Source organism: Hibiscus syriacus, unplaced genomic scaffold (genome assembly GCF_006381635.1).
Source record: "Hibiscus syriacus cultivar Baekdansim isolate YM2019G1 unplaced genomic scaffold, ASM638163v2 tig00112528_pilon, whole genome shotgun sequence".
NCBI classification, from domain to species: Eukaryota; Viridiplantae; Streptophyta; class Magnoliopsida; order Malvales; family Malvaceae; genus Hibiscus; species Hibiscus syriacus.
Window position 1 is genome coordinate 691,866 of NW_024063356.1, and position 144,179 is coordinate 836,044.

Sequence of the window (144,179 nt, forward strand, 5' to 3'; positions counted from 1 at the left end):
ACAAGATGGTCAGTATGTAGTTAGGTATTGTGATTCAGACTATGCAGGTGATTTGGACAAGCGTCGATCAACTACTGGTTATGTGTTTACTTTTGCAAAGGCACCAGTCAGTTGGAAGCCCACCTTACAGTCAACAGTGGCTTTATCTACTACATAGGCAGAGTATATGGCAATTACAGAGGCTGTGAAGGAGGCAATTTGGCTTCAAGGGTTGCTTGGTGAATTGGGAATGGAACAGAAGCACATCAAAGTACATTGTGACAGTCAGAGTGCTATTCATTTAGCAAAGAACCAGGTTTACCATGCAAGGACGAAGCACATCGATGTTCGATATCACTTTGTACGAGAGATTCTAGAAGAAGGTGGAGTCATAATCCAGAAGATTCGGACCACTGAGAATCCTGCTGATATGTTGACAAAAGGGGTAACTGTGGTCAAGTTTAAACATTGTTTAGACTTGGTCAATATTGTTACAAATTGAAAGATGAATTTGTAGACACTCTGAAGATTGAATTTTTGAGAGATGTGTGTGGAATTTGCCAAGGTGGAGATTTGTTAGTTTTTTGGCAAAGTCCCACATTGGTTGTGTATAAGGATGAGGGGAAATTCTTTTGTTATAAATAGAGTCATCCTCGTCCTTAGTTAAGAATCCCACAAATATAAGCCTTCTTCACTATTAAAGGCTATTTGTACTCTTTCTCTCTTTGTAATATTTCCTCTACTAGTGAAATATTATTTTAGTAGTGTTCGAGGAGATATGCATAATTTTGGACTAACCTCGTTAAATTTTGGTGTTCTCTTTATGTCTATTTAATAACTATTGTCGGGTATAGTTGTTGTTAATTATTGTCCTATTAAAATTACTTGTCTTGGTAGTTCTGTCTAAGGAAAGTGGGTTTTAAGAGGGACCATTGTGACCCCTCCTCTTTCCTGGGAATTTACTTTGGGGTGATTTTTAGTACAATCGTTTTCACACTAGTCACCTAGATAATAGTTTTCAAGGTGGATTTGATATTATAGGTGGAAATCAACCCGAATTCCACAACACTATTTAATAATAAAAAAAACCCCAAGAAATCCACAAATTTGTTATGCAAGCTTTCAGGCCATTGAACCGGAATCTTATAACCAGGAGGAGGAGGGATCAAGCAAAGAGGCATTTCATCAGGCAAAGGGCAATACCTTTCTCTATATCAATTCATCTCCCTGCTCAGCTGGCTGTTAAGCCTGGGGTCCTCACACGGCATATGATCAATGTAATCAGCGGGGCAGGCTTCGATGGGCTTGTGGTGATGGCCTAGTTCCACCAATGAAACCAAACGATGACGCTGCCTCAGATCTGACGTGGAGAGTAACAGGACTTGTCTACCGGAGACGGCCATGGAATCGCCGAGAGGTGTGAGTACCAAAAGGAAGAGCAAGAGTAAAAGGGCGAAGAATATGGCGGATACGATGTCCTAAAGCGTCCATTGCCGCGGGTTTCGTTTGGACGCCGGTAGATTCACGTGACCCATGCTTTCGGATCTCCGATACGATTAGTCTAATGGTTTTGGTTGTGGATGGGTGGAAGGGTTTTTAGGACATGCCAAGTGAGGATTAGATTTAGAGAGATGAGTTTTATGGGATTTGGCCTTCGGGGACAATGGCAGGCCCAGAGCATATGGTGTGTGTCGTCAGTATATTGTTGTTTAGGGTTGTTTGTTTAGTTGTAATTGATTTTTTGAAAAATAAATTACTGAAATTTGAATTCTGAAAAATAAATTACATTTATTAAAAACGTTTTTCGAAAAATATTTTCTGTAAAATGAATTATATTTTTTTGAAAAACATCTGGAAAACATTTTACGATGTTTAAATATTTTTTCCACTAGTTGATGAGTTTTTTAAAAATTATTTATTACAAATATTAAATACAATAAATAATATTCTTTATAATAAAACTTAATATTATTATTTTTAAAATATTAAAATAATTTATTTATCAGTAAATATTATTTTTAAAATTTTATTAATAAAAATATTAATATTGGTATATTTTATTGAAATAAAAAAATACATATATTAATTATTTATTAAAGTAATAGTGTTATATTATATTTTAAAAATATTAATTAGTATATTTTAAATATCTTTATTAAAATATTATTAGATTATTAGATTAATATTAACTATATAAATAATATTATTTATTATTAATAATTTAATAATATTATTTCTATGAAATTAATAAATAATATAAATTTATTTATAATTTATTATATATTATTAAATAAAAAATAATATCTTATATTATTATAATATAATTAATTATTTTATTATAATATTAAAATATATATTATATTATTAGAAATATTAATAAATACATTTTAAATATTTTATTAATTAATATTTTGATTAAAATGATATTAAAATATTTTATTAATATTAAACTCATAAAATAAAATTATTTTGAATATTTATTATTTAAAGTGAAAAGTTCGGAAAATGACTTATGAAAAATCATATCGTTAGTCATTTTCCAGAAAAACACAAATGAAATTATGTTGACCAGGGAAATGTTTTACGTTGACCAACCAGTTTTCCTCCAGCCAAACACTGGAAAACATTTTCTGGAAAACGAATTACGTGAAACAAACACGAGATTTCGGGGAAAACCAATTCCGTAATTGGTTTTCCCCCAAACAAACATACCCTTAATTTTACTTCCTTGTCGAATGTCGCCTCGAGGCATAAAATAATAATAGGTTGTACCAACCCATAGATTTCGTTTTCTCCCTAATAATGGTAATTGTATATTTAAAAAACTCAAATAAATAATTATTTAAAGAAATAAAACCTTTTAGAAATTATTTAAAAAAATAATTTTTAAATCGTCCACATAGAACGACTTCGTTATCCGCAAATAACGTGTTAAATCCTTGCACATTCCAACACGCGAGATACGTCTGATGTGGTCGGACTTTCCAGGTAAGCCAATAAAAGAATTAGATAAAATGACTTCGCGTACTGCTAAGCGCGAGATAGCCTGAAAACCAAAATATCAAGAGATTTATGAGAAACCTCCCGACCTGTAAAGCGTATTACCTTTCCAATTGAAATTAATAACAAATAATTAAAATAAAAAATAATAGTAATTAATAATATTAAATATAATAAATAATTAAAATATAATAATAAATAAAGTAATTAAAATAGATATTTTATAAATAATAATTATAATATATTTTGTAAATTTTAAAATAATGAAAAATATATGTATAATATATTAAATATAATAAATAATTAAAATATAATAATTATAATATATTTTTAAAATTTATAAGATAAAAATTGGTATTAATTTTTTAATTTTTATTTATAAATGTGTAGTGTTGAAATTTATCTTTAAGGTGAGTATAATATCATTATATATGAGACATTTTAAGTGGGATAAAAATGACGTTGAAAATGGTTAGAAATCATGTTTTCTGAAGGAATAACAAAAAGATAGTTTGATAGACATATTAAAGTATTATTTATGGCCTGTAAATAAGAGTGATTTCAGAATTTATATGCTTAGAGGTATAATATTGCAACTTATATTTATGTTTAGGCTAATTTGACCACATACAATATATTTTAATAGGGTAAAAGTCGTGTTGGAAAAGGTTGGAATGCATGTTTTGGTGTATGAAGAAAGAAAAAAAATTAAAAAATAACTAATATTTGTTGTTAATTATAAATAATACAAAAAGTTCATTTAATTTATACGTGGGCCTGAGCGATTGGAGCATTTGTTCTTCGAGTCTTTGGGATTCCTACATATAGAGCATAATTTTGGTTGTCCGGTTCTTTCAAGATGTTCGACCAAATCCTCTTCACAAAAAAATTGGGTTGAACATGGACGACCGTATTTTTTTCGTCGTAGTGCATAATCTGGTAGTATTATAGGTTCATCATCAGCTTCATTCGGATCACATTCATTTCCAATAGGAGGGAACTCGTATTTATTAACCTGGAATATAGTTTCAAGTAAGTAAACTCGATCAACAAATCTTGTAGGGAATCCGAACATAAGAAGCAGCATCAATTGTGTGCGCACACGAGTATTTGAAAGTTTGGAAAAATTTACACTTGCATGTTTTTTCTCGTAAATTAACCACATATGTGTTGTATTGAATGCCTTCCAATGACCTGACAAATTCTGATACACGAAATAATGACATTTCCCTAGAGAAGCATATGGTACTCATCGCGTTGGAATGCTGCTGGAATGTTTGCAATTTTTTGAGGAGGTCTGGGTGGATTTCATGGCCACCTGCCATCCAGTCAACTATTTGTCTTCCCAAGGTTGCGAAAAGGGTTGTAAATTGATAATATGTCGCTTTGATAACGGACGTGATAGGCAAATGGCACAATCCCTTTAGTGATGAATTTATTACCTCAACGAAGTTCGTTGTCATGTGACCATACCGTCTACTCCATTAAATGATCGAATTCATTTCTCCTTTAGGATTCTAGCAAGGTACTTGTAGCCATCAGAATTCATGTGTCTCAGTTCCTGCATCATGTCCTCAAACTCACGTACGAACTGTGTATGACTTATCAATAAAAAATAGAACAATTAATTTGAAATAATTTTTGTAAATATATGATAAACTGAAAGGGTGAAAGACGTACCCATTCGAAGTACCATTAGACACTAATCTTCACCCTTGAACTTCCTCAAATAGTTTGCGACAATATGTTGTAAACAATACCAATGATAAATATTGGGGGTTGGCAAGAGGGGCCCATAAGCTGGAGTGCATATTTGATACCAACGCCTCTGTCAAAAATAAGACAAATCTCATAATCTCTATCCTGCATCACATGTGATATAACATATGTTTTTAAGTTCGTAAGGAAGAATTCTCAATAGTTGATATCTTCCTTTCGATAATTACGAAGGCGATGGGAATAGTTTTTCTGTTGGCCTATTGTGCAACCGCTAATAACATTATTTGAGTGTATGAGCCATATAACCAAGTGTCGTTGATTTGAACCACCGACTTACAGTACTGGAAAGCATTCATGTATTGCGGAAAAGTCTAAAAGAGACGATAAAATCGACAGACACCTTATACGATACAATCATTTTTGTACGCCAGGATTGTTTCCAATTTCACAACTATTCCTGGAATATGTTTCTGCATCAGTTTAAGCAATGGTCGCAATTGTGTACCCGTATAGCGATGTAACTGAAGCAATACAGGTCGCAACCATAATACGTGGATTTGCTTTGAGCAATGGAATTCAAGCTTCAGAAAGTACGTACACATCCAAGTTATGATGATCTTGATTTGAGATGTTGGCGGTGCATGTATGTGGTTGGGAGTATTTTGTGAGTTTCTAAATATTGTTCATCGTCTTCAATCGTGATACATAAACCCTTTAATTACATCCATGATTCTTTTAGAGACATTCAACGATGTAATTATCTACATCAGTTTTTTCACAGTTAACGTGATGGAGCAACGTATGTTGTAGTTCTTGATTGCAGCCACAACTTGTTCTTTTGTTCTAAAACTCATTCATAAAAAGAGTAAATAAAATTTCAAACTTACCAATAAACAAATCAAAATAAATAATAAAAAACTAAAACATTATATTAACCTAAAAACATTCCCACATAAATATCATCATCACTATGTTGATTGTATTGCTCAATGTATGGGAATTGGGAAATTTCAGAGTGTTAAATGCTTCCATATTAATTATTGTAAAGTGTGATGGTGGCTGGTAATCAGAAATATATGTGGCAGTATGTGGAACCGTTGTAAGCGCGTCGTATTCTTCGTTGTCTTCTGCTTCTAGTGGCATGTCAAGGTTTTCTGGTTTTTCATAGAAGGGGTAACTCATCAATCACCATCGGGTTAGGCTCCCTTACAGGTTTTTCATCAGAATGATCTCCCCAAAGAGGATTAGTTCAACCTCGTTTAAATCAAAGTTAGTCGCTGTTGCAGGTATTCGTTGATCACGAGACTGCTCACGAACCGGTTCCCTAAGATCAAAGTCACACACACTAGTAAAAGAATGTCTCCCCATATGTGTTGAGCGTTATCGCAGAAGGGATATACGTTGAATGTTGTCCATGTGAGAAATCATCGAAATAGTTAAATGTTTCATGGTCCGACATCGATTGACGTGTTGAGAAGACGACGCAGACTCATGCGTACTGTATGGATTGTACGTGGATTGTTGTGTTGGTGTCATGTTCAAGTCAAACTCGAATCTAGCAATGCAAGAATGCCCTGGCATCAAAGACGATGATGCACCCAAATCGTTCTGTGTATCATGTGTGCTTAATAAATTAAAGTCGTTTCTCAAATTTACCGTCGGACTGTGAATATTTGGATCAAAGTTGAACTCCACTAATCTTTAACTTGACACACTGTTACCATCATCAGCATCAGAAAACAATGCATACAACTCCATCGACCCTCCAAATGAATATTGCAAGTGAGCGTCGACCATCAACTGTACATCACCATAATCCTCAACGGTGTATATCATGTACATTAATGGTTCTAACGACATTGGTAGTTGATACTTCAAAGGTAACAATTTTGTACCATGAGCATGTAGGACATTTTTCTTTATTTCCTTCATCAACTTGTTATACGTTAACTTCATTGGTAGCGTTATTGTCACAATATGTGCGAACTGAAACACGACACCGAGAGATGCATCACAGATCATTTCACCATCGTAATATACCAAAACAGTAAGACTTTCTCTACTCGACATTTTTTTGAGTTGTTGCCATTAACTTTTTTTGCGGGTTGTAAGTCGCAATATTGTAAGTCGAGATATGCATTCATTTATTGGGAGGAACCTCGCGGGTTGTAAGTCGCGATGTTCTACTGACGTGACTGCTGATAGCACGGGTTGCAGGGTGCGAGTTCCATTATGTAATCCAGTACCTCGCGATTTGTAAGATGTGGGTTCCATTATTAAGGTAAAATATAAATATTTATTATATTTAATATATAATACATATTTTTTTATTATTTCAAAATTTACAAAATAAATTATAATTATTATTTATAAAATATATTTTTTAATTACTATATTTATTTATTATTATATTTTAATTATTTATTATATTCAATTATTAGTATTATTATATTTTTTTACTATACTTATTTGTTATTAATTTCAATTTGAAAGGTCCTCGCGTTTTGTAGGCCGCGATATCTCTCATAAATTTCGTGATATTTTGGTTCTTAGGCTACCTCGTGCTTCGCAATGCGCGAGTTCATTTTATCCAGTTATTTTATTGGCTTACCTGGAAAGTCTGCCTACGTCAGATGTATCTCGCATGTTGAAAGGTGCGAGGATTTAACACGTTGTTTGCAGGCCGCATGATCGTCTTATGTGGACGAATGAGATGTTATTCTTCCAAATAATTATTTATATGAGGTTTTTAATATAAAATTGCTTTAAATAATTCTGGCATTAGATCAACACCAATGGGTTTACAAATTAGTGTATTTCTTTTGGTGTCAAGTGTCGTCATCATTGTTTTCGTTGATAAAAAACTAAAAATAATTAAGAAATTGAATTATATTTCTTTATTTTGAGTAATAAACATTCAGGTGTTTGATATTTTGTCTCATCATTGTCTCAAGTTTTATTTTTTAGCATTTCTATAAAAATGTGTCGCACAATAAGTACATTATGCAAAATCATAGCTTTTTTTTATCAAAATCTTTAAAACTACTTTACATACTATTTTGTCGTAGTCAAATAAATTATTATCATCCACTCTTTGTATCACCAAATCCCTACAAATGATTTTTCCATTCTTTTATCATCGTAAATTGACAAACTAGATGTTTCAAACGTGCGAGAACGGTCACAACAGATTAAATCAAGGTAATTTTATTAAAATATCATTAAAAAAACACCATTACATCATCTTTTTTCGAATATGTATTAAACTAGTACATTTTTTCTAATGTGAATGAAAAGAGCATTTCGGAGAAGTTATTTAGGGATTTTTTATTCACATCAATAAAACCTCTAGAAAACTCGTCCCTTGAAACACAACTTTCATCCACATTAGTCGCCTTCCTCTTATTTTGTCAGAAAGAATGCCAGCTTGGTACATATTCAAGAAAAGATACAATAATGGTTTTTTTATTTTTTGGTGATATTTAGATAAAATTGCCCCAGATCAGGTACCATGAATTGAGCCTCACAACTCTTGCAACAAGAGGAGAATGCTGTTGCAACAGAATGACGCTCAGCGGAAACAAAAGAAATACAAGGAAAATAGATTTAGAGATTTTTTTTTTAAATTAAGCATTTTAGAGCCTTTTTAAAAAAAAGAGTTTTTTTAAACAAATAAAGTAATTAAATTTTATGTCATGTCATAGATTCATTGGCTGACATTTGATTATCAGAGTGATATAAAATCAAATAAAACACCAGGGGAAATGAGCAGAAGGGGGGGTACAATAATTCCAACTCATGAGATAAATTTCGAGTATATACAGAACACTGTACCCCAAAACCATCTCAAATCCTCCATCATGTAATGTCATCAATCTCCATTTCAAGGGTCTTACAACAGCGCCTTGGCACACCAAGAATCCAGGCCCCAGCAATACAAGGAACCTTATCAAGAAAGTCTTGGTAATGATTTAGTCCAGAATTCAGATTTTCCTAGAAGCCCTAAGATTGTATTCATGCTTCAGAAGATTTGCTCTCAGCAGCATTGCTCTCACATCCAAATCAAACTCATTGCCAGTCTGCAAAACCCGCTGGAAAGTTGCATTTCTTTGATCCGCATGACGTGCATAAAGAATTTTGTTGTGCGAGTCAATCCGAGCCTGCAGAGATATTATAATCACCACTGTAAAGGCTATATATTCAGGCAAAAGGTCCACTGTAAACTCTACTTCCCTCCCCAACTGTTTTCACACTTTGGGAAGGTTCTGATTTAGAAATTTCGTAATTCACTTTATTTGCACTTCTGATCTTCACAATCTGATAGATCCTACTAAAAATGGGAAATACCAATTCAAATCTAAAGAATAAAATCACGCTTATTGGTCACCGAAGAGATGAAGACTAATTAAATAATAAAATTCAGATGGATGTTAGAGAAATCATATATAGAATCAAGCGCACATGCACCGATGAAACTTAAGAAAGCATGATACAGCATACACGTGAAAAACAATACCTGTATCTGGTTGTCAGCTATCAAGGATTCAAGTTCATTCTCAAGACCTGCAACACTTGTTTTAAAGGCATCAGCCATCATTCGCAAATCAACAGACACAAATGGATGTGTGTACTGGATGAGGGCTTTGCTCCGGATTTGATCATACAGGGTCTCAACATGGTCATGTATATGGATGTCAAGCATCAGGTTGGATTTGAGGTTTCCAAGATATTCCAAGCAGGAAGCATAATGGCTGCAATAAAAAACAAGGCACAACTTAAAGCACAACTTAAAAGGGATTCTTATCTATTGAGCACACATAAGGACTTGCTGAAACCCAACATCATGAGATAAAAGATTGTGTATCATGATATTAACCAAAGAAAATTCACTACATATTAGAAAGATAAATAATACCTCGAATAAAAATCATTAATAAGCTCCCTTACTTCAGGTACCAACTCCAAGAAATTCCGGAAGTTGATATTGTCAATAACTTTGTTCTGCAAAGTTAAAAACATTGTATGATTAAGATATCTAGCAAACAACAGTACAACACTGCCAAAAAATAAAGGGATCAGCGGACTAGAGAGATTCATGCCTTCAGTTCAGTTCGATCAAAGCTTGCAAGTGCACAGAGTCCACCATAAGTAGCAACATCTTGAGGAGCAATCACTTCACTGTATGAATTCCCCAATTCAGGACCCACCTCCAAGAACTGCACACATAGAAAAGACAATCAATCCAGCAACGAAACAGTAATTACTCAAAATAAAACTTACCACAAAATCCCACCTGTTATATTTCATATAAGAAAATTAATAATCAATACAGGACTACCAACAGAAGGATGCCTCAGCCTCAAAAAGCATAGTGAGCAAACTTGGAATTAATTAGCCCAACAAGCTTTTAGGGATTGCTCCAGATAAAGGAAGCAGAACTAATCCTCAAGGCACCATAAAAGATTTCTACCAAAATGTACTCCACCAAACCCAACACCATAAAAGATTCCTTTTAGGAAAGCAATGCTCCAAGAATGATTAAAATGAAGAATGTTTACACTAGGTTCGTTAAGCTTATATGGAAAGATTCCAAACCAAAGTGTGCGGCTTGATAGCTTCAGAACTTGAGTTCTAGAAAATGACTTAGTAAAGGACCAAAACTGGAATGACAAGATTTATATATGAATAACCACACATTTCCAGATAATCATAAGTAAATACTATTATCTTTCACACACTTCAGCCATATCAATTTCAACATATCAGGAATAAAAGATAGTGCATGTCACGATACTAAATCAAGAATAAATGAAATCAAAATCGCAACATTTGAATTATTCAAGATAATCAGACAATTTATATGCCGACAAACCTTACGAGCAGCAAGCTTGTACTTCTTAGCCTCCAAATGCGCCAATCCAGCAGCACAACGTAGCTTAGCAGTAGTGGGAGGGTCAAGAGCTTCGGGTGTTTGCTCAGCCTTATTAACGTAGCTTGTCACATGAGTAAATTGACCCATCTCAATGCTCACAAGAATTGCACTCAAGCACATTTGAACAATATGCTTTGACGTAGTACAGTAATCTCGAGTTCGAACATAGCTTTTAAAAGCATCCCCCAGTGCACCGTGAGCATAGTAAAAATCTCCAAAATCATTGTATCCCATTCTTATACTTTCTTTGATTAAATTCGTCTGGAAGTTAGAAACCAAACAAATTATAAATAAAAACTAGCATCTAGAAATTAACTTAAGAAAAATCGAATTACCCTATAGGCATTGAGTTCACTTTCGAGCTTATCTTTCCTTTGCTCGGCTTTCCGATCAACCGTAGTGCACCACGCGGCATCCATAGAGTAGTCAGGACCCAATCGACCGTCGATCTTCTGGACCACTTCACGGAAGAGCTGAGTGTTCTCCCCCCTTTTGATCTCATCGTAAGCCATCCTTGAGGCTTCCATTTGCATCGCGGTATTGTCGCAGTGGTCGGAAATGAATATGAGCCGCGTGATCTTGGTACGGCCGGAGTAAAGGCCAGCATAAGCTTCGATGTCTAGCTGTTCGCCACTAATTATGGGCCGGTTCTTCCGCAAAGTTGTTGACGTTGAGGACGACGGCGCATCTTCTACACCCCCGATTCCGTTAGCACACATCTCTTCCATCTGTGGATTCGAGATGTCTCCTCCATTCATTTTGAGCAAAAAAATTGAAAGAATTAGAAATGATAGGATATGGGAATTTTAGGGTTAGGGCTTGTCCGCGTACTGTTTTAGCTTCTTATCACAGTAGTAGAGATGAAGATGCTTGGGGAAAGAGTGAGCTGGCAAGTGACATCTTATAGACGTTTGCCTGCCGTCAGAACGATGTCGTTTTCTATTATGCAAATACGAAGTCCTTCCATGTGTAATACATGCCAATTTTACGTATTCAATATATTAATCATCAATTCAGATATAATATTATAGATAATAGTTTTAGAATGATTTTTCTATTCCAAGTTTTTTTGTTATTTATAATGTAATATCAACATTTTTAACTTTATTTAACGGATCTAACATACAATTTTATTGAATGGTAACTAATTATTATAATTTTTAGGGATCATCTTTTATAAAAAATTTATTCAAATCTTTGAGTGATAATAATTTTTTAGAATAAAGAAATCAAATATAATATAAGTTTGATGTGATTCTTAATTTATCGAATCGTACGCATTGTTTATTCTTTGTGTACGAGGTGTGTTCCACACTCATTGCACCAATTCTAATGGAATGAAAATGGTTGTGTTGATCGATAAAGATTAATCTATTATGATTTGAACGTAAAACCTAGTCTATGATCGTTCGGTGATCGACTTATATTATAAGACTTTAATAGAGGAATGGTGAAAGAGAATATTCTTTTAACTCGAGAAAAATAGTGTCAGAGATAGAAATCCCTCATCTCATTTGTTAATGAAGTTTATATATTGGTCATGATCAATTTTTTTTGCATATTTATGTTAAATTTAAGATTATAATTGCTATGTGTAGATTTATATGATATATAAATGTAATCTTCATTTAATATATTTGATCACAATAAATTTCTCGAGTTCATCAAGAGTTTTTTTTTTAATTTCTATTAGAGCACGAACTAAGTTAACTCAATATTTAAAGGAATGATTCTTATTCCTAAAGGTTCCATGTTCAAACACCAAAGATTGTAAGAGTCTGAAGTTTTCATTGTCAAATTGTTAAAAATCTTTATAATAAATACAATTTTGAAACAATTATTCATTTAATATTCATTTATTTACATATTATACATGAATAAAATTTAAATGTTCATGAATATATTTGATTGTGTATTTATAAATATATATTTGATATTCAAAACAATTAAACAAATAAATAACATAATATTAAATAAAACAAATATAAATATAATTTTGAAATCTTTAGTAAAAACCAACCAAATACTAACAAACTTAAGAATAATTGAATAAACGACTAAATATAGACAAAAATCTGTTGGATTTTTGTTAAAAGAAAAATAAGTTGGATTCATTTAAGCCTAGGCGAAATTGCCTCTTGATATGATGATCCAATGATTACTACATCGACCTATGGAATCAACGTGAACTATTACTTCCCCAATGTTAGAATATTACACCACTAGACCTAGATTTCGTTTATTCTCCCTATCTTCGGCTTTACGAACAAAATAACAAACTGTATCTCACGAGACTGGAAGAGAGGGCAGAATGATATTGGATATATGAACTGCAAAACTACACCGTTAGTACTGACTGGAAATATAAGCAGTAATTAAAAAGAACATATTCGTAAACCGTGTTGTGGTATAACCACTGCCTTAGAAACGAATTCGCCCCGATGTGTGTAATCGCTGCAATAGGCGGACCGTCCCCTGAGGTTAATATGGTCGCTCCGAATTCCGTACACCCGAAATCGGAGTGGACTGTCGGTGGTATTGCTCTTCTTATCGGAAAGCACATAAAGAATAATTGCAGAAAACACTTTGAGAGTGAATTGTGAATGTTGAGAGTGAGTTGACAAGCTGAATATAGCCCTCTATTTATAGGCTAGAAATAGGGTTAAAATCGTCTATAAAATTTCAGGATTAAATCTTTTCTTTTGTAACAGCTAAAACGTCTAGATGAACCTGACTCAAAAATAGTCCAGGTTCATTGCATCATTGTTCAGCTGTTATAACTCCCGAAATTATATCATGTAACCAATGGAATTAAATCAAATAACTCATGTAACTCCTGATATTAACAGCTTGTCTCCTCTGTACAAAGCTGGAAATCAGTCCAGATACATCTTAACGTTTTTGATTTAATTTAGGAAAAGCTGTTTAATTTCTGATAACTCTCATAAACCAGCTGTTATCATTTGAAATTAAACAGTCCTCAGCAGCCTATAAATATCAGTTGAAATCTTTCACATTTTTCCATTTGTTTCTTTCAAAGAGAAATTCCTCAAGAATTTTCTCTAAAAAGATAGTATCTGCGAGGACGTGTCGAAGACACGTATTACCACGACCACGACCACGACCACGAGCCGAGCCGAGCCGTGCCGTGCCGTGCCGAGACGAGACAGACGGCGGCGGCGGCAGTGCGCGAGAGTCCCTCTTGTTCTCTTTCACTCAACAAGGAAGTGGGAATTCCATACTATAAATACCTATTCCCAATAGTGTTTCCAATATTATGTGGGATTGAGCATTACCAACATTCCCCCACTAATGCGAAAGAATTCTTCTGAAACTCGAAAACAAACTTTACAGAAGAGCAATAGCGAGATTAGTTGCTTAAGCACTAGTGAACGTATCTGGAACTAGTACATAGTGATGATGAGAAATCCTTCTCTTAGATAAGTGAAACTAGTCTGGAACTTTCTAAGATGGGGGTAAACTCATAACACACAACTAACCCCTTCATCCACCTGAGTCCTCGATGTGTAAGATATATATATACAAAAGTATATATTTGGCCATCTTACCTCATGATTCTAATAAGTGTGCTAGAAAAATGGCCCAACATTTTTCATAGAAGGCGGCTAACCCTTCTCACTTACATAGGTTATTTCATCAAGTTTATCTTAACATAAACCACTCTTAAAAGGGATATGAAATAATTAAGAGCTTTTATAATAGCTCAACCTCACAAAGGGTATGATGACTTTCTTCAAGTTCATTATAAATGAACCACCCAAACTCTGGGCTAAGAAGTCATTAAGAATAAATATTCAACCTCATTTATCGGTAAATTCAATAAGTCCTTCTCACTAGAACCATCCAAATACTTGGATTTGAATTTATTAAGAGTTTAACTCAACCTTTCTGTCGGTAAGTTCATCATTTCCTACCCACTTACTCTGGGTTATGAACTTATTAAGAATAGATATTCAACCAAAATCGGTAAATTCATCAAGTCTTTCTCACTAAGACCACCCAAAGCCTGGGCTATTAATTTATTAAGAGCACTTAAGCTCATCCTGGGCATGCACATTATTCGTCATAGGGATAGGCAGTAGGAATGTGCACTATGAGTCTTTCCATGGTTTCGTTTGACCACATGGAACTTAGATAACTAAGTTGGGTATCCACCATGAATTCCTCAACCAATGGGCTTTAGACCCATCCCCCTCGACGAATCTAGGATCAGCTTCCGACTTAACCCTTTGGTAAGTGGATCTGCTAGGTTCCTTTCCGACTTCACATACTCTAAAGAGAGCACTCCATACTTTATTAAGTGTCTAACAGATTCATGTCTTATGCAAATGTGTCTTTTCTTACCATTGTAAGCTTGGTTCTTAGCCACACATATCGCAGCTTGTGAATCACACAATAATGAAACCAGAGGAGTCAGTCTCCTCACAATGAATATTCTAACAAGCTTCTGAGCTACTCGCTTCTTGCCCAGCTTGGTCAAGAGCTATAAACTCTGGCTCCATGGTAGAACGAGCAATACAAGTCTGCTTTGATGATTTCCACGAGATTACTGCTCCACCCAAAGTAAAAAATACCCGCTCATAGAGCTTACCTCATCATTATCAGAAACCCAGTTGGCATCACAATATCCTTCCAGTACCGCAGGAAAGCCAACGAACTCAAGTTTTCAATCCAAAGTACCCTTAAGATACTTCAGTAAGCGTTTAAGAGCAATCCAGTGTTCACCACTTGGATTATGAGTATATCTACTCAGTCTACTCACAGCATAAGCAATATCAGGCCGAGTATAGTTCATTAAGAACATTAAGCTTCCGATTAATTTAGCATATTCAGTTTTGGAAACGCTACTTCCTTTATTCTTAACAAGATGTATGCTAGTGTCATAAGGAGTTCGAACATGGACGATATCAAAACTGTCAAATTTCTTTAGCACTTTCTCTATATAATGTGCTTGACTTAAAGAAAATCCCTTTTCAGTTTTGGTAACTCTGACTCCTAAGATTACATCAACTTCTCCCAAATCTTTCATCTCAAACTTAGTGGACAAGAAACTCTTAACTTTGTTAATGGACCCGATGTTAGAACTGAAAATCAACATGTCATCAACATACAGGCTTATGATGACACATTCAGTGTCAAACATCTTCGAATACACACAAGCATCCGAACCATTCACAATAAAACCAAAACTAAGAATAGTTTTATGGAATTTATCATACCACTGTTTAGGAGCCTGCTTAAGTCCATAAAGTGACTTTTTAAGTCTACAGGCTTTCTCTTCCATACCAAGTGCTTCAAAACCTAGTGGCTACTCCATGTAAATCTCCTCATCTAGATCCCCATTCAAGAAAGTAATCTTAACATCCATTTGATGTACCTGTAACTTATAAATAGAGGCTAGCGCAAATAATGCACGAATCGTTGAGATTTTCGTAACGGGAGAGTATGTATCAAAGTAGTCTAAACCAAACCTTTGAGTAAACCCTTTGACGACTAACCTTGCCTTGTACCGCTGAATCGAACCATCTGGCCTTAGTTTCTTCCGGAAGACCCATTTGTTGGAGATTGGTTTGAATCTCATAGGCAAGTCAACTAATTCCCAAGTATGATTAGACATTATCGATTCTAGTTCATCATTAACAACACTTTTCCAAAAACTAGCATCGATAGATCTTATAGCTTCTTCAAAAGTTTTAGGACCCTCATCTAACAGAAAAATTTGAGCTATAGGATCTGAAATGGAGTCTAAATCATTTATCTCAGAAATAAAGGAAGAAATAAAGTCTGGTCCAAAAGAGGTTTAAACTATTTGCCTTTTACTTCTTCTAGGCTCAAAATCAATTTGTTCAGAAGACCTAACAGGATTACTAGAAGAAGTTGATGGAATATATTCTATTTGTGTTTCGACATTTAATCTCGGTTCCTTTAAAGGAAAGGTATTTTCAAAGAAAACAATATCTCTTGACTCACAAATAGAATAATCTTGTAAAAGCATGAATCTGTATGCAACACTATTCGTAGCATACCCTATAAACACTGCATCAATGTTTTAGGTCCAATGGTGGACTTCTTAAAGTCTGGCAAACCCACTTTAGCCAGACACCCCCACACTTTCAGATATTGTAAATTAGGAGCATATCATTTCCACAATTCATATGGGGTAAAATCTAATTTCTTATGAGGAACTCGGTTCAAGATATGAGTTGACGATAGAATGGCTTCCCCCACATGTTATCAGATAACCCTGAACTTATTAGTAAAGAATTCATCATCTATTTTAAAGTTCTATTTTTCCTTTCGGCTATACCATTCTGTTGAGGAAAATAGGGGGCTGAAGTTTCATGAATTATGCCATTCTTTTCACAAATATCTTTTAAAAAATTAGATCCATATTCGCCACCTCTATCAGATCTAACCCGTTTGATTCTCCTATCTAACTGATTTTCAACTTCTGCCTTATAAATAAGAAAGAATTTTTCAGCTTCATCTTTAGTCCTTAGGAGATAAACTTTTGTATATCTTGAATAATCATCTACAAAAGTTATGTAGTAGTGTTTTCCTTCTTTACTTTCAGTGTTTCTAAAATCTGCTAGATCAGTATGAATAAGTTCTAACAGCTCAGTCTTTCTATTAGAAACAATCTTAAAGTGAGGTCTAGTATGCTTAGCTTCTACAAAAATTTCACATTTGTTAAAGCTAGTTGTGTCTAGTTTAGGCAGAACATTCATATTTATCAATTTCTTTAAAGCATGAATATTCACGAGTCCTAATCTAGCATGCCACATATCAATGGATTCAACAATATAAGAAGAATTGGTAGCTTTATTTTCATTAAATTGTGTTTCTATGAAAAATAAACCATTGCTTAAAAACCCTTTCCCAACATAATCACCATTTCGGGAAAGTACAAGTTTATCTGCCTCAAAAACTAACTTAATGCCTGCCTTATTTAGAAGCCCACCACTTATCAAATTTCTACGCAAGGCAGGTACATACAGAACATTATTTAAAGCCAGAGTTTTACCAGAGGTCAGCTTGAGTAAAACTTTGCCTTTACCTAGCACTTCAGAGCTGCTAGAGTTCCCCATGTACACACGTTCACCTTCATTCCCATCCTCGAATTCGATGAAAAACTCATTCCTTGCGTAGAAATGCTTTGTAGCGCCAGTGTCAACAACCCATTCCGAACTGTTTTCCACCATATTGACTTCTGAGACCACCGCAGTAATGATCTCATCATCTTCTTCTACAACGTGCATCTGTGGCTTGTTATTATTCTGGCAATCTGAGCGGTGTTGGCATTGGTAAGCTTTGTGGCCGGGTAAACCGCAGACATAACACTTGAGCGTCTTTCCTTCAGGTTTGGCCTTTCCTGACTTTTTGAAGTTGATAGCCTTCTGAGGTTTCGTCTTCTTGTCTTGATTCTCATGTTTCATGATCTTCTTAAATTTAGACTCAACCAGGTTAGCTCTAAAAGATAAATTACTCATAGAATTAGTAAGCTTATCTTTTAAACGGTTGGCTTCTTCAATCTTCATATGGCCCACGAGCTCTTCAAGCGAAATTTCTCTCTTCTTATGCTTAAGAGAGTTGCGGTAGTCGGACCAGGACTTGGGCAGCTTCTCAATGAGAACATTGGCTTGCAGCACCTCGCACATTTGCATCCCTTCGGCGATGATGTCAGCGACTAGGTTCTCATAGTCATGGACTTGATCCATTATCAGCTTGTCATCAGTCATCTGGAATTTGAGCCATTCACCGACAACGTACTTCTTGATTCCAGTATCGTCCGCACCATACTTTTTATCGAGAGTATCCCATATTGTCTTGGTACTCCTTTCTCTAAGGAACATATCAAATAATTTATTTGACATGTGATTGAGCAGATGTCCTCGCACCATTTTGTTGTCTTTCTCGTACTTCTCGTAGGTAGCGAGTGCAGCATCGGCAGTTGCTAAGGCATCATCATTGAGGACCGCATCAGCATCATTACCGGTAGCTGGGGTTGGCGGCATGGTAGGTGGTGGCTTGAGCAGGACGTAGTCAAGATCAAGTTGCTCGAAGAATATCAGGATTCTTTAGGACCACCTTCTATAATTCTTTCCATCAAGTGCATCGAGCTTGGAAAGATCGGGTATCAGTTTGCTCAAAGGTGTTGACATGATTGCAGTATATATAATTCGTTTCTAAATTGTTGGATATATGGACTGCAAAACTACACCGTTAGCACTGACTGGAAATATAAACAGTAATTAAAAGGAACAGATTCGTAAACCGTGTCGTGGTATAACCACTGCCTTAGAAACGAATTCGCCCCCGATGTGTATAATCGCTGCAGTAGGCGGACCGTCCCCCGAGGTTAACACGGTCGCTCCGAATTCTGTACACCCGAAATCGGAATGGACTGTCGGTGGTATTGCTCTTCTTATCGGAAAACACATAAAGAATAATTGCATAAAACACTTTGAGAGTGAATTGTGAATGTTGAGAGTGAGTTGAGAAGCTGAATATAGCCCTCTATTTATAGGCTAGAAATAGAGTTAAAATCGTCCATAAAATTTCAGGATTAAATATCTTCTTTTGTAACAACTGAAACATCTAGATTAACCTGACTCAAAAATAGTCCAGGTTCATTGCATCATTGTTTAGCTGTTATAACTCTCGAAATTATAGTCCAGATACATCTTAACGTTTTTTATTTAATTTAGGAAAAGTTGTTTAATTTCTGATAACTCTCATAAACCAGCTGTTATCATTTGAAATTAAACAGTCCTCAACAGCCTATAAATATCAGTTGAAATCTTTCACATTTTTCCATTTGTTTCTTTCAAAGAGAAATTCCTCAAGAATTTTCTCTAAAAAGATAGTATCCGCGCGGACGTGTCGAAGACACGTATTACCACGACCACGACCACGACCACTACCACGAGCCGAGCCGTGCCGAGATGAGACGGACGACGGCGGCGGCGGTGCGTGAGAGTCCCCCTTATTCTCTTTCACTCAACAAGGAAATGAGAATTCCATACTATAAATACCCATTCCCAATAGTATTTCCAATACTATGTGGGATTGAGCATTACCAACAAATGACAACATCATCAGGCCACGCACGCCAAGTCCAAGTCCAAAAAGAAAGCGTTGTCATTTTCTGCTTCCTCTTCAGCATCTGCTACTGAAGAGTATTATTATTCATCATCTCAGGCCAGTTTCGATTTCTATCCTCCATTTCACGCTTTATATGAGACTCGACCGAATTGGGTTGGATGTTCATGGGATGCACCACAGTATACTAAATCATATTCGACATAACATGAAGTTGCGGGTGAGTGAGACCATATCCTATATGGTCACCAAAGCTAAGTCGAAGCAGTTACGACGATGATAGCCTCAAATGTCATAAATCCATCACCAAATTTCGAAGGTGGATCATAGAGTGTGTTCGGTACACATCCTCGACAAGACGACGATCAAGATTCAAGGCCTACGATCCCGTCGTACTCGACGAGCCCTATCACTTGACCACTCTGCGACATCGTCAAAAACTTAGAAGACATAGATAAATTGATTTTTACTTTGTAATTTTCCTCTAAAAAATTATTTTTTACATTTATTTATTTACTTTGTAAAATTTAAACAAATTCAATTTCCTTTTAATTTCAAAATTTTTAAATTATTCCCGGCCAAACTCGTCACCTTGAGGTGATGATTTTCATTGACTGTTGCTGCCCCTGCCCGTTTAAACAACGGCCCAACGACTATTTTTCTTAAATTCAAACGAACTCGTCACCTCGACGTGATGAGTTTCGTCGGATCTTTTTTTATATAATTTTTTTAAATTAAAATAAAAGTTAAATATTTTTATAAACCTAATTAAATAATGATCCAAGTGAAACCCGTTATACGGAATTATTAAAAAATAATATTTAACAAAATTCATTATGTTGAAGTGACGATTTTCGATTAGACTGTAAGAAAAGTCGTAGTTTGCTAAATAAACCTTTGTAGGCCAATACCCTAATTTTTTTACCCGGGGGTATTGGGCAATCACATGTGCCTTCAGCTCGTATGCCATCGCTTTGTTCCAATAATCTCCAACAACGACAGTTTCTCTCCCTTTTCCCCTTCACCTTCCATCTCCATGGTTTCCTCTGTTTAGAAGATTCTCGGTTTCGTGCTTTTCTTTTCATTTATCATAAAAAAAGCGAGTACCTTTGCTTTGCTTTTAACATTTCCCCCCTTCAAAACTCTCATTCCTTGCCCTTATTTCCCCTCAAATTTTGTTTTATTTTCTGAATCCATTGGAATTGGTTGAATTCGGGAATCTTTGAGGTTGTCAGTTTACACGTGTTGTTACTTTTTTTGTAATTGATTTATCGAGATTGCAATTAAACTCAATTGATTGGATTATTGGTACTAATCATAATACTGATTAGAATTGGCTGTTAATGTTGTGAATAGGTTTTTATTTATCACTGGATTGTTAATCATTCGTTGCAATTCTATGGTCTGATCGAACCCTCTCGAGATTAAGTTTATTTTATGCAAATTACTTTCTTAGCTTAGTCGGATTAAAGCTGATGAAAGTGTCGTAGTTAGATGATCCTGTTTATGATCGGATAATCTCACTTACCCAAAAAAAAATTCGTTTCCTTCTCTAATTTTTAGCCTTTTTCCCCCTCTTGCGTGAATTTATGGATTGGGGCTTTCTTTCCACAACTAAGCTCATAATTTTTTTTTTGTTTTCTGGTTGCATGATGTGCGTTATTGGCATTATTGATTTAAGCTCACTTTTTCCTTTATTTGTCACTTTTACTCTCTGAAAGAGAAAAGAAAGAAGGTCGAATGTGCCTTTGGATACAATATGGAAACATATTATTGTAGGAGTAGGATTATAACCTGAAATTCAACTTGCTAGAATAAGAAGCATGATTTTATGGCTTGCATTGATGTGTTTGTTTTGGCCTGTTTGAATCATATATGATACTGTATTTACTATTTTCTTGTTAACAGCAAGAGTTTGATTAATTGAAAAGATAATGGTTAAAATGGGGTATTAAATAGATAAAAGAAGCCTGAGGCCCTGAAGATTTTAGTTTACTGAATATAAGAGTTAACTTTTTTTTTTTTTTTTGCAGTGCTAAAGAAAACTCAGGGTTGCATAGCTGCTTGATGCCTTTGTAGAAATTCAAAAGGAAAAAAATGAAAAATTGTTGGGATTTCTTGAATTTGCTCCATTATGACTTGTCAATAAAGATTCTTACGTCTTTGGAAGATCCATCTGATCTTGTTCGCTTTGGTGCTGTCTCACGCTCCTGGCAACATTTTGGTGAGCTAGAATTAAAATTTCTCTGTAGTTGTTAAATGCTATAAAAGCTTATGAGGCAAAGACTGGATTCATCTTACTTTGTCATTTTGGTAAAGTTCTAATGGAGCTTAGCATCATGTGGAAATAGGTGGACAGTATTTTCATGGCAGTTTGGTTTTCCATACAGTTCCTTGTTTTCCATGCCTTATTTCTTGTCCCATATTTATCTATTTAATAAATTTGATTGTTTGAAGTAAATTGGTTTTCAGTATAAACAATCGGTTATAATCCTCTCAGTTCAATGCATATACATTCTATCAATTCTATTAAAGTTCTCAAAATCTTCTTATCAGATATTTCCTTTGATGCCAGAAAGTTTTGATTGATTAGCTAGCTGAATGCTTTTGCTAAATATTCTTTTTTCTCATTTGTACATCCCTATTTCACCACTACTTATCTTAATAAGCTGATTTGTTTGCAATTAGATCTTTTATTCTCATTTGTGCAATTCTCTCCTACATTTAAGTTTTCTGAGCAAAAGCCCAACTTGAAGATCCATCCTAAGAACTTGCTTCAAAACCTGCTAATGTCAGTAGGAAAAGAGAGTAACCCACCTAAGCAACATTTAAAGTTGGAAATAGATGAGACAGGCACTCATGTCCTTTGTTGTTCTTTATAGTAGTGTCACAGTTTGTGTTCATTATGATATCAATCTTGCATTGCTGGTCTTTGACTTTTATGCGTGACCTGTTTGCTGTCATTGCTGACTTTATGAGTTTTCAATGGTTTGCAGTGATTAAAAATGGCCTATGTAAGCAACTGTGCCTCAGAATGTTTCCTCAATTATCTAGAGTTGATCATGTCAATGAGTTAAGTAGCGCTGCAAAAGGCCATGCTGAAGCTGGATCTAGCAATTTTATGGAATGGGAAGCCTTGAAGAGGGAGCATAGAGTTTATGCCTTTTTAGCTCGAGGTTGTTTGTCGTTTGATATCAGGGAGTGCATCTCAGAAGCAATCATCGCTTCTAGCACTGATAATTACCCGGAGGAAAGCATAGATAATACTTTGGAACCAAGAGATAGGGTGGCACGGAGAGCTTCATACTGGTCAAGTAAAGGACAAAAAAACCCTGCAGTGCCCGAAACATTGACATATAGATTATGTGCTGATTTATGTGTTATTACTGAAATCAGTATAAGACCCTTCCAAGGTAATTGCTTCAATATTCGTGCAACTCTTTTTTCCATCTTTCACCAATCTTATTTATATTAGCTTGAAACTTGAAACTTGAAGCTTTTCTTATCAGATATTTTCTTTAATCCAGCTTACTTCCAGTTTGGTAACCCAATATACTCCGCTAACTCAGTGAGATTTCGGATGGGTCATATGAAGTCCTATGTGGACAATCTTGTGAGTGAATCATGCCAGGATTGTGGTCATGAGAAGTTTGTATGGACTTACAGCTCAGATGAGTTTCCTATGACTCAGGTGGGTTCAAGCGTCTGGGTCCATTTGGCTTCATCTTTTTTTTTTGGATTTCTCTATTTGTTGCTATAATAAATACTAGATCCGGTTATTGTGAGAGCATCCATTGCTTATATTGAATAAAAATGACTTTATGTGATACTAATACAACACTAAAATGACTCCTAACATCATTTCTGTTTTCAGTTGTTACCATCTTCCAGATGCATGCTCTGTGAAGTTAATTCTCTTGTAGTTTTGTAATAACTCACACAGGAGAACTGATTACGTTGTATTTTTACATGAGCAGGAAAATAAATTGCAGAATTTCAAGCTTCCAGAACCTGTTCTTTGCATTGGTGGGATGTTACAGATTGAGCTGTTGGGTAGGGTCCAGAGACAGGACATGGATGGCTTATACTATATATGGTACTGTCAGGTGCACCCTTTATTTACCTGGTTTGATATTAACATGTTGTAACAGGGTTATGAGTAATAGGTTTTTTTCGACAAGATTTGTCTTTGGGACCCATGAATCAATTGCAATGTTTGTGGATAGGTGTATGTGGTGATTTTTTGCCATCTTGCTAAGCCCTTTTATTGATGCAATCTGTTGGGTGGCATCATTGCAGTGTCTCTCATGTTGAAGTAAGGGGATGCCCATTATCTCCTGCCTTCGGTATACAGATACTCGAACCGTCTGAAAATTTTATGCTGGAGGCACGGAGTTATACACAACCGCCACCCGTACCCGAACCCGAACCCGAACAGACAAGCTTTGCATCCACTCTGCAGATGCGAATGAGAGACTTGGAGCAGATTGTGAATTTACTGCGGGAGAACGGGGGAAATGTAGTCGACGTAATGGAATATGGATATGGATGGGACATAGAGGATGAAGAATCGGACGATGATGAGGAATAATAAACTTGTTCTAGTTACAGGGTCACATGGTAAGCTAAAATTTCCTGTAAACAACGCTAGAAGTCTTGCCGAGTTTTACCTAAACTTTGTTCAGGATTTAGTTATTGTGTGCTAGTTTTATCAAAATATTTAGAAGCTTCTATGTAAGTGCTTCGAGGCTTTCAGATCGGCGCAGTGTGATGCTGAGTAATGGAATGGCAAGTTTATTTTAGGCATGAGTGATTAAATTATACCGTTTTGTTTTTTATTCCCAGTGTTTAAATTATTTCTTTTTTTTTCAAAGTAGATGTTTAATATTTTATTTCGGAATTATTTTAAAATCAATTTGTTAAATTCATTGAAAAAACGTGTCCAATGAATGTAGGACACGTGCCTTTTTTAATTATTAAATTTTACATTTTGCCCTCCAAACAGCTTCTCAATAAATTTTACATTTGGATCTAAAATGTCCAACTTCATACCTTGAGCTACTTACCAAAGGTTGGCATCAGTATACGATTGACTAGCTTGTATAACTTCTCTATTTCCATGTCAATCTTTAACTATTCCTCAACAAAACTAGCAATTACCATGCATGTATTCACTTCTAATATCCAACCAGCCGGTGAAAAATAAAGATGTTCAATCCAAGATCATCAGGATGGAATCGAGTACCTAATAACAGGAGATGAGAGATGAAACAAATCCTAAGGCTCCCGTTACACGGGGAGTTACTTTCTCGGGTGCCAATTGAAGAAGCCCAGCTGCTACAACTAATCCATTCCTGCTTTGACAAGGGCCAGAGTCCTCTCATTTGATTTTTGGAGCTTCGCACGATACTCCTCATTCTGTGTTTATACAAGCACAAGAAAGTTGGAAACTACAGCAACAAAAGAATCGTAGAATGGAGAATAATGATTATAATGACGTTTCAGAGAAAAGACATATCGAGTATACCTTATCGATATTCTTAAGATTCTTTTCCAACTTTTTCATTGATATAGATAGGCTTCCGAGCTCCCCAAGCCGACGAAAAGAAGTTATATGTTCCGAAAAAGTTGGATATTTCAGCTAACTGAATAGATTTAAAACACTGTAGGAAGAGACTTGATATAAAAGTAATGAACAGCAACAAACCTCGCCTAACGTGGTACAAACTGATGAACACAACCAACAGAAAAGGGATATTCTTCCAAGCAACTCAGCTCGTTCTTTGTTCTGTAACTGGATTTTTTGTTCAATTAACACTTGTAAACCGAGACAAAAAATTAAGGAGAATGCCAAAATGAAGTGTGTTGCATACCTTATAGATGCCTGATCTGTGAAGCCAGACAATTTGATCCAGAAATAAGAAAGTCGACAACAATGCATTTTTTGATTGAAACAAGCGTTAAATTAATCCAAGGACATTAAAATAACCAAGCTGAGAGTGTACAGAAATCCCACAGAAAATTAAGAGTTTATAATACCTTTCCTAACAAAACAAGAGGAAGGGGGGTTCCTTGAGGAACCGGGCTAATAAGAGCGTGCAAATCATTGACAAACTGCAAATTCACAGAGAGACAAGAATCGTCATATTACAATAAAAATAACACAAAAACTTAAGTTTGCCATCATGCGCCTTTGGTAGTATAACCAATACAACAAACAGAAAAGAAAGATTATCTAACAAGTGAACAAAGTCAATCCTTGCTCAACATAAGCCAAATAGTTAGTTTTAGTATCTGCCATAGTGAGATAACCTTAAAAAGATGGAACACTTTCCGAGCCAAGCTGGTTGATTTGTCAACATTGTGTTGTGCCAGGTTGCCCGTTACTTAAAAATTTCGAGCCATATTGTATAGTCCTGCATGTCTTATCCCTTGCTTCAGCCTTATTCAAATACAAAACTATAAGAGCAAGTTCCGCTCTAGTTACATCCAGTGTACTCATCCTTTATCAGCGAAACATCTGAAAAAATGTTCTTAACAATTACACTCACACACAAAAGCTTAAGGGGTCAATGCAAAAGCACTCATATGATCACAAGATGCAAGCAGGGTATGTTGCTATCCCTAAATAGTATGAAAGTTCTAACTAACAGCTTAAGCTCAAACTTAATAAGCATTACCACATCACGGTTTCGTTGGAACTCGATCACTTAATTCTCAAGATATTCAGTACTAAGTTTGAGCATGGTAAAAAAATTTGCAATCCCTAAATAGTATGAAAGTTCTAACTAACAGCTTAAGCTCAAACTTAATAAGCATTACCACGTCACGATTTCGTTGGAACAGTATCACTTAATTCTCAAAGATATTCAGTACTAAGCATCAAACTCTTTTCACAAACACTATTGTCTGAAGTCGGCCAAACTCACGATATAATGCTTTCAAAATAAATAATTCACGAAATAACGTTCTCCCAAGATTAATTGCCGAAGTAGGGTGAATTGCACAGTTGGCCGTAGGTCGCCATGTCTTCCGGGCGACCTACGACGTGGCTTCCGACGAGGGTCGTGTGCATGGGAATGATCGTGTGCATGGGACATGCACAACCCAACCATAGGTCGCCATGCACTCCCAGCGACCTCCTAGGCCGCCATGCACGCCCGGCGATGGTAGGTCGCCATGCACGCCCCGCGACCTTGTCTTTGGCCCCTGCTGCATGCTCGCATGCTCGCCTGCTCGCGACCTTGTCTTTGGCCCCTACTCCACGCTGCATGGTCGCCTGCTCCCCACTGTATACTCGCCTGCTCCCGCTGCTCGCTGCATTATTGCAGCATAATTTTCGCTGCTTCATGCAGCAATTATTGCTGCAATCCACGAGAATCAACGGCTCGTGATTCTTCAATTATTGGTGCATGACAGCCGACCCTTTAATATATAGGGGGTATGATATGGGGTTAAGGAAGCATAAGAAAGAAAGGGAGAAGAGTGTCGAGAGAAAGGAAAGGAATAAGAGGAAGAAGAAGAAAGGGAGTCCGACAAGCAAACATCGAGGTAAATTTTCATTTTATTTTATTTAAATTAGTTTATTATTTTAAATTATTAGTTTGTTAGTTTAGGGTTAGGGTAAAAAATTTACTTAATTAGTTAGTTTGTTAGTTAGTAGTTAGTTATATATAAAAATATGTAATTAGTTTGTGTTAGTTAAATAGTTAAGTTGCCATATGATTTGTTGAATTTATTTTATATAAAAAATTTAGTTAATTAGTTTTTTAGTAGTGAATTATAATTAAAAAATATTTTATTAGTTTAAGTTATATTAAAAAATAGTTTATTAGTTGAAGTTATATTAAAGAATAGTTTATTAGTTGTTTAAAGAAAATTTATGTTTAAGTTATATTTTAAAAAGTTTAGTTTGTTACTTTATAAGTTTATTATATTATAAGTTATTATATTAATTTTTTTTTGTTGGGTTGTAAATTAGTTAGTTAGTTAGTTAGTTAACACTAGATTATATTAAATGATTTTTTAAATATTGTTGTTTAATTTTTTTTACAGATTCATTCCAATGGCTGACCAAATTCCACTGCTGAGATTTGACAATGAACATATTTCAAGTCATTTGGGAATAATGGTGAAAAAAATATTTGTTTAATGAATTATAATTAATAAATATTTGAATATTATTTTAAGGTGATTGTGATAAATGTTTTGCATTATTTAATTGTAGGAGGACGAGCAGCGAGTCCTTCGTTTTCGGCTACATAAAGTGCCCAAGCCACACCCATTGATAGAAGAAAACTTGCAAAAGCTGGATTTTGGTATGTAACATTTGTGCGAGATTACAAGTTGGTCCCAGGTTTGATCAGTGCATTGATTGAACGTTGGAGACCAGAAACGCACACATTTCATTTGCCGTGTGGCGAATGCACGATAACTTTGGAGGATGTGGCAATGCAACTCGGGGTCCAAACTAATGGGATGCCGGTAGTAATGTCACATGAGTTTAAAAATGTGGCACAACTTTGCAACTTGTTTCTTGGGAAAGCGCCCGTACCACCAGAGTGTAGAGGGTGGCGGGTGAGGTTGTCATGGTTGAAGAATGAATTTCAACTTCAATCAAATAGTACGGAGCACGAAATTATATATGCAACACGAGCATATATATTACAGTTGATTGGGGAATTTTGATGCCTGATAAATCCGGTAGTTATGTTCACATTCAGTATCTTCTTTTTTTTTTAACAAATTTTGAGAATTGTAGGCAATATAGCTGGAGTTCGGCGATATTGGTGTTCTTGTATCGTGAGATGTGCAAGGCGTCATTAGTCGTGAATGATAATAATACAGCAGAAATCGGTGGATGTCTATTGTTGCTACAATCATGGGCTTGGCATAGACTTCCATTTTTGACACCGATTAGTCGGACTGCGGTTGACTTTCCACTTGCCGGAAGGTAATATGAATCATTAATATAAAATATTAACTAGAAAAAATTTATTTTGATTAAAATTATTGAACAAAATATCTCTATTTTTGTTTTGATTGATATACAGATGGAGGCATAAAATTGAAGGCACAGGGTTGGTGCACAACAACATTAAAGAGTTCAGGCTGAAGATCGACATTAAGGCCAAAAATGAGGTATGTATAATTTGTATTTTTTATTTATTATTTAAATTAACTATATTATTTGATTTAAATTAATTTTATTGTTTTTGTAATTTTACATTTTAATTGGAGACCATACATGAATGAAGAATTATTTGCGTTGATACCGCACGATATTTTAGATGGGTTTCAATATTGGTGTGCTGTTACACCATTGATCAATTTTGCTTTTGTTGAAATCTAATTTGGGGATAGAGTGCTGAGGCAATTCCACTTCCACCAACCTATTCCGCGGAATCCATGGGATCATGACCTCCTCCAAAACTTAGATGATCGTCGTCCGGTGAATTGGGTTGAGACGCATGACGATCTGCACAGATTTGATGGTCGTCGTAAAGAAGGCGTTAATTGGGTTGAGAAGCATGCAACCTACATTAATGCTTGGAACAATAGGGCTTCATTCATGTCAACTCTTGACGTCATTCAAGATGACGACTTTAATTTTGAGACTTCGGCTTACCTTGCTTATTTTTGGGATAATGGAAAGCCGTTCCTCACAACAATGGTAGAGAGGCGACAATTTTTGAGGTTTAAGAAAAGATTTGGTAAAGCTGAATACTCTCTACCGAGTGGGAGTGAGAGTTCATCTCTACAACCTGAAGCGGAAATGACCGATGTGGATAATAGCACACCACAACCGTTTGGCGATGCGGGATCGTTACATCACGCAGTTGATGATTCTACTGTCCCGGCATACATACCAGAGTTTGTGCATCCTGAGGCACCCATCTATTCTCCTACGTTTTCGTCGACGTATGACTTTGAACACATGACAGTTCAAATGCCCCCAATGAATGAGGAGGATGGGTACAATACTCCTGAGCAACCATAACGACCACAACGTATCAGATGTCCGCCCCAACATTATCATTCAACAACACCCCGTCATCGACAAGAATTGTAAACTCGTTTGCTATTTATTACAAATTATATATTGGTTGACTCATGTAATCCAACCATGGTTCCAAATATCATCATCTTCTTCAAGTGGAACTGCAGCATATCTGACTGGGTTGGGGCATATCATAAACCTATACCTCAAACCATCAACTGCAGCTCAAAATTTTCTTTCTATCTTATGCTTCATTTCTATAAATGTGATGTCTTTTTTGAACATCATATTTATTGGTTTTTCAGACTGAAAAACTACTCCGACCTCATTTTCCATAATCTGTCCATTATAATGGACAATCGTGAAAAAGTTGTTGCTCATTTTCTCTACAAATAAAAAAATAAATTAATTTAGATTAAAATATTAGAAAAGATAATTTCATAAAACATTAAATCATTAAATATAATATAATATACTATTATATTAATGATCAAATAAAATTTGTTATTTAACTTGATTAATTGATTGATTACTAATATTATTAATAATTATTATTAATCTAATGATTTGATATTTAATAATTTAATAATAATATGATTTAGTCATGATTACTAATAATTATTTATTATAAATATTTAATGATTTAGATTTGATACTAATCATTTAGTAATTATTACTAATAATCATGATTAGTTTGATAATATTTTTTATTTTTTAAAAATATCAAACAAATTTGTTAGGCAAAATATCGTGATAATGCGTTGGCTGGATTATTTCATTCAATTAATTTTCACTCCTTATTAATTTACACATACAATATATAAATAAAACAAAATATTTTTTTAAAACAACACTAAATATTTTTAAATACAATAATTTTTTAAATAAAAATTATCTTGCACAAATTAATTTATATAATCTAATATAAACTTACTAACTAACTAATTTACACATACACAACAACAAAAAATGGACAACAAAAATAATAAATTACTCACGTATTTATGTCTTCCTCCTTTCCTTTCTTTTCCTTCTTTGTTTCTTTCTTCGAATCAATTTGAACATGGGCAAATGTTGTGGAATAATGACCCTGTATGTGTAAACCGTTTAATTTATTTAAACAGCAATAGCTCCCACAAATTAATTTTATATAATCTAATATATTATAATATAACTTAAACTAATAAAGTATTTCTTTATTATAATATAACTTAGTTAAAATAACACACTAATTAAGCACTAATTAATTTTTTTATAATATAACTTCAACTTCAATGAACAATCTAATATACGATTAAAGACACTAACAAATTAATTAATATTTTTTTATATTTAATAACTTAAACTAATTAACTAATTAACTAATTTTTTATATAATATAATATATAACTTAAACTAACAAACTAATAATTTATACTAACAAACTAATTAACTAGATTTTAGTTTTACCCTAAACCCTAAACTAACAAACTAATAATTCATATAATAAACTAAATTAAACAATAAAAAATTACCTCACGAACTATGTTTGATCCTTTATCTTATTTTCTTCTTCTTCCTTTTCTTTCTCTCAGCAAAGTTTATATGTGCTTATGCTTATGCTCCTGGTTCTGCTTCTGTTTCTACCCTAACCCCATATCATTTATATAAAGCAAAAAATCGTTGTACAAAGTCATTAAAATTTGACTATTGAAGAAAATAATATTAGGATTGAATCATATAACTATTGAGCATTGAAAGTCTTCAATTGAACAACAATATTTGCTGCATTTAACAGCTAAATTAACGTTGCAATCATGTAGCTACGGATGCATGAATCTCCCAGCTAGCTATGGATGCAACACATGCATGAGTGATATGGTTAAAGCTTGGTCGCGATGCAGGAATCTCCCAACTATGGATGCATGATGAGGGATAGGGTTAAAGTTTCCAGCTATGGATGTATGATGAGGGATAGGGTTAAAGTTTGGGCGTGAAGGACCCACAGCTTGGTCGCCGGGACTCCATGGCGACCTACACATGCACGATCTCCCCAATCTCCTCATGCATGAACCGATCCTTGGTCGCCCCGAGTGCCCTATGTATGAACCGATCCTTGGTTATCCTTGGTCGCCTCGAGTGCCTCATGCATGAACCGATCCTTGGTCGCCCCGAGTGCATGGCGACCTCTTTGGTCGTTGGGCGTGCATGGCGACCTCTTTGGTCACTGTACAATTAACCCTATCTCAGCAAATAATATGTCCAAAGCATTATCTCGTGAAAAAAAAAATCGAGAACATTATCTCGTGGAATCAGTCGTCTGAAGTCTATGGCTTGAAAAAGAACATACAAGGAAGATAAAATAATCAACAAAATCATAATTAGCTAAGTCCAGTACCCAACAGTTAGCTTAATTTATGAATAAACAAGATGAAAGAATTTAATTTCCAGTTACCCGATTTCCTATCAACAAAAAGGAAAGAAAAAGAGTATAAATTCAAAACTTAATCAAATCGTCAAAACCCAGATCACCCAAATTGGAAAACACAATTAGAATCTTATGAACAACATGAACTAAATTTCAAAGAAGTACCCAAAGACAAATATTTAACATACACAAGGATAACTGGAGCCATAAGAACAACAGCTGCAACATACAGTCAAGATAAAAAAAAAAAAGCAAAGATTTTTCTTCTTACATCCATAAAACGATACGAGCAAACCGGAAAAAAAAAAGTATGGGCCTGGTGAATGGGATAAGTAGCCACATACAAGGAGATGAGAAGAGAGAAAGAGAGAGGTACTTGATGATTTCACCTCGAAATCCACAAATTTTTTTAAATTAAAAATTCGATCTTTTAGAAGGCAGCAGGCGGATTGGATTGGGTCTCACGCTCCCTCTTGAATCAGCTCAATGTGTCGTTTTCGCTTCTCTGTCGTTAAGTTCAATGAACTATTCATGAATCGTGTCGCGGGAAGATTTAACTCCATCCCCAAATGAAGCCCATATGTTATCGCTTTAGCCTCGGCAATTCCAACATCACTACAACCAAGCAACAGAATTGCCTGGCACGCCAAACTATCCCATACTCATCACGGGCCACCACTCCAATCGCCGATCTTCTATCTAGACGAGAACAAGCAGCATCAACTGTTAGAGTATTGTGTTTGTGCATGGAATGATGTAAGCAGCCCACTATCTTGAGCGGTAGTCTGCATGGGTTGTTGAGAGTCGTTAAGTTGTTAGAGTAGTTACAACTCCCACTCTCTCTCTCTTGTATTCATAGCCTCTCACTCGTCAGAATGAAGGGATGGATTTATCTTGTGTTTCAAATGCTTTGTCTTTGCTTCTTTCTAGTTTTCTAAGATTGTATTCACCATCTTTCTTCATCAACGTTTATTTTAATGACTAAGCCCGGGGGTTTACACCAGACATCAGACCAAGCTTCAGAGACCGACAGCAGCATCAAAGGATATATGAAAGGAAGGCTTTGCTGGAACTAACCACATGCCAAATTCGCGTTAAACGACCTGCCACCGCCATCACAAATTCATTACGACATTGCCACCCAAAATACAACAGAACAAGTAAGAATCGGAACCTATCAGGAGGCAGAGCACCGATTGTAAATATTCCAACCAATCTCCACAGGAAGAGGCCATGGTTGCTAACATAGAACCGACAAAACCAGCAGACCTGAGAATATTCAAAGCGTCAGGACAACCCCAGAGAGCATGCAGGCAAGTTTCAGTCTGATCTTCACACATCGGACAAAGACCATCCGATAAACCAACCATCTGTAAACGTCTACAAACTGGAAGAGCTTCATGTACCAATCGCCAACCAAACAGTCGAATCTTCGTGGGGTACTGCCAAACGTGATAAACAAAGCCAAAGAGAGGATTGAACAACCGATACCTGATGAGTGCGAAACAGATAGAAGTAGCCTGATCTGACTGAGTAAACCCCCGTGGAATGAGCGGACCATATCAGCTCGTCATTCATGGTTGGGGTAATTGGGCACGCAAGAATGTTTGCAATCCATGGAACTGAAAACTGCCGAAACCAACGGTATATTCCACCGAGTCTCATTTGGGATCATAATCTCGCCACATTGAATCGGCTCAACGACACTGCCAATATAAGTTGACTGAAGCCGAACGGTATTAGAAGCACCCTACCTATCCACGAACATCCGAGTTGCACTATTTTGACCAACACGCCAGTGATAACCATTCCCAACAGCTTGCATGGCAGCAAATTATGGAGTGAAATTATAGTAGTATATATTATGGAGCAGCAAATAAGAATGATATTGTTTCATGTTACATAGTACTAATTAATATCAACATTTGTTCCTTTTCAATGTCAAGTATAAAAAATTAATTATAAGTTAAAATATCATTGAATAAGAGTCATGGAGGCTTTCAAATCCAAAACAATGTATTTATTATACAATTGACAAAAATTATTCATATTATTGATTTTTTTTATAGAAATCGCTAGTTTATTGAAAATAGAAAATATCCATAATTACAATGAGGATTTATGAGCATAACCGTAATCGTAAACAAAAATTAAAATTAGGACATTTTCCTATAACCGTTAATACAAAAACTAGCCACCTAGATCACACAAGGACCATAAAAGGAAAAGGTTAAAAAACCTAACCAATGCTCAAATAAAATAAAGATACAAACAAATCTGACTGTATCAGCAAATGAACCACAAAAGGAGATAAAACTACTGAAAGACCACCGACAAATCGCAAATCAGAGTCAAGCGACATGAGAAAACTATCAACGAGCGTAAAATGCGTATCCAAATCAATTCGAGGGTCCAAAGCAGGGAAGATCAGCAAGATAACAAATAAACGCCATCTTGATCAGTCATGGCGATGTCAAATCCAACCTTGTGAAAAAAGATAAATTGAAAAAAGGGCAAAAAACCGTAAGCTACCAAAAAGACAGAGAAAAAACGTGCCACAAAGGCAGAGATAAATGTGCCATAAAGGTAGAGAACAAACATAATTATTCTTATTAAAAAAAATGGACGGCGATAACTAACATTAAAACTGGTGTTGTCGTCGGTTAAACAAAATTAAAGAAGAAAAAATTGAATTGATCAATAAAATTGACACAAGTTGTAAAAAAGAAAAAAAAAAGGAGAGAGAGGAGGAGAAAGAAAACATCTAAAGTTTTTTTTGTTAGTTACAGGTTAAGAGTCATATTATTTATATAAAAAAGAGTGACATTAAATTCTAATTTGTTGTAGATATAAAAATAAAATATTATAATATATATATACATATAAAAGTTTTCAAAAAAATATTATAATAATAGAATTAACAATAAAAAATAAAAGAAAAATTACAATATGTGTTTATTTTGCAAAAAGTAAATTTTAGAAAATATTTTCAATAAAATTATCAAACTGCGGAATATGAATTACGTAACACCATTTAAACACTTAAAAATACTTTCCAAAATTTATTTTTTAGAAATTATAATTTATTTTTCAGTATTTATTTTAAAAAAAAATCAGTTACAGTGAAATAAATGGACCCTATATTTGGTCAAGAGTTTGTATGCTCTGTTATAATAATACACTATTAATCATTAAACGATGAAAATCATATTTACAGTTTCGCACCTCCGAAGTCTACGACTTCATTAATTTATCCCTACTATTTACATGTTCCGCGACATAAAAGCATTGGAAGCGTTTGTATTGAGCGGGTAAAGTAGCGGTATCATTCACAAACATAGTACATACTCCCCCGCCCATCACGCGCGCTGGCCCAGTTAGCAAATTAGCCCACCGCCCATTCGCCCGTTTCGCGTGGCCTTGCCTATTACAATACACACTGCTGGGGTTATTATAGCCTTCTCTAAAGAAAAGGAGAAAAGAGAGGGAACGTAGCTGACGATGACGACGAACTGAGCTGAAATTCACCTCTCTCTCTCTCTCAGTTTAAAATCCATTAATCTATTTCACTCTCTTTCCAGATCTGCCAGCATCGCCATCCGACGACGTCGTTTCCTATCCCAATCCGGTAATCTTTTCCGTTTCATTATCATTTCGGATCTGATCATTTTTCATTACTTGATGTTATTGCTAATTTTAGGATAATTAATTATGAATTTTTATGCCGGTTTTAATTTTAGGATGATTTTGCTTTGTTGTTATTGGCCGAGGAAATGAAACTGGAATTCGACTGTTGCAGGATGTAATTTTAATTAAGATCGAGTAAAAGAAATCCTGACGAGCTCATGTTTGAAAATCCGTCGGTAATTGGTTCTTCTCACAGTCCTCATCTTCGGAAACCTGGCGCCAAATCTGTTTCTTCTGACCTAGGTGATTTCTTTTATCTGTTTCGATAATTGATTGACCTTCGATTTAAATTTATCTAAAAAAGTGCGAATAGTTTTGTTTACTTATTTACTTGTTATTTAGGGGCTGGTGAACCTGGAAATAGTGTTCAAGAAGGTTACGTGTTCCCTTTCGTGGTTGGAGAAATGAAGGTTTCCAGTTCACCTATGCACACCGCAGCTATAATGCCTTCTCCTACCTTTCTATGGAGATTTAAGGTCCTATGGTTTCTAATCTGGGCCTTCACTTGTTGCAAGGTCAGTATTTGTACAGTTAGCTAGAATGCATTTGATTCTTGTGAGAATTGATCTCGAGAATGTTTGATTTCTTTTTCTGAAACAGATTGGATGGGATTCGGTCATGAGAATGAGTGTAGACTTAAGAGACTTGTTCTTGTACGAGGCATTCTTATATTATAACCCTCTCCTTCTTGTGGTTAGTTAACATATCTTTGAGTACGATTACAGATTGATATTTGATATTAGATGTCCATCGAATCTTACTTCTAGCTCTTGCAATTTGTAGACAATGATGGTTTGGCTGTGGGGAGTGTGTTTATGGGTCTTTTCTCAGAGCACTATTATTTATGCAAAAATATTTGATCTTGATCTAAACCACCTTACTCACAGAGAAATATGGAAGGTACTTGTTTTAAATGTTCTCTTCATGTTATTTGGATCGTTGCACTTCACATACTTTATTGAGAATTTGGTCCTGAGATTGTGGTTCCACTAAGAGAAAGAATATGAATTCCTATTGTAATGTCTTTTTTCTGTTTTGCTACATGCAGTGTAGCATATGGATGACAGTTATAGTGCCAACTAGCATGACAGCTTACCTTTATCTTTACTCCCACGGAGAAGTAGCATTGGCAGCATCGCAACCAGTGTAATATCTACCTTGTTTCCCAGCATTATCTTATCTTCTGTTTCTATAATTTAACTGCATATATGCAAGAAAGTAACCTTTCACATGTTTTCAACCATTAGATTTATCAATTATGGCCTTGCTACTTAATTATCACTTGTCACTTTAATGATTCTGTATGTACGAGTATGAATGCAAATGTTTAGGTGACTGTGTGTAGTCCTCTCTTTTAGTTTTGTAGATTGGATTTTGTAGGATTGCCAAGTTTCCAATGCCGTCAGTAATATGACACATTGATGGTTCTGACATTTGAAATACAACCTGCAGGTGATGCTCTATGTTGCTGTTGCCTTGGTTTTGATATTCCCCTTCGACATTTTCTATTTTTCATCTCGTTACTTCTTCCTAAGAACACTCTGGCGGATTGCTTTCCCACTTCAGGCTAGTTTCTAGTGTAGCTTTCTTTTTCTTTGTGCTTGAGCTGGCAAGCTGCATTTGCCAATTAGCATTTCCTCATACCGGGAGTATTTTCGCTTTACTCTGGATTTTTTCTTTTTAGTGGAACTTACTCGAGGTTCGCAGTGGCTGACATGCATTTGCATTTTTTTACTTGTTTAATTCTTGTGTAACAGCCTATTTCATTTCCTGACTTCTTCTTGGCAGACATTTTTACCTCCATGGCCAAGGTATGAACCTGTAATATCATTTCATATCCTTAAGCAAGCAGCTTATTTTGTTTCTCCTAACGATTAGATTGTATCAATTAAAGGAGCAATTCATGAAAATACTCTTGTACTTTGATACTCTTATGAAGAAAGTTTCAGCCTCCTGTTGTTTAGATGCATGTCATAGGATAAATATTACTGGACATACTCTTAAGGTCATTAAATTAGGATTTGATTTGTAAGAGGTGCTGGGTTTCCCCCCTAATTGCTTGTAATCTTTATTTTGTGAAGGTATTTTCAGATTTGGAGCGTTCAGTCTGTCGAATGGTTCATCGCCAGGTATTTATAAAAGGCTAAGAGCGTTCTCAAATTTAGTTCTTGGTGGTTTTTTTTCCAAATTGGCTGTCAATGAGACCTTCAATATTCTTCCAAACAGCACAGCAATTTATAATTATTAAGATCTGTGAGTTGCATTGCCTACTTCATTATGCATGCCTGTGATTCTAAGAAAAATAAGTTGATGGTAGATCCTTTCCAAACATGGAGGAAAATGATCATAATGAAAGGCTTGATGAGGATCTGATTACTCTTGCTTCTGGCTTTCGATGCAATTAAAACTCATTGAACTTGAGGCATAATATTGTGCGTGTAATGCTTTACGATACAGTTTTTTTTTTTTTTGAATTGCTTGTATTAGATTCTAATTAAACCAAGGCTTGTGGTTTTTGGCCAACCACTTTATCTATTTAGCGATGATGTAAAGAAACAACAAAGGTATACTTAGTCTCTCATATTTAGTACTAAATATATTATTGCTTAATTTGGATTCGATCAACATGGAACTGTTGAAGCTCTTTTTGTTGACGCAATGTTGATCTCCTCAGATGAATAAGATGAGGTTTCTCTTGTCGTAGGTTGCAACAATCGCATGGTTTGAAGCAGACTCAGTTTGCGGCAGCCACTCAGTTGCAATTCCACTAGTACTTGTTATTCCATATATTTGGCGGCTACTGCAATGTTTGCGGCAGTACAAAGATACAAAAGAGAAGCCAACCCTTCTAAATGGTAATACATCTAGGACCTTGATTACCTACTATTTTCATATTAAAATTTACATCTGGTCAGAATGGATATGTATCAATGAACGGGTGAAGTGTACAATGTTTTGCCTTAAGAAATTTCCTAAACTCTATGGACAGTAGGGTTGCTCAAAAATATCCGACCCGACTACCCCGCTGACCCAGCTAAAAAATACCGGGTATTTATTTTGAAAATATCCGATTTTCTGGGTTGGGCTCGGGTCACAAAATGTTACTTAACCGGGTACCCGCCGACCCGGTACCCGGTTTATTTTATATATATATATATATATATATATATTAAATGTTTATTTATAATTTTCAAATTATTTCACTCTAACATTCTAAATTCCTAATTTCTTAAATTTTGCTACCATAACATTTGAAATTTTTAATTTCTTAAATTATTTCACATCAACATTCTAATTTTTTTTAAAATATTTATTTTAACTTCGAAACACTTGAAATTTAATCCTATTTTTTTATTTTATTATTTAATATTTTTTTTCAATTATGTAATTTGAATTTTTGAATTTTATGTGTGAATTATATATTATAGAACTTTAAATTTTAGAATTTTTTATATCTATATATATATATTTTAAAAAAAATATAATTTAAAGAAAAAAAAAAATTATGAACCGGGACACGGGGCGGCATTTTAGTACCTGGTATTTCGGGTACCCGGTTCTGAACACCCCATTGGACAGCACATCATCAAGCTTTGTTGTTGATTTCTATTACTTGTTTTCATATGGGCTATATGCGACTATTTACACCTGTTTTATCGTCATTCTGTTTTTGTTTGTCTTCTTTACTCTAACCCAATTTACATGTGGTTTTCAGCTTTAAAATATTCAACAGCAGTCCCTGTGATTTTTCTATCAGCCCTTAAATATCATGTCTCACCTGATAGTTGGACTTATGTTTATCGTCGTCTCTGGCTTTTCTCAAGTCTTGTTAACTCGCTCTACTCATTTTATTGGGACATAACCCGCGATTGGGACCTTAGGTATGATTATATATCCCCTTTCCAAACAGTTTTTTTATATATATATATATATTATTTGATTGCGAGGCCACTTTGGCATTCCTTTCGCCGAATTAAGTTCATTTTAAATTCTGTATTTACGGCAGTGTCTTCACTAGGATCTTCAAGTTCAACAAACCAAGTTTGTGTTCCAATTTGTTATACGGGCGAGGATGGGTAAGAATCTTAATGCTGATAATTATTCATGCAATTTCATTCCACAAGACACGTAATGGCACATCGTTAGGTATTTCACATGCATGGTTGCCTTCTTCGTAGGTTTATTTTTGGGTTATTGGAAGCAACTTGGTTTTGCGATGCACGTGGACGTACAAACTGTCCGCTCATCTCCGCCACAACTACTTGACTGTGTTTATGATCACCGCGTTAGAGATGCTAAGAAGGTTCCAATGGATATTCTTTCGAGTAGAAAATGAATGGAACAAAATTACCAAGTCTGGCTTTCAGATTCCGATGACCGACATCCCAAGAGAGGAGGAAAAATTACTAGGCTCGACCAATCACAACGTGTAGATGATTGTACAAGTCTCTCTCTCTGGCTTTAAGTAGCTTCAAATTAAATTCATTCTTTGCGCTGCTACGGATCATTATATTGTTTCAGCCCTGAAGCAGTTGCTGCATTTTGGTTGCCCCTGTTTGACACGGATGATATGATACCTATTATATAGGTTGGATTTTCATGCAACAATTTTGGATTGGGTTATAATGTTGTGAAAGAAAAAAAAAACATATTACTGATGCTGGAGATTTTTTACGTCTTAAAGATTTCTACTATTTTCGAATGCTGTTTTTTTTTAATATCTATGATGCTCTGCTGTGTTGGAGAAAGAAATAATATTTGAAAATGGGAAAAAATTCAAATTAAAAGTGATCTCATATCATTAAATTTATTGTAAGAAGAATTTGTCGGGGTGATGAGTTTTAGTTCCTGATATAATCAATGAAAAAGATAAAGCACACCATTAGTCGCTAAATTTTAATGTTTGTTTTGTTTTTGTCATCGACCTATAAAAAGTTTTAATTGTTATTTAAATAGTTTTTATCAATAAACTGTTAAATCATTAACAGTATGATGATATAATCATAATATTAACCTTGTTTGCCGAAATAAAAAACACTATATACCATCTCGATCTTCATTCTCAAGTGATCGTCATTAGCTCTTAATCACTATTTTATGTGACAACTATCATATGTTACAACAATTATCATATTTACTTTACTTATTTTTAATGCATTCTATTCAAAATCGATAAAAATCATTTTCTTATAATACTAGATTAATTTTAATTTCCTAACGATTGTTCGAAGAGATTAATTTCAAGGTACATTGTTTAATTTTCTAGAAAGAATATTTTGTACCGTTTGAATTTTTGGATGAACACATAAAACCTCTCAAATTCGACAATCCTCAAGCATCAATAATGACAATTTTTTTATATTCAATTTTGTAAGTTTTAAAAAAATTAAGCTGAAAGAGTGATAAAATATATGAGACAAACTCATTAATATTTGAAGTAATTGAAAAAAAAAGAAAAAAGATTTTCAATTGAAAATGAAAAGAAATCTTAAGTTTAATAAAGAAAATGAAGAGATTGAAAAGAAAAGAAAAAATGTGAATAGATTTTGGCATATATGTCAGCACAAAAATAACACTCATTTGGATATTAATAGTTTAATAGTCCAATAGCAACAACCAGTTGGTCAACTAGGATGAAACACTAAATCAGAAAACATTTAAAATATATTTTTCAAGTTCATTTGGACTTTGAATTATTTTTTATAATTTTTTGACAAATTCAATTAAGTCCAAAAATAATTTTGCAATTTAATGTTATATCAAAATATTAATACAACAAAAACATTACAAACTAAACAAGTCTATCGATGTCTGCGTCTCGAATGTGTTCCACAAGGCGGTGGCTGTCTATTTCGATGAGGGTTTCTTCGTATAAGTTGTTCTTCCTCCTCACTCTCATCATCATCATCATCATCATCAGTAGCATATACATTTTCTTGATCAGGGATGGATGACGATGTACCACCTCCATAGAATAAGGATTCTGGAGGTGTATGACTAACCATCCCACTACTCATAGAAAATAGTGAAAACATAGACATCGATGAATACAAGAATTGGGTCAGAGGTGTATGAGTCTGTGGTGGCACATCACCCGCCAAATATGATACATATGAAGCTCATGCTAGATCTACAAGCATGGAACTGGAATATCCGCCTTGAGGGGTCATAAAAACCTATGGTGATGGAATCAGAACCTACTGTGGTGGTATCCGAAATAGAGGTGGTGGCCTCTGAAACACCAGTGGAGCCATCTGAAATGGTTGCATCCCCATCTGGAACAACTACAGAATGTAACCTAGTGTAGACGGTGGCTGCTGTGATGGTTCTGGTGCTGCAACTGAAGACAAACCAGAAGTGCATGCTTTCCATCCACTAGTCGAGGGACGATGCGGCTGTGACAATGGACGTCTTTCTCGACATCGATGAATGCTATGGGCTCGTGCTTCCTCGGAAAGCAGGAACTACTTATCGTTTGTGTTGATCAACTGGTAGTAGTCATCCGCAACCGAATATTGGTCCACATAAATCGCCTCCCTATGGGGAATGCGTCCACATCGAACCTCCCACATCATCACCCATTCGTTGTGTTTCATAATCCAATTGACTTTTTTCCCTCGTCTATCGATGTTATGCAAATTGTCGAGATTCACATGTGCTTATGGAATAGATTGTACGAAACCAGATCGCCGAAGCACGCGATCAGTCGGATGCCACTCGACAATAACATAACATATCAGAGGGATTAGCGCCATCCATACATCTAGTGGGTCACTCATATTAGGTAGGATACAATTCCTTATTTCGTCATTGACACTACAACAAATATATAATTATTTTCAAAAAAATATTTTAATTATATAAAGATAATTAAATATAAATAACAAAATTTAAATACATACTTGTGTATCGACTTTTTGATCAATGAGTAGTCAAATTTCTTCTAATTCGTCTGGTATTTCACGATGTCTTTCCTTATACATGACCACCGTCGTTAGAACCAGCGTCAACTCTTGATCAAACCTCCGTTGGCCTTTCGTTGTAAGTTGCCACCATTTACCTTGGAGAAGCATTCGAATGTTCATCGAATTTTAAGCACCCTCGTTGTTTTTCATCAATTTCGACCGATCCCGACGTCCATATGCCATGCCGTCACCATTATTCGAACCATCGTCCAATTACGCTCAAAACCCATCATCGCTGTCGCTACGTCGGTGCTCCTACAGCGTTCCACCATGATAACAGGGTTGAAATGAGATTTTTAGTTTTTTTTGAGTTTTTTAAAATTTTCATTAAAAGTTTGGAGTTATTTGTAAATAAATTAAGTTTTTTTTTAGTTTTTTTTCATTTTTTATTAAAAATAATATTTTTATTATTTAAAATAAAAATATAAAGGTGTAAATTGAAAAAATATTAACGAAAAATTCTTTATACACTAAATTATTTTTTTAGGTAAAATTTAGACAATTATTTTTAGATTAAGTCAAAGTGTAAAGTAAATAAATAAGAAGACCCAAAGAATTTACACTTTGGATATTCATCGCCACCTTTGACCTTCGACGGTAAGATAATTTAATAATTCTCTTCTAAAAGAAATCTAACAATCCAGTGGGCATGGGACCACCACGTGTCATCACCCAGTGAGATCAACCCTATCGGTAGATCACCGTCGACGGATTTTCATCAAAATATTTAAAGAAGAAGAAGAAAAGCCAAAGACTTTAGATTAAAACTCGGTGTTATTATGAACTAAACAAATACTGTCTTAACTAAGTATATCGTTTATGAAGTTCAGTTCGTAGTCTTTCAAAGTATTTGCATAATAAAATGTATAATCCGAATATGAGATTAATTGATAGTCGATACAACATATATTCTATGTTTTGAAAGCAGTAATAAAACGTGAAAGAAGGTATTTCTTTAACTTCAATAAAAATGCTACTTTTAACTGTATAATAAAAAATAAAATTTGATAGCAAAGATTTTATCAATTTTCTTACGAATATTTCCCATTGAGTAAAAATATAATACCACCGTTTGTAATTAATAATTATAATTAAATTTCAATAAAAAATAATCTAATGATTCAATTATAATTAAATTATTAAATCATGATTTTTAGAAAAGCACGACCGTTTGTAATTGTAACCAAATTAATAAGTGAGTGACTTGAGTGTAGTTTACCCTTTTCATCCTCTTTGTAAAACTCAGCTTTTTTCTTCCTTTTCAGTTTCTATCTTCTTGGTTTTATCTTTTTACGTGCTCCGTGCTTCTTAAAATAAAAACCGATGGCTGCAATTCATAAACATGAGGTTGAAGAGGATGGAGATAGCAGAGCGGTTGTTATCAGCATCAACGGCGGCGGGGAGGCGGCTGCAGCAGCGTCGAGGAATCCCAAAGAATAGCTGATATAGAGACAGCTGTAAGCCTGACGCCCATGGCGGTGCACGTGCCGTCAGCTGTTCCCGTGCCTCCAGTAACGGCAACGCCCGCCGCACCTAAACGAGCGTCAACAAAGGATCGTCACACGAAAGTCGAGGGACGTGGCCGGAGGATCCGAATTCCCGCTACTTGCGCGGCTCGGATATTTCAGCTGACGCGAGAATTAGGCCACAAGTCGGATGGAGAAACTATACGCTGGTTAATAGAGCACGCCGAGCCGGCGAGAATAGCGGCAACAGGAACCGGTACCGTTCCCGCCATCGCTATGTCGGTTAATGGGACCCTTAAAATCCCAACGAACTCGAACGCTAATCCCGAACCCGGAGACCCTAGTAAAAAGAAGAACAAACGACCCGCTAATAGAGACGTCGTTGACGTCAACGACACCGTTTCGGTTTCATCTGGTTTGGCTCCTGTAATCACTTCTCAACAACAACAGCAACAGCGACAAGCTGTTCTTCATGGTAACTCCTATGGCATCCATGGCCGGACCATCTACTCAGACTCATATATTCACATTTCCGGCCAGCGCTACACCGTTAATTAACATTTCGGCTCGGCCTATATCGTCGTTTGTCTCGTTCATGCAACACGGTGCAACAACAACAACGCCGAGTCAACTTCAAAGTAATGTAGCTGTCACGAGCTGGGCGGCTCCAGTTTCCAAGACGGATAAAACCGAGTCAATTTTGGCACCGAGTTCGAGTTCCTCCGCCACCACTACTGCAACGGAAACAACTCAGATGCTTAGAAACTTCTCGTTGGAGATTTACGATATACAAGAGCTCCAGTTCATGACTCGATCCTCAAAGCATTGAATGAAAAAACAATAACTTTCCTCTTTCCTCCATTTTGGCTTAATTTGTTTGAGTCTTTTTGACCGGTGGCTTCGTTTTTCCCTCTGCATCCGCCATGAACGAGAGCGAAGCTAAAGGAGGAGGAGGAACACGTGCTCACGTGAGGTTTTTTTTTTTGTTAAAGGTGCGCACGAGTAATGTGGGGTCAGGTTAAGCGGGAGAGGGTAGGGTCCACATAATGTTAGAGTGTGTCAACACTGAAACCAAAAAAAGCAGGGTGGGGGACAATCCGTGGACCGTGCATTGCCAAGAGGAAAGTCGTGGGCCGAATGGGTCACCCTATCGAACCGTCCCGTCATGTGGGGCACAGGACCCAATAGAAAAAAGAAAAGAGAAAATAAAAGTAGACCCTACGGTACCGTTTTTGCAATTTTCCCAAGGAGTAGCCGCGTGGTGGTCCCTACGGGCTTAGTTCGGTGGTCCGATCGAGGGTAGTGTGGGCCAAAAGTTTGGTCACTCTGTAGTCGGGAACACGTGTCCTGAACGTAGCCGTTATTGTAGGAACTCCGTTTATAAAACTCTTGGACACGTGGGCTCCTTTGTTCCTGGGCTCTACAAGATAACGCGATCACTAAAGAAGCCAAAAAAAAAAGAGGAAGGAAAGATGATTCGGGCAGTGGCATCAGATGCTCTTCTCCTCCTTCCTCTATCTATGTTTTCTGAAATTAAATTGTAAAATGTAAATACATGATTTAGTTTAACTGATTTTGAGTTTCATAAATAAAATAAATTATATATATATATATACAAAATTATCGATTATATTCAAAATTAAAATACATTTTTCGAAAAGCGAATATGAAGATAATTTTACTATAAAGTCAAACATATGTTTCGCACTAGAATCCTTGGCTGAACCTGCACCCTTATCTCTCCAAATAATGATGTTTATATATGGCCTTATGACAAATGATGTTTATATATGGCAAGACCATTAATAAATTCGCATGTTTAATATCAATTCATCTAAGTTAATTAACATGTTTTTTTTACTATAATACGTCCAAAAATGTATATAAATTATGGAAAGGAAGGATATTAAAAGGAGTGCACAAGAACAGGCAAGTGCACGAGAATAGGCAAACCAATTAATTCTTCACCTTTGAGAACCAACTAATAATGTGTATAATACATGCAATAATGTGTACTAAACTACAAGTTTAATATCGTAAATTATCATTTTTGTTCAATTTTAATTACTTAATTATTTTTTGTTGTAAAATCATTATCTAATGTTTTATTTTTATTTTGGTCACTTACTATTAAAAATTGACAATAATTTTAATATGTAATAATAAGATAATATCCTATCATCTTAATAAAGATATTCATAGTCCGTTCTATTAGTCGAGAGGCTAATTTATTGGTTTAACCTTTCTTTTTCATCACGAAAAAAATGGGGTGGGTCCTGTGGGGACAGATACAGACGATAAAATGGGCGGTTCCGTCTTTGGTTTTGTGGGCTACAAATAGGGAATGACAACGGGTCGAGTTCGGGCCGGGTATTAGTCTCCCGTCTCTATCCCCATTTAAAAAATCGGTATATATCTCCGTTTAAAAAATCGCGGGGATTTAAACAGGGATCCCCATCGGATAATCGGAGAAAACTGCAGGGAAACGGGTATCATCGTTTAACATAAACGCAATGTTTTGAAACTTTAATTACATTGGTTTAGAGTTTATGTACGGTATAAGCTCAGGATTTTAGCATTTAGAGTATAATATTTTGTGTTTTAAAACTTGAGATAGTTTGTATAAAATAATTTTTATACAACTTATCCATTCCGTGATGTTCCCTTAACCACCATGCGAGCCTATCATTACTTTGAAAGCATTCATCCCAGTTTGACAAGCATATATATGTTTAATATAATGTCCCAAAAGTTACAATAAATTAATAAAACACCATCTGTAATAAGGACCATAATTTGTTTTTTATTATTTTATCACTTTTGCAGTAAACACTTTATTTCTGTCTATACTTTGTTGCTGCACATCAATGTGCAAAACCAAGTTTTACTCCCATATTCTCGAGCTGGCTCGCAGATTTAATTGCAACACCCATGACTTGCCTGCACCACTGCTACAGTAATACCATATTTTTTAAATTTAAATTAAATTTATTAATATTATATATATATATAAAATAATTATTTTTAATATTTATCGAGTCAAATATCGGGCCGGGTAATTGGGTTGAGTAATCGGGTAATAGGGGCGGGGATTACCAAACCCGTCCCCATCCCCGTTTAACATAAACGAATTTTCTCCGTCCCCATCCCCGTTTATCATCCCCGAACCCGACCCGTTTAATTCAATTTTTAATTTTCCCCGTCGAGTTCGGATTTTTTTTCATCCCTAACTACAAATGCAGTGAACTGGGTCCCGTCCACACTAGTAAGACAGTCTGGATTTCAGGCGTCGGTAAGTCCACGTGTACAGTTGATATCATAGTTTGATTAAGTTTCTATGCGGTCCCCACAATTATAGCCGTGTAAACGGTTAGTAGGCCTAATACCACCAAAATAAATTGTATTAACCAACTTGCTAAACCAAATTTTCTCTAATTTTATAAGAGGTAACTGTACACACGGTCCTTAAGTTATAATCTCTATTTTAAATTAATCTTTAGATTTCAAAACGTTTTATATCACTAGTTAAACTACAACTTGTATTCCAATTTGATATCTAAATTTCAAAACATGCTATATCCATCCTCAAACTACTTGTATAGTTCCATTTTGTTAACATGTCGTTATTTTTACTGGTTAAAAAATTGAACCGTTTTTTGAAGATCTAGTGACTTGAACCCACGACCTTAAAAAATAAATTAATTTTTTAAAAGGTCACGTAACAATTCTCGAGACATTCACTAACCACTAGAGTTAACTACATGTTAACAAAAGGATCAAAATATAATTATGATGATAGTTTAAGGAGTAATATAGAATATTCTAAACTTTAGGAACCAATTTGAAATGAGGTCATAATTTATGGTTTAATATAGAATATTTTAAACTTTAGAGACTAATTTAAAAGGATGTTATAGTTTAGGAACCTCATATGCAATTAACGCATTTTATTATGCATTTAGTTGGAAGTGTTTTAAAGGCTAAAAAAGTTTTATTTATTTATGTTCAAAGTTTATTAATATCTCTCCTATTCAATACAATGTTATGAGAACTTCGATTTAATGATAAATAAAACGGTTTAATACTTAAAATAATTTATTCAAATTAAAATCATTTATACAGTTGTACGATTGATTTAAATTAAAAATATATTGAAAGAATAGAAGTTTGGTACTAAAAAAAATTAAAATTAAAAAAAATCTATACAATAAAATGGGATTTTAAAACTATAATATATGTATATATTTCATCTACACTGTCAAAATTGTATTTGAATCGTATTGTATGTAGTGGTAGCATGTTAGGTTAAATTGTAAGGTTTTCTTGTATGGCAAGAAATGAGCCGCAAATGTTTCCCCCAACATCGGGGAAAGTTTCACATCCTGGAAGGGGCCTGATCTTGCCCTTGGCATCCACTTCCTCGGGGTACTTCACCAAGTGCCCTCTCATCTCCGTCACTTCCTCCGATGCAAATTGATTCCAGTTCAGCTTACCCATTTGAACAATCCGTCTTACACAGTCGATGCTCTCTGGTTGAGTGAAGCAGTCCTCGACGACCCCGGTATGTTCTGCCCAAAGTGACATCCTATACCCATGGATCTATGATAAACAACAAAGAGATAAGCATACTCTGGGGAAGAAGAAGGTGAAGATAGTTTGTGGAAACATGAGGCATCTTATATTTGTGTCACTAATACGGATTTAACCAAGAAGTTACCTGTCCGAGTGGACTAGAATGTTTCGCTGCCCAAGTATATTGAGGTTGGTAAGCTCCCATTGCGATCTCGGTGTCTCTGGTACCCTCCATGGAGCGTTGATTGATGTTAGCAGACCCTACTATTATGTACTCATCATCGACGATCATACCTTTTGAATGGACGTAGATCATAAATCTTCGACTTTTCCGGCTTAGAGACTGGAATGCAAAAAACCAGGAACATATATGTTAGCAGTGTAGGAACTTTTGGGTAAAGTTTGAGGGTCTTTGACTACCATGACATGGTATAGAGTACCTCGGGAGTGTTTATGGACCTAGGACTTTCATTGCCTGGAGGTTGATATCCATCGTTCTCGCGATTGGCGAGACAGAAAAAATTCAAATAGTCCTCTGGCGAGTAAATGCCATCAACTCCAACCTCCACCAAAGCCCTGTAAATAGTCTCGTACATCATTTCCCTAGTTTTGAGCTGCGACAGTAGTAACAAGTTCAAGATCAAGGGCATTTCAGTATCTAGTTTAAAGATCATAATTATTCAGTTAACGCAAAAAAAAAATGATTCTCAGAAAATTTAATGCCAAAGCAATGTAAACAAATCTTAATTCTCGAATTGAACCGAGCTAAAACTTCGGTGTCAAGCAAAATCTTTTCTGTTGGACTATCCAATCTCTGCTGCAGTGAGATGGAAACAAGGAATCGCATCTTCTTTGAAAGTCAGTTCTCTAAGAGTATTTGCAGAACTATATTGAGGATGGTCAGGATTAATCGTGATGTCCTCCATTCGAAACAGAAGCTGCTCCGGGCATGCACGAGACTAAAGGATAAAGCTTTAAGAACTACCATCCTAAAGCTTGCATGGAGTGCGAAGAATGTAACAGAAGACGACTCAGAGGGCAGCATAGGACTGAGAATGAGATTTTGCATTCCATTAAAGAAATAGTAAAGATTATACTAAAAGGGAAAAGTGTTGACAGAACTGAAAGTGTGAATCTGTATATGTGTACTGTTCGGAGCATACTTGATTAGAAGGGTTTAGGGGTGTAATTGATAAGAGTATAGATGAACTACAGATACTCTTGTATGTGTAATTGTAGCAGAATTCTGCTGTTTTTGGATAGTGCAACTAAATACTTAGAAAGAAAAAAAAAGGAGCTTATGTAGTTCTTACTGCAGAGCAGACATCTCGATGAATTCTCGAAAAAGATAACAATGCTGTGGTCAAAATTTTAAACATTTTAACACCAAGTTTTTAGTCAAACTTTACCTGCCAATATAAAATCCTTTGAGTGGCAGATCCTGTTGGAACACCCTCTGGCCACATTGGCATGACAATATAAGCAGCAAACCTCTGATTTGCTTTAATTTTTCTGGCAATCTTAAGAGCAATTTCCATGGGAATTAAGTTGTCAGCACCTGCAGAGAGAATGTAAGGTTTATAGTTCCAAGCCAAAACCTATGAATAAATATGCCATATGATTCTCATGAAAATTTCCATAAGACATCCGATACAAGAAATATTAGATGAAGCTGGGCTAACCAAATGATCTTGTTAATTTCTAGTTTTTCAAAGGAAAACTTATTCTGTATGTCATCCTCTGCCTTTTTCTGTGCTACAATGACATAAGTCTTAGCACATGGACTTCATACATGATTTTTGATTATCTGATTGATATATTTAACCAGAAAGTTAGCTACAATGATAATCTGACTGATATATTTAACAAGAAAGTTAGGTTCTTGATCATTTTACTATATTTCTTCTACATACATCCAGGCCCAAGATTTTTACCACTTTCTACGTTCAAAGAAAAATGTTTCAACCAAAATTTGCCAAGCCCAAACCAAGTCCATTTATTAACTTTCTTGAACTGCATAACTTATGCATTCAAGCAGACTAAAGTTGCAATCACGACGCAAGATCCATTATCAACCTTGTTAAGTTAGTCATAAACATCATGGTCATCAAAATCTAAGTGCCTTACCCAAATCTTTATAAGAGCTCCAATTGAAGGAAGATCCAAGGAAATACTGATTCTCTATATAAATGAAATGCTGGGCAGAGCGAATGGCCTTCACATATGCTGTGTGTATGCTCATATCAATAAGGACATTCTTACCGCACACCAAATTCTGTCACAGAACAAATCATCATTCAGCTTCTACCCTAGGAAAAGAAGAAGCAAATCAATGGCAACCTTCTCTTTACCTTGCTTGTTGCATTTTTTGGATCCTTTGGGAAGCCTTTAACAGAATTTGAATCAATTGAACGAAAAATCTGTATATGAAACCCCAAAACAATAAATAAAAACAATCCATTTATCAAAAAACTCAAAAGAAACGAAAGCAGCTTCTGAAAATCACATTGAGCAAGCAAAATTAGACTTATGACTAACCTGAACTTCACCCACCTAACCATTTGTGACTAAAGCCAAGATTAAATAGCAAAATTACCTGAACATGCCAACCTTCAGGATCACTCTCAGAATCTGTAAAATCAGTAACTCCCAAAATGTCTGGAATTCTTTCTATCCTCAGCAAAGCATCATCAAAGGGTTTCTTCAACTTTTTAAGTCCATGAGGCTTGGCTGACTTCAACCACCGTTCCTCAAAGTTGACCAGAACATCATATGCAGCTGGGCCATCAATTTTACTGTGCATATCATGCCAAGCTTCTCTTGGACAACCTTCTGTAGAATTCTGCTCAAGTAATTTGCAATTAAATAATGTGCAGGAAATCTTATTTACTGTGATGAATTACCATTAAACTTGCAGCTACCTTAATGTCATAAAAGAAAGAAAAAGAATGGAAAGTAGTTACCGTATAAGTTGGATTATGATAATCACCCTTATGTAATGTTTGCAGTGACCTAAATAGAGGATGATGTGGATCATCATATCTTCCATCACATAAGTCAAGGCCACCAACAAAAGCAATAATTTTTCTATAGTTTCTCCCAGCATCAACATCCACAATAACAGTTTTCTGATGGTGTGTATAAATTGTTCCAACTTCCTGATAATTGATCGCATCAGATAAACACAGTGCTTTAGCCAAAGAACAGTTTACATATAACAAAAATGGCTGGTGATAATTTAGGGATGACTTAGTGTTTGTTAACCCTTCCTAGGAAAGTTAAGGTCTAAGGTTCCAATCCCTTGGACTTCCTAATATGTACCAGCTACCAATAAAAAAAATTGATAACAAGACGTTCAGAAGACACAAAACTAATAAAGTATTTTATATTTGACAGGCCTAAGAGAAACTGAGAATCCATTAAAAAAGGGACAAAAAAATTCAGAAAAAGTACGACAGAGAAGGGCATTTACCTTCAAACTTAGACAACAAAATTCACTAAGTCCTATTCAAATGAAATAACAGTAGCATGAAGCAGAAGGGCTCTGATTATTTTCGGAAGGTTAATCACCATCATGGTATAGATACAAAAAAGTAAACAGCAATTGGTCTATGGATTATTTTGATATATATCCAGAAAAGAGGATATGAAAGACCTATGATGTTTCCCTCATTCATCCTTACTCTTTCAAAGTTTGAATGTGCAACTTATAAAAATATGCCAGAGGTTGAAAATACTACATGCAGTCCAAAAGCTATCGTTTTTTGATAAGTATGAAACATCTAAGCAAAATACGATTTTTCTCTTATTGCCAAACATCCTGTCAGCATGTGGTCGGTAGTAAATTGCCAAATGCAACCACCACATGTTACAAGAATAGTGCAAAATGTGACTTGAAGATCTTAGTAATGCTGATAATGATTTCCCAACAAACAACAATCTAGCAGTAATTTCTAATGACGCCAAATTGAATCCAAATTGATGTGGAGAAATTTGAAGAGTTAGAAATGCATTTATGGGATAGAATCATTAACCTTTTGCTTGACCCAACTATGTTTTTTTCCAGCCACACGAGGACAAAGTAACACATGCACTGAAGAGTTTTTGAAGAAACTACGTGTTTCCTCATCATGGGTTGCCATTATTCCATCCTGTATTTGTCAATTTAGAGAGGTTAATTAAAATCTATGATAAGCAAAGCTTTCTAAAGATTAAAAAGTGTGATTAATTCCTATCTTCATTAACAAGTTTGCACACTCAAAGTAAAAGTTCGCATACTCTCATTGTCATCATTCATATGCACATTTCATTTTCTCTATTAACCAGATCTGCACAATGATCACCATATACTTCTATTGTCATTAGCTTTAAACCCTGAAGCTATAACGTACAAGAAAAATGCAATAATAAGTTACCATTTTGTATCCCAAGATGCTTCTCGAAGTAGGATCATCCCATAGCTGAAGGAGCACTCTAACTCCTTCCTGTGACTTCGACCTAAGAATATCCCCCAAAGAGCAATCTGAAACAGGACCATCATCGCGTACCAGCCTAACTTTATGCCAAACTGACCACCCCGTAATGTAAATCAAGCGCCTTGCTTGACGGATAGCATCAAATATGTCATGCCAGCACTTTCCGTGCACATAGGTCATCCCATGGTCAAGTTTTATGGTTGGAAGAATCCCATCTGGCACATGGGCATCTTGATAAAGAGTCACTTTTACCCCCTTCCGAAGAGGAAAATATGTGCCAGGAACTCCCACATAATTAGGACCTGCTCCAACACCATGATGATAGATGCTCAAATTCTCCATTGGTGTGTACTGAATTGATAATCTTAAGACGGCTCCAGGCTTACAGGGCTTTCCGTTATCATTCAGAATTTGATAGCTTCCCTCTATCTTTTGCATCGAGTATATCTGCTCAATTGGAATCGATACAACTCCTATAATTTCTGACCCCACTACATCACTGTCTTTAACAACAAATTGCACTTCAGCAGCATGATGTGCAACAGGAACATTGAAATTTTGCATCCAGACAGGGTTTTCATCATTGTTGATCACATATGTCCTTCCTATAACGGCACCAGAAATGGCGATTGTGACATAAGGATCACTTGTATTCTTCCCGTCCCTTTTTCCTGCAAAACTTTTGGAAATATTTGAAGAAAAGTTCCCAAACATATCGCCTAAAGTCTTATGGAACATATCCATGTTGGGAAGATTTTTTGCCTCAAAAACCCACATATCTAAATTTCCATGTAGAAGCAAAACTCTCAATGAACCTGTATGGAAAGGTACAATCTGCATACTGTCGCCATTCTGTGAATTGTTGCATTGAAAGGCAGGTTGATTAGCCGAATCAGCTCGGCCTAAACTAGGCCCTCCCCAGGTTCTAGATTTACTTGCATAACGTGAACCATCCAGCTCAGGTGTTGAAGTAGCAGCAGCCGCTGGAAGCTCTGAAGGTGCCGAGGGTGATGCAGGAGCAGAAGGATGATTACCAGACAAATGCATATTACTTGATTGATGATCCAAAGGTGGATAAGCCATAGCAACAGGTGGGGCACTACACATATTTGTTCCCAAGGAACTTATACTACCCTGCCTGTTATGTCCAGAAAAGCTGTTCCGTCTTGAGTGGAGCTCGGAATTACTTATAGGAGGAGGATATTGCGCAGGTTGTTGATAAGAGGCAGAAGATTGCGGGCAAGTTTCAGGTGGCGGGTAATGACCAGATAAGGAATGCTGGTAAGGGTAAGGCGATGGACCATAGTGGAAAGTTGCAGGATGTTGGGGAGCAGGTTGGGAAGGATTTAGAGGAACCGGGTGCGCATATTGATAAGGAAATGGTTCGGGATGAGGATGAGAATGACTATAGTCTATGGGAGCTGAACCAGGAGCGTAACCTGGGGGCAGATACATATGAGGTGCATAAGGGTATTGGGAATTGTAAGGATATGGATACGAAGGATACGGATGCTGATGCGCATATGGGTCTTGATTTTGTGGAGGGTATACATGGTGATAAGGGTATGGATTTTGGTGTGGGTTATTATCCATTTCTTGCCAAATTACTCTTCTTTTACAATGGAATCAAATCAAGTGAATAACAGAAAAAATAACGAAAATTTGTTCTTCATACACATTGCAAAATCTGAAGAACAAAAAACACAGACTCAGCCGTGTTTCTCCGTTTCAATCTTTCAATGGAGAATTCAATTGTGTCGTACATCAAATAAAACTGAAAAGAGCAAACACCCTAGAATTCATTTGAACAAAAAACATAAACGAAAAGAAAAATCTCAGAAAAGAAAAAAAGAAAGAAATGATTCGGCTAAGGTTCCGAGTGAAAAGAGGCAGGGAAAGAGGCTTATAGATTGGGATATTTTTTGATCACTGAAGAAGATGAATGATCCAGGAAAGAGAGCAACCGAGAAAAGGGGGAATTTGAAATAAGTGATTTAGGTAAGAAATTACCTCTTTCGCATTGGCGAAGCGCTTGCTGATCAACAAATTAAACATCGCCAAATTCGCATTTAAATCTGCCGCGAAAATACCGTTGGCCGGCAGTTTGTTCAACTGTTATTCGAAAACTCGTGGCAAGCAATTACCATCTTTTTTTTTCTCATATAACTCATTTTACGTAAAATAGGAGTATTGTTTTTTTTGGGTAAACTACACATATGACTACTAAACTATGTCCAAAAATCATTTTGATCATTGATTTTAATTTGATCAAACAAATTACCTAACTATTTAAATGATTTAATCAAGTCACTTACCACTAAAATTTAACAAAGATATGATGTATCAGTTAAACATTTCGATATAATTACACATTTGGTCTATATCACTTACACAAAATGAAATTTAATCCTAACTTTAATTAAATTTAATAAATTCAATCATGGAATAAAATTATGATGTGTCAGTCTATAATTGGATGATTAAATTTATTTATAATTTGTTTAATTCATTAAATTTATTTATTTTTCAATCAAAGGTGTCACCATCCATTTTCAAACGAAAGGAGGTTTAATATTCAAACATATCTTGTATATGTTTAAAACTTAATTCAAATTTATATTTCTTTATAGATTAACTTAAATTTATGTCCTAACTTTAAAAATATATATTTATTTTTATTCAACTTATTTAATACGTTTTAATTTTATTTTAACTTAAAATATATTTTATTCTTATATTAACTTTAAAAATATATTTCATTCTTCTATTAATTTTAAAATATATATATATATATATTTTTTTTTATTTTATATTCAAATAATCTGAGGTAAGTAAAAGAAAATATATGTTCATAGATAAACTCTTAACAACGAGCACTCACACCCATGACATCTATGTTGTTTGAACCCGAGTATCAAGGAATAATAATAATTCCTTTACCACGGAGACAACTCGGAACAAACTATTTTATTTTATTTTTTATTAACTTAAAATTATAAATTTTGTTATTATCTTAACTTCATATATATATATATATATATTATTTTATTAACTTAAAAGATGTATTTTGTTATTATCTTAAGTTAATAATGTGAAATTAAATACATTAAGTGCAGAAAATATATATCTTATGACGTAAAACTTACAGTTTGCCTCAGTGGCTGTTCACACCCTTGGCACAGTGGTTGTTCGGTCGTGTCTTAGATCAGGTGCCCCTAGTTCGAGCCCTCCTCGCGCCTATATTTTCTTCGGTGGTTGGTCGGCCGTGTATTAGATTAGGTCACTCTCTCATGGAGGAAATTAAATTTAATGAATTAAATAAAAAAATATAAATAGATATAATCATTCATTTAGAGACTGACAAATGTCATAATTTAATTATATGATTAAATTTATTAAATTTAATTAAAGTTTAGATTGAATTTCATTTTATATAAGTAATAGGGATCAAATGTATAATTATATCAAAAAATTAATTGGCACATCACTATCTCCCTTAAATTTTAATAATAACATTAAATTATTTAAATAGTTGAGTGATTGTTTGTTCAAAATGAAATATTGGTGGTCAAGTAATTTTTTACTATAGTTTAGTGGCCACTTGTGTAGTTTATCCTCTTTTATAATACATTTTAAAAATTACCTGTTACATTATCTAATTTCAACTATTATTTTAAAATCATTATTACATGTAATATACTTTTTAACTTTTTTTTCATTATCATTGTATTAAATCCAACGTAATATTTCATATTATATAATATAGATTTTATAAAAATATAACAAATATGTATTCAAATCAAACATATGTATATGAACTAAATGATGTCCAAAGTAAATGAATTGTTGTTATTCGGGGTTCGAACACTGATAATACTAGGAGTGGGAACGTTTCATTTTAAGAGGTTGAGAGTTATATTTGAATATATACTACATTCCCCATATTAATTAAAAAAATCAAATGTATAATTATACTAATTAAACTTTAAAATAAAATATTTTAATAAATTTTCAATCAACTGTACTATTTTATATACAATATAGATTATTACTTCTATTAATCTTGGAGACTGTAAATAACAATAGGACTTCTCACAGTATGGTGAGTGCTTTTCCATACAAGGGAAGCTGATAGCACCGTCAATGCTGTTGGAAATCAAAGTTGGATGGCAATACATGCAACACATGGGCTGTTAAATTAATAAAGTGGCAACCGATTGCTTAAAAAAATAGGAAAAGTGCATTTTTAGTCCTTTGTATTTTAGGATATTTACAAGATTAGTCCTTATGCTTCAACTATAAATACCCTAGCTCATTTAGCTTCAAAATCATCCCAAATCATTTCTTTCTCCCAATACTAGAGAATTTTCTTGTGAGTAGTGAGTGTTTTGTAAACACCTGTAAATTTTCTCTATAGTAAAAGATCTGCAGCAGTCCGGAGACGTAAGCAAAATTGGCTGAACTCCGTTATCAATTTCGGGTATTATTTTTCCGCTTTTGTTTCACATTCTCACTAATCTGGTTATAGGGAAATTACTCGTTACTTGTTTATTTCCCAACAACTGGTATCAGAACTTTTGGTTATGAATTTTGTCAATTTTTTACGAGGTTACTATTCATGTGAATAGTAAATTTCGTGAATAGTAAACTTTTGTCGGCGATACGAATTTATCGACGGAGGTGTTCTAATACACGATGGTTCGCAAGAATTATCAGAAACGATCTAAACGAAGCCAGATTCGAGTGGGAGCGATGGCTCCAGACGAAGGGAATGTGAAAATTGAAAAGTTCGATGGTGCGGACTTTGGCTTTTGGAATATGCAGATTGAAGATTTTCTATACCAGAAAAATCTATATCAACCTCTCTCAGGAAAGCAACCTGAGGGCATGAAAAATGAAGACTGGGCTCTTCTCGACAGACAAGCCCTCGGAGTTATCCGACTGACGTTGTCCTGCAATGTTGCTTTCAACATAGCAAAGGAAAAGACCACGACGAGTCTTATGGCGGCTCTCTCCAGTATGTATGAGAAGCCATCAACCTCAAACAAAGTTCACTTGATGAGGCGATTATTCAATTTGCAGATGACAGAAGGGGCATCAGTGGCTCAACACCTAAATGAACTCAACAATCACAACCCATTTTAGTTACGTGGAAATTGAATTCGATGATGAAGTTAGAGCTTTAATTCTCTTATCATCTCTACCAGACAGTTGGAATGCTATGTTACAGTAGTCAGCAGCTCGTCGGAAACAACAAATTGAAATTCGACGATGTTCAGATCTGGTACTGAGCGAAGAAATTTGACGGAGAGAATCAGGTGAAGCATCAACCTCTTCAGCCTTGCATACGAAGTCCATAGGGAGAACTTCAGAAAGAAATTCAAATCGTGGTAGATCGAAATCTAGAAGGGGCAAATTAAGAACATGAAAGAAAGATTTTACTTATTATTATGGCAAGAATGATCACTTTAAAAGAGATTGTCGAGTACTGAAGAAAGATACCGGCGCACAAGAATCTGCCAATATGATAGAAGACAAGTGATGCCATGATTCTAAGCGTCAACAGTCCGATTGAATCATGGATCTTGGATTCAGGGCATCTTTCCACTCCACCCATGCCGAGAAATCATGGAGAACTATGACAGTGGTAATTTTGGGAAGGTTCATCTAGCTGATGATGAAACCTTGAAGATTGTCGGAAAAGGAGACATCCGATTAAAGTTGCCAAACCAGACCACCTGGATGCTGAAAGAAGTAAGACATATTCTGGCCTCAAAAGAAATTTGATTTATAGGACAACTTGATAGAGAAGGATACATCACAACTTTTTCAGGCTGTGAATGAAGATCACCAAAAGAGCACTCGTCATTGCTCATTGTAAAAAGACTGGTACTCTCTACGTAACCTCAAATTTAGAGAATATCATTGCTGCAACAGATGCTGATGGAAAATCAAACCTATGGCACCAAAGGCTTGGCCATATGAGCGAGAAAGGGATGCATACACTTTTGTCAAAAGGAAGCTGTCGGATCTAAAGAATGTAGATGTCGGACTATGTGAGGATTGCATCTTTGGCAAACAAAAGAAAGTCAGTTTTGCAAAGATTGATAAGACACCCGGCAGAAAAGTTAGAGTTGGTTCATACTGATGTATGAAGACCATCTCAAGGTTCATCCCTTGCAGGCTCATTATATTATGTCACCTTCATCGATGATTCAACAAGGAAGGTGTGGGTTTATTTTCTGAAGAAGAAATCAGAAGTCTTTGATACCTTTAGAAAATGGAAGGCCATGGTGGAAAACGAGACTGGTTTGAAAGTCAAGCGGTTGAGGTCTAACAATGGAGAAGAGTACAGAAATCGTAGATTCAGAGATTTATGCGCAAACAATGGGATCAAGATGGAGACAACAGTTCTTATGACACCGCAGCAGAATGGCGTAGCAGAGCACATGAACAAAACTCTGAATGAACATGCCAGAAGCATGAGGATACATGCCGGATTACCCAAATTTCTATGGGCTGAAGCTATCAACACTGTAGCTTAACTGATCAACCGTAGGCTCTCAGTTCCTTTGGATGGCATAATACCAGAGGAAGTTTGGAGCAAAAAAGAAATAAACCTTTCACACTTAAGAGTGTTTGGTTGTATTTCTTATGTACACATAGATTCCGCTAAAATAAGTAAACTTGATGCCAAGTCCAACAAATGTGTATTTGTTGGTTATGGTGGTGATGAGTTCGATTACCATTTTTGGGACTATGAAAATTGGAAGATCATCAGAAGCAGAGATGTCATTTTCAATGAAAATGTGATGTACAAAGACAGAGCAACCATAGAATCAAGTAGCTCCAATACCAAAGCTGAAATAAAGGAATTTGCTGAGTTCGAGGAGATTTCTAGAAATGATGTTCAGATCAATCCTGAAGTAGTTCAAGAAGAACTAGACACATCAGAACTGAGACGCTCATCCAGAATTCCTAAACCAACCCAGCGTCATTCGCCTTCTTTGCACTACTTGTTGCTAACTGACAATGGTGAACCAAGTGCTATGATGAAGCAATGAAGGTGGAGGATTCAGTCAAGTGGGAGTATTCCATGAAATATGAGATGGACTCACTTATGTCAAATCAGACGTGGGAATTAGTTGAATTACCACCAGACAAGAAAGCGCTCCACAACAAGTGGATTTACAGGATCAAAGAAGAGCACGATGGGAGCAAACGCTACAAAGCAAGATTGACTGTCAAAGGTTTTCAACAAAAAGAAGGTATTGACTACAATGAAATTTTCTCTCAGTCGTAAACTGTCTACAATCAGACTGGTGTTGAAAATTGTAGCTGCAGAGAATTTACATCTTGAGCAGTTAGATGTGAAGACACTTTCCTTCATAGTGATTTAGAGGAAGAAATCTATATGAGGAAGCCAAAAGGCTTCATAGAAGCATATAAGAAAAACCTGGTATGCAGGTTGAAGAAAGCTTGTATGGTTTAAAACAAGCTCCTAAACGGTACAAGAAGTTTGATAGTTTCATGAGTAGCAGTGGTTTTACCAGATGCCAAGCAGATCATTGTTGCTACATCAAGAGGTTCGACAACAACTTCATTATTTTATTGTTGTATATTGATGACATGCTTGTTGCAGGCTCAGACATGCAAGAGATTATAAACTTGAAGCAAAAATTGTCGAAGCAGTTTGCTATGAAGGATCTGGGCGCTGCAAAAAAATTCTTGGGATGAGGATTAAGAGAGACACAAATTTGGGGACTTTGATGTTATCACAGGCTAAGTACATCAACAAAGTACTCTCCAGGATCAACATGCAAGATGCTAAATCAGTAAGTACACCTTTAGGTGTTCATTTTAGACTCTCCAAAGAACAGACACCAAAGACGGAGGAAGAACGTTCACACATGGTGAAGGTGTCGTATGCCTCAGTAATTGTAAGTCTGATATATGCCATGGTTTGTACCAGACCATATATTGCTCATGCAGTGGGAGCTGTTAGCAGGTACATGAATAATCCAGGCAAGGTACACTGGGAAGCAGCCAAATGGATCCTCAGATATCTACGGGGTACTACAAACAAATCACTTTGTTTCAAAGGTGGAGATACGATACTGACAGGCTATGTAGATGCTGACTTAGCCGGAAATGTTGATATTAGAAGGAGCACTACATGGTATGTCTATACTCTAGGAGGAACCTCAGTGCGTTGGGTTTCTCAACTACAGAAGATAGTTGCTCTCTCCACAACTGAAACAGAATATGTCGCTGTTACAGAAGCCAGCAAGGAGATGGTTTGGCTCCAAAGTTTCTTGGAAGAGTTAGGCAAGAAACAAGAAAACAATGTCTTGTATTACGACAGTCAAAGTGCTATCCATCTAGCGAAGAATCTGTCTTTTCATTCCAGAACGAAGCACATACAATTGCGATATCATTTTATCCGGTCTCTTCTGGAAGATGGGATTTTGAAACTTGAAAAGATTAGTGGAGCTCAAAATCCGACAGACATATTGACAAAGACGGTGACCACGGACAAACTGAAGTTGTGTTCAGCTTCAGTTGGCATGCTAGAATAACAAGAAAGAAAAGTTGTTGCATTGACGAGGTGTGAAGACATATTAAAATCAGTCTTCAAGTGGGATTATTGGAAGGCAAAGTTGGATGGCAACACATGAAACACATGGGCTGCTAAATTAATAAAGTGGCAGCCATTGCTTAAAAAATAGGGAAAGTGCATTTTTAGTCATTTGTATTTTAGGGTATTTACAAGATTAGTCCTTAAGCTTCAACTATAAATACCCTAGCTCATTTAGCTTCAAAATCATCCCAAATCATTTCTTTCTCCCAATACTAGAGAGTTTTCTTGTGAGTAGTGAGTGTTTTGTAAACATATGTAAATTTTCTCTCTAGTAAAAGATCTGCAGCAGTCCGGAGATGTAAGAAAAATTAGTTGAACTCGTTATCAATTTCAGGTATTATTTTTCCGCTTTTGTTTTGCATTCTCACTAATCTGGTTATAGGGAAATTACTCGTTACTTGTTTATTTCCAACAAATGCCGTGCTCGCCGTCGGTTTTGCCATCTTCACCGCCTTAAAACAATGCTTCTGCAAGCTACGAGTGAAGACGAGGCTTTTCGGGTTAACCGTGATTTGCAATCCTTCGGGGGCTTTAATGGTGGCATTATACACGGATGATGACCTACATTGGTTACCCTTCTCATGAAAACACCTACCGTTTTCTGTTTGTCGTTGATCACATTAAGTTGCATCGATGGGTAGTTAAGGGCATTGTATCAGATTTCTGGAAGCAATGACGAACAGTTTACAGACTTTTTGCCTACTAAATGAGCTATAGATGGTCCAGTGTAGCCTTCATGGAATAGGAACTGTATGTAAGTCATCTCGTCCATGTCGTGGATAAGGCCGGGGTTTATGGTTCCGGTGGGATTCAATTGCCCAGCACCATAGGCGAATTTGGCATCCTTGTTCACCCTCCGTCCCATCCATTTTACTTTTGTAGTTTATTACAAAGACGTGTAAGATATAATATGATATGATACACATTGAAATCATTAAGTGGTCTATGATATATCCTTTACCTGTGGTCGTAATTGCGGATTTGATTACAGCCGTCCATGTAGGGTGAAACGATTTCACATACGCGCTATACCGGCAACATGCGGGGCGCCATGGAAGTACCGGACATGAGATGAACTTTGAATGTTGGTTGTCCCCTTTTAACCCGGTGAGTGAGTTTATAAGTGTGTAGGCTGCCAAGATGTCCACACCAGGGGCTGCAATATCAGGCTGTATATGTATAGTACATATATGTATATATCATGGTGTGGAAAAGACTAAGTTTAAGAAACAATTAAAGGCAGAATTCAAAGATTTTTATACTTTGAAACATGTTGTGAGGCTGCATTTGGACCCCTAGATGAAAATGAAGCAACAAATGGAGCTGAAACTTTAACTTCATTTAACTTTTATATCACGGTTGAAGGTGATCTAGTGGAATGTATATATTTATCTATAGTTTCTCCATCAGTCATGTTCACCATGGTGGCTGGTGCCAAAAATTAGAGCTGTATTGCTTGCTTTCAAGTACAATGCCGACTCATCCGATTCTTTTGTATTCACCATTTTTATATCAGCAGAATCCCCTCCATGTTTCAGCTCCAGCAGCTGCCAGCAACTTCAACAACAGCTGGTTCCTGCTCTAATTAACACCGTCAACACTCCCTATTCCAGCAGCTTCCAATAACAACAACTGGTCCCTTATCCAGCATCTTCCTAGTTACAGCTCACCACCAAGTAAAACAAACAACAATCATCTTTTTTTATTTTAAGCATGTAAATGGGTTAATATATATAACCATAAAACTCATTGTAAAAGGAGAGAACCTTTCAAATATATATACAAAAACAGTGAGTTTCTTGGATTATTTTTGTGTATCATTTTATTTCACGGTTTTATGTTATTTTTCTTTCTTTCTTTGGGCATTCGAACAAAATAGTAAAGAGTAGAAAGTAGAGTCTTACCTAGTTAGCTAGTTCTCGTCGAAAGAGGGGTTGTAGTCGTCGTCGGGTTATGTTTGGCTGAGAGTCTTTGGCGTTTAGGGGTGTCGGTTTTGAGTTTCTAGAGGAGAATGAGAGTTAGATTATCGATAGATGAACAAGGTGACCATAAAGAACAAGTATCCTCTTCCGAGGATTGATGACTTGTTTGATCAGCTTAAGGGAGCACGATTTTCTCTAAGATTGGTCTTCGATCAGGATATCATCAATTAAAGATTAAAGAGGAAGATGTTCCAAAGACAGCTTTCAGAACACGATGGACACTACGAGTTCGTAGTAATGCCGTTTGGGTTGACAAATGCTCCAGCAGCATTTATAGATTTGATAAATCGAGTATTTCAACCTTATTTAGATCAATTTGTGGTGGTCTTTATTGATGATATTCTGGTATACTCAAAGACAAAGGTAGAACATGATGTTCATCTTCGTACTGTGCTCGAAATACTTAAGGATAGAAAGTTATTTTCCAAGCTATCAAAGTATGAGTTTTGGCTATCAGAAATTGTTTTTCTTGGTCATGTTGTCTCGGCAGAAGGCTTAAGAGTTGATCCAAATAAAGTTCAAGCAATAATGGAGTGGAAACCTCCAAAGAATATTACAGAGGTCTGAAGTTTTTTGGGACTTGCTGGTTATTATCGAAGGTTTGTGAAAAACTTTTCGATGATTGCTTCTCCTTTGACCAAGCTTTTGAGAAAGGATGTTTCATTTGCTTGGATTGAGAAATGTCAAGAGAGTTTTAAAACTCTAAAGAAGATTTTAACAGAAGCACCAGTGTTGGTACAACTAGAATCGGGCAAAGAGTATGTGGTGTATAGTGATGCATCTCATAATGGTTTGGGCTATGTACTTATGCAAGATGGTAAGGTGGTAGCCTATGCTTCTCGACAATTAAAGACGCACGAGAGGAATTATCTTACTCATGATCTTGAGTTAGCAGCAATAGTTTTTGCTCTAAAGATTTGGCGTCATTATTTGTATGGTGAGAGATGCCACATCTACACGGATCATAAGAGTTTGAAATATCTGTTGACTCAAAAAGAGCTCAATTTGAGATAGAGAAGATGGATAGAACTTTTAAAGGATTATGATTTGATCATTGATTATCATCCAGACAAAGCAAATGTTGTAGCAGATGCATTTAGTCGGAAAACTTTTGCAGCTTTGCGAGCTATGGATGTGCGGTTATTATTGAAGGAAAATGGCGCACTATTGGCTGAATTAAAAATAAAGCCAATGCTTTTAAATAGGATAATAGAGCTACAAAGGAAAGATGGAGGATACTTGGAAAAGATTTCACTAATGGAAAAAGGTGAGACTAAATACTTTGAAGTCAAGTCAGATGGATGTTTGTATTACCAAGGAAGAATCTATATTCCACATGATGATCAGTTGAAGAAATATATTCTTTCTGAGGCACATTATAGTCTACTGACTATACATCCAGGTGGGAGCAAAATGTATCATGATGTAAAAAGTCGATTTTGGTGGCCGGTATGAAAAGAGCTATTTCTTAGTTTGTTGCTACATGTCTGACGTGTCAGCGAGTGAAAGCTGAACATTAAGTGCCTTCGGGATTGTTACAACCAATTTCTATTCTAAATGAAGTGGGATAGAGTTACTATGGATTTTTTCACAGGGCTACCATTGACATCAAATAAGAAGGATTCCATTTGGGTGATAGTTGATCGGTTAACTAAATTGTCACATTTCATTCGGTGCAAATGGACTACGCCTTGGATAAATATGCAGAGTTGTATATCAAGAGATAGTTTGGTTACATGGAGTGCCAATATCAATCATATCTGACAGGGATCCAAGGTTCACTTCAAGATTTTGGAATTATTTGCATAAAGCATTGGGTACTCGATTGAATTTTAGTACGACATTTCACTCATAGATGGATTATCAGTCTGACGAACTATCCAGACATTGGAGGACATGTTGAGGTCTTGTGTGATTGATTTTGAAGGATCTTGGGAAAAGTATTTGCCCTAGCAGAATTTGCCTACAACAACAGCTATCAAACAAGCATTAAGATGGCTCCTTACGAAGCTTTATACGGGAGAAAGTCGGACACCATTAAATTGGTTTGAGTTAAAAGATCGAAATCTGGTTGGCCCTGATTTATTAAAGGAGGTTGAGAATAAAGTGAGAATAATTCAAGATAATCTCAAGATTGCAGCTGATCGTCAGAAGTCTTATGCCGATTTGAAGCGAAAAGAGATTGAATTCCATGAAGGCGATAAAGTTTTTCTTAAAGTATCACCTTGGAAAAAGATATTTCGTTTTGGGCGCAAAGGAAAATTAAGTCCAAGATTCATTGACCTTATGAAATATTAAAGAGAGTTGGACCGGTGGCGTATCAGTTAGTATTACCTCCAGAATTGGATAAAGTTCATAATGTGTTTCATGTGTCGATGCTTAGGAAGTTCGATCAGATCCTTCACATGTCATTGCACCAGAGAAAATTGAAATTCGACCAGATTTGACTTATAAAGAAGAGCCAGTTCGATCTTAGCTCGAGAAATCAAAGAACTGCGTAGCAAGACAATTCCCCTTGTTAAAGTGCTTTGGCGAATCATAAAGTCGAGGAAGCTACTTGGGAAAGAGAGAGGACATGAGGAAGCAATATCCTCATATGTTTTTATCATAAGAGTATTAAAAATTCGAGGACGAATTTTATTTAAGGAGGGAGAATTGTAATACCCCAAATTTTGGTCAGTGACCAAAATGTAACTTTTGAAAGTTTGATGGTCAAAGTATAAACTTGGAAAATTTAGGGAATTAAGTGATGAAGTTCCTAAAAAGAATTTTATTCTATAAATAGATAGTTTACTCTTGAGAGTGGGTTTTATGGAAATCATATTTTGGATTTGGAATTTAGTAAAGAAAAAATTAGAAATGTTAAAACCGGTAAGAATCGGTAATTTCATATTGAATTGGAATTTTGCAAAAATTTGAAGGATGTTATAAAATGGTTGGAAATATTATTTTAATATTTTGGATCAGAGAAATTTGGTCTGAAAATGTGCAATTTTTCAGATTTAATTGAAACAGTGGAATTTAGTGACTAAAATGCAAGTTTTGAAATTTCATGGGAAATTTTGGAAATTAGAGTCAAAATAATTCAACTTTGACTTTGAAATATGATAAGGATGAGTTGTCATGGTTTTATGGTAATTAGGAAGATTCATTAAGGGTGATTTGGTCATATCTCAATTAAATGAATATTATATTCATTCAAGTGGAATATAATGTAAAATACTATGAAATGCACCCAACATATCATTTCAATTGTTCATCTTCTTCTCCAAAATCAGCCGTGGGTTTTCTCTCAAGGTAAGAGAAAACTTCAACTCAAATTTCAAGTAATTTACTTAGGATTTTGAGTAAGTTGTAAATAGAAAATTGTTATACGTGAAAAACTCTATCTTTTGGTACCAATATTGCATGGTAATCTTGTTGGTGTTCAAAGATCCCAAATTTAAGGGTTTGTGTTTATAAAAGGGATCATGAATATGATGATGAATATGGATGTTTGAGAGGTAGTTGATTCATATTCAAGCATGTATGATGATTAGAACATGTTTAATCTTTCTAAAACTTGTTCTTTAAGTTTTGGTCATGGATTGTTTGAGTTAGAAAAATTATGAAAAATTATATATGGGTTGGAAATGATGACGGAAGTATTCAACAAGCTTTAGAAAATTTGGTGACTATTTCATAATTTTTGAAAAGTTGGAGATTAATTCGTAAATTCTGGAAAATTAAGGGATTGTTGTGTAAGTGTTATATAATTTATGTACTATGCTGGAATTTTTAGTATTAAGAATATAAGTGATAAAATGGTGAAGGACCATTTTATATAAGTTGGAAAAATTGGTGACAAGATTAAAAAGAATTAATAAGTGTTTAAATATTTGGTGTAAATTGAGTTCAAGTATATCATGGAGTTGTTATGGGATATGTTTATGTTAGTATAATACTAACATATGTATCGTATGAATGTGTGATTATTCAGATCGTGATTGAATTGTGATCAAAACAAGTCAAATAGAAAAGGGTTTATTGTGGACAATAGTGAGGCACATATTTTCAAAGATATAAAGTGTCAAGGTGAGTGCAATACATGCATGAAATTATACATGGATGTTTTATACATCATCAGGAAGACTTGCGATAAGTCGACCTTGTTTATATCAACATGATACTATATCATTTTTTTATAAATTGACATGACCTTGATATGTCATAGTATGAAATTATAATGCTTTGATTTTTGGAAAATGTGATATTTTACCATGAATGTTATTTCGGTATGAACTGCCCAATGTTAAAATATAATAATATACTTTGCCATGGATGGATCAAATAAAATAGACTATATGCCCAAGTAAGTCATTGAGGGACATGGTATAGTTGGCATGCCATAGAGTATAGCAGCTGCAGGTTTATAATACACTTCGGTGTATATGGTGGGCACGACCTTATGTGTAATACACTTCGGTGTATATGGTGGGACGACCTTATGTGTAATACACTTCGGTGTATATGGTGGGCCTGACCTTATGTGTAATACATTTGGGTGTATATGGTGGGCACGACCTTATGTGTAGCACTACGGTGCAAATTTTACTCGAATACCCAGGGTCCTCAGGGTTGTATATTGGGCTATTGTCTATGGTTTTATAGATTATTGATTAATAAGTGGTAAGCATGAAATTAAGCTTACGAGCTTAAGGAAATAATGGCAAGTATATTGGTAAGGAATTTTATACTCAGTTATATTATTTTGATCATGGTAAATATTGGATATGCTGATAATATGATTTTAAGGTATTTGTTTTATAATGAAATTATACATGAATTGTATTGCACTATTTATTGTTATAATTGCCTCACTAAGTATATACTTAGCATGTGATGATTTTCACCGTAGGTAAAAAGCCAGTAGTGGAATAAGGAGCAAAGCGAAATCAAGCATCAAGAAGTATATTTCTATATCAGTAAGACATCCTAAGATGTAATGTAACTTAATTAGTGGCATGTAATTATTAATGTTTTATTTGCTTTGTTGAACAAAATTTGAAACAAAATGGTAATTTTATGAGTTTTTATAATGATGAAATTACTATAGCGCTTACTGTAGCGTATCGATGCATTGTAGCAGTTACTGTAACAGTTACTATAGCTTATCGATGCATTGTAGTAGTTACTGTAGCTTATCGATGCATAATATTAATTCGATGTTTTGATGCACTGTTCACGTTACTGCAGCGCATCGATTCACTGTTCACAGGTTCTGTTCATCACTGTTCACGGTATGTCATCACTATTCATAAAAAATCTTTTGAATTAAATTTGCTATAACAAAATGTAAATTATATGATATGATATTTTTATAATATCAATTACTATTTTGAGAAAATAAATTTTAAATCGTTTTAGTAAAGAAAATGGTTTTAAAAATTCGGATAAATCCATAATCTGTATAGGTATAATTATACGGGTTATGGGTGTTACAAAAACGATTTCCAAAGTTTCTCATTTAATCTTTTCTGAAAATGAAATTGTTGAATAGTAATAAAACGATTTTCAAAGTTTCTACTTAGTAAACTATTTCCCACTTCTGTAAGACCTACAGTGCATGATGTTTTCAAAACCTTCGGGTCATCTGTAAGAGCTACAGTGCAGGATGTTTTCGAAAAGCCTTCAGGAGTTTTTTGATGTTTTCAAAACCTTCGAGTGTCCATAATACCTACAGTGCAGGATGTTTTCAAAAAGCCTTCGGGAACTTTTTGACGTTTTCAAAACCTTCGGGTCACCTATAAGACCTTCAGTGCATGATGTTTTCAAAACCTTCGGGTCATCTGTAAGACCTTTAGTACATGATGTTTTCAAAACCTTTGGGTCATCTGTAAGACCTTTAGTGCATGATGTTTTCAAAACCTTCGGGTCATCTGTAAGACCTTAAGTGCATGATGTTTTCAAAAAACCTTCAGGTCATTTGTAAGACCTTCAGTGCATGATGTTTTCAAAACCTTCAGGTCATCTGTAAGACCTTCAGTGCATGATGCTTTCAAAACCTTCGGGTCATCTGTAAGACCTTCAGTGCAAGATGTTAAAGTCCTTCGGGTCATCCATAAGACCTTCAGTGTAGGATGTTTTTTTAAAGCCTTCGGGTCATTTGTAAGACCTTCAGCGCAAGATGTTAAAGCCTTCGGGCCATCCATGAGACCTTCAGTGCAGGATGTTTTCAAATAAATTTTATCTCACTTGAGATTGTTTTTCTTAAAACAAAATGTTTCTCGCTGGAGAAAATTTCACTCGAAATAGCAATTTATCTCACTTGAGATTGTTTTTCTTAAAACAAACTGTTTCTCGTTGGAGACAGTTTCACTCGAAACAACAATTTATCTAACTTGAGATTATTTTTCTTAAAACAAGATTCGTCTCGCTTGAGACAGTTTCACTAGAAATAGAAATTTCCATCACTCGATGGATCAACATTTTCAGAGGAGTTCATAATAAGAAGAACTCATCTGAAGAGGAAGAAGAAGTTCATAATGAGAAGAATTTGTTCAACCTTTTGCTCGAGTCTATCACTCGATGGATCAACATTTCTAGAGGAAGTTCATAATGAGAAGAACTCATCTGAAGAGGAAGTAGAAGTTCATAATGAGAATAACTTGTTCAACCTTTTGCTCGATTCTATCCCAAAAGGAGATAGATCAGCACCAACATTTCTAGAAGTGTTCATAATGAGAAGAACTCATCTGAAGAGGAAAAAGAAGTTCACAATGAGAATAATTTGTTCAACCTTTTGCTCGAGCCTATCACTCGATGGATCAACATTTCCAGAGGAAGTTCATAATGAGAAGAACTCATCTGAAGAGGAAGAAGAAATTCATAATGAGAAGAACTTGTTCAACCTTTTGCTCGACACTATCACAGAAGGAGATAGACCATCATCAACATTTCCAAAGTGTTCATAATGAGAAGAACTCATCTGAAGAGGAAGAAGAAGTTCATAATGAGAAGAACTTGTTCAACCTTTTGCGTGATTCTATCACAAAAGAGATAAATCAACATCAATATTTCCAGAAAGAGTTCATAATGAGAAGAACTCATCTGATAAGGAAGAGGAAGTTCATAATGAGAAGACTTGTTCAACCTTGCCTTAATTCATCACATATGAAGTTGAATCAACGACACCTCTTTTGAGGATCAACATTTCCAAGAGGAGTTCGTAATAAGAAGAACAGAACTTTTAGCTCAAGTTTAAACAATTCAAGCTAAAAATGGTACTTTATGTCTTTGCTCAATTCCTGTTCCACAGTAACGAGCACAGAGGGGCAACTGTAATCACCATTTTTACCTCAACAGAAGCCCATCCACATTTCAGCTCCAGCAGCTGCCAGAAACTTCAACAACAGCTGGTTCCCTGCTCTAATTAGCACCCGCCAGCACTCCCTGTTCCAGCAGCTTCCAATAACAACAGCTGGTCCCCTATCCAGCAGCTTCCTAGTTATAGCTCACCACCAAGTAAAACAAACAACAATCATCTTTTTTTTTGTTTTAAGCATGTAAATGGGTTAATATATATAACCCATAAAACTCATTGTAAAACGAGGAGAGCCTTTCAAATATATAAACAAAAACAGTGAGTTTCTTGGATTGTTTTTGTGTATCATTTTGATTTCATGTTTTATGTTATTTTTTCTTTCTTTGGGCATTCGAACAAAACAGTAAAGAGGAGAAAGTAGAGTCTTACCTAGTTAGCTAGTTCTCGCGGAAGAGGGGTTGTAGTCGTCGTCGGGTTGTGTTTGGTCGAGAGTCTTTGGCGTTTAGGGGTGTCGGTTTTGAGTTTCTAGAGGAGAATGAGAGTTAGTTTAGAGTTTTGGGGTTCATTTTTTAGTAAGCCGACCACCATGGGTGGTGGTCGGAGGATTGATGAGCGTCGTTGAACAGCAATGTTGGTGAGAAATTTTGAAGCTCTCGGTCGTACGTTTGGAAGATGGAGAGTGAAAGAAAACAATTTTTTCTCATGTTTTGCAATGAAACGTTGGCTGGGTATTATAGTTTAGATCATATATTAGCATTTTAGGGTAAATTACATATAGGCCATTACATTTTAGCCTTATATTTCTATTTTCGTCATATTTACATTTTATTTTATTTTAATATTGATATACTATTTTTATTTATTTATGTTTTGGTCATTTGTTATATTTTATTTTAATATGTTGTGTGGTTTGTTCACAATTTTGTGATTTACGTTTTTGCCTATTTTAATTTTTAATATGTTGTTTTTGTTTTATTATATTTTTCACTGTTTAATTATAATTTTGTTACTATTTTATCATATTTTTATTTATGTCCTTTATATTTCGATACTTTAAATTTAGTCCTTTAATTATTGTTCTTTATTTTTATTCACTTCATTTTAGTCACATGAATATATATTTAAGGATGATATTTATTTTTTTTTAATATTAAAAAATTGACTGTCTTAAAGCCCTAAAAGTTCTTTTTTGATATACTTAAATAAATAAATATCCTATTTTTATAAATTATATATTAATTTATTTTAATTATTTTTAGAGAAATGTTTTATTTATTTATTTTTTAATATTAAGAAATGGGCTGTCTTAAAGCACCTAAAGTCATTTTCTAGTATTTTAAGTAAATAAATATCTTATTTATAAAATTATAAATATTTTTTTTTAAATTATACTAATAAATTTGAAATAATAGAATTATGAATTAAGTATATATATATATATATATATATATATATTCTCTCTTAAATTTTCAATAATAGAGACAATTTATAATCAAAAGGTACTAATTTTGGGCGTTGTGGGGGTGCTAATCCTTCCCCAAATGTAACCGACCACGAATCTCTTTTTATTATTAAAAATAATGAATTTTTGGTTAAACGCATACATTTATCTTTTAACTGATGTTTTATTAAAAACTCTTTTAAAAAATGATTTTTAAGTATTCGACCTACCTGATCCAAAAGACCGATGACGACTCCCAAAACATTTCAATAAAAACATTTATTCACATAATTTTTCCGCCAAATAAAATTTCGTGTCCGGGCAAAAACCGGTTACAACACCTTTAACAACAGAATCGGAACCCAACTCGACTAGCAAGCAGTAAACAAGCCTTCCTTTTACCTTTGCAGGATCCAATGTGTTGTCATAACAGAACCTGGAATTACATTTTAAACTGCCAAATTACATTTAAAATTGAGACCCGCCACGGTGTATGGTTGATATCGATCACCGTGCGGTTGGGTCATTATGAACAGAACAAAGTAGTACCTTGCTAAATCCTTGCTTTCTGCATTGATGGCAACATCAGCCCCACTGACAATGGGGTAAAATGTTTCCTTTGATCCAGACGTGTTGATTCCAATTCCCTGTGTATCAATGCAGTTAGATTTCGAGCATTCAACGAAAACAATCTTCTGCGTATCGAACTTACCGAGAAACTCTTCCCATTTCCCAACTTGACTGCACTCCTAAACTGTCGGTCGGTTCCGGTGGCGCCACGGTAAGAATCCATGGGAATAGTTGGACACGGAGCCCAAGCTGGACCATCATTACCACCTGAAGCTACCGTGACAATTCCCTTCTTCAAGGCGTGGAATGCACTGACCGATATCGAATCCGTGACAAAGTCCTTGGTCTCCCCGCCAATAGATATCGATATAACATCAACACCGTCGCTTATAGCATCATCCATTGCGGTGAGGATATGCATATCGGCACATCCCAAGCTGACCCAGCACACTTTGTATGTGGCTATCCTAGCCGATGGAACCGCACCCGAGCTGTGCCATTGGCTAGCCCATAAAGGCTGGCGTTTGGAAGTAGGTTGCCAGCTAACGTGGATGATGTGTGGGTACCTAGGCCATCCACATCTACCGGTGATAGAATGTCCGCCGGGTCGGGATTGCCGTCTAGCTTGAAGTACTTAGCTCCACAACCTTGCTATTGAACTCGGTGAAGGCGGTCCAAGAGCAAGAATGATCGACATTAAAATATAGAAAAAAAATCAATGAACACGGTTTATTAACTATTGAAGATGACCGGGAGCATTGAATTCTCACATTTTAACAGACATGACTTGCTACTCAAGAAATTAATTCCCAAAGTATTTTATTTAATTCAGTCCTGCAATTAATATGCAGCCAAGGAGAAAAACCTTTATGCATTTGACGAGTCCTATTATATGTTTAAAACAATCATGAATGATGAATTGTACCTGTTGCATCCCGAGAAATTTCGAAAATGGTGGCATGTTCCTTTCCATTTATGGGGTGGAGGACCAAATCCATCATCCTTGAAGCTGTCTGACTGTGGAGTGATCCCTGGAAATGGAAAAAACATCATATTAGTAAACAAGAAGACATTAATGGTGAATCAACTTAATGAAATAACAGAGTGCTCCATCAACCTGTATCAAGCAGACCCACAATTATGTCTCTCTCAAGCTTCAAGTATCTTTTAGCTGTTTGAGGAAATCCAATGAAGTCCCATGATTTTGTCGCGTGCAGCTTGTGATATCGATTCGGAAACACAGAAACCACTTCATCCAGTTCTAAACATTCCAAAACCAAGTTAAGCAAATCTGATAAAAGTCCGGGAAAAACTACAGTTGAATGAAAATTTCATGCACCCTTTAACATTTGAGCTTCGTCTTTGGATAGCTTTGCAGCAAAGGCATTGAAGCTCTTCGTGTAGCTATAAACCATGGAGTCCTTAGCATCACGTTCACTGTTGAAAACAACAAAATCATACATACATACATACGTATGGGTGATTAAGCTTAAGCTAACCTGGCTTGACAGAGGAGAGAAGGCTCAAGTGTTTACGAACAGTGGAGCCTTTGCTCGAAGGAGAATGCACCTTTTTTCTTCTTCTTCTGATGAGACAGTAACCAGAAGAAGAAGAAGAAGAAGTTGATGGGTTTTTGCCATGCTTGGCCGTGGTTTTTGTGGAGCTTCATTGATGGATTTAGACGAGTAGCAAACAGTTAAGGCAATTTGACAGGTTTAGCTGGACTGAAACAATATCAAACAATGGCTAAAATGAATGAGAATCAACAAACGTGTACTGCACTTCTTCAATCTTAATACAATTTTGGTAGGGTTATAGATTGGGGAGTCTTAAAACACAGACAATGAAATCCCGATTCCAATACATGGACTACTCAACGTCAATTTAGCTTCTGCCTGTTTTTAGGATGGACAAAATTATAAAAGTTTACGGTGTGACAACCTTAATATAGATAAAAAATGTTTAAATAATAAAATCGGTAAAAAATGATCAAAAACATTATTATTTCTACTGGTTTTGTTATTATTATTAATTACCGATATAGGTAACCGCGGTAGAAAAACCCGGTAAAAAAATAATGTTTTCGGTAAAGCGTTACCTAAAACATTATTTTTTACGGGTTTTCTCTACCGTGTTTACCTATATCGGTAATTATTATTTAAATAATAACAAAACTTGTAGCACATTTTTTTAGTTGTATATTAAGACTGCCGCACGTGAGCATTTCCCCAAAATTCTATTACACTACATATATACATAATTTCGAGTTTGAATTTGTACCTTTTAAATAATCAAATTATATTATTTTGGTCTTTAACTAAGTATTTTGATTATTTTGTAATTTATTTTTATTTTTTAACTTTATTTCTCTTTTATTTTAAGTCTAATCATGATCAATTTTGAATCACATGATCTTAAATCATATATGTAACTTTAATTCCTTTTTATAATTTAATCCTTTAATTTTAAATTTTATTCATTTTGATCCCCAACTATAATTATTTGCAAAAAAATATTCTCATCAAATTCTTTGACTCCTTTAATACTTTCGTCAATAATTTACCCTGAAAAAAATTGAACAATTTCTAGTAGGGAACAAAGAAGAGGAATTTTACTCTTAATAGGTACTGAACCTACAATCTACGGAAGAGAAAATGTGTCAACTTAGAGTTTTTAATCACTTGATCTAGAGATTATTGCCAATTTATCCTCAGAATTTATTATTTTAAAAAACAACATTATAATATGAGAAAAGTATGAGAAAATGTGTATATCATACATGGTTAGAGATAACAATTTAAATTAAAATCAATTACTATTATTCTATTATAAATAATTTGTAAAAAACACATTATAAATAATTACATTTTAATATAAACAGAAACTCAAACGAACATATTCGATTCAACTCAAATTTTATAAACTCGTTTTGAAGATGTTTATAATATAATTGGAATGATAAAACGATACTTAAACTCGTTTAATTTAAATTTTTTCCGCTCGACTAGATTGAATACTCACCTATACTTGCTTCTTTTGTTGTAACTGATTCTGAAATAAATAAACTATAAATATCAATCTGACAATAGTGAGATTACATGAATCAATTTGAGTTCATGGGGGCATTTTCAATAAATATGAATATTAATTGGGAAGATTTTTTAATAGTAAATTGAGAAGTTACTTGTAAACAAAGGAGCCCTTTAACCTTAATAATTCATTTTATATATAATTTAAGACATGGAATTTTTTATCAACTTATTCTATTGTATCATAATTTTATCCTAATAATTTAAATTATAATTCTGAACAAATTTATTTAATTGCGAATCATTATATCAATAGTATATTTTTAAATTTAATAAACATTTACGAAATCTAACAGATATAGAGTTAAGTTACATTCAAGTAGACCCTTACGGGCTAAGTAATAACGACTTGATAATTACAAGAATTATTTAAATTAAATTCTCAATCGATTTTAATGTAATTAAAAAAATCATACTAAACGTTGCTGAAAACGATGATGAGGGCCTAAGGCTATGGGTTTCTAGGCATTTTTGGCCCAGCAAGACGGCCCAAAAAATTTATAAATTAGGACACAAACACTTTTATTTTGAATCTACTATATTTTTTTACAGTGCATAGTGATTTATTCTAATAAAAAATATTTTTTATTTAAACTTTTTACTTCGATGTAATCAATTTTAATTAAAAATAATATTTTATTAAAACTCGTCACTTCAAATGACGAATTTATAACACTATAAAAATTACCGTAGATTTTAAAATAAATTTCTACTTACTTTTTATTAAAAATAATTTACTTGTTCGGCTTGTTGGGCAAAAATGTACGTGGATTTCTATGCCAAAAGTAGATAATGGCAGCCCACTAAGCATCATCAAGTTGTTGGAACGTCAAATTAAATCAGGTCATGTTAGGATGATTGGTCGGCAACAAAGACCGACAGCGACCGGGCGATGAATCACGAGTTGCGTGTCATTTCATCCCAAATTATGACAAAACATGAACCTGTGCTTCAAAACGGGACACGGAGTAGCCTCTTTCTACGCAGTACGACAATGAAGCTGATACAAAGATATTTGCCCCCACGACGGATAGTGAAGGGCGCCGTGTCCACGTTATTTGTTGTCACTAAAAACGATTCGTGGCTAAATAACGCTCGAGACTTAAACTCCACCTGGCACAGTTCGAGCGACTCGATTTGCCATTTGTCCACCCAACCGGTTCTTAGTAATATGTTCCCATAGTTTTCTATATTTACTGATAGTATTCTAGGGGAAGCATACTACCTGTTGAAGTAAGTGTAGGGTGTTTACATCCATATTTTGTCTACTTAATGGAGATTGGTGGCATATAGCATAGATAAGTGAAAATGGAGAATATAGTGCATTTAGTTTAGTACCACTACTTGAGTCCAATTTATGTTCTTGTCAATGGATGTATTGATATAGGAGCAAGTATATTCTTAACAAATCAACCAACACCCGGTGCATTTTCTGAATTATTGGTTGCACCACCATTCTTTCTGGAATAATATCTCGTAATGAACATTTTGGCGTTTGATTATTTATGCTGAGATCTGAGTCTGTTTGCTTTTGTAATCCGTGCTAATAGTTGTTTTAACATATCTTTGGCAGGAAAATCCCTGGAGCTATATGGTTGAAATGGCCAAAATTGAATCGGTGAGTCAGGCATTGAAATTCCGCAAAGTTGAAACATACTTGTACTCTTTTTTCTTCTCATGAAAATACAATTTTATTTCGAAGTTGATAACCATGTCTTTATTGCCCCTCCTATGAGGATGCTTACTCCTGTGTTTCTATCTCCAATTCTCCTCGCTTATTAATCCATTTTTTTCATCTTGCAGCTATACCACATAAGCAGCTTGGAGGCCATGGACTTTCTGAATGAGTTTGTCCATGAACCCAGAACCCAGGTATTTCCAAATCATTCATGATGAGAAGTATTCTTGACTTCTTGTTACTGAGCCAACCGAGAGTAATAGTTGACTAGTAGAACCACACCACCTCTAATTCATACACACCGAAGGGTATTTATTCGTTTCTTTATGTTGTATTCTTTTAAGCTTTGAGTAATATCTCTTGCAGTGGCCGCGTTAAACTTCATGATTTTTTAAGGGTTCTGCAACTAAAGCCTTGTACACTTTCGGAAGAGGTTATTTGTCCTTACCCTGTCCGTTGACTTTTGCATATGGTTTACTTATGTATCCTACGTAATATTTTCTTGTTCTCATGAGTTTTTTCTTCATTATCTTGTATTGATTTTTTTTCTCAAGTACAGATTTTTGGGTTCCTTGATGTGGAGAAGAATGGATCAATTACATTTAAGCAGGTAGTTCAACTACCCATACCTCCTGTTGGACTTTCTAATTCTGTTCACTCGTGTCTTCTTTGTTAGCATCTCACTTTAGCATATTGCCACCTGACCACGTTCATCGCAGCATATTGGTGAAAAATGATAATGCAATGATCATGTTTTCCAAACGCAGCTTAAGCAAATTTTGCTTCCATAGATGGCTCACCAATATAGTTTTATGTCCTCCTGACAGTTCTTATTTGGATCAGCTCATGTTCTGAACCAGCTTCTCTTCCTTCAGGCAGGCATGTGAACTAGCCTTTGCTGAATGTGATGAGGATGGATATAACTACTGTACAAAGAAAGAAGTATGCGGTTCATTCTTTCTTTCCGTTTCCTTAGTTTGTGCATTTATGATCAAAAGATTAAATTAGCCTTTTTGTTTATGATTGCTTCTGGCTTAGTTCGCAGATATTCTTAGACGCAAATTTCCAGACCCGAATGATGGCGAGGTAAAGAAAAGAAACTATATAGGATTGTTTGTGAAATGTATTCATTTCAGACTCGATGAAATCTTGGTGTATGCACACCAATTGTAGGTTCATGGACTGTTTGGTCTATTCGATACAGACACTGACGGGAGAATGAGCAGAGATGATTTCCTGAGGAAGAACCCTTTGTTGATAGCAGTTTTCTCACCCAGATTACTGCGTAAAAAATTGTCAAAAGCTCGTGATAAGATGCTGGAGGAAATTGTTTGATGAGTGGACGTGCCATGGATAAGATATCCGTGTACTGTGTTTTTTTGCCGTGTTAACTGATTGTGGTGGGAAAGGATTTTGGTCATGGGACTACTATTACGGCCGGCGGCTATGTACTTTGCTCACACACCATCTATTGATTTTTATCAACTTTCCTCTTTTTCTTATTAGAAACGTGATTTGAAGGCAGTTACGTTACGTAGATAGGAAATTCCCGATTTCATACCTCACGCAAAATGTGTATGAATTGGAGTTTAGACAGGATAGATTAACGATAAGATGTTGAAAGGCACAAAGTCGAAATCGGCATTATTGATTGCGTGAACATTGTGCTTAGTTTGTAAGCCAAGTCTCTGTTTCCCTTCTTTCTTCCACTATTTTATAAGTTCTCACTAGGGGTGTGCAAATTCGGGTACCGGGTTTGCGGGTACCCGATTTTCGGGTACCCAGAACTTTCGGGTTGACGATTTCTCGGCCCGTGTTCCGACCCGGATGTTACGGGTACCCGGTAATCGGGTATCCGGATTTTGCGGGTACCCGGTAATCGATACCCGATACCTGGTTTTTAATTTTTAATTTTTAAATTATTAATTTAAAAATATATATACACAAATTTAAATGTTCGAAACTTCGAATTACATACTCTAATATCCGAACATAAAATTTAAAAGTTCAAAATACAAAATATAATAATGAATAATATAAATAATTCATTATATTTTATATAATTATATATATAATAAAAAAAAAAACTAACCGGGTACTCGGGTAACCGGGTACCCAGAAAAACTAGATTTTGTGACCCGGGCCCGACCCGGAAAATGTCGGGCCGGGTACCCGACCCGCCGGGTATTTTTTTTAGAGAATTACCGATTTTTTTAGATCCGGGTCTGCGGGTCGACAGGTCGGGTCAACCGGGTCGAGTAATTTTGCACACCCCTAGTTCTCACACCTATAACTATCTTTATCATTATATTTCAAATATTTTCTTTGAATTAACATTGGATATATTATGGTGATTGTTCACTTCATTTTTAAATTATGAGGCTAAATATTTGATCTTTATTCATAAAAAATATATATCATTTTGAGATTAATGATTTATCTCTTTAAAGATTAATCGTAATATAATAAATATATGTCCTTCTCACTAGAAAAGAAGGGCAACCTCACGAATTTATGTAGTAGAAAATAAGGCCGGGGGAGTGGTCCTTCCTCTGTCGTTCGTTTTTACAAAAAAACCCTTTTTTGGGGTTAAGGTTGTCAACAAAAAACAAAATATGGTAACCTTTTCGGTGAGCTTTCGAAACCTTATTGGTGGCTGTGTACGATGTTGTACGGACGACATTGACCTTTTTCTACACATTTGTTTCCCCATTTTTAACTTGGAACTTAGGGTAGCCGCTTGCTTTCTTTCCCTTTTAAAATCAACTAATGGGGAGAGAAATTCTTCCTATACAAGTATGTGTGTATGCATCTTTATTGTTTTATTTATTTAAATCCTTAGACTTTTCCAGCAGGTTGGGGTTTGTCTCTTCAAACTGTTTCTTTACGCTCTTTTAGTAAAATTTTCCATTTTCATGTCCCTTTTTTAGCCTCTGGGTTTGTATTATGAGTTTTACCAAAACAAGATATAAGGTTTCAGAAAAAATATTTTGTTTTAATATACAAACAACAAATGAATGCCTCTTTGCTTAGAAAGTTGATATACAGGTGGGGGTTCGAGGAAGATTGATGAACAAGGAAAGGTTGATATTTTTGGATTTGGGGTTTCTTTACCCTTTTCTTCCTTTGCTGCTTGCTAAAAATGGGTCTGTCGAAATATATCAATCAAAAAGTAATAATTTTCCAGTTTTAGGTATTCGTCTTTGGTTTTTTCTTTTCTTTTCCTTCCTGGATTTGCTTTCTCTTTCATTTATTAGCTTACTGGGTTTTCTTTTTTCTTTGGTATGTAAGTGTTTGGATGTCATCATTTCTCACGTTTACTTCTTCGAAAAAGCTGTACGATTGAAGTGATCGGATCATAAAAATAAATGCTTTAAATTGCTTTAAATGTTCGTTGAATTTTATAAATTTTGCTCTTATTTGCTTCTTCTTTCTTTCAGAACATACAACGAGTTCTGAGCTCCTTCTTGCTTGTTCGGTAAGGTTTTCTCCTTTCTTCCTCTCGTTTTCTCTTATGGGAGATTTGTTTCTTTTTCCCACAATCTTTTGGGTTTTTATCTTCAGTACGGTTTACACCAAAGTATCACTCGGTTTCCTCGTATCAGCATACGACTAAAAAAATCGATAAATTGTTCTATCTATTGGGAAATAAATAAGTAATTTTTCTATAACCAGATTAGTGAGAATATGAAATAAAAACGGAAAAATAATACCCGAAATTAATAATGGAGTTCAGTTAATTATATCTACGTCTCCGGATTGGTGCAGGTCTATTACTAAAGTGGAAAAATTTACAGGTGTTTACAAAACACTCACAAGAAAGCTCTCTAGTATTATGAGAAAAAAATGATTTAGGATGATTTTGAAGTTAAATGAGTTAGAGTATTTATAGTTGAAGCTTAAAGACTAAACTTTAAAAATATCATAAACTGCAGGGACTAAAGTGTAACTATCCTTTAATAAAAAATCAACATAATCATGCTTCTTTTTTGACTATTTTTTCGGTGCATATTCGGTGCAATAAATGCACCACTTTCCCACCGAAAGTTTCCTAACATTTTTTACTTTTTCAACAATCTTCTACTTGAATACTGATTTTAATCTGTCTTCACATCTCGATCAATACAGCAGCATTTCTGGTCTTGTTACTCTAGCATGCCAACTGAAGTTGAACACAAATGAAGTTTGTTCGTAGTCACCGTCTTTGTTAACATGTCTGTCAGATTTTGAGCTCCACTAATCTTTTCAAGTTTCAAAATCTCATCTTCCAGAAGAGACCAGATAAAATGATATCACAATTGTATGTGCTTCGTTCTGGAATGAAAAGACGGATTTTTCGCTAGATGGATAACACTTTGACTATCGCAATACAAAACATTGCTTTCTTATTTCTTACCTAATTCTTCCGAGACTATTTGGAGTCAAACCATCTCCTTGCTGGCTTTCGTAACAGCGACATATTCTGCTTCAGTTGTAGAGAGAGCAACTATCTTCTGATGTCAATATTTCCAGCTAAGTCAGCATCTACATAGCCTGTCAGTATCGTATCTCCACCTTTGAAATAAAGTGTTTTGTTTGTGGTACCCCTCAGATATCTGAGAATCCATTTGACTGCTTCCCAGTGTACCTTGCTCGGATTATTCATGTACCTACTAACAGCTTCCACTGCATGAGCAATATCTGGTCTAGTACAAACCATGGCATATATCAGACTTCAATTGTTGAGGCATACGACACCTTCACCATGTGTGCACGTTCTTCATCTGTCTTTGGTGACTGTTCTTTGGAGAGTCTAAAATGAACACAAAGGTGTACTTACTGGTTTAACATCTTGCATGTTGAGCCTGGAGAGTACTTTGTTGATGTACTCAGCTGATATAACATCAAAGTCCCCGACTTTGTGTCTCTCTTAATCCTCATCCCAAGAATCTGCTTTGCAGCGCCCAGATCTTTCATTGCAAACTGCTTCGAAAATTTTTGCTTCAAGTTTATAATCTCTTGCATGTCTGAGCCTGCAACGAGCATGTCATCAACGTACAACAATAAAATAATGAAGTTGTTGTCGAACTTCTTGATGTAGCAACAATGATCTGCTTGGCATCTGGTAAAACCACTGCTACTCATGAAACTATCGAACTTCTTGTACCACTATCTAGGAGCTTGTTTTAAACTATACAAGCTCTTCTTCAACCTGCATACCATGTTTTTCTTGTCTGCCTCATATAGATTTCTTCCTCCAAATCAACATGAAGGAAAGTTGTCTTTACATTTAACTGCTTAAGATGTAGATTTTCTGCAACTAAAATTTTCAATACCAGTCTGATTGTAGACAGTTTCACGACTGGAGAAAAAATTTCATTGTAGTCAATATCTTTTTTTTGTTGAAAACCTTTGAAAACCAATCTTGCTTTGTAGTGTTTGCTCCCATCGTGCTCTTCTTTAATCTTGTAAATCCACTTGTTATGAGCGCTTTCTTGCCTGGTGGTAATTCAGCTAATTCCTACGTCTGATTTGACATAAGCGAGTCCATCTCATCTTTCATGGAAGACTCTCACTTGACCGAATCCTCTACATGTATTGCTTCATCATAGCACTCTGGTTCACCATTGTCAGTCAGTAACAAGTAGTGCAAAGAAAGCGAATAACGCTGAGTTAGTTTAGGAATTCTGGAGGAGCGTCTTAGTTCTGGTGTGCCTGGTTCTTCTTGAACTGTTTCAGTCTGATCTGAACATCATTTCCAGAAATCTCCTTGAACTCAGCAAATTCCTTTGTTTCAGCTTCGATATTGGAGCTACTTGATTCTATGGTTGACTTATCTTTGTACATCACATTCTCATTGAAAATGACATCTCTTCTTCTGATGATATTTTGATTTTCGTAGTCCCAAAACCGGTAACTGAACTCATCACCACCATAACCAACAAAGACACATTTGTTGAACTTGGCATCAAGTTTACTTCTTTCAGCAGAATTTCTGTGTACATAAGAAATACAACCAAACACTCTTAAGTGTGAAATGTTTATTTATTTCTTGCTCCAAACTTCCTCTGGTATTCCACCATCCAAAGGAACTGAGGGCCCACTGTAGATCAGGTAAGCTGCAGTGTTGATAGCTTCAGCCCATAGAAATTTGGGCAAGCCGTCATATATCCTCATACTTTTGGCACGTTCATTCAGAGTTCTGTTCATGCACTCTGCTACACCATTTTGCTGTGGTGTCATGAGAACTGTTGTCTCCATCTTGATCTCATTGTTTGCGCAGAAATCTCTAAATCTCTTATTTATGTACTATTCTCCATTATCAGACCTCAACCGCTTGACTTTCAGACCAGTATTGAGTGTCTTGCGGTGTCATGAAGGTGACATAATATAGTGAGCCTGCAAGAGATGGAACTGGAGATGATCCCCATACATCAGTATGAACCAACCTAACTTTTCAGCCTTGGGTGTCTTGCCAATCTTTGCAAAACTGAATTTCTTTTGTTTGCCAAAGATGCAATTGTCACATAGTCTGACATCTATATTCTTTAGATCCGGCAGCTTCCCTTTTGACAAAAGTGTCTTCATCCCTTTCTCGCTCATATGACCAAACCTTTGGTGTCATAGGTTTGATTTTCCATCAGCATCTGCTACTGCAATGATATTCTCTAAATTTGAGGTTACATAGAGAGTATCAGTCTTCTTACCACGAGCAATGACAAGTGTTCCTTTGGTAATCTTCCATTCACAACCTGAAAAGATTGTATTATATCATTCTACATCAAGTTGTCCTACATAAATCAAATTTCTTTTAAGGCCAGGAATATGTCTCACTCCTTTCAGCTTCCAGGTGGTCTGGTTTGGCAACTTTAATCGGATGTCTCATTTTCCAACGATCTTCAAGGTTTCATCATCAGCTAGATGAACCTTCCCAAAATCACCACTGACATAGTTCTTCATGATTTCTTAGCATGGGGTAGAGTGGAAAGATGTCCCTGAATCCAAGATTCATGATTCAATCGGACTGTTGACGCTTAGAATCATGGCATCATCTGTCTCATCTGTCATGTTGGTAGATTCCTTTGCGGTAGTATCCATTTTCGGTGCTCGACAATCTCTTTTAAAGTGACTATTCTTGCCGCAATTATAACAGTTGAAATCTTTCTTTCATGTTCTTGATTTTCCCTTTTTAGATTTCGATCTGCCACGGTTTGAATTTCTTTATGAAGTTCTCCCTCTAGACTCCGTGTGCAAGGCTGAGGAGCTTGATGCTTCACCCGATTCTCTCCGTCAAATTTCTTCACTCAATACCAGATCCCGAACATCGTCGAATTTCAATTTACTGTTTCCGATGTGCTGCTGACTGCTGTAACAGTAGCATTTCAACTGTCTAGTAGATATGATAAGAGAATTAAAACTCGAACTTCATCATCGAATTCAATTTACACGAAACTCAACTGGGTTGTGATTATGTTAAGTTCATTTAGGTGTTGAGCCACTGATGCCTCTTCTGTCATCCACAAATTGAATAATCGTCTCATCAAGTGAACTTTGTTTGAGGCCGATGGCTTCTCATACATACTGGAGAGAGCCGCCATAAGACCCGTCGTGGTCTTTTCCTTTGCTATGTTGAAAGCAACCTTGCGAGATAACGTCAGTCTGATAACTTTGAGGGCTTGTCTGTCGAGAAGAGCCCAGTCTTCATCCTTCATGCCCTCTGGTTGCTTTCCTGAGAGAGGTTGATATAGATTTTTCTGGTACATAAAATCTTCAATCTGCATCTTCCAAAAGCCAAAGTCCGCACCATCGAACTTCTCAATTTTCATATTCTCTTCGTCTATAGACAATGTTCTCACTCGAATCTGGCTTCGTTTGGATCGTTTCTGATAATTTCTGCGAACCACCGTGTATTACACCTCCGTCGATAAATTCGTATCGTCGACCAAATTTTCACTATTCACTATTTACGTGAATAGTAAGCTCGCAGAAAACTGACAAAATTAATCACCAAAAGCTCTGATGCCAGTGTTGGGAAATAAATAAGTAATTTCCCTATAACCAGATTAGTGAGAATGCGAAATAAAAGCGAAAAATAATACCTGAAATTGATAACGAAGTTCAGCCAATTATGTCTACGTCTTCGGATTGCTGCAGATCTATTACTAAAGATGAAAAATTTACAGGTTTTTACAAAACACTCACAACTCACAATAATATTTATAGTTGAAGCTTAAGGACTAAGCTTTGAAAATACCCTAAACTGCAATGATTAAAGTATAATTATCCCTTAATAAAAAATCAACATAATCATGCTCATTTTTTACTATTTTTTCAGTGCATATTCTATGCAATAAATGCACCACTTTCCTACCGAAAGTTTCTCAACATTTTTTACTTTTCCAACACTATCAAGACCAGACCCAATATATAAGATTTAGTTCTATATTTTTCTCTGCAACAGTTACTATTCTCTTAGGCGATTTTCAAATTTATTGCGTTCATGGCAGCGGTGGTGTTCGACCACCGTCCTACCATTTTTAGTTATATTTTATTATATTTACTATAATAATATTTTTGGCCCTTTATCTGTAAACGGTATCATGACTATTAGATTTTTTGGACTCTTGGTATAGATTTTTTATTGATTTTATTATCAGTTTTTTCTAAATACATGGTTGTTGCTTTCCTGTGGTATAGTTATTTTGTTCGGTTGTACAAGACGGTTAGTTTGTTATCGCATATATGTGTTGGATGAGATTACTCTTAATGAGAGATTTGTCCGTTAGTCTTTTTGGTAATTCTTCAAGTTTTTTCTCCTATGTGTTTGATGCTTAGAGCTGTTGGTAGGTCTAGTTTATGTACGTCTAGTTTATATACGTCGTTACTTTAATATTTAATAGTTTTGTTTATAGGTTATCTCTAAACTATCATTGTTATTTTTTTATTTTCGATAGTCTCGACTGTATTTGTTCAGTCTGTAATTGACAAGACGATACGACTTTCGATAAAGAAAATTTACTTGTTATTTTCAAAAAAGAAAAAGGAAAATCTCTATTGTTTACCACTCTTTTCACCTGCTTTGTCCTCTAAAACCCTTGAAAGAGAACAACAAAAAAGGGTTTTCTGGGTTTTATTCGGCTGGATTTACTTGGTGTTTTTGCAGTTAACTATAGTGCTGATAGCTTCTATGTGTTTTGGTTGAAGGAGGTGAGATGGTGAGGGGAAAGACTCAAATGAGGCGCATAGAGAACGCCACAAGCAGGCAAGTGACTTTCTCTAAGCGTCGAAATGGGCTGCTAAAGAAGGCTTTCGAGCTCTCGGTTCTCTGTGATGTTGAGGTTGCTCTCATAATCTTCTCTGTCAGAGGCAAGCCCTATGAATATGCAAGCTCTAGGTAACTTACGCTTCTCACTTCAATATGCCTGTCACCATTGTTGTTTCTTCATACGGAGTTTCCAAGAATCAAAGTTAAATTACTTAGACCAAAAACTAATTAAGCTGGCATCAGAGTTGTCCATTTGTACTATTAAGCTAAAGACTAATTAATAAACAACAGCACATTCGGTTGACTCAGTTAAAATCTAACTTGTATAGCTTCATCAAATCCCCCTCCCAGAAAAAAAAAACACAACTCTAATACAGTGACACTATTTCAATTTAATCATGCTAGACTAAAGATTTGTTAACTTGAGATGATTCAGCCTTTCCTAAAGTAGAATGGTGACTTTATTTTTGGCTTTTGATGCAATAAGTAACGATTGTGCTACTTTTGGATATATATTTGTTTTATGTTAATATGTTTCAATGTGGGGAGTAGCATCATCACTCACTATGAAAAGTTACTCTATGGTTGAACTTAGTCTTCTGTAAGCACTGTTTGAAATCATGCAGCACCATTTTGATCTTATGATATTAATCCTGCTAATTATGGACTGTCGTAATATCCAAACAATCTCCCTTCGCAATGGACATATCCATTCCTATTTGATAAGCACATGCAACTGTTGTCCCACAGTAACACAATTATTTGCAGACAAAATTACAAAGGAAGCTAAATGTCATCACCGTCTCCGTATGCTCTTTTACATTGCTGGGAGAGTAAACGTACAATGACCGTGCTTTTTAAAGCTGTTGGTCTGTTTTTTATTGCATTTTATGAGCATACATATGAATCTGTAAGCAGAAAGAAATTAAAGATTTTTTGTTGTAGTAATGAAACGTTTGATATTGGTTTTCGTTGTTGGTAGCTTGTCCTTTGTTTCATATTTTCGTAATATCGGTGATTGATTATGTTGTCTGTTGTTTGTACTGTTTTGTATTGGTTGTATGTACTATTTTTCCTCCGTTTAGGATTATGGAAGATTTTAATGAGACATATAATTAGGGTAATGCTTATTCGTTTATATTAATAAAATCATCTTGCCGAAAAAAAAGCATGCAGGAGACAATCGAACGTTACAGGAAACATACGAAGGATAATCGAGTCAAGCCAACTGAAGAAAACATGGAGGTTAAGCTTTCTCTAGCCTTTCCCTCCACATATTTATTACTCAGCCAAAGATTACCACTTTATGTGAAAACCCTAATCTTTTCGCCAAGTAGAATCCTACGCACGTCTTATTCTCTCACTATGTATAAATTCGATCCAGCAGATTCACCCTGCGGCCTGTGCTTAAACACTTGTTCGAATATACATCCATTAGCTAGCCATTACCCTTTATTGCAACCACATTGCCCATAGAACATGCTGGTTTGGATTGGTTATAAAGTGTATTTATGTGCTATGACACGGTCAAGTATCATACTGATTGGGGTTTCGTTTGCTTTTCTCATTCACGTTGAGTGAAATGGCAGCATCTGAAGATTGAAGCAGAAAACATGCTGAAGAAAATAGAGCTTCTTGAAGCTTCAAAACGGTATATATATGCTGCTGCCTGCTTATTTATTTCTAGATATACCTTAGACGACTGAACAAAGATATTGAAATTGAGGTGTCTGAAAATGCCTCAGGAAGCTACTGGGAGAGAGTTTGGGTTCATGCACACTTGAAGAACTACAACAGTTAGAAAAGCAGCTGCAAAAGAGCCTGACCTGCGTCAGAGCCAGAAAGGTTGATGATGGGAGCTATTACTATTGTGTTGTCTCTAACATCCTACAAGAAAAATGAACATTAAACACGTTAACCCTTGTTTACTTTTCAGACCAAAGTTTTCAAGGATAAGATCCAGCAATTGAAAGAAAAGGTATGCCTCGGTGTCCCCTATTCTGAATGTCTTATAACATAGCGTATATATACAAGCTTTTAATAATTTTTTGCCCCAAAACCTCAGGAGAAAGCCCTAGCTGCTGAAAATGCAAAGCTTTGTGAAAAGGTAAGCCCTTAGCCCTCGCATGCTTACTTTGATACAACTGAAAACAAAAAAAAAAACCATTTCTTCTTCATTCTTCTTCTTTCAGTGCGGTATAACGCCATGGGAAGGATCAAAGGAGCGGAGAGAAAATGAAGTAGCAAGCGATGAATGCAGTCCGAGCTTGGACGTGGAGACTGAATTGTTCATCGGACTCCCAGAATGGAGGACTAAACGCATCCTGCAACCCAACTGATAGATGGGGTTTTGCCAACTTATAATAATTCCCATGCTTATGCTGCTATGCATGGCATCAAGTTCATTTAGTAAGCCTCTTTGTTGGCATTAGCATTTAATAAAAGTTCGTTTAGCAAATGTAAAATTGCTCATTGACAAAAACTCCCTTCAAAATGACTTCAGGTTCTCGCACCTATATATCCTTATTTAGATAACGCGACATGGCATGGAAATGATCCAATATTGTATTGACCTAAGATTTTCTATATGAATATTGCTTTATATTTTATTTTGAAACTCATACGAATAAGTTGCCTCCTAAAATTACTAGTTTTATCTTCTTTTGATAACTCTTCCAAACAAAAAAGTTATAGTAAATGTTATGATTGTGTCAACAGTTCTTTTGCTTCAGCTGATATCACCATTTTTTTAGTTAGAATCGATTCTTCAGAGCTCCTCGCGAGTTGTTTTTCTTCAGAGTTCCATCCCTTTTTTTGTTCTTTTCCGCTTCAATGAGAATTTTATCCTGAATGTCGGGTTAAATGATTAAGGGGGTCATAAGTAAGATTCCTAATATAATATATCTCTTTGATCTTGCCTTTCCCTATTATGTACTTATTCACGTGATACTAAAACTTATTATCTTATGAATTTATCATACGATTTTAGTAGTGAAAGAAAATTTAATTCTTCTTAGAATACTTAAAGTTGGGCAGTTATGTCTACGATGTGTGTGTTTTATTATTATGTTAAAAAAATCTAAACATATAGTTAAACCATTATAGTATATTCTAGGCGTCATTTTAAAGAAAATTCTAATGACCATCACTAACGACGAGAATCATTAATTTAATTTATAAAAATTAAAATTCTAAAGGGTTCAATGTCTAATTATAATTAGTTGAAAATTTAAAGGTAAATTATTTAAAATAAAAGGTAAGTTATATCAATGACTACCTAACTATTACCTCCTTTTATTTTGATCACCATTTTTGAAATACATTCAATTAAGCCACTTCTCATTAGTATTTAAAGCAAAAGCTGATATGACAATTAAAATATTTGATATTATTACACATTTGGTCCATGTTACTTATATATTCTATCAATTTGTTCTTAATTTTAATAAATTAAAATAAACTTAACCCTCAAATCAAATGGTGCCAATATAGTGTTTATTTATCTTATTCTTTTAATTTATAGGAAAACAAACAAGAAAGAAAAGAAAAGAAAACTTACAAAATAATTTGATTTCATTTTTGAGAAATTAAAAAAATCAAACGCTTTGATTTAAAAAATATATCCATATTAAGTAAAAACAAAATTTAAACTCTTAAAAATTAGTCCAAAACAATTAGATTTTACTTATAATGCAACGAATTAGCTAAAAGTAAAGTTATAATACTTAGATATCCGAGTAATAAAAATAAATATTTTTAAACAAACAGTCCAAAAATAATTACAAAATAAAATAAAACATCTAATTTAAACTCCTAAAATCATTGAAAGATATAATTTAAAACATAAATTTGTCACACCAATTGTCTTGCGTGTATCAATGTAAAATATAATATTTTAAGCTAAAAAACGAAGAACATGAAGAACCGTTGGCACGTCTCATCACAAAAATTGACATGTTTACTTTACTTTATTATTAGAAATAATAAAAGCTAATAAAGAGAAAAGAAAAATTGTGCTCGCTGGCATTAAATCGGATTCCTCTCCAATTAACTACTTTGGTATATTTGAGGGTTAAATTTATTTTAATTTATTAAAATTATGACCAAATTGATATAATATATAAGTAACAATGATTAAATGTGTAATTATATCAAATATTTTAACTGCCACATCAGCTTTTCCGTTAAATATAAACGGCAAGTAGTTTTACTGAATACATTTAAATAGTGCTTGAGTGACATGATTAAAAAATTTAAAAAATGATGGTCAAAATAAAAAGGGGAAATAGTTAGGTGGTCACTAGTATAATTTATCTTTTATTTTAAATAATTTACCTTTAAATTTTTAACTAATTTATAATTATACGTTATGTACTTTAAAATTTTAACGTTTTATAAATTAAATTATCAGTACTTATTATTAGTGGTGTTCATCGCTACTCGTCGAACTTGAAAGAATCGTCCCAATTTAAATAATATATATCTACCCATCTTCATGCAAATATACTCAACACAAATAAATACCAAAGACATGCAGGAAAAAAATATCTGAAGGAAAAAAAATACCAAAGACATATTTCAGACCTCACACAAAAGAAACATGGATTGGAATTTAGATAAGATAGATCAACGATAAGAAGTTGAAAGGCATAAACATGAATATATTCAGTGGTGGATTGAGAAAATATTTTTAGGGTGGATACACGTATGTTAATAACATAAAATTTTAAATAGGACAAGTACAAATAAAATTTCAGTGTGGGTATTATATATAAAATAAATAACTAATCGAAGAAAACTTAAATTTTAAGTAGACACCATCAATAAAATAAATAACTAGCCGAATAAAATTCAGATTTTAGTGTAGACAAGTGCCACCTGACCAAAAAAGTAGACACCATCAATAAAATAAATAATTAGTTGAAATAAAACTCAAATTGCATGAAATTGTGCTTAATTTTTAAGCCAAGTCCATGACCGGTTTATTTGCCCTGTTTCTTCCACACAATTTTATAAGTTTTCATACATATAACTTTACTTTTATTATATTATACAATGATCATTCGCTTCATCTCTTAATTGTGAGATCAAAGATTCAGTCTTTATTTATAAAAATAGAACACATTTTAAGATTTATTATTTGTCTTTTCTGGTGACGTTCATAACAAAGGAAATTTATCCTTTTATGAAATCTTGTTTATCTCTTCCGATCATTATTATCAGCAATGAAAATTACGATTGTTTTTAATTTATATAAATATTAATATGTTATTCAAAATTGTTAGGAACATATTTAGAAGAGAAAAAAGAAGGAAAGGAAAGAATGAAAAAAGTTGGTACAAAAATGGGCCAACCTCACTAATATATCACCTCAAAGATTTACGAGGTAGAAAATAATAGTTGGAGAAGTGAATGTTATCTTCCTCCTTATGTTTGTTTTTACATCAAAACCTTTCTTTCTGGGTAAATTACATCATTCCTCATTAAACTATACTCTCTCTTATTTTCCTCACCTAACTTTCAATTTTTCTATTTTGCTCCCTGAACTTTACAAATTGAATCATTTTGCTCACTCTATCGTTAACTATTTAACCGTGTTATGACGTGACACAAGCATCAAAACGACTTCGTTTTGAAAAACTCAAATATACAGAAAAACGACGTAGTTTCAAATCTTATATTGGAAGTTCAGTGAGTAAAATAGGAGAAGGAGTAAAGTTTAGTGAGGACTTGTGTAACATATCATTTTTCCTTTTCTTCTTCATTTTCTCTTCGTTGGCCACCGTGTCATTTTCATTCCGGCCTCCATCCACCATCGTTGTTGGTGGCCGTTTGGTCCCAAATTTCATGGACTGATTCATCTCGACCCCTTGAGTTTGAATATGGTGATTGTTTCATTGGAAAATGTCCCAAAACTCATGAATCTTGACTGAAATGTTTCGGCTTCCTCATTTTCAATCTCAAAGTCATGGACTTTGGAGCAACTTCTGACAAAATAGAAGACTTATTTGAAATCACGATGTCGAGGCAAAGCGACCCATGGAATTGGGACCAAACGACCACCATCTACGACGATCGACGGTGGCCAATAGCGACATCCGACCACCTTATTTTTTGTTATTTTCTCAATTATTTTATATTAAAAATAATAATAAAAATGTCATATCATCCAACCATTAGAGAGAAAATGAGGGAGTGAGCAAAATGATTCAATCTGTAAGTTCAATAAGCAAAATAGAAAAATTGAAAACTAAGTGAGAAAAATATGATAGAGAGTATAGTTCAGTGAAGAACATTGTAATTTACCATTTTCTGTTATTATTCTTAACAAGGGATTTTTTACCCAAAAATCACCCTAACAACGAAATATTATCTGTCATGCACCCTTTCTCCAAATATTGCTTAATTAGCACCCTTTCTGATAAAATGTGGATCATGAAGAATTATCCATTCCATTCATTCTCTTTAAAGAGTAATAGAGCTCTGAGGCATTTACTCTAGTTTCATTGTTCTTTGTTCTTTATTCTCTTTGTGTTGTTGCCTATCTTGGTGGCCAAAAGTAGTCATACTTGTGTTTGCACTTCCATACAATAGTCCAACCTTGGTGGCTTGGAGTAGCCACGTTGGTGTTAAAAGTTTCTGCATCCTAGAAGTCTTGAGAGCTTAGTTCCAACCTTAGTGAGTTTGCATGCTCACTAGGCTTGGGTAAGACTTACTTAGTCGTAGAGAAGACCCAGAAGTGTTAAAAAGCGTCTAAGGCCACACGACCCATCAGACCTTAACTTTGATATTACGACAGTTTAGGCTTGATGCCTTCCCGGGGTTCTGTCCGAGTTGGCCCTATGGTGGAAAGACGCAGATCATGAGGTACGTCTTCGCGGGGCTCTATCCGAGCTGACGCCACGTTGGAAGATACATATCATGAAGCATGCCTTTGCGGGAAAATCTGACACATACACGAAGGCGCGCATTATGAGGCGTGCCTTCCATTATTAACCTTAAAGAATCCTCATCTCTACCAGAAGAACCTCTTCGTGAGCTAGGTGCGGATGGTGCTGAGGTTGGACTATTCGTTGAGCCAAAATCACTGTAGTTCAATATGGACTCCGATGATGATGATGTAGATGAAGTTTCCCCAAATATGATACACACAGAACCTCCAGCACACATGTATGAAGCTGACTATGGTGCAATGTACGGGCCAGAATTTACGGATATACCTAATTTTGGTGACTACGGATTTAACTCATCAGTCAATGATGGTGAGTTATATATCAGAATGGAGTTTTCATATAAAGAAGAAACAATGATTTCAATTAAGAATTACAACATTCGTAATTATTTTCAGTCCAGAGTCGACGATCCACGACTAAAAAGTATGTCTGCTACTGTGTCCAACGTGATAAGGATGCAACTGGATAGTTCGTGTATCGAAGAGGAAGAGGAAAAACAACATATGGGAACTAACAATATACAAATGTCCTCATACATGATGTGCTATAGGGATAAACCAGGACTATCCCAACCTGAACTCTGACATTATTTGCCAAGCCATCATGCCCTGGTCAAAGCAAGCTCACATAAAGCTATTGCGGTACTGATTTCATCTATACAATCCCAATATGGGTACACTGTCTCCTACAAGAAAGCATTGAAGGCAAAGCATAATGCCATTAAAAAACTTCATGGCGAGTGGGATTTATCTTACAACGAACTATCAAGTTGGTTTAGGGTAGTGCACAGACTGAATCCTGGGATAATATTCGACTTCGAAACTTGTCATGCATACTACAATGATTGAGTGCTTCGTGATTGATGCCAATTCTACCTGCTTTTTTGGACTTACCCATAATGCATTAATGTTATGAAATATTGCAAGCCCGTGGTTCAAATTGATGGACATTATTCTATGGAAAATACAAGCAAATTTTGTTATTGGCAGTTGTCGAAGATGTTAATCACAACATTCTTCCAGTTGTCCAAGATTCTTGGGCTTTTTTCCTCAAAAACTTACACTTACATATTGTCACGAGGGAAAAATATGTGTCATTGCAGATCGTGGAGCTGAGATCAAAGAAAAAATGAAGTCTTTGGGTCCAGTGTGGCAGCCACCATATGTCCAACATCAGTACTGTATCCGACATATTGTTGTAAACTATCAAGGTATATGATTTGAGTTACCCCATAGGTAATGAGAAAGACCCAGATGAGGTTCAGAATTAACTTCCAATTGTACCAAATCTGTAATTATTAAGGGAGACAGGTCGTCCAAAATCCACTCGAATTCATTATGATATGGATATTCGAGAGACGTCCAAAGAAAACAAAAGATGTGGGCATTGTAAAACCTACGCCACAATAGGAAAAAATGTTCATTTCTTTTATCATCATGTAACCGTTAATGTTGTGACGATGTAATTGTTGTTTATGAAGCCTCAGTTTGTGTTATTTCATTTTTGTTTACTTTTAATTAATGTGTTACTCAAGTGATGGGTTACTCAAGTGAAAATTAAATAAAAACATTACAAACTAAATAATAAAAACAATTAAATACAAACATTGAATGCAAACTTACAATTCAAACAATTAAATAATAAAAACATTAAGAAACAAAACAAAATAAAAGTCATAATTAAAATAAAAACATTAAGAAACAAAATAAATAAAAAATCCATAATTAAATAAAAACATTAAGAAACAAAAAAAACAAGTCTATCAATGTCTGCGTCTTGAATGTGTTCCACAGGGCGGTGGCTGTTTATTTCGATGATGATTTCTTCGTATAAGTTATTATTCATCCTCATTCTCATTATCATCATCAGCAGCAGCAACATCAGTAGTAACTACATTTTGTTGATGAGGGACGGATGACAATGTAGTACCTCTATAAAATAAGGACCTTGGAGGTGTATGACTAACCATTTCACCGCTTATAGAAAACTGTGAAAACTACAAAAACATCAACATCGATGAATGCAAAAATTAAGCCAGAGGTTTCTGTGTCTCTGGTGAAGCATCACCCGCCAAATAAGCATCATATGAAGACCACGCTGGATCTATAAGTATCTGAAATGGCTACGGTGGCATCGAAAATGACTTCAGTGCCATTTAAAATAGTTGTGGTGGTATATAAAACGATTGCAGAATATAAACCGATGTATACGATGGCAACTATGATGGTTCCGGTGCTGCAGCTGAGGATGAGCCGGAAGCACCTCCGGAAGCGCCTGCTCTCTGTCACGAGTCGGGGGATGATGATGTTGTGACGGTGGACGCTTTTCTTGACGTTGATGAATGCTCCTGCCTCGTGTTTCCTTGAAAAGTAGGAACGTCTTCCTGTTCATGTTGAACCATTAATAATAGTCATCTGCAACCAAATAATGATTGAAATAAATCAGCCAGTTGACATTTTTTACACCGTCTATCGACGTTATACATATTGTCGAGATTCCTAGGTGCTTCAAGAATAGATTGTACGAAACCAAATTAGTGTAGCAAGCGATCAGTAGGATGTCACTCGGCAATTATAACATATCAGAATGACCGCCGCCATCCATACATCTAATGAGCCACTCAAGTGAGGTGAGATGTACTACCTCATTTCTTCAGTACAATAAGGAGCTCATTGAAACTAAAACAAATATATATAATTTTTATCAAAATAATATTCTAATTATATAACGATAATTAAAGGTAAATAATAAAACTTAAATATATACCTCTGTACCAGCCTTTTGATCGATGAGTAGTCGAATTTCTTCCAATTCGTCTGGTATATAACAATGATTTTTCCTTATATATGACCATCTATTCAGTGTAAAAAATTCATTATATACTTAATTTTTTTTATATAAGAACTTAGTATTGAAATTACCTCTACAATATCGGGAAGACTAACAGGTTTTTCACGATCGGATATAAAAATGGCTTGCGATACCACGTCCAACACTACAGAAGAAGGAGACATATGCTGATAACATTTTTTCGATAATCAGTTGCTCGACACATTTCTCTATACAGAGATGCCAAAGCCGCGGAGCCCCAACTGAATGAGCTGATAACTCGAAAATTTACGAGATGACACAACCACATACAATTAACTTAGTTGCGAGATTTATCGGCCATCAAGATCCCTCATATGAGTTGTAATATGCGAGACCTAGTAAATATTTTATTCTGTTCCTCGGAACAATCTTCGTTCAACTGTTGAAAATTTGTAGCCACCCATGATAATTGTATCCGACCACTGTTGAAATTAGGCGAGATACCTCCAAGATACTCCTGACACAAGGAATGTCAATCACCATCTGCCACACTAGAAATAACATCCCCATATACCAGAAGCCCCAAATGTATAAAAACATCCTCCAGCGTAATAGTGTACTCCCCACATGGAAGAAGAAATGTGTGCATCTCTGATCTCCATTTCTCAATCAGTGCAGAAATAAGGTTGGGTTCAATGTTACAATACCCTTCATATTTCGATATGTCACCGAATCCAGCCGAGGCTAAATACGACCAAACACGACTCGGTATCTCAAACTTAACGTTACAAATAAATAGATCTAATATACGATCATTCACCTAATTAAATAAATAGTATACAAATTAAATATAAACTAATACTAAAAAAGTAACTAAATAAAACATTCAAAATAAATAAAATAACAAAATTTAAAATTATTATTGTATCGAAAAAATGACTCGAGATATGATTCTTATATAAATGCAGCAACCCACTTGTAATTGTATAACTACAAAAAGTAATAAAAAAATTAGTGCAATTAAATATAATAAAATAATAAACTATTAAATGATTATAATATAAAAAATTAACTTCTAAAAATGATAACTATACCTTCTTAAAACTTAATAGAAGGGTAGATAGAATGAAAAAATATAATATTTTTATTTGCGGTGTGAGTGTTGAAAGGGATGGGTATTTATAAGGAAAGGGGATGGGGAAGCGGATGGACAGTTGGACGGTATTTATGGCGGACAGATGGCGGACATTTGAATTTAAATAAAAGGCACGGATCATAATTTGTGCCTTTTTCCAGCTCGGATGAAACCTGGCGAAGAAGCGTTTCATGATTCGCGCATTCCAAACCTCGTGAAGACGCGTCTCATGATCCGTGTCTTTTTCACAGTGACGTCAACTCAAACAGAAGCCTACTAAGATTTTCTTTATGATATGCGTTTTGTTAAAAAAATGTGTTATCAATAATATTTAGAGAAATGATGTAAGTCACGTAACATTTCGTGTTGTTTTTTAAAAAAAAATCATACTTACGATGAGCTTTCTAAACCTGATTGGCTGTGTGGTACGATGTTGTACGGACGACATTGACCTGTTTTAAATTATACGTTTGTTCTCTCATTGTTTTTAGATTCGAACTTAGGGAAAGTGTTGCTTTTTCTTATGATTTCCCACACACAGATGTTAACTAATAGGGAGAAAATTCTTAGTATTACCATACATATATTTTGTTTATTTGAATCCTTCACACTTTTCCAGCAAGCTGAGTTTTACTCTCACTTTCAACTCAAACTATTTCCGTACTCCGTTTTCATGTATGTTTCAGCTATTGGGTTTGTATTATGTGTTTACCAAAACAAGAAATTAGGTTTCAGAGAAAATATGTTATTTTATGGAGATTGTATTAATATATAAACAAATAAATGCCTCTTTGCTTAAACGGTTGATAAATAGGTCGGCGGGTGGGGGTTGTGGAAGATTGATGAATAAGGAAATTTTGATATTTGTGGATTTTGGGTTTTTCCCTTTTCTTCCTTTGACGATTACTAAAAAAAGGGTCTGTCTAAATCAAACAATCACCGGTCATAATTTTCTAGTCTTGGATCTTCTGGGTATTCTTCTTTGGTTTCTCTTTTTACTTCTGGATTGCTCTCCTCTTTCATTTATTTGCTTTCCGGGTTTTATTTTTCTTTAATGATTAAGTGTTTGGATGTCAACATCCCTCGCGTTTACTTCTTTGGAAAAGCTGTATGGTTGAAGGGATCGGATATTAAAAATAAATGCTTTAAATTGATTTAAATGTCCATTGAATTTTATAGATTTTGCTCTTATTTGCTTCTTCTTTCTTTATTTTATTCAGAACATACAACGAGTTCCTAGCTCTTTCCTTGCTTGTTTGGTAAGGCTTTCTCCTTTCTTCCCCTCTCTCTCTTTTTTTTTAATTTATAAATCCTTTCTTCCTCTCGTTTTCTCTTATGGGAGATTTGTTTCTTTTACCCAAAATTTTCTGGTTTTTTTTTCCTTCAGTACGGTTTACACCAGATGAACATTTTGTTTCTTGTGTCTTGTTTTCATTGAAGCAATCAAACCACCAACGTATCCCTCGGTTTCCTCAGCATAAGAAAATCTCTATTGATTTACTTGGTGTTTTTGCTGCTATTTATAGAACTATAAAGCTGATGGCTTCGGTGTTTTTAGTTTGAAGGAGGTGAGATGGTGAGGGGAAAGACTCAAATGAGGCGCATAGAGAACGCCACAAGCAGGCAAGTAACTTTCTCCAAGCGTCGAAAGGGGCTGCTAAAGAAGGCTTTCGAGCTATCGGTTCTTTGTGATGCTGAGGTCGCTCTCATTATCTTCTCTGTCAGAGGCAAACCCTATGAATTCGCAAGCTCTAGGTAACTTGTGCTTCCTACACATACACATACGCATACACATACATACGGCATTTGCAAGCTAGGGTGGTTTGATTTTACAAAAACAAGTTGATTTGATGTGGCATTATTGTTTCTTCATGTGGAGTTTCCAATAATCAAAGTTAAATTATACTTTGAACAAAGACTAATTAAGCTGACATCAAAGTTTTCCTTTGTACTATTAAGCTAAAAAGACTAATTAAGAAACAACAGCTCATTCAGTTGCTTCAATTGATATCTAACCTCTATAGCTTCACCAAAACCAAAAGACACAACTCTAATACAGTGACACTATTTCAATTTCAAGCATGTTTGAGTAAAGATTTGTAAACTTGAGATAATCCAGCCTTTCTTAACGTAGAATGCTGACTTTATTTTTGGCTTTTGATGCAAGAATTAACGATTGTGCTACTTTTGGATATGGATTTGTTTTATGTTACTATGTTGGAATGGAGAGTTGCATTATCACTCACTATGAAAATTTACTCTATGGTTGAACTGTCTTCTGTAAGCAATGGTTGCAATCATGCAGCACCAATATAATCTTATATATACATATGTTTAGTTACAATAACCTTATGATATTAATCCTGCTAATGGACTGTTGTAAATATCCAACCAATCCCTTGGAAATGTACATATCCATTCCTTTTTTGACAAGCATGCAATTATTGTCTCACAGGAACACAATTGTTTGCAGACATAATTACAAAGGACGCTAAATGTGTCATCGATTTAACATCGTCTCCGCATGCTCTTTTTAGATTATTAAGAGAGGGAACCATAGTTACCTGCTGGATAGTTCTCTAGTAATCATGCAATAACCGTGTTTTTTATGAGCATGCATATGAATCTGTAAGCGCAAAGGAAATACAGATTTTTTGCTGTAGTTTTCCCTAATGAAACGTTTTCCATCGGATACATTGCTTAGCATGCAGGCGACAATCGAACGTTACAGGAAACATACCAAGGAGAATCGAGTCAAGCCAACTGAAGAAAACATTGAGGTTAAGGTTTCCTTTCCCGCGTATTTATTACTCAGTCGATGATTATCATCACAGTATGTCAAAACCCTAACCTTTTCACCAAAACTGGATCCAGCAGATTCACCTTTTGTATTTAACCCTAACCTTTTCATCAATTATAATCCTATATATGCCGGCTTGGATGGTTTTAAACTATATTTATGTTCCATAACACGGTCAAGTATCTTACTGATAGGGGTTTTGTTTGCTTTTCTCATTCACGTTGACTGAAATGGCAGCATCTGAAGATTGAAGCAGAGAACATGCTGAAGAAAATAGAGCTTCTTGAAGCTTCAAAACGGTATAAATATATATATATGCTGCTGCCTGCTTATTTATTTCTAGATATACTTTAGAAAGACTGAACAAAGATATTGAAATTGAAGTGTCTGAAAATTCCTCAGGACGCTACTGGGAGAGAGTTTGGGTTCATGCACACTTGAAGAACTACAACAGTTAGAAAAGCAGCTGCAAAAGAGCATGTCCTTCGTCAGAGCCAGAAAGGTTGGAAATGACAACTATTACTGTTGCGTTATCTCTAACATCCTTAAACATGTTAACCCTTGTTTAATTACTTCTCAGACCAAAGTTTTCGACGACAAGATCCAGCAATTGAAAGAAAAGGTATGCCTCGGTGTCCCCTTGAATATATGTCTTATAACACAGCGTAGATATACAAGCTTTTAATATATCTTGGTAAACAACCTCAGGAGAAAATCCTAGCTGCTGAAAATGCAAAGCTTTGTGAAAAGGTAAGCCGTTGTTAGCCTTCGCATGTTTCCCTGGATTTAACTGGAAAAAAAAAAATTTCTTCTTCGTTCTTATTCTTTCAGTGCGGAATAACGCCATGGGAAGGATCAAAGGAGAAGAGAGAAAATGAAGTAGCAAGCAATGAAAGCAGTCCGAGCCCGGACGTGGAGACTGAATTGTTCATCGGACTCCCAGAAGGGAGGACTAAACGCATCCTGCAACCCAACTGATTGATGGGGCGTTGCCAACTTATTATCCCCATGCTTATGCATGGCATGAAGTTCATTTAGAGAGGCTCTTTGCTGCATTAGCATTTAATAAAAATTCATTTAGCAAGTGTAACTTTGCTCATTGAAAAAAAAAATCCTTGAGAGCATCACTTCAGGTTCGCTGTGCTAATATATCCCTTTCTAGATGAAGCTGCATTGCATGGAAATGATTCGATGTTGTGTTGACAGTGTACATGTAGGTAAGAAAGTTCTACCTAAGATTTACCGTATTAGTATATCCTCATTTTTTTTGGGCAAAAGGGTACTTGAGGCCCTTATATTTTTTCCAAAAAAATCAATGTGGCCCTCGATATTTTTTTACACTCAATGTGACCCTCGAACTTATAAAAAAAACCTAATGTGGTACTTTAACTAACGATTTCTCTCTTTAAACGTCACGATACTGATATGGCGGTCTATAGAGGTTGGCGATGTGATTGATAATATGATAGATGAGTTAAATTGGATTTGTTTTTCAATTTAGAGAATCAATTTGATTTTTTAAAGTTTAAGGGATTATTTAATTTTTTAAAAATAAAAATATTATAAAATTCAATATTTAATATATTTAAAAATTAAATATAATAATACCAAAAATAAAAATTAAATTATTCAAAAATTAAAATATATACTATTAGTTTTTATCTCGAATTTAACGTGACTTTATTTATATAAATCTAAATTCGTTCATCATACACGAATTTTATTTTATACATTTATATCCAATTATCATAAATTCTAAGTATCTTTCTAAATTCTATTTACCAAATTTTTATAAAAATGAATTAAATAAATATTATAAAGTATTATTAAAAAATTAAAATTTAAAATTATGAAATTAAAATTTATATATAAATTATCATGAAAGTATATAATTAAAAAATAGTTATTCAATTAAGATAAGTAATTTTAGTAAATATAACATGATAGAAGGAAGTAAACTTCATCTAAACTTGATCTTATGAAAAAATAGGAATATCGACTTATCCCGCTAATTTCTATTAGATATAATTCTATAAAGTCAAGGTAGATATGAACTCCACGTATTCGAGATTTTTTTGTCCCTTCAATATTTATTTTTTTTAAAAAAATCAAGGAATAGAAAATACATCTCAACAAAATAAAATTAAATTAAAATTCACGTTAGAATTTAGAGGCGAATTCTAATAAGAGTTTTACTTTATTTTATTTTTAAAACAAAATATATATATTTATTTTTTAGTATTTTTATATTTATTTTTTAATGTATTTATGTTTTAAATTTAATTTTTTTTTAAATCAAATAAGCTCGTAAACTTTAAAAAAATCAATTTGGCCCATCTATTACGTCCCTAGTCACTGTTGATCGCCACATCAACACTGTGAAGTGTCACGTTAATATCATAACAGTCAATGACAAAAACCGTTGGTCTAAGACTACATTAAATTCTTTTTATAAGTTCGAGGGCAGTGCAAAAAAATATTAAAAGCTACTTTGGTTTTTTTTTAAAAAAAAAAGTACGGGGCCATAGGTACCCTTAATTTTTTTATCTATATTAATTATTAAAGTCTTGCTTAATTCTGAATCATAAGTCAGCTTAAAATTTATTAAATTATTAAGTTTATTGAATAACTTTAGTAATAAAATATTATTATTTTTAAATAATTTGAGTCTGGATATGTACGTCAATTTTTTTGGCTCAATATTGAGGGCGTCAAAATTATTTGATCCAATTGAGTACTTCAAATTTTATTTTTCAATTTACGGCAATTGCTACAGTATAGGGGAGACTTTTCACCTCGAAATAATGAGTTATAATAAAAAAATTATTTAAATTTTTGCTCTAATGTAATAATTTTAATAAAAATATATTTTATTTGATCTCGTCACTTCGAGATGAAGAGTTCATATTAAAAATATTATTTGGATAAATCATCGCATCAATGTGACGAATTTATCATGTAATGTAGCATTTACCTTAAATTACAAAATAAATTTCGATCTGACCTATTGGGCTAATTAGTTTTTCCGCTAGACTAATGGGAAAAAAACCCAAGTTTGTCTCTATACTGAATAAATAGACGGGCCCAGGACTGATTTCATTATATGTATCTTCAAAATGTTCTTTAAGCTCAATTTCCGGGGAGAGTTGGCCGCCTTAATCTACGTAATAATATTGGGCTTAGCAGATCCAGCCCACTATTGGGACCAGTTTTGTAATCCACGCATCCAACTAACTTGGTGAAAAGCCTATCGGTTCCTGATTTCAACTTTTCTCTTTAAATTAGATATTTTCTTTATTTCTGCTTTCTTTAAATCCATTTCAAAATAGCCATGGATATCCATCGATGGACCTAGAGTTTAGAAGTGTAAATGAAAAGAGTATTTGATAAATTATTCATAAATCGTTTGTATAACATTCGTTTATGTTGTTTATTAATCTAAATAAACACATGAATAAAAATTTTAAGTTCATTTAATAAACGAACGATCATGAACAGAAGTGTGTTCGGCTGGTTTATGTTAAGAAAGAAGTACGTTTTGGAAGCTCGTTTATTATTTGTTTATGGACTCGTTTATAAACTCGTTTATTCAATTCTTTTTTTTTATTTTTAAATATTGATGAAGATAAGGACTAAGTTGAACATGAAATGAACTTTGGAGTTTAAACTATGAAGCCTAAGGAGTTCAAACCAACAAGAGAGTGTTGGTTGGTGGATAGAATACACTAAAGGTCAAAGTATAATTAGCCATAGAAAATAAGGAGAGAACAATCAAAATAAATTAAAATTTGAAGTCTAGTTTGGTATTTACCCATGTGTTTTTTAGTTATAAAATGGGATAATGAGTCCAAGGACGAAGCATAGTGATACATGCACCACACGCCCAAAAGCTAAGGAAGATGGACTTACTCTACTATTAGACCCAATTACAAGAGAACGGACCAAGCTACTTAGAGACAAACTCTACAAGTATTTATCAGTAAGGGCCTACACACCCACATGGAGATTGAAGAGTTAAAGGAAAGAAACTCACTCAGCCATCCTCCCACATCAACTTGGATCACCACAACCCAATTTATTTTCGGGCCCAATTACAAGACCTACGAAGATATGCCCATAAATTAGCTTGAACCCCCTTAAGGCATAGAACTTGTAAAGTTACCCAGTACTAAATCTATAAAGCCTAGGATAAGGATAAGGATAAATGGGTCATTAAATGTAAACTCTTGATAGCTTATCACGACCAACCCCATATCACAATCCTTGATAGCTTATCAAATTAATCCCCTGGCTTATTTTAAACATGGGTGCCTATCACATCCCCTTTTCAAGCTATACCGCCCATGCCCTTCTAGAACGCTCATATGGGCCGTCCATCAAGTCACAAGGATTCGATCATGCTTACTTTCATCAACAGCGTTAGATCAAAGCTTCATCAAGGGCCCTTATTCATGTCACTAACTTCACATAGATTTAGGATAGATTTTATTATTATTTTATGTTCCATCATGTTACAACTAGGACTCCTTAAAACCTATATAAAGGAGGCCCTTCCCACCATTATAATCATCCAATTTTCTTTCTTATATACAATACAACGAGAGATCATTTTTGCAAGAGTTGATAGCCTTGTGCCTTCGAAGCTTATTTCCCTTTTAGTTCTTTTGAGTTACTTTGAGAGAGAGATCTTTACACTTCGATTTGCTTGTTCAATGGATTAGGAGGACTGATTAGAGCCATATTATCGAGTTTACATTTTCATTACAACTAAGAGGGTTCGATAGGACAATTATCCTTCATTCATCTTCCATAAACTCTATCTTCTTCCTTAAACCATGATTATTCAACCACTATCCTTAAAGTAGGGTTTGTGTCATCATCATACCTGTAACATCCCAAATCATGGTCAGTGACTAAATTACAAATTTTGAAAGTTTTGTGTTCAATTTAGAAATGAAATTTAAAAGTCTTGGGATTTAAGTAAAGAATTTTAATATTGGATTAAATAGCAAAGATGGATGAACTAAAGGGGCAAAATGATCTTTTCATGGGAAAGATTTTTATCTTCCCTTTTTGAGTATTATAAACGTGGGAAATATGAGAGAGTTCCAGACTTCTCTTCTTCATTCTCTTCTTTTCCACAGTGAAGCCATAAGCAAAGGTAAGTTTCTTCATTAGTTGATTATTTGTTCAACTAAAGGTTTGGTTATGATTATTGGATGATAATTAAGCTTAAGGAAAGCTTAAATCATCTTAAAAACAAAGGATGGTGGAATTAGGAGGGATTAAAGATTAAGAGTTTTGAATGAAATTCTGGAATAGAGTTCTTTACTCAAATGGAAGATAAATTGACTTGTCAATGGTTGAATTAAGAGATATGAAGTGATGGAATTGAATTTAGAACAAGAAGAAAAATTAGTGTGATTCTTGAATTCTATGTAGAGAATTAGATTTTGAAGTTAAAGATGTATTGAATGAGTAGTAATGAGTTTAAGCATGTATATGTAAGTTAAGAATAAGAAAGGGGATGATATATGAAGTGTTTGAAAGGAAATGAAGTAATTTTGTGCTGAAAAATGATTTTGGGTTAGGGGGAATCGATCCATTCAAAGGGGTATCGATACCCTCTAAACGACAGAATTCCAGAATGTCATGAGGGTATCGATACCCCAGTAGGGAATCGATACCCCTAAAGGAAAATTGTGAATATGGGTTTAATAAGTTCGTTTAAGTTGCTAGTATCCAATTACAAGGTGTAGGTATCTAATAATTGCCTTAAAATGTACATTTATATAGATTCCGAGCATAAGGCAATTATGGAACATTTGGCAAGTAAGATCGATCAGTGGAAAGATTAGAGATCGAGATTGACTAATGAGACCAGGTGAGTGCATATTCAATAGTATATGGTGTGTGATGGGAATAAGACTTGCGATGAGTCTATTTCCTGAAGTGTTACATAAGAATTCATGATTAAAGACATGAGTTGAATATGAGTGTATGTATGTTTGATTATCTGAATTGATATGTTTTGTATGTGCCATGTGGTTTATGTAAAAACACGATTAAGTGTTAATGAGAGAATATAAAATAAGTTATGAAATTATAGGAATATAGAAGATAAGTCAAGAGATGTAGGGAAATGGAAAATAGATGTTTATAAAGATTCATAGGAGAACAAATATAAGTAATATGATAATGAAATATAAGACTATGTGAAATGATTATGAGATAAAATATGCAATAATAGGAAAATATGATGAAAGTGAGTTCATGAGAAGTGATATGAACTAGGTAAACATGGGTAACAGTATATGCATAATGGAAACATGAGTTGGACAAGTACATAGTGGTATGATTATTAGAGAATTAGTATATAGAGCTTTTGATTTAATGAGAGTTAAGGGAACTAAATAAAATTGAATTATAGAATGAAATGGAAATAGTATATCAATTAGGAAACTTGATATAAAGGACGTACGAATAGATAAGTTATATGCTAAATAGCTATGGAGCGATATGAAATATATGATATATGTTTAGAAATACGATATAATTTATAATCTAAAGGAATACAAAGAAATGGAGCATAAGGTAGATGATATCAGTTATTATATACCTATATGATATATGTCATCAGGTAATATGAAAGACTCTGAAAATTGATATAAGCTATGAGAAAGTGTTCTAGGGTTTCTATGTGTTTATGAAGCATATATGATCATATGTGACAAGATATGATATTATGTTTATATGAATATCTGAGAAATGATCTAAGCTATATGATATGATATATGTGATTATATGCACTTTGGGATATATGTTATATGATATGGATCTATGTAACTACGTGAGAAAGTATATAAGCTATGTGACATGTAAATGTGACTCATATGAAAATGTTCTATGAGTAATTAAACTATGTGTTATGTGAAATGATAAGTATAAAAGAAAATGCCCATGTTATGTGTCTTGAGAGCTAGGGGTATAGTTGGCATGCCAAGAGTCGAGGGTCTACGCGGTCCTTCGGGACATATATGTATTCTTTGGAACATGTGTAAAGTCTGGTGAGACTCATACTTGATCCTTGGCATATGTATATGATTCTTAAGGAAGATATGTGGTCCTTCGGGACATATATGTATTCTTTGGAACATGTGTGAAGTCTGGCGAGACACATACTTGATCCCTAGTATATGTATATGATTCTTAAGGAATGATATGTGGTCCTTATGGACATTATTATATGGCACTACGGTGCAATTCTACGCGGCACTCCGGTGCAATTCTACATGGCACTTCGGTGCAATTATACTAGCTGTGGTGACAGCATAGTGCACAACCTCTACATAGACTCACATATCTATAGTTCTCACATGTGTACATGGGCTTTGAAAAGAGAACATAATTTGATATAATGATATGTGTATTTCTCGTGACATGGTAGAAGTGCATATATGTCATGTGATAGATGCTATGTGTTTATATATTATATGATTATAGAATTAGTAATGTATTGTGGTTTATTAAAATATATATAATATGTTTATATCATTATATGCTCATGACGAAATTGAAGTAATGACAAGGGAATTAGTAGGATAAACAGGTTGGTGATATAGACAATATGTGATATATGTATATGATGTGTGATATGATGTGTGCATGATATGATATATGTGTGATAGGGGTTATGGTATCTGTTACCTAATATACATGAATATATGTTGATGTATATGTAAATGAGTTGTATAATTTGATAGCATAAAACAGTCATGCATGATTAGTGGGTATGAATTCCATTAGATGTGTTTTCTTTATGCCTTACTAAGTCATCGACTTAGCGTGTGAGTATTTCACACGCATGTTACAGAAAGTGAATATGGAAGTTGTGAGGAGCAATACAGGTCAGCATCTCGCTTACAAGATTTCAGATCAGAAATAGATGAGTTAAATGATTTTTGTTATTTTGAATATAGTTGGCATGTACTAATTGATTGAGTTAAATATGCTCTGATCTATTTTGGTTATTGTGGTCAAATTATGTAACTAAACTGCTTTTACTCTAAGGAAAGTTTTAAATTTTCTTTGAATTTTGTCAAGAGTCAAAGTTTGAAAAGTCAACGTGACACCTCAGACTCGTATCCGGGTCGGGTACGGGTTGGGGGTGTTACATTTAATGGTATCAGAGCTAAGGTTTAGCCGATTCTCGGCATAAACCGAAGTCCAAAGTGTCATAAAATGTGTACATGCCAACATAGAGTGAAAAATTTCTGATCTGATAGTGTAAGGAGTATGTTGTCTTGCTAATAGAATAAGAATAGTTTAATACAGTAGAAATCCGATCGTTATAATTTTGAAGTATGTGAAAGGTGATATTCCTGACTGTGATAGCTATTCACCTGCCCTGTCCAGGCAGGATGAAGAGCGGACACCTCAGGAAATGCCTAGTAAGATCAAAAGTTGATTTCAGAAAGCTGAAATCATATCTGAATAATGATAGAAAGTTTTCATTGTTTTGAATCGGAAACACGATATGGAATATTTTGTTATTTTGTGATAAATAGAATGGTGAAAAAGTGTCACTATAAGATGTTGAAAAGATCAAAGGATATGGTGGATTGTATAAGATTCAAGAATAGATGCATCAGTGACAAGTGTATAAGAGATATGGATAAAGTTTATGAATTAAGGCAAAGGGATAATATTGTGTATAAGCAAGAGTGTGGCTATAATAAGGGTTTGCATTCTAGATGAAAAGAGTTAGCGTTGACTAACCAGATTATGTGATGGAAAATGTATGTGAATTATAAGATTTTGAGATATTGTCAGAACAAAAAAACCAAAGATGAGGTGGATCTGGATACAGTTGTATATTTGGATCATAATAAATGTGGATTTGATAAGTTAAGAAACTATTGCTGAGATAATTCCGACTGGAATGAATGTATATGAATGGTTCGATGAAGGTTTATGTTTTAGATTGGAATAATTGGTGGTGACTAACATAATTATGTGATGGTAAGTGTATCAAAGGTAAATTAGAAGATGATGTCAGGGTAAATTAATTAAGTAGGGTGTGAATTGAGACACGATTATGTGTTTTGATAAGAAGTAAGGTAGAGGAAACAAGAATAATATTGTATATGAATAAGAGTGTGGGCTGGATAAGTGAGTAATTGCACTGATGGATTTCAACTGAGAATGAATATGATTAGTCTGATTAGGGCGTATGCCCTAAATTGGAAAAGTTTGACTGATTAATTGTATCGTATGGATAATAGTTCTAAGATTTGAAGAAAATATAAGTTAAGTTAATCAAGTATGATGTGGATTTGGATATGGTTTTGATCATATATGATGTAGGCAAGAAAAAGTATTGGTATGTTTAAAAGGAGCTTGAGGAAGAAAATACAAGTACAAGAGATGGTAAAAAAAATGAGATTTGTATAAGTAAAGCAGATTATCAAATTATGAAGATGCAATGAAGATCAGTAATCAGGGATAAGTATAAACGATATGAAAGAGTATGAGAGCCTGAAGAAAAGATGTGATCTATGTTATAAGGAGATTGTGATGTTGGAAGGAATGAAAGAATAAGGGATAGAAAAAGACAAAGATGGAGTTAAACGATCAAGTAAGACAAGGTATTGAGATATAAGTATAAGTTGATATTGAAATAATACAATTTTCAATTATTAGAAGAACGAGAATGGGTGATTATTCTTTGAACAAATATGTAAGGGTTATATGAAAAGATTGTGTGTGTATAATAATACTTACAAGGATTAAGAAATGAGCAAAAGCTCGATTTATGTGCAAAGCACATAGATAATGATAAAAAAGATCAATTGATCCATAATAGTGAGGATTAAGGATTTGGGGTTGCTATCTATATAATGAATAATATTATATGGACTTATAAAGAGGTGGACGTATATAAAGAATTGAGTATGGGAAAATGGTAGGTTGTAGCGATGGTAGGAAATATTAAGGGAAGCAACATGAAAATATTAGAAGACGTGATATTATAAAGGCATGCAGTGAAAATTCGAGGACGAATTTTCTTTAAAGGAGGGAAGATTTGTAACATCCCAAATCATGGTCGGTGACTAAATTGCAAATTTTGAAAGTTTTGTGTTCAATTTTGAAAGTTTTGTGTTCAATTTAGAAATGAAATTTAAAAGTCTTGGGATTTAAGTAAAGAATTTTAATATTGGATTAAATAGCAAAGATGGATGAACTAAAGGGGCAAAATGGTCTTTTCATGGGAAAGATTTTATCTTCCCTTTTGAGTATTATAAATGTGGGAAATATGAGAGAGTTCCAGACTTCTCTTCTTCATTCTCTTCTTTTCCACCGTGAAGCCATAAGCAAAGGTAAGTTTCTTCATTAGTTGATTATTTGTTCAACTAAAGGTTTGGTTATGATTATTGGATGATAATTAAGCTTAAGGAAAACTTAAATCATCTTAAAAACAAAGGATGGTGGAATTAGGAGGGATTAAAGATTAAGAGTTTTTGAATGAAATTCTGGAATAGAGTTCTTTACTCAAATTGGAAGATAAATTTGACTGTCATGGTTGATTAAGAGATGAAGTGATGGAATTGAATTTAGAACAAGAAGAAAAATTAGTGTGATCTTGAATTCTATGTAGAATTAGATTTTGAAGTTAAAGATGTATTAAATGAGTAGTAATGAGTTTAAGCATGTATATGTAAGTTAAGAATAAGAAAGGGGATGATATATGAAGTGTTTGAGAGGAAATGAAGTAATTTTCGTGCTGAAAAATGATTTCTTGGTTAGGGGGAATCGGTACCCATTCAAAGGGGTACCGATACCCTCTCAAACGACAAAATTCCAGAATGTCATGAGGGTATCGATACCCCCAGTAGGGAATCGATACCCCCTAAAGGAAAATTGTGAATATGGGTTTAATAAGTTCGTTTAAGTTGCTAGTATCCAATTACAAGGTGTAGGTATCTAATAATTGCCTTAAAATGTACATTTATGTAGATTCCGAGCATAAGACAATTCTGGAACATTTGGCAAGTAAGATCGATCAGGGGAAAGATTAGAGATCGAGATTGACTAATGAGACCAGGTGAGTGCATATTCAATAGTATATGGTGTGTGATGGGAATAAGACTTGCGATGAGTCTACTTCCTGAAGTGTTACATATGAATTCATGATTAAAGGCATGAGTTGAATATGAGTGTATGTATGTTTGATTATCTGAATTGATATGTTTTGTATGTACCATGTGGTTTATGTAAAAACACGATTAAGTGTTAATGTGAGAATATAAAATAAGTTATGAAATTATAGGAATATAGAAGATAAGTCAAGAGATGTAGGGAAATGAAAAATAGATGTTTATAAAGAGTCATAGGAGAACAAATATAAGTAATATAATAATGAAATATAAGACTATGTGAATACATGGTTATGAGATAAAATATGCAATAATAGGAAAATATGATGAAAGTGAGTTCATGAGAAGTGATATGAACTAGGTAAACATGGGTAACATTATATGCATAATGGAAACATGAGTTGGACAAGTACATAGTGGTATGATTTATTATGAGAATTAGTAATAGAGCTTTTTGATTTAATGAGAGTTAAGGGAACTAAATAAAATTGAATGATAGAATGAAATGAAAATAATATATCAATTAGGAAACTTGAATATAAAGGGACGATACGAATATGCAAGATAATTATATGCTATAGCTATGGAGCGATATGAAAAGATTATAATGATATATGTTTAGAATACGATATAATTTATATAATCTAAAGGAATACAAAGAAAGGAGCATAAGGTAGATGATATGATATCAATTATTATATACATATATGATATATGTCATCAGGTAATATGAAAGGACTCTGAAAATTGATATAAGCTATGAGAAAATGTTCTAGGTGTTTCTATGTGTTATGAAGCATATATGATCATATGTGAACAAGATATGATGTATGTTTATATGAATATATGAGAAATGATCTAAGCTATGATATGATATATGTGATTATATGCACTTTGGGATATATGTTATATATGGATCTATGTAACTACGTGAGAAATATAAGCTATGTGACATGTAAATGTGACTCATATGAAAATGTTCTGAGTAATTGAACTATGTGTTATGTGAAATGATAAGTATAAAAGAAAATGCCCATGTTATGTGTCTTGAGAGCTAGGGGTATAGTTGGCATGCCAAGAGTCGAGGGTCTACGCGGTCCTTCGGGACATATATGTATTCTTTGGAACATGCGTGAAGTCTGGTGAGACTCATACTTGATCTTTGGCATATGTATATGATTCTTAAGGAATGATATGTGGTCCTTCGGGACATATATGTATTCTTTTGAACATGTGTGAAGTCTGGTGAGACACATACTTGATCCCTAGTATATGTATATGATTCTTAAGGAATGATATGTGGTCCTTATGGACATTATTATATGGCACTACGGTGCAATTCTACGCGGCACTCCGGTGCATTTATATGTGGCACTTCGGTGCAATTATACGAGTTGTGGTGACAGCATAGTGCACAACCTCTATATAGACTCACATATCTATAGTTCTCACATGTGTACATGAGCTTTAAAAAGAGAACATAATTTGATATAATGATGTGTATTTCTTGTGACATGGTAGAAGTGCATATATGTCATGGTGATATGAGATGCTATGTGTTTATATATTATATGATTATAGAAATTAGTATTGTATTGTGGTTTATTAAAATATATATAATATGTTTATATTCATTATATGCTCATATGACGGAATTGAAGTAATGACAAGGGAATTAGTAAGGATAAACAGGTTGGTGATATGAGAATAATGTATGTGATATATGTATATGATGTGTGATATGATGTGTGCATTATATGATATATGTGTGATAGGGGTTATGGTATCTGTTACCTAATATACATGAATATATGTTGATGTATATATAAATGAGTTGTATAATTTGATAGCATAAAACAGTCATGCATGATTAGTGTGGGTATGGATTCCATTAGATGTGTTTTCTTTATGCCTCACTTCATCGACTTAGCGTGTGAGTGTTTCACACTCAGGTTACAGAAAGTGAATATGGAAGCTGTGAGGAGCAATACAGGTCAACATCTCCCTTACAAGATTTCAGATCAGAAAATAGATGAGTTAAATGATTTTTCTTATTTTGAATATAGTTGGCATGTACTAATTGATTGAGTTAAATATGCTCTGATCGATTTTGGTTATTGTGGTCAAATTATGTAACTAAACTGCTTTTACTCTAAGGAAAGTTTTAAATTTTCTTTGAATTTTGTCAAGAGTCAAAGTTTGAAAAGTCAATGTGTCACCTCAGACTCGTATCCGGGTTGGGTACGGGTTGGGGGTGTTACAATACCTATCAGGGGTAAATTTTCAAATCAATTTTCCCATTAATCCGACCATTCGATCTCAATTCCGTTTTCACCATTGCGATCCTTGAATTATTATCTTTCCAACAAGCAATCATTCGTTAAAATCCAGCATCAAAACACCCTTAGCCGCCTACTTTAAAGGAGATAAATTCAATTCTTTTATTACATATTTTGTCTTTAGTTTTATTTTATTAACTTGTTTTTTCCTTGTTTTTATTTTCTTATCTATTCTATTATCCTTGTTTTTTTTCATCTTAATCCTTTTTCCTTGTCTTAAATCCAATATATAAACCCTAAACAACCCTACCTACCGTTGCTCATACATTTAACAATTCCATATTTTCTATGTTCGAAACTCGAACCGTATAAACAAAATATTCGCAAATGCTAAACGAATTTATTGGCAAATATGTAACTCGAACCAAACTTGGATACCTTGAAATAAGCAAACCAACACGAAATTCAAATTTTAACCTAAAATAAACAAAAAAACATGAACACAACTTTATTTGTTCAAGCCTCGATGCACTTACATCCTAAATTATAGGTCTTCTCTTGGAAAAAATATGCTGGTCAGTAAGAAAGTACCTGATCAGTCTCATGAGATGAATAAATCGTTTACAGTTAGGGAATATCAATAAGTTGGGTAGCACGCAATGGGAATTGGGAGGTTCATATACAACATATACAGCAGAGGCGCAAATTAAGTTGCTGATCATACGACGAAGCTTAGCACTGTCATGGACCATGAGTTGAGATTATATGAAGAACCAATACCCGGAGTCCAGAACCCTCTCAAATTGCATGAGTATCTGAAAATGAAATGCAACAGTAAAAAGGTGTATATTTATATAGGCAAGATCATATATCATAATAGAGGAGAAATGCTCCCTTAAGATTCTGTTGTACACTTGAGCAGCTTGTCTATCTCTCTCTCTATATATTGGCAAGATTACAAATCCCAGTACAAAAACAATACACAAAATCATAAAATACTATATATATAATATTTAATATAGTTAAGTTCTTGTAGGAGAAGGCTCATATGATCCATCCGTCGATGAAGTTGGTCTCACCAGCCATGCTTTTGGGGGCTGAAGATCCTTCAGCCCCAACGAAGTGATTGTACCTAATGCAACATTCAAAATTTAGTCAGAACTGAAAAAGAAGAAGAAAAAACTTGTGACGATCTTTAACATTAAATCAATGGTTACCCTATTTGCAAAACAGGTTCATGATCACAATCCATATGGTGGGTGTGAGAAGAATGCATATTAAAGCTGCTATTTTCAACGGCTGCTGCACCAGAACTCCACAAACCTTGGATGGTTTTCAGGTTTTGTCCTTCTACCTCGAGCTGAAACCGGACAAGCTTCTATATGTAATCATATATGCCATTTACTAAACAATATGAAAGTTGAGAAGTGCAAAAAGGATGTTTGCTAATAAAAATTTAACCTTGATTTTCAGCTATTTGTTAAGGTCTCCAAGCTCACGCTCTTGCCAAAACATGAAAAGCAGCTGTTTGGCAAGAGTTAAGAAAAACATGTGTCATGTTATTTGGGAATAATAACACTAAAATATATTATTATATTGGCTTAAGTAGACCTTTTTGCGGAGGTCTTCCATGTTATGATATAAACCTAACTATTATAGAAGAAACTAAAGAGAGAATAAAAGAATAAATTCTGCATTTCATTGAAATGAATCTTGCTTACATGATCAGAGGCTTAGCAGTTCATTTATATCAGTTGATTGACTATAACAGCTGATTAATAACTTCCCTTAACTAACTAGTAACTGTACTAAACCAATTCCTAATAGCTTTTGGTTACAACTAACTTGACTAACATTTATACACTAACATTTCCCATGCAGTTCGTACTTTCAGCTTTGCTTTTTGATGAAAACACTTCATGCTGCTCACATATACTAACATTCCCCACGCGATTTATACCTTCAATTTCATCACATTGAAAAACACTGGTTAGCAAAGCACAACCATCCTTATAAACCCGAGTGACCAACAGCTTCTACCGATGACGGATAAACATCGGGACAGACAGTGGCTTGGTGAGGGCATCAACAACCTGCTCATATGCCGGAACTTCTTGCATATGCAATCGACCATCTGCTACTATTTCCTGAACAAAGAACAAATACAACTCAACATGTTTAAACTTCGAATGAAGGACAGGATTGGAACACACAACAACAGTGCTTGTATTGTCACACCAAAGAGTCGGTTTACCATGAAAGGAACACTGCAATTTCTTGAACAAAGATACAAGCCATACGATTTCTGAAGCAGCTGAGGCAACACTGCGATATTCAGCTTCAGCAGTGGACCGAGCAACCACCTGTTGTTTACGAGAACTCCATGACACTAGATTACCACCAAAATAGATGTAATATCCTGAAATGGATCGCCTGTCGTCCACGTCAGCCCCCCAATTTGCATCAGCAAAGCCCACCAATGACAGTCGAGAAGAGGATGAAAACCTCAGGCCATAATCCGAAGTGCCTTGCAAATATCGCAGAATTCTCTTGACTGCGTGGAAGTGTAAGTCTCTAGGAGCTTGCATAAACTGACAGACACGATTAACAACATAGGAAATGTCTGGCCTAGTGATCACCACATATTGGAGAGCACCTACAATGCTTCTATAGTTAACCACTTCATCAATGAGTGTTCCACTAGCAGCAGAAAGCTTGCAATGTGTTACCATTGGAGTTGGAAGTTCCTCATCTGTTGCAAATCTACTTTTTTATAACAAATCCAGCACATATTTTGTTGGTTTAATACTAAACCATTCGAGTCATAGTAGACTTCGATGCCCAGGAAATACTTAAGAAGCCCAAGGTCTTTCAATGCAAACTTTGCATGAAGCTTGTTTATAACACCTTGAACTTCACTCGAACAACTTCATGTGAGAATAATGTCATCTACATAGATCAGTAGATAAGTCAGACCAGCATCGAATGAACAAAGAGGCATCTGATCGTGACACAACAAAACCTTTCTGAGATCAAATACCCTTTAAGGCTTTCAAACCATGCACGGGGTGCCTGCTTCAGGCCATAGATTGCCTTGTTTAGTTTGCACACCATATTGCCATCACATTGTTCATAACCTGGAGGCTATAACATGTATACTTCTTCAGACATGTGTCCATTTAAAAAGGCATTGTTGATGTCTACCTGCCTGAGTGACCAACCTTTGGCTAATGCAAGGGAAATTATGACTCGAACAGTAACCAGTTTTACCAAAGGCTGAAAACTTCATTAAAATCAATCCCAGGTTGTTGAAGGAATCCCTTGGCCACGAGACGAGCTTTGTAACGTGCAATGGAGCCATCTGCATTTCTCTTAACTTTAAAGAGCCATTTACAACTTACAACTCTCCTGCCTTTAGGAAGAGGAACCAATGTCCAAGTTTTATTATGAGTCAAAGCCTCAAATTCTGCCTGTGCAACAGCCTTCCAATGAGGGTGTAAGAAAGCCTCATAAATTATTGTAGGTTCTTTGTCACTAAAAGAGACATTCAACACCTTTGGTTTTCGTATCCTACTCTTGCCACGCGTAACCATGGGGTGAATATTTTGACTAGGGACAGTCCGATTAATGCAAGTGGGTGTCATAGTATTACTCGAAGAACTCGCCTCAACACCAAGACGAGGTACAATACCAGCATCCGAAACCAATTCTTCAGCCACAGCCCTAGGTGGTGTAGGACACATAGGAGCATCTGTCGAGTCTGTAACAAACTGCTCCTCATGAGGCAACATTCCACCAGTGTGGATGAAGATGTTCTATTCGTATTGACAGAGTCTGCAGCAACCTGTTCAATAGGTAACAACAAACCATTAGTAAATGAGGAATTTACAGTATGCGATGTGGTACCCTCGGTCACTCCAATTGGTCCATAAGCTATTGTTGTAACAACTGGAAGAAGGTTTTCAGTGACCCCTGGAGAACATGAGCTATTTGTGGAGATGTTGCATCTTTGTGGAAAGGGAAAAACATGTTCATCAAACACCACATGTCGAGAGATGATCACCATTCCATCATCATCCAAACATCAATAGCCCTTATGAAACGGGCTATAGCCTAGAAAAACACATTGCCTTGACCTGAACTCCAATTTATGGTGATTAGCGTACCTCATACATGAAAAGCATGCACACCCAAAGACACGTAGGAAGTCATATGCTGACACCTTGTTATACAAGATCTCAAATGGGGATTTTCCATCCAAAACTTGAGTGGGCAGTCTATTGATGAGATAGACTGCAGATACAAAGGCATAGCTCCAAAACTTTAGGGTAGAGACGCTTGAGCGAGTATTGTTAACCCCATTTCAACTATGTACATGTGTTTTCGCTCAGCTCGGCCATTTTGCTCAGAGGTTCCTGGGCATGAGAGTCGATGTTCTACACCATTTTACTGTAGCCACCCCTTAAGCGATTGATATTCACTACCACCGTCTGTTTGCAAAGCCTTAATTTTGCAGCCAAATTGAACCTCTATTAGCTTGTAAAAATTAATAAAACATGAATGTACCTCAGACTTCCTTTTAAGCAAATAAACCCAGGTGTATCTACTTGTGATATCAACAAAGGACATATAAAATGAAAATCCATATGAAGAATTAAAAGAAGCAGGACCCAAAACGAAACAACTAGCTGAAATGGTTCATTATATTGTGAGGTAGAAGAACAAAAAGGGAGTTTGTGAGCCTTCCCTTGCATACAAGCAGCACAAACATGTGTCAATTTATTCTTATTAAAGGAGACATTACAATGCTTCATAACAGATTTTACTACATCGCTGGAGGCATGACCAAGGCGTCGATGCCATAGGTCCATAGGATCTAAAATCACAACAACGTGATTTAGCTGAGCATTCAAAAATTAACTTCTTCTTGATGTTAGGAACATGCAATATGTTACGCAAAACTAAAGGTTTCATACTAGAATATAAAGAGCTTTGTCCTACATGTGCAATTCTAATGCCATCACCATTGCCCATGTGCAAGGCGTTATCACCAGTATACACCATACCTGAGTGGAAAACAGACTGATCATCAGTCACATGGTGGGTCGCACCAGTGTCAGGATACCAAACAATATCATTTGTGGGCTTCAAGAAGGACTAAACACCCAAGGATGGAAGCATTGAAACAAAATTTGCATGTATTGTGGGTGCCAAGAATGGATTCTGGCCTACTACAGAAGGATTCGAAACATCATTGGAGGAACCAACTGAAGCTCCAGAAGATGGATGGTAGGCAAAGGCTTATGGGGAGCAAAACAAAGTATTGGGAATTATCAAACTGACTGGATATAGATAAGGGGAAGGAGCAAGAACAAAGCTAGGATATGACACCGTATTCACTGCATGATTATATCCCCGTGCAGAGGGTTGATGCTGATCAACACCTGAACCATTTGGCCGTTTTGAATAATTTTCAGCTGGAGTACTAGAGTCACCAATACCAGTGTAATCACGATCGAAGCGATGATAACATTTATGTACTATATGTCCAAAACTTACCACACAATTGACATTGTGGTATGTTGGAGTTATAACTACGTCCACGACCTCGTCCTCGGTAACTACCTCCCTGCTGATCATGCACTTGAGATGAATGATCATCAGTGGAATTTTTAACAGTCAAATCACCATCAGGCTTCAGCTGAGCAACATTGGCCGATAGTCCTTCACCTAAGAACATCTTTTGTCGAGCTTCACAGTCAAGCAACATTTCGGTGAGAATTTCCAATGAAACCTCTTCTCGGGAAGATATAGCAATTACTGATTCAAATTCCATAGTTAGGCATGCTAAAATGATACTAACATGTTCTTGTTCAGCTACAACACTTCCAGAGGCATTTAGAAAATCACAAACAACTTTGACTTTTGCTAAAAATTCATGAACATATAAGCCTGACTTCCTTTGCGAATGCAAAGTGTGGCGAAGCGATGAGATTTTCGCACTAGATCGTGCACCAAATAAACGTGTCATGACATTCCAAATAGCAACTGCAGATGTCAGACCTGTAAGATGAGGCAGAACCTCCATGCTCACAGTAGTTAACAACCAAGAGGCAAGCAACTTATCTTGTTGCCTAAAGACGAGGAATTCTGAATTTTCCTCAAGTTGCCCAGCATCATTAGTAACAAATTTATTTGGAACAACTATATTAGAAGAAATAAACTTCAACAAACCATAACCATCAACAAACCATAACCATCAACGATTAACGATACTTGATGTTTCCACAACAAATACGTATTTTCAGTGTGTTTAACTGTATCATGTTTAGGTATATACTGAATGGAGCTTACACGAGTAGTAGTGCAGGTCATCGAGGAATTAATTTGCGAGCCATTCTCTTCACGAGTCGGATCAGCCATAAGGTCAACCATATTGAACAGAACTTAGATAGGAACAAAAGTCTAAACTTTCAAGAAAATACGTACCCAACCAAGAAGCAAGAAACGATGAAGCAAGGAAGGTAGAAGTCGAACATATGAGCTTCATGAATAGCAGCAAGAAGTCACACCACAGCAGCACCAGGACTTTAGCGATTGATACCATGTTATGATATAAACCTAACTACTATAGAAGAAACTAAAGAGAGAATAGAAGAAGAAATTATGCATTTCATTGAAATGAATCTTGCTTACATGATCAGAGGCTTAGCAGTTCATTTATATCATTGATTGACTATAACAGCTGATTAACAACTTCCCTTAACTAACTAGTAACTGTACTAAACCAATTCCTAACAGCTTTTGGTTACAACTAACTTGACTAACATTTATACACTAATATTCCCCATGCAATTCGTACTTTCAGCTTTGCTTTCTGATGAACACTCTTCATGTTGCTCACATATACTAACATTCCATTTGTTCTATCATGATCTGTGTCTGCAGTACAAGAAAAACCATTTCTGGGTGAAGATTAAACAAGAAAATTACCACACATTTTAATCAGTTTGATGGAAATACCAGAAAATTCACCTTCCTTTGTCTAGCCAGTGCAAGAGCTCATTCGAGTTGTTTCTCAAGGTTTTGCATCTCTTTAACATTCAATGGTCCAAGATCCTCTCCAATAAAAGGCCTGATATAATAATCATATAAACATACATATATATTTTAACTAGACAAACAACAAAACTTTCTCTTTTTTTTTGGTGATTTGAAAAACTGCTTAACCTTTGAGTGCGTTGCAGTGCTTCATATTTTGCCTTCAAATAGGTTACCTCTTGGTTTGGTACCAACTCTGAATCGATATGCAAATAGAAGTCAAGCTCACTAATTTTTGCAGTTTGTAAAAGAAACTGTAGTGAAAAAAAGAACCTGTGTTTTGCCTTCAAGGCTGTTGTCTTGAGGAGTAACGCAGCAACGCTGGTATCGCTCAAGCGTCTTGGTCATACTGCGGAAAATGGAATTACAAAGTTACTATATAAACCCTATATAACATCTTAATTTTCAAGATCAACCACTATGCAGACATAATGATATATAAATCACAAGTGTAAAAGTACTGCTCGAAGAAAGAAGGGGTATGCTTGGTCTCATTGTAGGTGAAAAAAGAGAAAAAGTACGAGTAGAACATTGGTTAAAACTTAAAACCAGAATATCAAAGAATTAAAAGGCATGAAGACAAACACCAGTCACTACGAGTTCGTGCTTCTCTTTTTGGTTTTATCTGTAGGGTGAAATAAAACAAAAGGAAAGAAGAAAAGGAAAACACTAGATCTTGAAAAGGGACTCAGTGGTCATAAGGCAAAAACCTATTATTTTGATTGGATTATGAGAACGAAGTCATCATGATTCTGTTGGATCATAAACTTGATCCATTATGGGAGCCTAAACCCAACCCAAACTAAATTTATGTCATTACTTACATCATTAATAAAGATGTCATTGCTTACATCATTTAAGTAATGATGTCATTGCTTACATCAATTTAGTTAGGTAAGAGTTAGATATTTGTTGAATTTATAATGGTTTAAATTAGTTTATTTTTGTGGTGTAGGATTGTTCTTGAGTAGTATAAATACTCCTTCCCTTTTAGTTTTAAGCATCAAGAAAAATTAAGAGCTTCTAAGTGAGTGAAGAAGCAAAGTCTTATAAGAGTGAGTTGTAATTCTTGTTTTTGAGTGAGAGTGCTCTTGTAATATTGTTTGAGTTTCAAAAAGTTGTTTGAGTGTTTTATTTCCAACAAAGTGGCATCAGAGAGAGTTGGAAGATCGAAGGTCTCAACGAGAGGAATCTGACGCCGCTAGAATTTTCAATCTGAGTTCTGACGCACCGCCACGCACCGCCGGAAGACTGCTGCCAGAAAATCGACTTGACTCACCGAGTTGAGCCGAGTTGGAGCCCTTGACCGAGTTCCAAGTCCCTCCCAAGGTTTTTTCGGCGTTCCGGATTCATTCGTGCAATCGGATTTTACAAAATCTCATTATATTGAGATATGGCAAATGGTATGGCACCATTCCAAGTTCCGACACTCAACAACACAACTACGACAATTGGAGTATCAAATGAAGGCACTTCTTGGATCACAAGATGTGTGGGATATCATAGAAAGGCTATAACGAGATTATGGATGATGATGGTTTTGAAAAGATTTCAAGTGCAAGCTCTAGCAAGGAAGCATGGGGAGAAGCTGCAAACCTCTTACAAAGGATCCGAGCAAGTGAAGAAGGTTTGTCTCTAAACATTAAGAGGTGAATTCGAATCCTTACACATGAAAGCATCTGAGTTTATTTCGGATTATTTCTCAAGAGTAGTAGTTGTTTCTAATCAATTAAAAAGAAATGGTGAAAAGTTAGAAGATGTGAGGATAATAGAGAAGATACTCCGTTCGTTGGATCCCAAATTTAAAAACATCGTCGTGACGATTGAAGAAACTAAAGACTTGGAAGAAATGAAGATCGAGCAGCTCCAAGGATCATTGCAAGCATACGAAAGCATAAGAAGAAGTATGAGTTTACTGAGCAACTCCTCAAGCTGCAACTCAAGGATATGCATGAGAGCCAACGCAATGATAGAAACCACGTGGCCAAGGCAGAGGTAGAGGCCATGGACGAGGTGGAAGTCGAGGTCGTGGACGAGGCTGGAATTATAGCATAACAATTCAACAACAACTATGAGAAAGGAAAAGCTCAACACGAGGCCGTGGAAGAATTAATCCAAACTCAAAGTATGACAAATCTCAAATTCGATGTTATAATTGTCAAAAATTTGGGCATTATGCTTCAGAATGTAGAGCTCCCAACAAAAAAATTGAGGAGAAGGCCAATTACCTGGAGGAAAAGATAGATGGCAAAGAAACTCTTCTTCTAGCACGAAAGGAAACTGATGGTGGCCAAGCAAATTCCTGGTATCTTGACAGTGGTGCAAGCAATCACATGTGTGGAAGGAAAGACATGTTTTGTGGAGCTAGACAAGTCAGTAGCGGAAATATTTCGTTTGGAGATGATTCCACAATAGCAGTGAAAGGGAGAGGTAACATTCTTCCGTTTGAAAGATGGGGCATCAATTTATTTCAAATGTCTACTATGTGCCCAATATGAAAAGTAACATCTTAAGTTTAGGGCAACTGGTAGAGAAAGGTTATGATATTTACATGAATAATTATAATCTTTCTATAAAAGATGATAAGAATAACTTCATTGCTAAAGTGCCGATGTCAAAGAATAGAATGTTCTTGATCAACATACAAATGATGTTGCAAAGTGCCTGAAAGCTTGCTATAAAGATGCATCATGGCTTTGGCATATTCGATTTGGGCATCTCAATTTTGGAGGTCTAGAGCTGCTATCTAAGAAGGAGATGGTGAAGGGACTACCTCGCATCAACCATCCTGACCAGCTTTGTGAAGGTGTCTAGCTGGGAAACAATTCAGGAAAAGCTTTTCAAAGGAGTCAGAGACAAGAGCCAAGAAGCCACTCGAGCTCATCCATACCGATGTGTGTGGATCGATCAAGCCGAGCTCTCTCGGTAAGAGTAACTATTTTCTTCTCTTCATTGATGATTTTTCAAGAAAAAACTGGTATATTCTTGAAACAGAAGTCAGAAGTTTTTGAAGTCTTCAAGAAGTTCAAGCAACAGTGGAGAGAGAAAGCGGTAGAAAGATCAAAGCCATGAGATCTGATCGAGGTGGAGAATTACTTTCAGGGAGTTTCAAGAGTTCTGTGAAGCAAATGGAATTCGTCGACCAATGACATTTCCTAGATCCCCTCAGCAAATGGTGTGGCATAAAGAAAGAACAGAACAATCCTCGACATGGCACGAAGCATGCTCAAAAGCAAGAAACTACCTAAGGAATTTTGGGCGGAGGCAGTAGCGTGTGCAGTCTACTTGACAAACCGATCTCCAACAAGAAGTGTATGGGGAAAGACACCGAAGAGCATGGAGTGGAAGAAAACCTGGCATTTCCTATTTGAGAACCTTTGGAAGTAGCCCATGTTCACGTACTAGACGAGAGAAGAACGAAGCTTGATGATAAAAGCGAGAGTTTTATCTTTATCGGCTATGATGCTAATTCGAAGGGCTACAAGTTGTACAATCCAAAATAAGAAGTTTGTGATTAGTCGAGATGTGGTCTTCACGAAGAAGGAGAATAGGTTTTAACTCTCATACAGATGACTTCAATTTCTTTCCTCAGTTTGAAGAAGATGAGCAGACAATGAGGGAACAACTAGATGAATCTCAACAAGAGCTTGCAACTCCACACACTTCACCAACATCAACCACTCAAGGAGACTCGTCACCTTCATCATCGTCAAGTGGAGTCAAAGTGAAAGAGTTGTGCAACACAAGAAGCCTTAGAGATATCTATAAGGTAACTGAACGATAAGATATCTTACATTATTTTGTTTGTTTGCCGATTGTGAACCAGTGAGCTTTCAAGAAGCATTAAAGAAAAGAAATTGAGAGATGCGATGAACGAAGAAATCAAGGCCATCGAGAAGAATGACACATGAGAACTTACCTCACTTCCCAAGAGACATAAGGCGATAGGTGTCAAATGGGTGTACAAAACAAAGCAAAACGTCAAATGAGAGATTGAAAGGCACAAGGCGAGGCTAGTTACTAAAGGCTATAGTCAAAAGGCTGGAATTGACTATGATGAGGTATTTGCTCTTGTTGCTCGATTAGAGACTATCAGACTAATCATTTCTTTGGCAGCTCAAAACAAGTGGAAGATACAATAGATGAATATAAAGTCCGCCTTCCTAAATGGAGTTCTTGAAGAGGAACTTTACATTCAGCAACCATCAGGCTATGAAGTCAAAGGGCATGAAGACAAGTGTTGAAGTTAAGAAGGCTCTTTACGGGCTAAAACAAGCACCAAGGGCATGGAATAGCCGAATCGACAAGTATTTCCAAGAGAATGGCTTCAACAAATGTCCCTACGAGCATGCTCTATATATCAAGATCAAAGATGAAGATATTTTGATCGTGTGTCTCTATGTGGACGATTTGATCTTCACTGGAAGCAACCCAAGCATGTTTAATGAATTCAAAGATGTGATGATGAAAGAATTCGAGATGACAGACATGGGGCTCATGGCGTACTACCTTGGCATTGAAGTTAAGCAACAAAATGATGGAATTTTCATTTCACAGGAAAGCTATGCAAAGGAGATACTGAAGAAGTTCAAGATGGAACTGTAAGCCAATAAGCACACCGGCAGAATACGGATCAAGATGACCAAACATGAAGAAGGAGAAAGTGTAGATCCAACATTCTTCAAAAGTTTGGTAGGAAGTCTACGCTATCTAACTTGCACGAGACCCGATATTCTTCACGCAGTTGGATTGGTTAGTCACTATATGGAATCTCCAACAACCACCCATTTTAAAGCCACAAAGAGAATTCTTCGCTATCTGAAAGGTACAATTGACTTTGGCTTGTTCTATTCAGTTTCTAACGATTACAAGCTTGTTGGATATAGCGACAGTGATTGGGGTGGAGACATAGATAATCGAAGGAGCACTACTGGATTCGTATTTTTCATGGGAGATATTGCGTTCACATAGATGTCAAAGAAACAACCGATTGTCACATTTTCCACTTGTGAAGCGGAATATGTTGCTGCTACCTCATGCGTTTGTCATGCAATTTGGCTTAGAAATCTATTGAAGGAGATAGGTTTGAAACAAGAAGAGCCTACCAAGGTTTGTGTCGACAACAAGTCAGCCATTGCCTTAGCGAAGAATCCAGTATTCCATGACCGAAGCAAGCACATTGATATTCGCTACCACTATATAAGGGAGTGTATTGCAAGAAAAGATGTGGAAGTTGAATACGTGAAGTCACAAGATCAAGTTGCTGATATTTTTACCAAGCCACTGACCACCGAAGATTTCTTAAGATTAAGGAACCTACTAAGGGTCACGAGAGATCAAGTTTAAGGGGGGGTGTTGGATCATAAACTTGATCCATTATGGGAGCCTAAACCCAAACCCAAACTAAATTGATGTCATTACTTACATCATTTAATTAAAGATGTCATTGCTTACATCATTTAAGTAATGATGTCATTGCTTACATCAATTTAGTTAGATAAGAGTTAGATATTTGTTGAATTTATAATGGTTTAAATTAGTTTATTTGTGTGGTGTAGGATTGTTCTTGAGTAGTATAAATACCCCTTCCCATTTTAGTTTTAAGCATCAAGAAAAATTAAGAGCTTCTAAGTGAGTGAAGAAGCAAAGTCTTATAAGAGTGAGTTGTAATTCTTGTTTTTGAGTGAGAGTGCTCTTGTAATATTTGTTTGAGTTTCAATAAAAGTTGTTTGTGTGAGTGTTTTATTTCCAACAGATTCATGCCGGGGGTTTTTCTTTCTTTCTCTTTTCACTTCTTTCAGCTTTCGGGAGAAAGAAAAAGAGTCACCTTTTAGTGCTAGTAATCCAATACTGATCAGTGAATACATTTCAGTTCACAAGCAGCTGAAGACCCGGTTAAACTTAAGACATAAAAGAGAGAGAAAGGAAGTTTCTTTTTTTCCCTGGAAATGAGACGAAACGTGTCGATCTTTTATTGGAAAAAAAAGCTGGTAAACCCAGGGTTTCCCATAAATAATCCAAAGGCCAAGGAAGATGGTAAGAAGCCATAAAAAAGTAGAGATTTTGTCTTGTGTTTGAAGAAGCATTGTTTTGCAGTTAAGTAGGAGAAAACTTAAGAGAGACAGAAGAAAAACCAAATTTTTATGGAGTTTTACACAGAAAAGGAAGTACAAGGATCACACGAAACAGCATATACATGCAAACTTATAAGCAAAACACAAATGAAAAAGCAAAATAGAAACACACGTATAAGTGTAGCCTGCCCAGAACTGCCAAACTCATAGAGCTTGCCACGACTGGAGAAGACGATAAGGGCAACCTCAGCATCAAAAAGCACAGAAAGCTCATAAGCTTTCTTCAGTAAACCGTTTCTTCTCTTGGAGAAGGAAACCTGTCTGTTGATTTTGTTCTCTATCCTCTTCAGCTCCACTCTTCCTCTTCCCCATTTCTCTCTCTTTTCTTCCATTGAAATCTCAAACTTTTAGAACAACGAGTAGTGTCTGAGCTTTTATGGGAGGTGGGGTTTTGGTATTATACAGAAATGGAGGTTGACGAAGATAAAATCGAAGGGTATACTAAATAATTGCTCTGTTTGGTACGAGGGAAGTGTAAGTTTAAAAGGGTATATGAATGTAAAAATAGATACGTGGAACAGGAAGCTTACTGAATCTTCTTTTTGCAATAAAATGGAAATCCCATTATATTTCTTCCTTTCTCTTTGTTCTCTTTTCAGTTTTAGTTTTTAGCAATTCTGTATTTATTTAATCTTTTTTCTGTGTCTATGTCACTCTCTTGGTTTTCCAGGATCGGTAGAGTAAATGACTTTTAATTTTAATCGAATTCAACTTACGTATGTTATTTTAAATAATCAATTATTCCCTGTTATGGTTTAAAAATTTAAAGCCCAAGAAACATTAAAAGGTATAGAAAAATCATTGAAGTTTGAGCAGATGTATGGTGGGAATTACAAGTGTGGACGCTAATGGGTATATATTGGAGTGCATTTGGGGTTAAGGGGCCTATTAGACAAGTAGATGCTCCACTATACATTAAGAAACAAACAGTTACCATCCCTGTATTATCCGTTTGTTTCCAAAAAAAAAAAAAATTCTGTAACTGAATTACATCTTTTGAAAATCATTTTATAGTGTTTGAATGATGTTATGTAATTTATTTTTCTTTAGTTGATATTTTTTTAAGAAAAAAATTAATTATTATAAACATCAAATATGATAAATAATATTTTTAAATATTAGAATAATTTATTTAATATTATTTATGTTAATATTATTATTAAAATATTAAAAATTATAAAATTAATATAAAAATATTAGTATATTATATTTTAAGGAGTATATTTTAAATATTTAATAATGCAATAATATTTTTTTATGAAATTAATAAATAATATTATTTTTTAATACAAAGAGCTAAACCAAATGAACTATTCTGCTATCGCTCCAGTAGGCATGAAACCTGCTGCTTTCCTCTGATACATTTGCTGTAAATCTGTTGGAGTACATCCGAAAATTATGAAGCCCTCCAAGCAGACTTAGCCATTCCGTCGGCACCTTGATTCCTCTCTCGAATAACATGAGTCACGATAACACGCAATCTCGCCTTAACAACTCGTCAACATGAGTCTGCAAGTGAGAATGAAGTTCCATACTCCGACCTTGCTGTAACAACGTACAGATTTCCTTGTTATCCGTTTCGAGAATAACATTGCGCAAACCTAACTCCCACGCTGATCCCAGGCCTTCGATGATACCCCAAATCTCAGCATCCATTATCGAGCATATTCCGACGACCTTAGCAAAGCCATTCAACCAGTTACCTCTAGCATCGCGCAAAACCCCACCACAAGCTGACAAACCCGAGCTCGACTCCGTATTCACTTTTGTCCACCCATCCGACGGAGGACACCACCGCTGATCATGTCGACAAACCGACTGCTACAACTTCAATCTAAACAGCAAGTTTCGGGCTGCTCAGCCTCTAACACTAGACGTCGGCTCTGCTGAAGAACACCCTCCACCTCCACAACATCCGGGTAGAAAATTCCATAAAATCGATCCAAATAAAACATCCCAATCCTCCACCATCAAAGGAAAAAAAATCGATTTGTTCTAAGTTAATCCTGATCCAATCCACAATCGCATACTAAGAAAATCTCTAACCCTTTCAGTTTTAACCAAGGACAGCCATGTTGATATCGCTAAGAGGCAGTCCCGAAACACATGATCCAGCGATTCCGTCCCCGCTCCACAAATACTGCAGCTCGCATCGTCCGTTAAATGGCGACACAATCTCTCCTCATTTGTCAAAAGCCGTCCTTTGCAAATAAGCCATAGCAAAGTTCTAACGCTAGGGATCCCCCGAAAGTTATGAATGACCAGCCAGACCCGATTTCCTTGAATACTTCCACCTTGACAGTTGACATCGACTCTTATAGGCACTACAAACCGAGAATCTCCGTTTCTTATGATAATATTATTAAAATAAAAGTATAATATTATATATTATGATAATATAATTATAACAATAAAAATATAACCGAAGCAACATCCTCACCGAATTTCTTTACGTTAATTGTTTATTTTAATAAAAGTACTGTTGGGAAATAAGTGAGAAAACGAGTAATTTCCCCTATAACCAGATTAGTGAGAATGCGAAATAAAGGTGGAAAAATAATACCCGAAATTGATAACGGAGTTTAGCCAATTTGCTTACGTCTCCAGACTGCTGCAGATCTTTTACTAAGAGAGAAAATTTACAGGTGTTTACAAAACACTCACTACTCACAATAAAACTCTCTAGTATTGGGAGAAATAAATGATTTTGGGATGATTTTGAAGCTAAATGAGCTAGGGTATTTATAGTTGAAGCTTAGGGACTAATCTTTGAAAATACCCTAAAGTCTAGTGACTAAAAATAATTTTCCCATGCCATTTAGCAGCCCATGTTTTAGCAACCCCTCTTTTTTATAATTCTAAGCCGTCAGCTGCTTTTATATTCAACAATCTCCCACTTGAAGACTGATTTTAGTCTGTCTTCACACCTCGATCAATGGAACATCATTTCTAGTCTTGTTATTCTAGCATGCCAACTGAAGCTGAACACAACTTCAGTTTATCCGTAATCACCGTCTTTGTCAACATGTCTGTCGGATTTTGAGCTCCACTGATCTTTTCAAGTTTCAAAATCCCATCTTCCAGAAGAGACCGGATAAAATGATATCTCAATTGTATATGTTTCGTATTGGAATGAAAAGACAGATTCTTTGCTAGATGTATATCACTTTGACTGTCGCAATACAAAACATTGTTTTCTTGTTTCTTGCCTAACTCTTCCAAGAAACTTTGGAGCCAAACCATCTCCTTGCTGGCTTCTGTAACAACGACATATTCTACTTCAGTTGTGGAGAGAGCAACTATCTTCTATAGTTGAGAAACCCAACTCACTGCGGTTTATCCTAGAGTATAGACATACACTGTAGTGCTCATTCTGATGTCAACATTTCCAGCTAAGTCAACATCTACATAGCCTGTCAGTATCATTTCTTTACCTTTGAAACAAAGTGATTTGTTTGTGGTACCTCGCAGATATCTGAGGATCCATTTGACTGCTTCCCAGTGTACCTTGCCCGGATTATTCATATACCTGCTAACAGCTCCTACTGCTTGAGCAATATCTGGTCTGGTACAAACCATGGCATATATCAGACTTCCAATTGCTGAGGTATACGGCATCTTCACCATGTGTGCACGTTCTTCCTCCATCTTTGGTGACTGTTCTTTGGAGAGTCTAAAATGAACACTAAAGGTGTACTTACTGGTTTAGCATCTTGCATGTTGAACATGGAGAGTACTTTGTTGATGTACTCAGCCTGTGATAACATCAAAGTCCCCGAATTTGTGTCTCTCTTGATCCTCATCCCAAGAATCTGCTTTGCAGCACCCAGATCCTTCATAGCAAACTGCTTTGACAATTTTTGCTTCAAGTTTATAATCTCTTGCATGTTTGAGCCTGCAATGAGCATGTCATCAACGTACAATAATAAAATAATGAAGCTATTGTCAAACCTCTTGATGTAGCAACAATGATCTGCTTGACATCTGGTAAAACCACTACTACTCATAAAGTTATCAAACTTCATGTACCACTGTCTAAGAGCTTGTTTTAAACCATATAAGCTCTTCTTCAACCTGCATACCAGGTTTTTCTTGCATGCCTCTATGAAGCCTTCTGGTTTCCTCATATAGATTTCTTCCTCCAAATCACCATGAAGGAAAGTTATCTTTACATCTAACTGCTTAAGATGTAAATTCTCTGCAGCAACAATTTTCAAGACCAATCTGATTGTAGACAGTTTTATGACTTGAGAGAAAATTTCATTGTAGTCAATACCTTCTTTTTGCTGAAAACCTTTGAAAACCAATCTTGCTTTGTAGAGTTTTCTCCCATCGTGATCTTCTTTGATCCTGTAAACCCACTTGTTATGGAGTGCTATCTTGCCTGATGTTAATTCAGTTAATTTCCACGTCTGATTTGACATAAGCGAGTCCATCTCATCTTTCATGGAAGACTCCCACTTGACTGAATCCTCCATTTGTATTGATTCATCATAGCACTATGGTTCACCATTGTCAGTCAGCAATAAGTAGTGCAAAGCAGGCGAATAACTCTGGGTTGGTTTAGGAATTCTGGAGGAGCGTCTTAGTTCTGGTGTGCCTGGTTCTTCTTGAACTGCTTCAGGACTGATTTGAACATTATTTTCAGAAATATCCTCGAACTCAACAAATTCCTTTGTTTCAGCTTCGGTATTGGAGCTGTTTTATTCTATGGTTGCCCTGTCTTTGTAAATCACATTTTCAATGAAAATGACATCTCTTCTTCTGATGATCTTTCGATTTTTATAGTCCCAAAACCGGTAACCGAACTCATCACCACCATAACCAACAAAGACGCATTTGTTGGACCTAGCATCAAGTTTACTTCTTTCAGCAGAATCTATGTGTACATAAGAAATACAACCAAACACTCTTAAGTGTGAAAAGTTTATTTCTTTCTTGCTTCAAGCTTCCTCTGGTATTCCGTCATCCAAGGGAACTGAGGGCCTATGGTTGATCAGGTAAGCTGCAGTGTTGATAGCTTCAGCCCATAGCATTTTGGGCAAGCAGACATGTATCCTCATACTTCTGGCACGTTCATTTAGAGTTCTGTTCATGCGCTCTACTCCACCATTCTGCTGCGGTGTCATGGGAACTGTTGTCTCTATCTTGATCCCATTATTTGCACAGAAATCTCTGAATCTATTGTTTCTGTACTCTCCTCCATTGTCAGAACTCAATCGCTTGACTTTCAAACCAGTCTCATTTTCCACCATGACCTTCCATTTTCTGAATGTATCAAAGACTTCTGATTTCTTCTTCAGAAAAATAAACCCACACCTTCCTTGTTGAATCATCGATGAAGGTGACATGGAGATGGTCCCCATACATCAGTATGAACCAACTCTAACTTTTCTGCCTTGGGTGTCTTACCAATCTTTGCAAAACTGACTTTCTTTTGTTTGCCAAAGATGCAATCTTCACATAGTCCGACATCTACATTCTTTATATCCGGCAGCTTCCTTTTTAACAAAAGTGTCTTTATCCCTTTTTCGCTCATATGGCCAAGCCTTTGGTGCCATAGGTTTGATTTTCCATCAGCATCTACGGCTGCAATGATATTCTCTAAAATTTGAGGTTATATAGAGAGTACCAGTTTTCTTACCACGAGCAATGACGAGTGTTCCTTTAGTAATCTTCTATTCACAGACTGAAAAGGTTGTACTATATCCTTCTTTATCAAGTTGTCCTACATAAATCAAATTTCTTTTGAGACCAGAATATGTCTCACTCCTGTCAGCTTCCAGGTAGTCTGGTTTGGCAGCTTTAGTCGAATGTCTCCTTTTCCGACGATCTTCAAGGTTTCATCATCAGCTAGATGAACCTTCCCAAAATCACCACTGACATAGTTCTCCATGATTCTTGGCATGGGTGGAGTGGAAAGATGCCCCTGAATCCAAGATGCATGATTCAATCGGACTATTGATGCTTAAAATCATAGCATCACCTGTCTCCTCTATCATGTTGACAGATTCCTGTGCGCCGGTATCTTTCTTCGGTGCTCGACAATCTCTTTTAAAGTGACTCTTCTTGCCACAATTATAACAGGTATAATATTTCTTTCCCGTTCTTGATTTTCTCGTTCTGAATTTCGATTTGCCACGATTTGAATTTCTTTCTGAAGTTCTCCCTCTAGACTCCGTGTGCAAGGCTGAGGAGCTTGATGCTTCACCCGATTCTCTCCGTCGAATTTCTTCACTCAATACCAGATCCCGAACATCGTCGAATTTTAATTTGTTGTTTCCTGACAAGCTGCTGACTGTTGTAACAGTAGCATTCCAACTATCTGGTAGAGATGATAAGAGAATTAAAGCTTGAACTTCATCATCGAATTCAATTTCCACTGAACTCAACTGGGTTGTGATTGTGTTGAGTTCATTTATGTGTTGAGCCACTGATGCCCCTTCCGCCATCCGCAAATTGAATAATTGGCTCATCAAGTGAACTTTTTTTGAGGCCGATGACTTCTCATACATACTGGAGAGAGCCGCCATAAGACCCGCCGTGGTCTTTTACTTTGCTATGTTGAAAGCAACATTGCAGGATAAACGTCAGTCGGATAACTCTGAGGGCTTGTCTGTCGAGAAGAGCCCAATCTTCATTCTTCATGCCCTCTGGTTACTTTCCTGAGAGAGGTTGATATAGATTTTTCTGGTACAGAAAATCTTCAATCTGCATCTTCCAAAAGCCAAAGTCCGCACCATCGAACTTTTCAATTTTCACATTCCCTTCGCCTGCAACCATCGCTCCCACTCGAATTTGGCTTCGTTTGGATCGTGTCTGACAATTTTTGCTAACCACCGTGTATTAGAGTACTCCCGTCGACAAATTCGTATCGATGACAAAATTTTTACTATTCACGAAATTCACTATTTACATGAATAGTAATGAATAGTAACCTCGCAAAAAAATTGACAAAATTCACAATCAAAAGCTCTGATTACCAGTTGTTGAGAAATAAACGAGTAAACGAGTAATTTCCCTATACTCAGATTAGTGAGAACGCGAAATAAAAGCGGAAAAATAATACCCAAAATTGAAAACGGAGTTCAGCCAATTTGCTTACGTCTCTGGACTGTTGCAGATCTTTTACTAAGAGAGAAATTTTACAGGTGTTTACAAAACACCCACTACTCACAAGAAATCTCTCTAGTATTGGGAGAAAGAAATGATTTTGGGATGATTTTGAAGCTAAATGAGCTAGGGTATTTATAGTTGAAGCTTAGGGACTAATCTTTTAAAATACCCTAAAGTCTAGTGACTAAAAATAATTTTCCCATTCTATTTAGCAGCCCATGTTTTAGCTGCTCCTTTTTTTTTAATTCTAAGCCGCCGACTGCTTTTATATTCAACAAGTACCAACCCTGAAATTTTATTTGTGATCTCCCCACATGACAATTTTTTGTTCTTAATATACATGTTCCCACTTTAAAAAATATTTCTGGATCCGCCACTAAATCTCCCAATAACATCGGAGAAACTCATGAATAGATTCTACGATGATATTCTCATGGAGTACTTTAGATTTACGAGTGAAAATACTGTAAATATATGTATTATCACTCTCCAGCTTAATTTTTCTGTAATCTAATCTTCATACATATTATAATATATCATGAACCGTTCATAATTTTATCATTATAATTAGGGGACTAATTAAACTTTCGGCGGTTAAACACTTTCCCTCATAGAAAAAGAAATACCACTTAAAAAATATTTTGGTTGATTACTCTATACTAAAATGGACTGTATAAATAATACTAAGTGGAGCCTATCATAAAATTATTGAAAATACATGGTGATCTTCATCCTGAATAATTAAGTGTTATTACTAGCACCGGCATGAGTTGCTTGCTTCCATGATGCCATAAAAGGGACAACCAACTAGCACCGGCAGTTGCTATAATACGGTAAATCCCGTTGTAGCCATAGCCGTTTCCTTGATTGGGAAATAATGGAAGCCTACAAGTTTTAACTGATAGTTAGTAGTTATTTTTATTATTGACGGTGGATGCCTTAATTTTGATAAAATAAGAATTTAAACTTATGTAATACCGTATAATGATATGAAATTATTAGGTTAATATCGGAATTCATTTTTCTTGTTTATGTAGGTTAGGATGGTAATACCTTTTTTCTTGTAATTATGTGAAAGCATTCATTGAACCAAATAAAATTCATTACTAATATATCTAAATACAAAAATACTTTTTTGTGCAAGTCCTAAATACTTTTTAATATTTAAAATAATTAAGAATATATATCGTGTAAAAATATTATTTAATATTATTAGAAAATTTGATTAACCTTGTTATTTATTTGAAGTGAATATTAATATATTTGTATTTGACTTAAATCGAGTTAATTTTGCGAAGCAACTTATAAAAGTAAAGAAAGATTCCTATTGTTTTTCTAAAGATAATTATATGAATCATTTTTCTTTACAAAAAAAAAGTTTAGGTTAAGGGTGACTCTCCCAGTTCATGGTCAGAACCTAAGATTCAACTGGGGGATTTACATAAGAAATTACATATTGCCCACCAAGAGTGACAGTGGTAGGATTCGAACTTGGCCCTACAAGCTCAAATTCTTGAATCTCAACCACTTGTGCCAACCCTTGTTAACTAATTATATGAATCATTAAGATAGTTTAATTCATTTTTTATACAAATTTTAACTATAATTCTAATTTTATTTAGAGGTGAAGAGAATGGAAACTCTAGAGGAAGAAACGAGAGTGCTCATAATAAGTGTAGAACTTATGACTTAATCAAATATGAGGGAATAAAGATGAACCGCTTAATCAACCGGTCAAATGTGTTTGCTCCATACTGTTAAATTAATGATAATCACATAAAAATGTGATATATTCTCTTAAATAGGGATTGAATCTCTAACCATGTCATAAAAAAATGAAGTCAATTACTATTTTATTACATCTTATGATTTATGTAAAAAATCTTAAACGAGAGAATTTTATTATGTCGATTATAAATACATGAGGATTTCATAAAAATACACAAAATCCTATTATCGTAATTATATATATATATATAGTTGTATGAACATAAAATTTCTAGTCGTACCGAGGATTTGTATCCACCACATATCTTTATTTATTCTTTCAATTTATCTTTTTACCAAAAAATTCTACCCTAAAATTTTCAAATCAGAAAATCTACTCGTTTAGAACTACTAATACAATGGGGCAAAGTATAAAAATGGTCCATTGACTATATGATGTTGCTTTGTTGAGTCACTTGAGTATTTAAAGTTACAAAATGGTCCTTTGATTATTGGTGTTATTTTGTTGAGTTCCTGAATATCAAAAGTTACAAAATAGTCTTTGATGATGTTTTGTTGAGTCCCTGAATATCAAAAGTTACAAAATGGTCTTTGACTATATGATGATATTTTGTTGAGTCCTCGGCTATTAAAATTTATAAAATGGTCACCCAATTATTCATTATGTTCTAAATTCGTCCTTTCCATTTAAAAAGTGACAATAGTCTGAACTGAATGTTAATATGTTATTTGAGATATGATACAATCTGATCTCATAATCTTAAATGACTATCATATCTCAAACAATATTTAACATCCAACTCAGACTGTCGTTAATTTTTTTTAACAAAAAGGTCGAGTTTGGAATATATTGAATAGTCGAGTAACCATTTTGTAACTTTTGATAGTCGATGGACTCAATAAAGCAATATCCTATGCTCGAGAATATTTTGTAACTTTTAATAATCGACAGACTCAACAAAGCAGAATCATATAGTCGGGGAGCCATTTGTGTACTTTACCCTAATACAATTTATATTTAAACCCAATAAAAGAGATTTGATAATCCAATCCATAAGTTATATTTATCCAAATCAATAAACATTCCTTTTTATAAAATTTCCCCACCAAAACTACCAAACTTGCTAAAATACAATTAATAGAATTAGCGTGTCAATGAACATATGAAAAACCCTAATAAAGAAACACATCCCATGTTACTACAAAGAGGATCACACAGCTGAGTGAAACAAAAAAAGAATATTGAAGGATGGTAATTTTCTCCCTAGTGGGTCCAACCAACACCACAAAGATAGCGACAGACCGCATAAAATATTCTATTTCATCGGAGCTCTCTAAAGCATTACTACGACTGTGGTGGTAGTGGGTAGAAAAGTTTGCCGTTTGTGGAATGCTTTGATTGTTGGGGCAAAGCTTTCTGTTGCGGAAGACGGCTATCGGATAGAGAAAAATCGCAACTGATAATTTGAGAAAATAAAAATGAAGATAAAAGAGATACAAAATTTACGTGGAAACCCCCTAAATATTTAGGGTAAAAACCACGGGCAACGGTAGAAGAATTTCACTATGAGAAAATAGGAATTACAACCTCTCTCGATCTACCAAGGAGAAAACAATGATAATTCTCTCTAGATAAAAAGGAGAAAATAACTCTCAATAAACTCTCTAAAATCTCTCTAGTATTGGAAGAAAGCTATAATGCTTTGGGATGGTTTTGAAGCTAAATGAGCTAGGGTATTTATAGTTGAAGCTTAAGGACTAATCTTATAAATACCCTAAAGTACAATGACTAAATTGTGTAATTTACCCTTTACCAAAAATCAACAAAAATACAACCTTTTTTACAATTCCATTATTCGGTGGAATTATATATTTTTTTCTCCTAACTTTAGGTGCAAGTTGCACCAATTTTCAACAATCTCCCACTTGAAGATTCGATTGGAACAATCTTATCTTCACACTATTCTTTCTACCTTGTACCTTCATGTTACTTACGTTTCTGACAGGCCACAGGAGGATCGACACCAGGTAAATTTATCAGCGTTGATCGCCTTCGCCATGAAATCTGCTATGTTGTCTTTGGTATGGATCTTCTGCATATCTATTGTCCCTTCTTCCACCTTTTCACGAATGAAATGGTACTGAACTTGTATGTGTTTTGTCCTTGAATGAAATGATGGATTCGTTGCTAGATGCAAGGCGCTTTGACTGTCACAAAATAGAGAGACATACTCTTGATTGTGCCCAAGCTCCTCCAATAGCATCTTCAACCAAATTGCTTCTTTACTGGCTTGTGTAGCTGCTACATATTCTGCCTCTGTTGTGGATGTAGCCACAATTGAATGTAATTTTGAAACCCAGCTTACAGCTCCACCAGCAACTTTGAACACATATCATGTAGTAGATTTGCTTTTATCCAAATCCCATGCATAGTCAGAATCTACATACCCATTCATTAGTAAGTTTGATCCTCCATAACATAATGCAACATTTGAGGTCCCTTTGATGTATCTCAGGATCCTCTTTACTGTATTCCAATGCTCTTTTCCTGGATTCGCCATGCATTGACTAACCACTCCCACTGCTTGTGCAATGTCTGGTCTTGTGCATATCATAGCGAACATTAAACTTCCCACTACTAATGCATACGGTACTCGATACATCTCCATCCTCTCTTCTTCACTGCTAGGACTCATACTGGAGGATAATTTGAAGTTAATAGGAAGAGGGGTAGAAATTGGCTTACAATCTTGCATGCTAAATCGTGATAAGATTTTCTTCAAGTAATTCTTTTGTGAAAGCCAAATCTTCCTATTATTTCTGTCTCGGTGAATTTGCATCCCTAGAATCTTGTTTGCTGATCCCAAGTCCTTCATTTCAAATTCCCTAGCCAGTTGTGCCTTCAATTCTTCAATATGATCGTTGTTGGGTCCTGCAACCAACATGTCATCCACATATAACAGCAATATAACAAAATCGTTATCACCAGACCTCTTGAAATAAGCACAAGGGTCTACATTAAGTCTGTTGTATCCAAGGCACATAATGAAGGAATCAAATCTCTTATACCAACACCTCGGTGTCTGCTTTAGACCGTATAGAGATTTGTTCAACCTACAAACCAAGTTCTTCTTTTCTTTTTCTTCAAAACCATCAGGCTGGAGCATATAAATTTCTTCTTCAAGATTTCCATGAAGAAAAGCTGTTTTAACATCTAGCTACTCTAGATGTAAGTTCAATATAGCACACATTGCCAAAACTACTCGAACTGTTGTTAGTCGAACCACAGGAGAAAATATTTCATTGAAATCAATACCTTCCTTTTGAGCATATCCTTTGACCACCAGTCTTGCACGATACCTCTCAAATTGATCGTCACCATTTCGCTTGATTTTGAAGACCCATTTGTTACCAATTGGCTTCCTTCCTTGTGGTAGTGGCACAAGGTCCCATGTATTATTTTTATGAAGGGCTTCGATTTCTTCTTGCATCGCCATCATCCACAGTGAAGCATCTGAGTTGTTTATTGCCTCCTGGTATGTTGATGGCTCACCATCCTCTGTTAAAAGGCAGTATGCAATATTACCTTCTATAACATAATCTGAGTGCCAATTGGGACGTCTTCTCACAAGATCTGATTGACGAGTTGTTGGAGCTTCAGAACTCTCTGGTTCTTGTTCATCATGTGCTGGTTCTGCTTCAGAAGAATCTCCTTCTTCAAACTCTTTTTCCACATGTATCTGAGTAGTCTCTGACTTTTCAGCGCTATCATCGTCTTCTTTTCTTTGTATTTTATCTTCTACAAAGATAACATCTCTACTAATGATCACTTTGCGGGCAGTGGGATCCCACAAGCGATACCCCTTTACTCCATCAGCATACCCCCAGGAATTTGCATTTCCTGGATTTTGGATCCAACTTTGAAATTTATTGGGAGTTGTACATCATGTACACTATACTTCCAAATATATGGAGGTTTGAATAATCAGCTGGTTTTCCAGTCCACATCTCCATTGGTGTCTTCAGCTCTATTGCAGTTGATGGAGCCCGATTCACCAAATAACAGGCGGTATTGACTGCTTCTGCCCAGAATGATTTTTCTAGGCCTGCATCCCTCAACATTGCTCTTGTTCTTTCTAACAAGGTTTTGTTCATCCGCTCTGCCACTCCATTTTTTTAGGAGTGTTCGCCACTGTGAACTGTCTTTTGATGCATTATTTCCTGCAAAAGTCATCAAATTCTTCACTTGTGTATTCTCCTCCATTATCTATTCTGAAACACTTGATTTTATTTGCAGAATCAAGTTCCACCCGTGCTTTGAAGTTTTTGAAAGTTGAAAACACATCTGACTTCTTCTTAATAGGGTACACCCAACATCTCCTGGAGTAGTTATCAATAAATGAGACAAAATATTTTGCTCCGCCTAGGGATGTAACTGGTGCTTGCCATACGTCAGAGTGAACCAGTTCTAGAACACTTTTGCCTCTAGAATTTGATGTGTTGAATTTCAACCGGTGCTGCTTACTTGTTATGCAATGCTCACATAAAGTAAGTGATACCTTTGTTAAGCCTGGAAGTAGCTTTTGCTCCACAAGGACTTTCATTCCTTGTTCTGACAAGTGTCCAAGTTTCTTATGCCATAGCATTGCAGAATCTGAACTACATGAGGCAACAAAGGCTTCTGCTTCTAGCAATGTCTCTCCCCTTCAGCATGTACAAGTTTGCAGCTATCTTTTCACCTTTCAGCACCACAAGCGCTCCACGGAACACCTTCATGATTCCTTTCCGTGTTTCAATCTTGCTAGCATTATTATCCAACAATCCATAGGATAATAAATTTTTCTTCAGGCCTTTCACGTGCCGCACATCTCGAACAACTTTAATTGTTCCATCATACATCTTCAATTTGATGGTTCCCACGCCAACGATCTCTAAGGCATGATCATTGCAACTATACACAGTTCCTCCTGAGACAGGTTCATAATGATGAAACCATTCTCTTCTTGAGGTCATGTGATATGTTGCTCCCGAATCAATGAGCCATATATCTGCAAATCGTTTTCTTCCTTCCACGGTGGTTGATGCTTCACAGCATAGAGCATCTCCATCATCTGAAGTGTTTACGGTATTGCCTTGTGGATTGGAGTTTTATTTAGACTCCAACAATCCTTCTTCAAGTGACCCTTCTTTCCACAGTTGTAACACTTTAAATTCTTCTTGCTTCTCGACCTCGATCTACCATGTTTGTAACTGCTGCTTTGGCCACGTTCTGTTGATCTCCCTCTCATCGTTGTCAACGCTTCTGCTTGTTGTAGATTTACTTGTCTGTCTTCCTTGTTTTTGCACCGATTTTCTTCTTGTAGAACAGCAGCTGTAACTTCATCGAAGACTAGACTGGTAACATTACTGTTTGTCAAGTTGATGATGAGTTGATCATATGAATCCGGTAGACTTTGAAGTAGAAGTTCAGCACGTTCTTGTTCTCCTATTTTACAGCTTAAGGATGTAAGCTGAGAAAATAAAGTGTTCAGTGTATTTAAGTGCTCCATCACTGAAGTAGATTATGGCATACGGAGAGTGTACAATTTTCTCTTAAGGAAAATTTTATTGTGCAACGATGTGGCCTCGTATAGTTTGGTGAGATGATCCCATATCTCCTTAGCTGTCTTCTTCTCCTCGATGCTTGACAATACTTCATCTGCTAATGCTAGATGAAAGTTTGCCATAGCATTCCCGTCCATCTCATTCAATTTGATGTCATCTGCGAAATCCACCGGCCTTTCATTGATAGCCGCTAGACACCCGTCTTTCCTTAGGATGGCCTTCATCTTCAATTTCCACAATGAGAAATTTCTCCCATTGAATTTTTCAATATCAAATTTTGTTGCCATAGCTTCTTTTACGGATAGCTCCCACTATTTCACTATCGTGAATAGTTCTCTGAAACCTTCAAAGAATGAGTAATAACTTCTTATTTTCTTATGTTGGAGGATCCAACTTTTGGTGACAACCACAAAGACAATAAGCAGATATTACACACTCTAATCTAGCTCTGATACCAATTGTTGCGGAAGACGGCTATCGGATAGAGAAAAATCGCAACTGATAATTTGAGAAAATAAAAATAAAGATAAAAGAGACACAAAATTTACGTGGAAAACCCCTAAATATTTAGGGTAAAAACCACGGGCAACGGTAGAAGAATTTTACTATGAGAAAATAAGAATTACAACCTCTCTCGATCTACCAAGGAGAAAACAATGATAATTCTCTCTAGATAAAAAGAAGAAAACAACTCTTAAGAAACTCTCTAAAATCTCTCTAGTATTGGAAGAAATCTATAATGTTTTGGGATGGTTTTGAAGCTAAATGAGAGTTTCTTGAGAGTTATTTTCTCCTTTTTATCTAGAGAGAATTATCATTGTTTTCTCCTTGGTAGATCGAGAGAGGTTGTAATTCCTATTTTCTCATAGTGAAATTCTTCTACCGTTGCCCGTGGTTTTTACCCTAAATATTTAGGGGTTTTCCACATAAATTTTGTGTCTCTTTTATCTTCATTTTTATTTTCTCAAATTATCAGTTACGATTTTTCTCTATCCGATAGCCGTCTTCCGCAACAATTGGTATCAGAGCTAGATTAGAGTGTGTAATATCTACTTATTGTCTTTGTGGTTGCCACCAAAAGGTGGATTCTCCAACATAAGAAAGTAAGAAGTTATTACCCATTCTTTGAAGGTTCCAGAGAACTATTCACGATAGTGAAATAGTGGGAGCTATCCGTAAACGAAGCAATGGCAACGAAATTTGATATTAAAAAGTTCAATGGGAGAAATTTCTCATTGTGGAAATTGAAGATGAATGCCATCCTGAGGAAAGACGGTTGTCTAGCAGCTATCAGCGAAAGGCCAGTAGATTTCACAGAAGATAACAAATGGATCGAAATGGACGGAAATGCTATGACAAACTTTCATCTAGCATTAGCAGATGAAGTATTGTCAAGTATCGAGGAGAAGAAGACAGCTAAGGAGATATGGGATCATCTCACCAAACTATACGAGGTCACATCGTTGCACAATAAAATTTTCCTTAAGAGAAAATTGTACACTCTCCGTATGCCAGAATCTACTTCAGTGACGGAGCACTTAAATACATTGAACACTTTATTTTCTCAGCTTACATCCTTAAGTTGTAAAATAGGAGAACAAGAACGTGCTGAACTTCTACTTCAAAGTCTATCGGATTCATATGATCAACTCATCGTCAACTTGACAAATAGTAATGTTACCAGTCTAGTCTTCGATGACGTTGCAGCTGCTGTTCTACAAGAAGAAAATCAGCGCAAGAACAAGGAAGACAGACAAGTAAATCTGCAACAAGCAGAAGCGTTGACAACGATGAGAGGGAGATCAACAGAACGTGGCCAAAGCAGCAGTCACAAACATGGTAGATCGAAGTCGAGAAGCAAGAAGAATTTAAAGTGTTACAACTGTGGAAAGAATGGTCACTTGAAGAATGATTTGGAGTCTAAATAAAACTCCAATCCACAAGGCAATACCGCAAACACTTCAGATGATGGAGATGCTCTATGCTGTGAAGCGTCAACCACCGTGGAAGGAAGAAAACGATTTGCAGATATATGGCTCATTGATTCGGGAGCAACATATCACATGACCTCAAGAAGAGAATGGTTCCA

At 35.3% G+C, this 144,179-nt stretch overlaps 5 protein-coding genes, 2 long non-coding RNA genes and 3 pseudogenes across 11 annotated transcripts; 5 read left to right on the forward strand and 5 right to left on the reverse strand.

Annotated features, from left to right (window-relative positions):
* Window positions 1-1,382, reverse strand: part of LOC120181499 — a 6,991-nt pseudogene extending 5,609 nt beyond the window's left edge.
* A 7,092-nt stretch (window positions 1,383-8,474) lies between these two features.
* LOC120181538 (COP9 signalosome complex subunit 1-like) lies at window positions 8,475-11,388 on the reverse strand. Its single transcript, XM_039186635.1, has 6 exons — window positions 10,966-11,388; window positions 10,571-10,891; window positions 9,798-9,914; window positions 9,614-9,699; window positions 9,215-9,449; window positions 8,475-8,858 (listed from the first exon to the last, which is right to left on the reverse strand). Exons 1-6 carry the CDS (start codon window positions 11,386-11,388, stop codon window positions 8,682-8,684), a joined length of 1,359 nt encoding a protein of 452 aa, XP_039042566.1. The 3' UTR covers window positions 8,475-8,681.
* A 10,428-nt stretch (window positions 11,389-21,816) lies between these two features.
* Window positions 21,817-24,574, forward strand: LOC120181539 (F-box protein At4g00755-like). Its single transcript, XM_039186636.1, has 5 exons — window positions 21,817-21,977; window positions 22,750-23,166; window positions 23,281-23,444; window positions 23,731-23,849; window positions 24,053-24,574. Exons 1-5 carry the CDS (start codon window positions 21,851-21,853, stop codon window positions 24,342-24,344), a joined length of 1,119 nt encoding a protein of 372 aa, XP_039042567.1. The 5' UTR covers window positions 21,817-21,850; the 3' UTR covers window positions 24,345-24,574.
* Window positions 24,575-35,634: 11,060 nt separating this feature from the next.
* LOC120181537 (SPX and EXS domain-containing protein 5-like) lies at window positions 35,635-40,505 on the forward strand. Its single transcript, XM_039186634.1, has 13 exons — window positions 35,635-35,788; window positions 35,960-36,090; window positions 36,190-36,362; window positions 36,448-36,540; window positions 36,631-36,747; window positions 36,896-36,991; window positions 37,300-37,413; window positions 37,605-37,658; window positions 37,929-37,976; window positions 38,552-38,702; window positions 39,563-39,728; window positions 39,854-39,923; window positions 40,026-40,505. The coding sequence occupies exons 2-13, from the start codon at window positions 36,006-36,008 to the stop codon at window positions 40,278-40,280; spliced, it is 1,422 nt and encodes a 473-aa protein (XP_039042565.1). The 5' UTR covers window positions 35,635-35,788; window positions 35,960-36,005; the 3' UTR covers window positions 40,281-40,505.
* Window positions 40,506-44,091: 3,586 nt separating this feature from the next.
* Window positions 44,092-45,490, forward strand: LOC120181526 (annotated as a pseudogene).
* A 2,978-nt stretch (window positions 45,491-48,468) lies between these two features.
* On the reverse strand, window positions 48,469-58,821 carry LOC120181559 (phospholipase D beta 2-like). 2 transcript variants are annotated; one of them, XM_039186656.1, is made up of 13 exons: window positions 58,812-58,821; window positions 57,804-57,824; window positions 55,236-55,242; window positions 53,266-55,015; window positions 52,885-53,001; window positions 51,814-52,008; window positions 51,447-51,692; window positions 51,202-51,270; window positions 50,978-51,125; window positions 50,260-50,408; window positions 49,291-49,464; window positions 48,996-49,193; window positions 48,469-48,877 (listed from the first exon to the last, which is right to left on the reverse strand). In XM_039186656.1, the coding sequence occupies exons 4-13, from the start codon at window positions 54,916-54,918 to the stop codon at window positions 48,584-48,586; spliced, it is 3,243 nt and encodes a 1,080-aa protein (XP_039042587.1). In that variant the 5' UTR covers window positions 54,919-55,015; window positions 55,236-55,242; window positions 57,804-57,824; window positions 58,812-58,821; the 3' UTR covers window positions 48,469-48,583. The 2 variants fall into 2 exon arrangements, with proteins under 2 accessions (XP_039042587.1, XP_039042586.1); XM_039186655.1 differs by lacking the exons at window positions 55,236-55,242; window positions 57,804-57,824; window positions 58,812-58,821 and having other exon boundaries at window positions 53,266-55,043.
* LOC120181500 lies at window positions 57,358-75,448 on the reverse strand (annotated as a pseudogene).
* A 2,141-nt stretch (window positions 75,449-77,589) lies between these two features.
* Window positions 77,590-79,704, forward strand: LOC120181486. 3 transcript variants are annotated; one of them, XR_005521762.1, is made up of 7 exons: window positions 77,590-77,827; window positions 77,925-77,969; window positions 78,155-78,462; window positions 78,589-78,639; window positions 78,857-78,971; window positions 79,068-79,115; window positions 79,203-79,704. It is a non-coding gene; the product is annotated as an uncharacterized LOC120181486 (long non-coding RNA). The 3 variants fall into 3 exon arrangements; XR_005521761.1 differs by lacking the exon at window positions 77,590-77,827 and having other exon boundaries at window positions 77,839-77,969; window positions 78,155-78,223; window positions 78,396-78,462; window positions 79,203-79,695; XR_005521760.1 differs by lacking the exon at window positions 77,590-77,827 and having other exon boundaries at window positions 77,839-77,969; window positions 79,203-79,700.
* A 1,774-nt stretch (window positions 79,705-81,478) lies between these two features.
* LOC120181505 (MADS-box protein SOC1-like) lies at window positions 81,479-102,017 on the forward strand. 2 transcript variants are annotated; one of them, XM_039186608.1, is made up of 8 exons: window positions 81,479-81,507; window positions 87,213-87,402; window positions 88,443-88,518; window positions 88,863-88,924; window positions 89,019-89,118; window positions 89,210-89,251; window positions 89,339-89,380; window positions 89,466-89,678. In XM_039186608.1, the coding sequence occupies exons 2-8, from the start codon at window positions 87,221-87,223 to the stop codon at window positions 89,610-89,612; spliced, it is 651 nt and encodes a 216-aa protein (XP_039042539.1). In that variant the 5' UTR covers window positions 81,479-81,507; window positions 87,213-87,220; the 3' UTR covers window positions 89,613-89,678. The 2 variants fall into 2 exon arrangements, with proteins under 2 accessions (XP_039042539.1, XP_039042540.1); XM_039186609.1 differs by lacking the exons at window positions 81,479-81,507; window positions 87,213-87,402; window positions 88,443-88,518; ... (3 more) ...; window positions 89,339-89,380; window positions 89,466-89,678 and adding exons at window positions 99,414-99,431; window positions 99,731-99,927; window positions 100,877-100,952; ... (3 more) ...; window positions 101,681-101,722; window positions 101,804-102,017.
* A 13,221-nt stretch (window positions 102,018-115,238) lies between these two features.
* LOC120181506 lies at window positions 115,239-115,896 on the reverse strand. The gene is made up of 3 exons (XR_005521763.1): window positions 115,869-115,896; window positions 115,625-115,767; window positions 115,239-115,539 (listed from the first exon to the last, which is right to left on the reverse strand). It is a non-coding gene; the product is annotated as an uncharacterized LOC120181506 (long non-coding RNA).
* Between the last annotated feature and the right edge of the window lie 28,283 nt (window positions 115,897-144,179).

What these genes read in the sequence shown, in the direction of transcription:
- LOC120181559 (XM_039186656.1), bottom strand. Translation starts at nt 54,918, where the DNA reads ATGGATAATAACCCACACCAAAATCCATACCCTTATCACCATGTATAC. An exon ending in CAAAAAATGCAACAAGCAAG is followed by an intron (nt 51,126 to 51,201) that starts GTAAAGAGAAGG and finishes GTTCTGTGACAG; the next exon opens with AATTTGGTGTGCGGTAAGAA. An exon ending in ATTCTAGTCCACTCGGACAG is followed by an intron (nt 48,878 to 48,995) that starts GTAACTTCTTGG and finishes TGTTTATCATAG; the next exon opens with ATCCATGGGTATAGGATGTC.
- LOC120181538 (XM_039186635.1), bottom strand. Translation starts at nt 11,388, where the DNA reads ATGAATGGAGGAGACATCTCGAATCCACAGATGGAAGAGATGTGTGCT. An exon ending in ACAAGCTTGCTGCTCGTAAG is followed by an intron (nt 9,915 to 10,570) that starts GTTTGTCGGCAT and finishes CTATGTGTGCAG; the next exon opens with TTCTTGGAGGTGGGTCCTGA. An exon ending in ATTAATGATTTTTATTCGAG is followed by an intron (nt 9,450 to 9,613) that starts GTATTATTTATC and finishes TTTTTATTGCAG; the next exon opens with CCATTATGCTTCCTGCTTGG.
- LOC120181539 (XM_039186636.1), top strand. Translation starts at nt 21,851, where the DNA reads ATGAAAAATTGTTGGGATTTCTTGAATTTGCTCCATTATGACTTGTCA. An exon ending in ATGAGTTTCCTATGACTCAG is followed by an intron (nt 23,445 to 23,730) that starts GTGGGTTCAAGC and finishes TTACATGAGCAG; the next exon opens with GAAAATAAATTGCAGAATTT. An exon ending in GATGGCTTATACTATATATG is followed by an intron (nt 23,850 to 24,052) that starts GTACTGTCAGGT and finishes GCATCATTGCAG; the next exon opens with TGTCTCTCATGTTGAAGTAA.
- LOC120181537 (XM_039186634.1), top strand. Translation starts at nt 36,006, where the DNA reads ATGTTTGAAAATCCGTCGGTAATTGGTTCTTCTCACAGTCCTCATCTT. An exon ending in CATTGGCAGCATCGCAACCA is followed by an intron (nt 36,992 to 37,299) that starts GTGTAATATCTA and finishes TACAACCTGCAG; the next exon opens with GTGATGCTCTATGTTGCTGT. An exon ending in TTTTTACCTCCATGGCCAAG is followed by an intron (nt 37,659 to 37,928) that starts GTATGAACCTGT and finishes TATTTTGTGAAG; the next exon opens with GTATTTTCAGATTTGGAGCG.
- LOC120181505 (XM_039186608.1), top strand. Translation starts at nt 87,221, where the DNA reads ATGGTGAGGGGAAAGACTCAAATGAGGCGCATAGAGAACGCCACAAGC. An exon ending in CTTCTTGAAGCTTCAAAACG is followed by an intron (nt 88,925 to 89,018) that starts GTATATATATGC and finishes AAAATGCCTCAG; the next exon opens with GAAGCTACTGGGAGAGAGTT. An exon ending in ATGCAAAGCTTTGTGAAAAG is followed by an intron (nt 89,381 to 89,465) that starts GTAAGCCCTTAG and finishes TTCTTCTTTCAG; the next exon opens with TGCGGTATAACGCCATGGGA.